The sequence below is a fragment of the Lagenorhynchus albirostris genome, chromosome 12, assembly GCF_949774975.1.
Source record: "Lagenorhynchus albirostris chromosome 12, mLagAlb1.1, whole genome shotgun sequence".
Classification (NCBI taxonomy): domain Eukaryota; kingdom Metazoa; phylum Chordata; class Mammalia; order Artiodactyla; family Delphinidae; genus Lagenorhynchus; species Lagenorhynchus albirostris.
In genome coordinates this window covers 91,839,350-91,983,528 of record NC_083106.1, presented here as the reverse complement: position 1 = coordinate 91,983,528, position 144,179 = coordinate 91,839,350, and positions in this window count along the sequence as shown.

The window sequence follows — 144,179 nt, the reverse complement described above, 5'->3', positions numbered from 1 at the left end:
AACAGTGAGTGGATTTCTGATACATGCTACATGATGGATGCAACTAAGTGAAAGGAGTCAGGCATGAAAGGCTACATATCGTATGGTTCCATTTATATGAAATGTCCAGCAGTGGCAAATCCATACACACAGAAAAGATTCTACATTAGTGGTTTCCGGGGTTTGGAAGAGAGGGAAATAGGGAATGACTCCTTAAAATGGGTGTAGGTTTCCTCTTGGTTGATGAAAATGTTTTGCAGCTCGGCAGTGGTGATAGTTGCACAACATTGTGACAGTAGTAAATTCCACTGAATGGTACGGTGAATTGTAAAATGATCCAAATGGTGGATGTTGTGTTATGTTCCTTTTACTACACTAAAAAGGAGAAAGAATTCGGGAAAGACTTAGAGTTTGGGAAACTAAGGTGAACTGGTCAAGAAAAAGACAGCTCTATTGTTCAGTTTTCTCTCAGCTCTCCCAGTGCATTAATCCTCAGCCAAAAGTAGCCTGAACTTGTAGATGATAGTCATTCAACACAGTCCAGGGAAAAGTAAATAAAATAAAACCCAACTCTTCTTCTTTAGCACATGCAGGAAAGGTTAACTTGCTGCTCAGCCACGTGGACATTCATGAAGACGTTTCACTTTAGCTGTCCTCTACTTCAGTACTTTACTCACTTGAGCTCATTCACACATGTAGGCAACAGCATTCCTTAATTCGATGGAATCTGCAGCACTGGTTGTGATCGGTCTCATGGAAAGAAAAGGAAAGGTGGTGCGGAAGCCAAGGGAAGAGATTTTCAAGACAAAGACGTTGTTTAAGATCTGACTCGGCGTGGCGGTCAGAAAGATAAGGATTGAGAAGTAGTGCCCTGGACTTGTCAACGGAGAAATCATTGGGGGCTTCAAGGAGATCAGTTTCACGAGAGTAGGGGGGCAGAAACCAGACCGCAGTGTGGATGGGAGGGGAGAAATGGGGGGCAAGTCAAGAAATTGATGGCAAAGGGAAAGAAGGGAGGGGTGGATAGGACAGGAGAATGGAATGGAGGAGAGCATTTCCTTGTGGCTCTTTAATATGGCTGGGAGGGGCCAACAGAGAAGGAGAGCGTGAAGATGTAGGAAGAGGGGGTGGCATCCCGAGCCCAAGGAGGACTGGCCCCTGTCTTCAGCTCCCACCAGCTGGATGTTCCCTCCCTCTAGCTTACCATGTAGGCTGCGGAAGTTGCCCCTTGCCTCCTTGGATCAGCCGCCCTTGATTCGTTCATCCTTTTCTTATTTCTCAGCACATCTGGGTCATACGTTATGTGAAGACTAACAAATCACCACTGATGCTTAATTTTCTTGAAAAATCCCCAGGCAGGTACCATTTTGGAGAACTACATATTGTGCCTCAGCAAGCCAAAGTAGCCCATTTTTCCTCTCTCATTGGGAGAGATTGCTGTTTCTTAGAGAACCTGATGAAGAGGGTGACTCGCACTTAGGAATAACGTTGCTTGAAAAGTGCAAAAGGTGAGGTAGTTTGGCTCTGAGGGGCCTCTGAGGCCTGAGACTTCCTGAGAGATGGCAGACTCACAGCTCCCATTTCCCTCTGACCCTGGGCTAGGAGCTCATCAAATGAGATGGTAAATAAAGTCACTGACATGGTTTAAAGGATAATTTTGTTCTCTCTTGTTCACTCAGAGCAAATTGAATGGAATTTGCATACAATATATGGATGAAATATCCATACGATGGGGCTTGACCATATCCTCATGGTTCCCCTTCCCTTTTCTACATCTGGCCCCTTTAGCTCTGCAGACTTAACCCCACACCATCAGTCCACCCAGTCGGTCCGCTGAACGTCGCTTCCTCCTTCGCATCTGGTCGTTGTCGTCACCTTGTTCTCCACTACCGCCTCCTGCAGTAGCTGTTAGGTCCAGAGAGGTTGGTTCACTGTGAGCAAGTAACTGTCAACTCCATGGACAGGTGGAAGTGACTTGGCAGCCGGGATGCGCCCATCCTGAGTTCATTATACCCATGAGGGTCAAGGAGAATGGGGATGCAGCTGGTCTGCAGAGCCCCGGCAGTTCTGAGACACATGCTCCTGGATCCACACGTTGCTCCAGACCCAGCCTTGCCTTTCCTTGTTCTCTCTCTTGACTCCATCCAGGTTTCTGCTCTCCTTGTCCCTTTGGGGAGGGAGGCCAGTACCAGCCCAGGTGTAGTCCTCCAAAGCTTCCTACTTCCAAGCGTTACGTAGGCTTGTATATCCACTTGCTCGGGTTGCCCTGGCATTCGTGCCAACAAGTTGAGTGGTTTATGCCCTAGGCTCTCTTTTCTGGCAAGAATGTGCCTAAAAATCTCCATCTCTGGTTTGGTGGTCCCTAAAAATTCCCAGTCAGTTTTGGTGAGGGGACACTTGGTGACAGTGTTGTCTTTCGAAATGAGTAGTTCCGTTACCGACAATCCTTTGCTCCCCATACGTTATTTATAAGGTTTCCCTGTTTGTATGTGCAAACTATTTGTGTGTATATTTGGAGAAATACATTGTACAGGCCTCTTTTTTATTTTTTCCACACACCCTAGAGATGTCATAGAGGCAGTAAATATGTCCAACTTTTTGAGAACTTGGAACAATCAAGACTTACCTGTACGGAATGCTGTTAATGATGTCAATTCCCACGACAGTACCTTTCATCTGACACACTTAGGGACTGTTAACAGATTAAAAGCAGTAAAAGATGCGGATACAGAGAATTTTCATTATCTTGTGCTCTGAAATCTTGGATTTTCATTGGTTTCAATGGGCCTGAAAATGTATTTTTCTTAGTAGGGACATAGAAGCCTCTAGCGGTATTCTTAACAAAGCAAGGTGAGTTATAAGCAATCATCTGATGGAGGGTAAATGTACCACAGTCCAGTTTAAGAAAAATACAATATAAAAGTCTTACCATGGAAGAAAATCTTTATATGATCTTTTGAAAAAAAAAGCTTCAAGAAACATAAAGACATGACACCATATTCAGTTTAAAGTCAGTGACTTGTAAGCAAGGCAAAGCAAAGACAGTCTGATTAAGGCCGTTGCATTGTTCTGGCATTTTTTAGGTCTCACCCATTTCTGTGGCCTTTTTAGAACCTAAGCTTCTAGGGCACAGAGAACTTCATCTTGACGTAGGGCTGAGCAAATGCACGGAGCATTTCTCAATAAGTAGGCATTAAATTCTTAGTCCAGAAGGAGCCTTGAGATGCCCTCTCTTTACTCCTTGGTAGAACTGTTTTAACCATCCCCCGAAAACAGATTGTTTTCTTTAAATCTCAAAATTCAGAGATTCCACAATCAGAAGTTACTTCTCATATTGCCTTGTGGTCTGCTGTGGGCATCTGTCGAATGGTGTGAACTCTGCGTGGGGAGCCTGGCCTACCATCGAGGCCCTCGGTTTGGGCTGCGGTGGTGCCATGCTGTGCTCAGGGGCCTTCTTTTTTGGAAGTCTGGGCTCCAGTGAGCCTTGGTCATGTTCTCTTATGGAACCTTGGGTGCTAGACCACTCTGACCCTCAGTCTCATTTGCAGGTTCTGGGGAGGATTAAATGAGCTCATGGGATATCCAGGTGACTGAGGCAGAGTCGGCTCGGGATGAATCTTTGCTTCGTTTTCATTAGCTGCGGAGAAGATGATGACAGCTTGGTGCCTCTCCAGCTTTAATATGGGTATGCCTCTCTTGGGGATCTTGTTCAATGCAGGCTGGTATTCAGTAGTTCTGGGTGGGGCCTGGATTCTGTGCTTCTAACAAGCTCCTAGGTGATGGTGATGCTGAGGGCAAGGGTTTGGCACCTGCGTTTCTCCCTTTCTGCAAGAGCAGGATGTCTGTCCCACCCCCACCCCGAGAGGAGAAAACATCCGCAATGTGACTACTAGGAACCAGCTTCCCTCACATGCAACGGTCCTGTACCAGTGCTCCCAACCATTCTGTCTGAGGCACAGCAAGCCAAGACACTGAAATGCTGAGGTTTGCAGCAAAGAGGAGGTTTATTCACAGGGCAGCCAAGCGAGGACGTGACGTGACAATAGGTCTCAAATCCGCCTCCCCAAAGGCAAGGGGCTTTGGGTATCTGTGGGATAAAGAATAAAGAAGCAGGGCAGTATGAGGCATGGGGAGCATGAGGAAAGGTGATTGGAAAAACGTGTGCTCATCATTGTTCTGAGCTGGCGTAACTTGGCTACAGGCCTCAGCACATTCTCAGGCTGGAGTTTTCGGCCCTCTGATGGCAGGAGGTCAAAAGGCACTTGCCCAGGTGGAAGATCGGTGGTCCTCTCCACTCTAAACCAGCTCAGCCTAACCAGGCACAGCTGATTCCAAGTTCCTGGACGATCACGGGGCAAACATCTTATTGCTTATGCTACATGCTACTTGGAGGACGTGCAGGTGTTCAAGCTACCTTGATGAGTGAAGACCGGGATTTGACTAATCATGACACCTTGTTTCACCTCCAGGCGAGCAGAAGAGAGCTGTAGGCTGAGCCTGGCTCCTGGCACCTGGAATTGGAGGCAGGTGGTTTAAAAACGGGCTCTCCCACCCTCTGTGTGATATTAGGTAGATAGACTATTGAACCTTCCTGTGCCTGTTTCTCCACAAGCAGCATGGGGACACTCAGAGTCCCTCTCTTGGGGGCTGTTATGGGGCTTCAGTGAGATATAGATGCATGCACAGGCACACGGGAGACACCCAGTGTGTGTTCCCTTCGTGCTTATTTTTATTAGGACACCAGTATTGTTAGAAGATTTCTGGTTTGGACAACAAATTAGATAGGTGGTCATTGCTATAGTTTATGCGAGAGCAATTCACATTGCCATTTGCAAAAAAGTAGTTGGTTGTCCAATGGGGATTATAAACATCCGTTTAACATGAGCTACTGAACAGATAGTTCACACAGTAAGTACTTTATTTAAAATCAATTCTCTTTGTTTTCTTAAGCAATTGTTAACCCCCAATTTCGTGAGTACTACCAAGTAAGTCACTTGAAAATCATCTAGAGCAATCTATTTCACTTAGCAAGCCTAAAGCTATAGTTCAACCATATTTACTGTTCTATGACAAAAATTACTCTAAACAGCTATTCCCTGGATAAGTAATCAGCTAAAGCTAGTTTGACTGACTAAATCGATTTACTGAGTTAATAAGCCAGTTGTTTTAGAATAGGTCGAATGCATATTTCTCATCCATTCTGCATTAAACTCTTTCCCATTCGTACATACCCACATTCCTACTTCTGTGCTGTAGGGCTTGGCTGAACTACACCTGCCTTCAGTGAAACTTTTCTCTCCTGCACAACTGGAGATAATTTTAGTCTCCTCGTGACTCCCACGGGGTTACCTCTGTTGTGACACTTGACTATTTGGGGGCATATTTTATTTGAAAAAGCCTTCCGTTATTCCAGGCACGTCAAACAGTAAATGCTTTCTCTTCGTAAACCTGCATAACAATTTTCTGAACTCTTCTGCTCTGGGCAAGATTCATCAGTACACCAGGCAAACATAGTGAAAGAGGAGACAGTACTTGTGTTGTATTCAATTGGGTCTTGATACCTAAGTGTGACTCTTAACCAAGGATTATGCAGTAGTTAAGGACACAGATTCAAGTTGTTTAGGGTGTGTCCTAAAGTGTCAGTGGCAGAATTTAAGTCTCTACTCTGGAAATTGTAGACCTGAGACAAGCTACTTCCCTAAACGTCATTTCCTACGTCTGAGAAAGATAATAGTATCTACCTTGTAGTAGACTGAATAATACCATTGCCCCCAAATGTCCACATTCTACTCTCCAGAACCTGTGGATGTCAACTTAAATGGCAGAAGGCACTTTGCCAGTGGGATGAAAGTAATGGTTCTCAGATGGGAAGATTCTCCTGGACTACCTGGATGGGCCCAAATATAACCACTGGTGTTCTCGTAAGAGAGAGGCAGAGGGGATTTGTACTCCAAAGAGAATGTGATGACGAAGTTGGGGTTGCATTGATGTGGCCAGAAGTGAAGGAATGCTGGCGAGGAAACAAACAGATTCTCGCTTAGAGCCTCTAGAAGGAGGATGGATGGCCCTGTCGACTTCTGGTTTCAGCCCAGGGAAACTGGTTTTGGACCTCTGTCTTCCAGAACCATAAGAAAATAAGTGTGTTTTGTTAGAAGCAAGCACATTTGTAGTCATTTGTTACAGCAGCCATAGGGAACTGATGCCTACCTCATAGGAAGTAGTTCTCCAATTAAAATGTGTGACTGGAAACACACTTAGTGGCATGTGTGACACACACTAGTTATGCTACCGTAGGTCGTTCTTGGAAACTGAAGCCTTGGTTTTGAGAGATCATCAAAACCAGTACAATGGTTGCCATGTTTCTCCTTGTTCAGCCTGGTGACCAACCCGGTAGAGAGAGCTCCATCCTTTCCCACAGGACCCCACCTGTGGCTACGTAGAGGGAAGCGGTTATGTCTCCCTTAAGGCACCTTTTTCTTTTCCTTTCTACTTTTGTCTTCATTAATCTTCATCCAACTGACCTTTCTAAATTTTACAGAAAACAAAACCATTTCTCCATGGATTCAGATACTACCCCAAGTTAATATTCCAACCAAGTTCTTCTTCTTCCGGGTCTCATCACCAGAAATTTCTGAGCCTAACTCTACTCTAGTTTCTAGGATCACTCATTTTCTCATTTCTCCCTTCTCCTTTTAGTTCAGAGTCTTGTCAATTGAGTTCCTTCCCTAACCACAACTTATAGTACGGCGACACAGCAAAGTGATGAAAGTCTAGACGGTCTGGTTTTAATCCCGGGTTTTGCCACCTACTTACTGTGTGGCATTAGGCAAGCTCTTCAACGTCTCTGGGCCTCAGTTGCCCCCAGAAAAGTGAACATTATGAATATTACCTACCTCTAGGGTTGCCATTATGAGGAATAAGTGAGTTAATATTTGGTAAGCCCTTAGAATAGTACTTGTTATAGTCTAAGCACTACAGTTGTGCTTGTTAATAATAATAAATGAAATTCCAAGCGTATAAACTTACTCAACTTTCTGTCATAACTTTGAAGTGTTGGTCTGTCTGTTGGCTCACGTTGCAGGTAAATGAGTCGAGGCATGGGCTGAGGCATTGCTATCACTGGGTGGTGTGTTCCCAGAACTTGGAACAGCGGTGTGAAATGGGTAGTGGTTCTATTGGAGACAGGGCAGACTGGAAAATGACAGCCTGGGAAGGAAGTGTGGTGTCCATAGCTTTGGTGTTAGAGGTGCTGCCTGCTGAAGCACCAGTGCCGGCCTAAGCCGTAAATGGGGTGCTGGGGTAAAGAGGAGCAGGATGGAAGATGACAGCGTGGGAAGGAGGTGTGGTGTCCATAGGTTCGGGGTCTGAGGTGCTGACTGCTGAGGCACCGATGCCAACCAAAGGCGTAAATGGGTTGCTGGAGAAAACAGGAGCAGAATAGTACATGACAGCGTGTGAAGGAGGTGTGGTGTCCATAGGTTCGGGGTCTGACGTGCTTCCTGCTGAAGCACCGATGCCCGCCAGGGCCGTAAATGGGGTGCTGGGGAAAACAGGAGCAGAATGGAAGATGACAGCATGTGAAGGTGGTGTGGTGTCCATAGGTTCGGGGTCTGACGTGCTTCCTGCTGAAGCACCGATGCTCACCAGGGCCGTAAATGGGGTGGTGGGGAAAACAGGAGCAGAATGGAAGATGACAGCGTGTGAAGGAGGTGTGGTGTCCATAGGTTCGGGGTCTGACGTGCTTCCTGTTGAAGCACCGATGCCCGCCAAAGCCGTAAATGGGGTGCTGGGGAAAACAGGAGCAGAATGGAAGATGACAGCGTGTGAAGGTGGTGTGGTGTCCATAGGTTCGGGGTCTGACGTGCTTCCTGCTGAAGCACCGATGCCCGCCAGGGCCGTAAATGGGGTGGTGGGGAAAACAGGAGCAGAATGGAAGATGACAGCGTGTGAAGGAGGTGTGGTGTCCATAGGTTCGGGGTCTGACGTGCTTCCTGCTGAAGCACCGATGCCCGCCAAAGCCGTAAATGGGGTGCTGGGGAAAACAGGAGCAGAATGGAAGAGGACAGCGTGTGAAGGAGGTGTGGTGTCCATAGCTTCCATATTAGAGGTACTGCCTGCCTGATCTGAGAGCAGAGAGTGAAAGTGGGAGAGCCTCTTCCTAGATTCTAACTCCTCTGAATTTATAGCACTGGCTCTGCCTGGCTTTATGACATATCCATTGTACGTGTCACAGAAAGAGCGGGCGGGGTAGGGGGTGAGGCAGGGGTCACATGCAAGCCCAGCTGCTGGCTTAACCCCGGCCCAAAGGCAAAGGGCGGGGCCCCTTCTGGACTTTCTAGTGGCTGGGACTTCTGGCTGTGGGTGGCAGGTGTTTGGCACCAGATGGGCCACCATGCGGAGACTGTTGGGGACTGTGGAAGCCTCCTCCAGAGCCCACCCTGCCTGGGGACTGGCTCTGCAGGCCCCTCAGCCCTGCGTATGTATCGGCCAGGCCTTCCCCACCACGGGGCCCAGAGGCCAGAGCCTGCTCAGACCTGAGGGCAGGAGGCAGCCAGAGCTTACCAGGGTGTGGGCCACCTCGTCCGCAGACCTCCCCAGCTCCTCTGCGAGACCTGGAGACAGGATCGCCTTCTCCAGGGCTGCTCAGCTGCCAGCATCACCATGAGCCAGGTGGCCAAGGTTTGTGAGCAGGAGATGCAGAGCCCTGATCCGGCTGGATGCTGCAGCCCACGATGTCCCTTCCTGGCAGATAGGTTCTTTCTTCACTTCTTTTTTGAAATTTGGTAAAAGAACATTTAAACCTTGGCCTGTCCTTCAGGGTATATAGATGGTAGTGGCTTAGCCGGGATTCGATCCAAGCCTGTGTGATTCCAGAGCTTGTGCTCTGGACTGTGGTGCCTCCTTATCGTATATGCTTCATGTGTTACTTGTTTCTCTTTTTTTCTTGTAGTCCTTATGGTACTTAGCCCTAAGTGCCATACCTGTAACGAACAGCTACACTGCCCTGTAGGAGGTCTTCTTTTGTTCAACGCATGAATTGGTCATCCACCACACTGTGTTCTAATCTCAGAAGATACAGGTCAGGGAGCACCAGTTGTCAGCATGGCACCATTCCATATTTCTAACTGAGGCTTGAAGCCCGTATTTTCCCTTTGTCTAGTTTGAAGGATCCAGATATGTAAAGATGATATTCTAGATAAATCATGGGCTATCCTGAAAGAAATTCACCAGTGAATTGTTCCGTATGGATTAGAAGCCAGCTTCTCTGGCCTTCCTGGAGTATATCCAGTAAGGCGTCTCATTCATATGTCCAGAAAGCAAATATATCATTTATTGCAACTTCAGCGTGGAGCGATGTATTGGTATAAAGTACGATCAACACAATTTGGTCATTGTGAGTATGGCAGCTGGGTCCACTCTTTACTACACATATGTAACTCTAGGGATTCTTATGCCCAAGAGAGGAGACGTACTCTTGGCTGTCTAGGACAAAGGAAGCATGTGTTGTTATTCAGGAGCTGGAAGCTTCAGCATGACAGGTAGGAATTGAACAATCCTGGTCTACACATCACTTGACCTTGCTTAAAACTTGTTTCTTTGGCTTGCTTCATTGGAGTGTTTTCTCCCTCCTGGGGCTGACATTGTCTGTTATGTATCACGCATGTGACATGTAGAAGTTTCAGAACCCAAAATCATATAGATCAGTAAAAATGTATATATATATATATATATATATATAAACCTATTGAAACTCACACTGGGCATAATTCATATATTCCAAAATCAGTTTGACCCTCTGCTCTTGAGATTCTTTTTATGGTATGTCCCAGCAAATCTGGGCTTCCATCCCCAATAAATTTTGGGGTTGGAGGACACAAAATCTTTTGCTCAGACCTAAATTCTGTCTGAAAACAAGGGAAATATTATAAGCCCTTTGTAACCTCTCCAAGAGCAGAAATGATTTACAGCTGTGGCATTGAACCATAATTCCTCGATCTCATTTGAGAAGAGTTCAGTTAGAAACAGTGTCTTGATTTTTGTTTCTTTTGTTTCTTCCCTGTTTTCTTGTCTTGCTTACCAACAATCCATTGTAATTCATGAGTTAGTATGGCAGCAGGCTGAGTGTTCCCTGGAGCTCATTAAATGAAGTGTTTTTCCTAAAATGACGTTTGTCTCCTTGTTTTCAGCCCCTCTCCTTTCCTCTGCCCTTTACTATAACCAGAGCTCAGCAAAAGCTGAGTGACTTTGTGCAGACCTTACTTAGGCTCAGCCTTTTTTTCTCCATTATTTTATTCATGGCTCCTCCATTTCATTGCTTGCCTTCTCGAAATGTGTTGAAATCTTTCTGTGGTTGATGACTTCCAGAATATCTTGGCTTTTATTGGTTGATTCATTTTGGTATTTCTACAGTTTTATTTAGATATGGTTTCAGGAGGAACAGAAAGTAAATATATTTCCTAGTCTGCCATCTTGAGCTGAAAATCCCTGTGGATTTTAGCATCCAATGTTCCCATGGGAAAACACCCAACCATGGCCTTCATAGATGTAACACTCAAGATTTCAGCTTTTGTTGAGCAATCACTCAGGATTTCATATGTGGTCATTTCTAATGGGGAAATAATAACTATCTCATGACGTTGATTGGAGGATTAAATTAGATAATGAACATGAAAATGCTTTGTAAGATTTAAAAATCAGTAAAAATGTTTTTTGTTATTATTTGATTTGTTGCTATTTCAACTTCACTTGACAGTTGTTTATGACCTTGCGTATGTGAGAAAATGTCCTCTGGGTTATTTTTCTGAAAGGCAGAATGTATTTTTCAATAGCTCAATGGAACTGGCATCATTTGTGAAGGTTAAGGGTGAAGGGGTAAATGTTTCTTGACACCTATCACTTTACAGTGTTTTCAGGAACTAACTGCCTCATGTATTCCTCTTCCAAATTTGGTTGAGGACCTCCTACCAGCCCCATGCTTTACATCAGGTGTTGGAAAGCATTTTCTGGATTTTAAATATCTTAGGCTTTGTGGGCCATATACAGTTTCTGTAGCTTCTCCTCCTCTTTCCTCTTCAACAAGCTTTCTAAACGTGAGAACCATTATTAGCTCACAGTCCCACAGATCCAGGCTGAGAGCCTGATTTGATTCGTGGCCATTATTTGCCAATTGCTGCTCTGCGTCTTCACTGAGGAGGGGGACCATGTTTGAGTAATCATTTCTTTGAATCAACTGTTGGTCTTCTGGGGCTTGTCCTTGCTCTCCTACAGTCTCTAATCAGCGTGGCATCCAGAGAGATCTTGTTAAAACATAAGTCAGATCATGTCACTCAAATTTCTTCAGTGGCTTCTTCACAGAAAATGCAAAGTCCTCAGAGTGCCTCCACAGACCTAGAAATCTGGGCCTCTGTTTCCTCTCTGACTGTTTCATTCTCCTCTCCAATTTGCTCGCTCTGTTTTCCACACGCTGACATCCTTTCTGCTCCTTGGATACTCCAAACCTACTCTTGCCTCATTGACTTTCTGCCGCACGCCAGTCGCATAAGGAGGATTTCACCGCCCAGGGTCAGAAGGGAAGGGGTGAGGACCTGAAGTAGCACTGACGAATGGGGTCAGAAGCCCATGGGGTCAGAAGGCTGCAATGAGAAGCCTACTCTCCGCAACAAAGAATAGACCCCCGCTCGCCGCAACTAGAGAAAGCTCGCATGCAGCAATGAAGACCCAATGCAGCCAAAAATGAATAAATAAAACATAAAGTATAGAATCTTAAAACAGCAACAAAAAAATCGATAAAGAATATTACGAGAATAGAATCACAGGCCAGTTTCTCCTTTGAACATGCATGCAAAATGTGTAAAGAGAAGCACAAACTGTATCCATGGTATGTAAAACAATCATATATCAGAATCAAAGTAGCTTTATTCTGGCAATGCAAGGTTGCTTTAATGTCCAAACATGAAACTGATCCCAGGAATGAATTAGAGTGGGGAAAGAAGTCATTTACAACTGAAATCTTGGGACTTCCCTGGTGGTCCAGTATTTAGAACATGACGCTTTCACTGCTGGGGCCCTGGGGTCCAATCCCAGGTCAGGGAACTAAGATCCTGCAAGACATGAGGCAGGGCCCCGAAAAAAACCAAAAACAAGGAAAGAAAGAAGTCTTAACCGGGAGAAGCACAAGATCGAATAAACATAACAGATAACACCTTATGAAAAGTAGGTGAAGATTATGGAATATTCTAAAATTTAAAACAAAAAGAAAGTTTTAAAGATTCAAAAGGATGTGACAAATATTGTACATAGGCAAAAATGAAATGAAATAAAATATACAAATGATGGGAACCCAGAATTCCAGATGCCCAAGTCCTGTCTCTGAAGAGTCTCATTCAATGGGTTCAGGATTTCCTCTATATTTAAAAACCTACAGGTGATTCTGATACGATTCACAGACACAATGTAAAGCTTCTGTTTTACAGGAAAGAATACCAGATTATTTTGTTATCTTATAGTTATACTAACAGGTTGTACTATTGACAGATAAGTCTGCTGTCAAAATGCACCCCCACTAGGGGTAGAAAAGGAACTAGTAGTCTCTACTGCTACTTGGTGGCAGCATGCATGTATTGCAAGGGCAATTATTGTAGCAATCCAAATTAGTGGAACATTTTAGAATTGGAAGACTACATACAGATCATCTAGTCAAGCTTCCAACAATTAAAGTTGTGAAAACTAAGGCCCATATAAATGACATGATTTATCTCCAAAGAGCATTAGTGAAAGTATGAAATAAAAAATATCTCTGAACTTTTAATTTAGTGCTGTTTTTATTAATCTCAAGTATTAGCTTAAACTACAGTGTGACAGATTTGGGATTGAATTCTTGCTCACGTTTCCTGCTTGCGTGCCTTTTAGTAAGTTACTAAAACACTTTTCTTAAAAATAGACGTATTTATTTATTTATCTTTGGCTGCCTAGGCTGTTCGTTGCTGTGCGCGGGCTTTCTCTAGTTGCGGTGAGCGGGGGCTACTCTTTGTTGCAGTACGTGGGCTTCTCATTGTGGTGGCCTCTCGTTGTTGCTGAGCACGGGGTCTAGGTGCATGGGCTTCAGTAGCTGTGGTTCACGGGCTCTAGCACGCAGGCTCAGTAGTTGTGGCACATGGTCTTAGTTGCTCCGTGGCATGTGGGATCTTCCCGGACCAGGGCTCAAACGTGTGTCCCGTGCACTGGCAGGTGGATCCTTAACCACCGCGCCAACAGGGAAGCCCTACTAATACACTTTTAACTTTACTTTTCACGTATGTAAAATGGTAGCCTTGACTGATATAGAATATGAGATAACCTAGCACTGTTCTTCACACATATATGTAGTTAAAATTTTTTGGCTCTCATCCCACTTAAACAGCCTCTATCCCCTTAATAATGAATGTGTCTTTCAGCTAGCAGAGCACCCCACAGCTGACCACATTCTGGCAAGAGATATAGGATTCTTTTTCTTACTGGGGGTTCTTTATACCTGATATTTGAAGTGCACTTAAACATGAACAACTCTTGTTTATACTGTATTAATGGATTTGATGGATGAATTTTAGAAAGTAATATGCAGGAATTGAGCTGCCTTACTCTCAAGAAATATAATTCGATAGTGGTGGCTAGAACGATAAACAGTGTTTGGACAGGGAGTCCATATTGGATGTGAACTTCCTGTACTCCCATTCGTCTATTAAGAATAAATAGAATCCTTTCAAAATGTGTTTTAAAGGGCAGTTATTTCTTTCTGCCTCATTTAAGTTACCTGCAAGAAAAAGACAATCTCCTGCATCCTTGTTTAATAGGCTTTTAACGTAAAGCAGATAATTTTTTGCAACATTTCCCAAACTTTTCGTTATCCAATTGGCTGAGGCTTCTCAATGATTATCATTTCACAACAATATCTCCATCTTCAGCTTCTTTCAATGAATTGGCCTAATAGATGTGCCATTAAAACAGAGCTTCACTCTCAACGTATTTTTAATTTTGTATTCAAAGGGTATGAAGGATTCAGCCATAACAGTGAGTGGATTTCTGATACATGCTACATGATGGATGCAACTAAGTGAAAGGAGTCAGGCATGAAAGGCTACATATCGTATGGTTCCATTTATATGAAATGTCCAGCAGTGGCAAATCCATACACACAGAAAAGATTCTACATTAGTGGTTTCCGGGGTTTGGAAGAGAGGGAAATAGGGAATGACTCCTTAAAATGGGTGTAGGTTTCCTCTTGGTTGATGAAAATGTTTTGCAGCTCGGCAGTGGTGATAGTTGCACAACATTGTGACAGTAGTAAATTCCACTGAATGGTACGGTGAATTGTAAAATGATCCAAATGGTGGATGTTGTGTTATGTTCCTTTTACTACACTAAAAAGGAGAAAGAATTCGGGAAAGACTTAGAGTTTGGGAAACTAAGGTGAACTGGTCAAGAAAAAGACAGCTCTATTGTTCAGTTTTCTCTCAGCTCTCCCAGTGCATTAATCCTCAGCCAAAAGTAGCCTGAACTTGTAGATGATAGTCATTCAACACAGTCCAGGGAAAAGTAAATAAAATAAAACCCAACTCTTCTTCTTTAGCACATGCAGGAAAGGTTAACTTGCTGCTCAGCCACGTGGACATTCATGAAGACGTTTCACTTTAGCTGTCCTCTACTTCAGTACTTTACTCACTTGAGCTCATTCACACATGTAGGCAACAGCATTCCTTAATTCGATGGAATCTGCAGCACTGGTTGTGATCGGTCTCATGGAAAGAAAAGGAAAGGTGGTGCGGAAGCCAAGGGAAGAGATTTTCAAGACAAAGACGTTGTTTAAGATCTGACTCGGCGTGGCGGTCAGAAAGATAAGGATTGAGAAGTAGTGCCCTGGACTTGTCAACGGAGAAATCATTGGGGGCTTCAAGGAGATCAGTTTCACGAGAGTAGGGGGGCAGAAACCAGACCGCAGTGTGGATGGGAGGGGAGAAATGGGGGGCAAGTCAAGAAATTGATGGCAAAGGGAAAGAAGGGAGGGGTGGATAGGACAGGAGAATGGAATGGAGGAGAGCATTTCCTTGTGGCTCTTTAATATGGCTGGGAGGGGCCAACAGAGAAGGAGAGCGTGAAGATGTAGGAAGAGGGGGTGGCATCCCGAGCCCAAGGAGGACTGGCCCCTGTCTTCAGCTCCCACCAGCTGGATGTTCCCTCCCTCTAGCTTACCACGTAGGCTGCGGAAGTTGCCCCTTGCCTCCTTGGATCAGCCGCCCTTGATTCGTTCATCCTTTTCTTATTTCTCAGCACATCTGGGTCATACGTTATGTGAAGACTAACAAATCACCACTGATGCTTAATTTTCTTGAAAAATCCCCAGGCAGGTACCATTTTGGAGAACTACATATTGTGCCTCAGCAAGCCAAAGTAGCCCATTTTTCCTCTCTCATTGGGAGAGATTGCTGTTTCTTGGAGAACCTGATGAAGAGGGTGACTCGCACTTAGGAATAACGTTGCTTGAAAAGTGCAAAAGGTGAGGTAGTTTGGCTCTGAGGGGCCTCTGAGGCCTGAGACTTCCTGAGAGATGGCAGACTCACAGCTCCCATTTCCCTCTGACCCTGGGCTAGGAGCTCATCAAATGAGATGGTAAATAAAGTCACTGACATGGTTTAAAGGATAATTTTGTTCTCTCTTGTTCACTCAGAGCAAATTGAATGGAATTTGCATACAATATATGGATGAAATATCCATACGATGGGGCTTGACCATATCCTCATGGTTCCCCTTCCCTTTTCTACATCTGGCCCCTTTAGCTCTGCAGACTTAACCCCACACCATCAGTCCACCCAGTCGGTCCGCTGAACGTCGCTTCCTCCTTCGCATCTGGTCGTTGTCGTCACCTTGTTCTCCACTACCGCCTCCTGCAGTAGCTGTTAGGTCCAGAGAGGTTGGTTCACTGTGAGCAAGTAACTGTCAACTCCATGGACAGGTGGAAGTGACTTGGCAGCCGGGATGCGCCCATCCTGAGTTCATTATACCCATGAGGGTCAAGGAGAATGGGGATGCAGCTGGTCTGCAGAGCCCCGGCAGTTCTGAGACACATGCTCCTGGATCCACACGTTGCTCCAGACCCAGCCTTGCCTTTCCTTGTTCTCTCTCTTGACTCCATCCAGGTTTCTGCTCTCCTTGTCCCTTTGGGGAGGGAGGCCAGTACCAGCCCAGGTGTAGTCCTCCAAAGCTTCCTACTTCCAAGCGTTACGTAGGCTTGTATATCCACTTGCTCGGGTTGCCCTGGCATTCGTGCCAACAAGTTGAGTGGTTTATGCCCTAGGCTCTCTTTTCTGGCAAGAATGTGCCTAAAAATCTCCATCTCTGGTTTGGTGGTCCCTAAAAATTCCCAGTCAGTTTTGGTGAGGGGACACTTGGTGACAGTGTTGTCTTTCGAAATGAGTAGTTCCGTTACCGACAATCCTTTGCTCCCCATACGTTATTTATAAGGTTTCCCTGTTTGTATGTGCAAACTATTTGTGTGTATATTTGGAGAAATACATTGTACAGGCCTCTTTTTTATTTTTTCCACACACCCTAGAGATGTCATAGAGGCAGTAAATATGTCCAACTTTTTGAGAACTTGGAACAATCAAGACTTACCTGTACGGAATGCTGTTAATGATGTCAATTCCCACGACAGTACCTTTCATCTGACACACTTAGGGACTGTTAACAGATTAAAAGCAGTAAAAGATGCGGATAGAGAGAATTTTCATTATCTTGTGCTCTGAAATCTTGGATTTTCATTGGTTTCAATGGGCCTGAAAATGTATTTTTCTTAGTAGGGACATAGAAGCCTCTAGCGGTATTCTTAACAAAGCAAGGTGAGTTATAAGCAATCATCTGATGGAGGGTAAATGTACCACAGTCCAGTTTAAGAAAAATACAATATAAAAGTCTTACCATGGAAGAAAATCTTTATATGATCTTTTGAAAAAAAAAGCTTCAAGAAACATAAAGACATGACACCATATTCAGTTTAAAGTCAGTGACTTGTAAGCAAGGCAAAGCAAAGACAGTCTGATTAAGGCCGTTGCATTGTTCTGGCATTTTTTAGGTCTCACCCATTTCTGTGGCCTTTTTAGAACCTAAGCTTCTAGGGCACAGAGAACTTCATCTTGACGTAGGGCTGAGCAAATGCACGGAGCATTTCTCAATAAGTAGGCATTAAATTCTTAGTCCAGAAGGAGCCTTGAGATGCCCTCTCTTTACTCCTTGGTAGAACTGTTTTAACCATCCCCCGAAAACAGATTGTTTTCTTTAAATCTCAAAATTCAGAGATTCCACAATCAGAAGTTACTTCTCATATTGCCTTGTGGTCTGCTGTGGGCATCTGTCGAATGGTGTGAACTCTGCGTGGGGAGCCTGGCCTACCATCGAGGCCCTCGGTTTGGGCTGCGGTGGTGCCATGCTGTGCTCAGGGGCCTTCTTTTTTGGAAGTCTGGGCTCCAGTGAGCCTTGGTCATGTTCTCTTATGGAACCTTGGGTGCTAGACCACTCTGACCCTCAGTCTCATTTGCAGGTTCTGGGGAGGATTAAATGAGCTCATGGGATATCCAGGTGACTGAGGCAGAGTCGGCTCGGGATGAATCTTTGCTTCGTTTTCATTAGCTGCGGAGAAGATGATGACAGCTTGGTGCCTCTCCAGCTTTAATATGGGTATGCCTCTCTTGGGGATCTTGTTCAATGCAGGCTGGTATTCAGTAGTTCTGGGTGGGGCCTGGATTCTGTGCTTCTAACAAGCTCCTAGGTGATGGTGATGCTGAGGGCAAGGGTTTGGCACCTGCGTTTCTCCCTTTCTGCAAGAGCAGGATGTCTGTCCCACCCCCACCCCGAGAGGAGAAAACATCCGCAATGTGACTACTAGGAACCAGCTTCCCTCACATGCAACGGTCCTGTACCAGTGCTCCCAACCATTCTGTCTGAGGCACAGCAAGCCAAGACACTGAAATGCTGAGGTTTGCAGCAAAGAGGAGGTTTATTCACAGGGCAGCCAAGCGAGGACGTGACGTGACAATAGGTCTCAAATCCGCCTCCCCAAAGGCAAGGGGCTTTGGGTATCTGTGGGATAAAGAATAAAGAAGCAGGGCAGTATGAGGCATGGGGAGCATGAGGAAAGGTGATTGGAAAAACGTGTGCTCATCATTGTTCTGAGCTGGCGTAACTAGGCTACAGGCCTCAGCACATTCTCAGGCTGGAGTTTTCGGCCCTCTGATGGCAGGAGGTCAAAAGGCACTTGCCCAGGTGGAAGATCGGTGGTCCTCTCCACTCTAAACCAGCTCAGCCTAACCAGGCACAGCTGATTCCAAGTTCCTGGACGATCACGGGGCAAACATCTTATTGCTTATGCTACATGCTACTTGGAGGACGTGCAGGTGTTCAAGCTACCTTGATGAGTGAAGACCGGGATTTGACTAATCATGACACCTTGTTTCACCTCCAGGCGAGCAGAAGAGAGCTGTAGGCTGAGCCTGGCTCCTGGCACCTGGAATTGGAGGCAGGTGGTTTAAAAACGGGCTCTCCCACCCTCTGTGTGATATTAGGTAGATAGACTATTGAACCTTCCTGTGCCTGTTTCTCCACAAGCAGCATGGGGACACTCAGAGTCCCTCTCTTGGGGGCTGTTATGGGGCTTCAGTGAGATATAGATGCATGCACAGGCACACGGGAGACACCCAGTGTGTGTTCCCTTCGTGCTTATTTTTATTAGGACACCAGTATTGTTAGAAGATTTCTGGTTTGGACAACAAATTAGATAGGTGGTCATTGCTATAGTTTATGCGAGAGCAATTCACATTGCCATTTGCAAAAAAGTAGTTGGTTGTCCAATGGGGATTATAAACATCCGTTTAACATGAGCTACTGAACAGATAGTTCACACAGTAAGTACTTTATTTAAAATCAATTCTCTTTGTTTTCTTAAGCAATTGTTAACCCCCAATTTCGTGAGTACTACCAAGTAAGTCACTTGAAAATCATCTAGAGCAATCTATTTCACTTAGCAAGCCTAAAGCTATAGTTCAACCATATTTACTGTTCTATGACAAAAATTACTCTAAACAGCTATTCCCTGGATAAGTAATCAGCTAAAGCTAGTTTGACTGACTAAATCGATTTACTGAGTTAATAAGCCAGTTGTTTTAGAATAGGTCGAATGCATATTTCTCATCCATTCTGCATTAAACTCTTTCCCATTCGTACATACCCACATTCCTACTTCTGTGCTGTAGGGCTTGGCTGAACTACACCTGCCTTCAGTGAAACTTTTCTCTCCTGCACAACTGGAGATAATTTTAGTCTCCTCGTGACTCCCACGGGGTTACCTCTGTTGTGACACTTGACTATTTGGGGGCATATTTTATTTGAAAAAGCCTTCCGTTATTCCAGGCACGTCAAACAGTAAATGCTTTCTCTTCGTAAACCTGCATAACAATTTTCTGAACTCTTCTGCTCTGGGCAAGATTCATCAGTACACCAGGCAAACATAGTGAAAGAGGAGACAGTACTTGTGTTGTATTCAATTGGGTCTTGATACCTAAGTGTGACTCTTAACCAAGGATTATGCAGTAGTTAAGGACACAGATTCAAGTTGTTTAGGGTGTGTCCTAAAGTGTCAGTGGCAGAATTTAAGTCTCTACTCTGGAAATTGTAGACCTGAGACAAGCTACTTCCCTAAACGTCATTTCCTACGTCTGAGAAAGATAATAGTATCTACCTTGTAGTAGACTGAATAATACCATTGCCCCCAAATGTCCACATTCTACTCTCCAGAACCTGTGGATGTCAACTTAAATGGCAGAAGGCACTTTGCCAGTGGGATGAAAGTAATGGTTCTCAGATGGGAAGATTCTCCTGGACTACCTGGATGGGCCCAAATATAACCACTGGTGTTCTCGTAAGAGAGAGGCAGAGGGGATTTGTACTCCAAAGAGAATGTGATGACGAAGTTGGGGTTGCATTGATGTGGCCAGAAGTGAAGGAATGCTGGCGAGGAAACAAACAGATTCTCGCTTAGAGCCTCTAGAAGGAGGATGGATGGCCCTGTCGACTTCTGGTTTCAGCCCAGGGAAACTGGTTTTGGACCTCTGTCTTCCAGAACCATAAGAAAATAAGTGTGTTTTGTTAGAAGCAAGCACATTTGTAGTCATTTGTTACAGCAGCCATAGGGAACTGATGCCTACCTCATAGGAAGTAGTTCTCCAATTAAAATGTGTGACTGGAAACACACTTAGTGGCATGTGTGACACACACTAGTTATGCTACCGTAGGTCGTTCTTGGAAACTGAAGCCTTGGTTTTGAGAGATCATCAAAACCAGTACAATGGTTGCCATGTTTCTCCTTGTTCAGCCTGGTGACCAACCCGGTAGAGAGAGCTCCATCCTTTCCCACAGGACCCCACCTGTGGCTACGTAGAGGGAAGCGGTTATGTCTCCCTTAAGGCACCTTTTTCTTTTCCTTTCTACTTTTGTCTTCATTAATCTTCATCCAACTGACCTTTCTAAATTTTACAGAAAACAAAACCATTTCTCCATGGATTCAGATACTACCCCAAGTTAATATTCCAACCAAGTTCTTCTTCTTCCGGGTCTCATCACCAGAAATTTCTGAGCCTAACTCTACTCTAGTTTCTAGGATCACTCATTTTCTCATTTCTCCCTTCTCCTTTTAGTTCAGAGTCTTGTCAATTGAGTTCCTTCCCTAACCACAACTTATAGTACGGCGACACAGCAAAGTGATGAAAGTCTAGACGGTCTGGTTTTAATCCCGGGTTTTGCCACCTACTTACTGTGTGGCATTAGGCAAGCTCTTCAACGTCTCTGGGCCTCAGTTGCCCCCAGAAAAGTGAACATTATGAATATTACCTACCTCTAGGGTTGCCATTATGAGGAATAAGTGAGTTAATATTTGGTAAGCCCTTAGAATAGTACTTGTTATAGTCTAAGCACTACAGTTGTGCTTGTTAATAATAATAAATGAAATTCCAAGCGTATAAACTTACTCAACTTTCTGTCATAACTTTGAAGTGTTGGTCTGTCTGTTGGCTCACGTTGCAGGTAAATGAGTCGAGGCATGGGCTGAGGCATTGCTATCACTGGGTGGTGTGTTCCCAGAACTTGGAACAGCGGTGTGAAATGGGTAGTGGTTCTATTGGAGACAGGGCAGACTGGAAAATGACAGCCTGGGAAGGAAGTGTGGTGTCCATAGCTTTGGTGTTAGAGGTGCTGCCTGCTGAAGCACCAGTGCCGGCCTAAGCCGTAAATGGGGTGCTGGGGTAAAGAGGAGCAGGATGGAAGATGACAGCGTGGGAAGGAGGTGTGGTGTCCATAGGTTCGGGGTCTGAGGTGCTGACTGCTGAGGCACCGATGCCAACCAAAGGCGTAAATGGGTTGCTGGAGAAAACAGGAGCAGAATAGTACATGACAGCGTGTGAAGGAGGTGTGGTGTCCATAGGTTCGGGGTCTGACGTGCTTCCTGCTGAAGCACCGATGCCCGCCAGGGCCGTAAATGGGGTGCTGGGGAAAACAGGAGCAGAATGGAAGATGACAGCATGTGAAGGTGGTGTGGTGTCCATAGGTTCGGGGTCTGACGTGCTTCCTGCTGAAGCACCGATGCTCACCAGGGCCGTAAATGGGGTGGTGGGGAAAACAGGAGCAGAATGGAAGATGACAGCGTGTGAAGGAGGTGTGGTGTCCATAGGTTCGGGGTCTGACGTGCTTCCTGTTGAAGCACCGATGCCCGCCAAAGCCGTAAATGGGGTGCTGGGGAAAACAGGAGCAGAATGGAAGATGACAGCGTGTGAAGGTGGTGTGGTGTCCATAGGTTCGGGGTCTGACGTGCTTCCTGCTGAAGCACCGATGCCCGCCAGGGCCGTAAATGGGGTGGTGGGGAAAACAGGAGCAGAATGGAAGATGACAGCGTGTGAAGGAGGTGTGGTGTCCATAGGTTCGGGGTCTGACGTGCTTCCTGCTGAAGCACCGATGCCCGCCAAAGCCGTAAATGGGGTGCTGGGGAAAACAGGAGCAGAATGGAAGAGGACAGCGTGTGAAGGAGGTGTGGTGTCCATAGCTTCCATATTAGAGGTACTGCCTGCCTGATCTGAGAGCAGAGAGTGAAAGTGGGAGAGCCTCTTCCTAGATTCTAACTCCTCTGAATTTATAGCACTGGCTCTGCCTGGCTTTATGACATATCCATTGTACGTGTCACAGAAAGAGCGGGCGGGGTAGGGGGTGAGGCAGGGGTCACATGCAAGCCCAGCTGCTGGCTTAACCCCGGCCCAAAGGCAAAGGGCGGGGCCCCTTCTGGACTTTCTAGTGGCTGGGACTTCTGGCTGTGGGTGGCAGGTGTTTGGCACCAGATGGGCCACCATGCGGAGACTGTTGGGGACTGTGGAAGCCTCCTCCAGAGCCCACCCTGCCTGGGGACTGGCTCTGCAGGCCCCTCAGCCCTGCGTATGTATCGGCCAGGCCTTCCCCACCACGGGGCCCAGAGGCCAGAGCCTGCTCAGACCTGAGGGCAGGAGGCAGCCAGAGCTTACCAGGGTGTGGGCCACCTCGTCCGCAGACCTCCCCAGCTCCTCTGCGAGACCTGGAGACAGGATCGCCTTCTCCAGGGCTGCTCAACTGCCAGCATCACCATGAGCCAGGTGGCCAAGGTTTGTGAGCAGGAGATGCAGAGCCCTGATCCGACTGGATGCTGCAGCCCACGATGTCCCTTCCTGGCAGATAGGTTCTTTCTTCACTTCTTTTTTGAAATTTGGTAAAAGAACATTTAAACCTTGGCCTGTCCTTCAGGGTATATAGATGGTAGTGGCTTAGCCGGGATTCGATCCAAGCCTGTGTGATTCCAGAGCTTGTGCTCTGGACTGTGGTGCCTCCTTATCATATATGCTTCATGTGTTACTTGTTTCTCTTTTTTTCTTGTAGTCCTTATGGTACTTAGCCCTAAGTGCCATACCTGTAACGAACAGCTACACTGCCCTGTAGGAGGTCTTCTTTTGTTCAACGCATGAATTGGTCATCCACCACACTGTGTTCTAATCTCAGAAGATACAGGTCAGGGAGCACCAGTTGTCAGCATGGCACCATTCCATATTTCTAACTGAGGCTTGAAGCCCGTATTTTCCCTTTGTCTAGTTTGAAGGATCCAGATATGTAAAGATGATATTCTAGATAAATCATGGGCTATCCTGAAAGAAATTCACCAGTGAATTGTTCCGTATGGATTAGAAGCCAGCTTCTCTGGCCTTCCTGGAGTATATCCAGTAAGGCGTCTCATTCATATGTCCAGAAAGCAAATATATCATTTATTGCAACTTCAGCGTGGAGCGATGTATTGGTATAAAGTACGATCAACACAATTTGGTCATTGTGAGTATGGCAGCTGGGTCCACTCTTTACTACACATATGTAACTCTAGGGATTCTTATGCCCAAGAGAGGAGACGTACTCTTGGCTGTCTAGGACAAAGGAAGCATGTGTTGTTATTCAGGAGCTGGAAGCTTCAGCATGACAGGTAGGAATTGAACAATCCTGGTCTACACATCACTTGACCTTGCTTAAAACTTGTTTCTTTGGCTTGCTTCATTGGAGTGTTTTCTCCCTCCTGGGGCTGACATTGTCTGTTATGTATCACGCATGTGACATGTAGAAGTTTCAGAACCCAAAATCATATAGATCAGTAAAAATGTATATATATATATATATATATATATATATAAACCTATTGAAACTCACACTGGGCATAATTCATATATTCCAAAATCAGTTTGACCCTCTGCTCTTGAGATTCTTTTTATGGTATGTCCCAGCAAATCTGGGCTTCCATCCCCAATAAATTTTGGGGTTGGAGGACACAAAATCTTTTGCTCAGACCTAAATTCTGTCTGAAAACAAGGGAAATATTATAAGCCCTTTGTAACCTCTCCAAGAGCAGAAATGATTTACAGCTGTGGCATTGAACCATAATTCCTCGATCTCATTTGAGAAGAGTTCAGTTAGAAACAGTGTCTTGATTTTTGTTTCTTTTGTTTCTTCCCTGTTTTCTTGTCTTGCTTACCAACAATCCATTGTAATTCATGAGTTAGTATGGCAGCAGGCTGAGTGTTCCCTGGAGCTCATTAAATGAAGTGTTTTTCCTAAAATGACGTTTGTCTCCTTGTTTTCAGCCCCTCTCCTTTCCTCTGCCCTTTACTATAACCAGAGCTCAGCAAAAGCTGAGTGACTTTGTGCAGACCTTACTTAGGCTCAGCCTTTTTTTCTCCATTATTTTATTCATGGCTCCTCCATTTCATTGCTTGCCTTCTCGAAATGTGTTGAAATCTTTCTGTGGTTGATGACTTCCAGAATATCTTGGCTTTTATTGGTTGATTCATTTTGGTATTTCTACAGTTTTATTTAGATATGGTTTCAGGAGGAACAGAAAGTAAATATATTTCCTAGTCTGCCATCTTGAGCTGAAAATCCCTGTGGATTTTAGCATCCAATGTTCCCATGGGAAAACACCCAACCATGGCCTTCATAGATGTAACACTCAAGATTTCAGCTTTTGTTGAGCAATCACTCAGGATTTCATATGTGGTCATTTCTAATGGGGAAATAATAACTATCTCATGACGTTGATTGGAGGATTAAATTAGATAATGAACATGAAAATGCTTTGTAAGATTTAAAAATCAGTAAAAATGTTTTTTGTTATTATTTGATTTGTTGCTATTTCAACTTCACTTGACAGTTGTTTATGACCTTGCGTATGTGAGAAAATGTCCTCTGGGTTATTTTTCTGAAAGGCAGAATGTATTTTTCAATAGCTCAATGGAACTGGCATCATTTGTGAAGGTTAAGGGTGAAGGGGTAAATGTTTCTTGACACCTATCACTTTACAGTGTTTTCAGGAACTAACTGCCTCATGTATTCCTCTTCCAAATTTGGTTGAGGACCTCCTACCAGCCCCATGCTTTACATCAGGTGTTGGAAAGCATTTTCTGGATTTTAAATATCTTAGGCTTTGTGGGCCATATACAGTTTCTGTAGCTTCTCCTCCTCTTTCCTCTTCAACAAGCTTTCTAAACGTGAGAACCATTATTAGCTCACAGTCCCACAGATCCAGGCTGAGAGCCTGATTTGATTCGTGGCCATTATTTGCCAATTGCTGCTCTGCGTCTTCACTGAGGAGGGGGACCATGTTTGAGTAATCATTTCTTTGAATCAACTGTTGGTCTTCTGGGGCTTGTCCTTGCTCTCCTACAGTCTCTAATCAGCATGGCATCCAGAGAGATCTTGTTAAAACATAAGTCAGATCATGTCACTCAAATTTCTTCAGTGGCTTCTTCACAGAAAATGCAAAGTCCTCAGAGTGCCTCCACAGACCTAGAAATCTGGGCCTCTGTTTCCTCTCTGACTGTTTCATTCTCCTCTCCAATTTGCTCGCTCTGTTTTCCACACGCTGGCATCCTTTCTGCTCCTTGGATACTCCAAACCTACTCTTGCCTCATTGACTTTCTGCCGCACGCCAGCCGCATAAGGAGGATTTCACCGCCCAGGGTCAGAAGGGAAGGGGTGAGGACCTGAAGTAGCACTGACGAATGGGGTCAGAAGCCGATGGGGTCAGAAGGCTGCAATGAGAAGCCTACTCTCCGCAACAAAGAATAGACCCCCGCTCGCCGCAACTAGAGAAAGCTCGCATGCAGCAATGAAGACCCAATGCAGCCAAAAATGAATAAATAAAACATAAAGTATAGAATCTTAAAACAGCAACAAAAAAATCGATAAAGAATATTACGAGAATAGAATCACAGGCCAGTTTCTCCTTTGAACATGCATGCAAAATGTGTAAAGAGAAGCACAAACTGTATCCATGGTATGTAAAACAATCATATATCAGAATCAAAGTAGCTTTATTCTGGCAATGCAAGGTTGCTTTAATGTCCAAACATGAAACTGATCCCAGGAATGAATTAGAGTGGGGAAAGAAGTCATTTACAACTGAAATCTTGGGACTTCCCTGGTGGTCCAGTATTTAGAACATGACGCTTTCACTGCTGGGGCCCTGGGGTCCAATCCCAGGTCAGGGAACTAAGATCCTGCAAGACATGAGGCAGGGCCCCGAAAAAAACCAAAAACAAGGAAAGAAAGAAGTCTTAACCGGGAGAAGCACAAGATCGAATAAACATAACAGATAACACCTTATGAAAAGTAGGTGAAGATTATGGAATATTCTAAAATTTAAAACAAAAAGAAAGTTTTAAAGATTCAAAAGGATGTGACAAATATTGTACATAGGCAAAAATGAAATGAAATAAAATATACAAATGATGGGAACCCAGAATTCCAGATGCCCAAGTCCTGTCTCTGAAGAGTCTCATTCAATGGGTTCAGGATTTCCTCTATATTTAAAAACCTACAGGTGATTCTGATACGATTCACAGACACAATGTAAAGCTTCTGTTTTACAGGAAAGAATACCAGATTATTTTGTTATCTTATAGTTATACTAACAGGTTGTACTATTGACAGATAAGTCTGCTGTCAAAATCCACCCCCACTAGGGGTAGAAAAGGAACTAGTAGTCTCTACTGCTACTTGGTGGCAGCATGCATGTATTGCAAGGGCAATTATTGTAGCAATCCAAATTAGTGGAACATTTTAGAATTGGAAGACTACATACAGATCATCTAGTCAAGCTTCCAACTATTAAAGTTGTGAAAACTAAGGCCCATATAAATGACATGATTTATCTCCAAAGAGCATTAGTGAAAGTATGAAATAAAAAATATCTCTGAACTTTTAATTTAGTGCTGTTTTTATTAATCTCAAGTATTAGCTTAAACTACAGTGTGACAGATTTGGGATTGAATTCTTGCTCACGTTTCCTGCTTGCGTGCCTTTTAGTAAGTTACTAAAACACTTTTCTTAAAAATAGACGTATTTATTTATTTATCTTTGGCTGCCTAGGCTGTTCGTTGCTGTGCGCGGGCTTTCTCTAGTTGTGGTGAGCGGGGGCTACTCTTTGTTGCAGTACGTGGGCTTCTCATTGTGGTGGCCTCTCGTTGTTGCTGAGCACGGGGTCTAGGTGCATGGGCTTCAGTAGCTGTGGTTCACGGGCTCTAGCACGCAGGCTCAGTAGTTGTGGCACATGGTCTTAGTTGCTCCGTGGCATGTGGGATCTTCCCGGACCAGGGCTCAAACGTGTGTCCCGTGCACTGGCAGGTGGATCCTTAACCACCGCGCCAACAGGGAAGCCCTACTAATACACTTTTAACTTTACTTTTCACGTATGTAAAATGGTAGCCTTGACTGATATAGAATATGAGATAACCTAGCACTGTTCTTCACACATATATGTAGTTAAAATTTTTTGGCTCTCATCCCACTTAAACAGCCTCTATCCCCTTAATAATGAATGTGTCTTTCAGCTAGCAGAGCACCCCACAGCTGACCACATTCTGGCAAGAGATATAGGATTCTTTTTCTTACTGGGGGTTCTTTATACCTGATATTTGAAGTGCACTTAAACATGAACAACTCTTGTTTATACTGTATTAATGGATTTGATGGATGAATTTTAGAAAGTAATATGCAGGAATTGAGCTGCCTTACTCTCAAGAAATATAATTCGATAGTGGTGGCTAGAACGATAAACAGTGTTTGGACAGGGAGTCCATATTGGATGTGAACTTCCTGTACTCCCATTCGTCTATTAAGAATAAATAGAATCCTTTCAAAATGTGTTTTAAAGGGCAGTTATTTCTTTCTGCCTCATTTAAGTTACCTGCAAGAAAAAGACAATCTCCTGCATCCTTGTTTAATAGGCTTTTAACGTAAAGCAGATAATTTTTTGCAACATTTCCCAAACTTTTCGTTATCCAATTGGCTGAGGCTTCTCAATGATTATCATTTCACAACAATATCTCCATCTTCAGCTTCTTTCAATGAATTGGCCTAATAGATGTGCCATTAAAACAGAGCTTCACTCTCAACGTATTTTTAATTTTGTATTCAAAGGGTATGAAGGATTCAGCCATAACAGTGAGTGGATTTCTGATACATGCTACATGATGGATGCAACTAAGTGAAAGGAGTCAGGCATGAAAGGCTACATATCGTATGGTTCCATTTATATGAAATGTCCAGCAGTGGCAAATCCATACACACAGAAAAGATTCTACATTAGTGGTTTCCGGGGTTTGGAAGAGAGGGAAATAGGGAATGACTCCTTAAAATGGGTGTAGGTTTCCTCTTGGTTGATGAAAATGTTTTGCAGCTCGGCAGTGGTGATAGTTGCACAACATTGTGACAGTAGTAAATTCCACTGAATGGTACGGTGAATTGTAAAATGATCCAAATGGTGGATGTTGTGTTATGTTCCTTTTACTACACTAAAAAGGAGAAAGAATTCGGGAAAGACTTAGAGTTTGGGAAACTAAGGTGAACTGGTCAAGAAAAAGACAGCTCTATTGTTCAGTTTTCTCTCAGCTCTCCCAGTGCATTAATCCTCAGCCAAAAGTAGCCTGAACTTGTAGATGATAGTCATTCAACACAGTCCAGGGAAAAGTAAATAAAATAAAACCCAACTCTTCTTCTTTAGCACATGCAGGAAAGGTTAACTTGCTGCTCAGCCACGTGGACATTCATGAAGACGTTTCACTTTAGCTGTCCTCTACTTCAGTACTTTACTCACTTGAGCTCATTCACACATGTAGGCAACAGCATTCCTTAATTCGATGGAATCTGCAGCACTGGTTGTGATCGGTCTCATGGAAAGAAAAGGAAAGGTGGTGCGGAAGCCAAGGGAAGAGATTTTCAAGACAAAGACGTTGTTTAAGATCTGACTCGGCGTGGCGGTCAGAAAGATAAGGATTGAGAAGTAGTGCCCTGGACTTGTCAACGGAGAAATCATTGGGGGCTTCAAGGAGATCAGTTTCACGAGAGTAGGGGGGCAGAAACCAGACCGCAGTGTGGATGGGAGGGGAGAAATGGGGGGCAAGTCAAGAAATTGATGGCAAAGGGAAAGAAGGGAGGGGTGGATAGGACAGGAGAATGGAATGGAGGAGAGCATTTCCTTGTGGCTCTTTAATATGGCTGGGAGGGGCCAACAGAGAAGGAGAGCGTGAAGATGTAGGAAGAGGGGGTGGCATCCCGAGCCCAAGGAGGACTGGCCCCTGTCTTCAGCTCCCACCAGCTGGATGTTCCCTCCCTCTAGCTTACCACGTAGGCTGCGGAAGTTGCCCCTTGCCTCCTTGGATCAGCCGCCCTTGATTCGTTCATCCTTTTCTTATTTCTCAGCACATCTGGGTCATACGTTATGTGAAGACTAACAAATCACCACTGATGCTTAATTTTCTTGAAAAATCCCCAGGCAGGTACCATTTTGGAGAACTACATATTGTGCCTCAGCAAGCCAAAGTAGCCCATTTTTCCTCTCTCATTGGGAGAGATTGCTGTTTCTTGGAGAACCTGATGAAGAGGGTGACTCGCACTTAGGAATAACGTTGCTTGAAAAGTGCAAAAGGTGAGGTAGTTTGGCTCTGAGGGGCCTCTGAGGCCTGAGACTTCCTGAGAGATGGCAGACTCACAGCTCCCATTTCCCTCTGACCCTGGGCTAGGAGCTCATCAAATGAGATGGTAAATAAAGTCACTGACATGGTTTAAAGGATAATTTTGTTCTCTCTTGTTCACTCAGAGCAAATTGAATGGAATTTGCATACAATATATGGATGAAATATCCATACGATGGGGCTTGACCATATCCTCATGGTTCCCCTTCCCTTTTCTACATCTGGCCCCTTTAGCTCTGCAGACTTAACCCCACACCATCAGTCCACCCAGTCGGTCCGCTGAACGTCGCTTCCTCCTTCGCATCTGGTCGTTGTCGTCACCTTGTTCTCCACTACCGCCTCCTGCAGTAGCTGTTAGGTCCAGAGAGGTTGGTTCACTGTGAGCAAGTAACTGTCAACTCCATGGACAGGTGGAAGTGACTTGGCAGCCGGGATGCGCCCATCCTGAGTTCATTATACCCATGAGGGTCAAGGAGAATGGGGATGCAGCTGGTCTGCAGAGCCCCGGCAGTTCTGAGACACATGCTCCTGGATCCACACGTTGCTCCAGACCCAGCCTTGCCTTTCCTTGTTCTCTCTCTTGACTCCATCCAGGTTTCTGCTCTCCTTGTCCCTTTGGGGAGGGAGGCCAGTACCAGCCCAGGTGTAGTCCTCCAAAGCTTCCTACTTCCAAGCGTTACGTAGGCTTGTATATCCACTTGCTCGGGTTGCCCTGGCATTCGTGCCAACAAGTTGAGTGGTTTATGCCCTAGGCTCTCTTTTCTGGCAAGAATGTGCCTAAAAATCTCCATCTCTGGTTTGGTGGTCCCTAAAAATTCCCAGTCAGTTTTGGTGAGGGGACACTTGGTGACAGTGTTGTCTTTCGAAATGAGTAGTTCCGTTACCGACAATCCTTTGCTCCCCATACGTTATTTATAAGGTTTCCCTGTTTGTATGTGCAAACTATTTGTGTGTATATTTGGAGAAATACATTGTACAGGCCTCTTTTTTATTTTTTCCACACACCCTAGAGATGTCATAGAGGCAGTAAATATGTCCAACTTTTTGAGAACTTGGAACAATCAAGACTTACCTGTACGGAATGCTGTTAATGATGTCAATTCCCACGACAGTACCTTTCATCTGACACACTTAGGGACTGTTAACAGATTAAAAGCAGTAAAAGATGCGGATACAGAGAATTTTCATTATCTTGTGCTCTGAAATCTTGGATTTTCATTGGTTTCAATGGGCCTGAAAATGTATTTTTCTAGGTAGGGACATAGAAGCCTCTAGCGGTATTCTTAACAAAGCAAGGTGAGTTATAAGCAATCATCTGATGGAGGGTAAATGTACCACAGTCCAGTTTAAGAAAAATACAATATAAAAGTCTTACCATGGAAGAAAATCTTTATATGATCTTTTGAAAAAAAAAGCTTCAAGAAACATAAAGACATGACACCATATTCAGTTTAAAGTCAGTGACTTGTAAGCAAGGCAAAGCAAAGACAGTCTGATTAAGGCCGTTGCATTGTTCTGGCATTTTTTAGGTCTCACCCATTTCTGTGGCCTTTTTAGAACCTAAGCTTCTAGGGCACAGAGAACTTCATCTTGACATAGGGCTGAGCAAATGCACGGAGCATTTCTCAATAAGTAGGCATTAAATTCTTAGTCCAGAAGGAGCCTTGAGATGCCCTCTCTTTACTCCTTGGTAGAACTGTTTTAACCATCCCCCGAAAACAGATTTTTTTCTTTAAATCTCAAAATTCAGAGATTCCACAATCAGAAGTTACTTCTCATATTGCCTTGTGGTCTGCTGTGGGCATCTGTCGAATGGTGTGAACTCTGCGTGGGGAGCCTGGCCTACCATCGAGGCCCTCGGTTTGGGCTGCGGTGGTGCCATGCTGTGCTCAGGGGCCTTCTTTTTTGGAAGTCTGGGCTCCAGTGAGCCTTGGTCATGTTCTCTTATGGAACCTTGGGTGCTAGACCACTCTGACCCTCAGTCTCATTTGCAGGTTCTGGGGAGGATTAAATGAGCTCATGGGATATCCAGGTGACTGAGGCAGAGTCGGCTCGGGATGAATCTTTGCTTCGTTTTCATTAGCTGCGGAGAAGATGATGACAGCTTGGTGCCTCTCCAGCTTTAATATGGGTATGCCTCTCTTGGGGATCTTGTTCAATGCAGGCTGGTATTCAGTAGTTCTGGGTGGGGCCTGGATTCTGTGCTTCTAACAAGCTCCTAGGTGATGGTGATGCTGAGGGCAAGGGTTTGGCACCTGCGTTTCTCCCTTTCTGCAAGAGCAGGATGTCTGTCCCACCCCCACCCCGAGAGGAGAAAACATCCGCAATGTGACTACTAGGAACCAGCTTCCCTCACATGCAACGGTCCTGTACCAGTGCTCCCAACCATTCTGTCTGAGGCACAGCAAGCCAAGACACTGAAATGCTGAGGTTTGCAGCAAAGAGGAGGTTTATTCACAGGGCAGCCAAGCGAGGACGTGACGTGACAATAGGTCTCAAATCCGCCTCCCCAAAGGCAAGGGGCTTTGGGTATCTGTGGGATAAAGAATAAAGAAGCAGGGCAGTATGAGGCATGGGGAGCATGAGGAAAGGTGATTGGAAAAACGTGTGCTCATCATTGTTCTGAGCTGGCGTAACTAGGCTACAGGCCTCAGCACATTCTCAGGCTGGAGTTTTCGGCCCTCTGATGGCAGGAGGTCAAAAGGCACTTGCCCAGGTGGAAGATCGGTGGTCCTCTCCACTCTAAACCAGCTCAGCCTAACCAGGCACAGCTGATTCCAAGTTCCTGGACGATCACGGGGCAAACATCTTATTGCTTATGCTACATGCTACTTGGAGGACGTGCAGGTGTTCAAGCTACCTTGATGAGTGAAGACCGGGATTTGACTAATCATGACACCTTGTTTCACCTCCAGGCGAGCAGAAGAGAGCTGTAGGCTGAGCCTGGCTCCTGGCACCTGGAATTGGAGGCAGGTGGTTTAAAAACGGGCTCTCCCACCCTCTGTGTGATATTAGGTAGATAGACTATTGAACCTTCCTGTGCCTGTTTCTCCACAAGCAGCATGGGGACACTCAGAGTCCCTCTCTTGGGGGCTGTTATGGGGCTTCAGTGAGATATAGATGCATGCACAGGCACACGGGAGACACCCAGTGTGTGTTCCCTTCGTGCTTATTTTTATTAGGACACCAGTATTGTTAGAAGATTTCTGGTTTGGACAACAAATTAGATAGGTGGTCATTGCTATAGTTTATGCGAGAGCAATTCACATTGCCATTTGCAAAAAAGTAGTTGGTTGTCCAATGGGGATTATAAACATCCGTTTAACATGAGCTACTGAACAGATAGTTCACACAGTAAGTACTTTATTTAAAATCAATTCTCTTTGTTTTCTTAAGCAATTGTTAACCCCCAATTTCGTGAGTACTACCAAGTAAGTCACTTGAAAATCATCTAGAGCAATCTATTTCACTTAGCAAGCCTAAAGCTATAGTTCAACCATATTTACTGTTCTATGACAAAAATTACTCTAAACAGCTATTCCCTGGATAAGTAATCAGCTAAAGCTAGTTTGACTGACTAAATCGATTTACTGAGTTAATAAGCCAGTTGTTTTAGAATAGGTCGAATGCATATTTCTCATCCATTCTGCATTAAACTCTTTCCCATTCGTACATACCCACATTCCTACTTCTGTGCTGTAGGGCTTGGCTGAACTACACCTGCCTTCAGTGAAACTTTTCTCTCCTGCACAACTGGAGATAATTTTAGTCTCCTCGTGACTCCCACGGGGTTACCTCTGTTGTGACACTTGACTATTTGGGGGCATATTTTATTTGAAAAAGCCTTCCGTTATTCCAGGCACGTCAAACAGTAAATGCTTTCTCTTCGTAAACCTGCATAACAATTTTCTGAACTCTTCTGCTCTGGGCAAGATTCATCAGTACACCAGGCAAACATAGTGAAAGAGGAGACAGTACTTGTGTTGTATTCAATTGGGTCTTGATACCTAAGTGTGACTCTTAACCAAGGATTATGCAGTAGTTAAGGACACAGATTCAAGTTGTTTAGGGTGTGTCCTAAAGTGTCAGTGGCAGAATTTAAGTCTCTACTCTGGAAATTGTAGACCTGAGACAAGCTACTTCCCTAAACGTCATTTCCTACGTCTGAGAAAGATAATAGTATCTACCTTGTAGTAGACTGAATAATACCATTGCCCCCAAATGTCCACATTCTACTCTCCAGAACCTGTGGATGTCAACTTAAATGGCAGAAGGCACTTTGCCAGTGGGATGAAAGTAATGGTTCTCAGATGGGAAGATTCTCCTGGACTACCTGGATGGGCCCAAATATAACCACTGGTGTTCTCGTAAGAGAGAGGCAGAGGGGATTTGTACTCCAAAGAGAATGTGATGACGAAGTTGGGGTTGCATTGATGTGGCCAGAAGTGAAGGAATGCTGGCGAGGAAACAAACAGATTCTCGCTTAGAGCCTCTAGAAGGAGGATGGATGGCCCTGTCGACTTCTGGTTTCAGCCCAGGGAAACTGGTTTTGGACCTCTGTCTTCCAGAACCATAAGAAAATAAGTGTGTTTTGTTAGAAGCAAGCACATTTGTAGTCATTTGTTACAGCAGCCATAGGGAACTGATGCCTACCTCATAGGAAGTAGTTCTCCAATTAAAATGTGTGACTGGAAACACACTTAGTGGCATGTGTGACACACACTAGTTATGCTACCGTAGGTCGTTCTTGGAAACTGAAGCCTTGGTTTTGAGAGATCATCAAAACCAGTACAATGGTTGCCATGTTTCTCCTTGTTCAGCCTGGTGACCAACCCGGTAGAGAGAGCTCCATCCTTTCCCACAGGACCCCACCTGTGGCTACGTAGAGGGAAGCGGTTATGTCTCCCTTAAGGCACCTTTTTCTTTTCCTTTCTACTTTTGTCTTCATTAATCTTCATCCAACTGACCTTTCTAAATTTTACAGAAAACAAAACCATTTCTCCATGGATTCAGATACTACCCCAAGTTAATATTCCAACCAAGTTCTTCTTCTTCCGGGTCTCATCACCAGAAATTTCTGAGCCTAACTCTACTCTAGTTTCTAGGATCACTCATTTTCTCATTTCTCCCTTCTCCTTTTAGTTCAGAGTCTTGTCAATTGAGTTCCTTCCCTAACCACAACTTATAGTACGGCGACACAGCAAAGTGATGAAAGTCTAGACGGTCTGGTTTTAATCCCGGGTTTTGCCACCTACTTACTGTGTGGCATTAGGCAAGCTCTTCAACGTCTCTGGGCCTCAGTTGCCCCCAGAAAAGTGAACATTATGAATATTACCTACCTCTAGGGTTGCCATTATGAGGAATAAGTGAGTTAATATTTGGTAAGCCCTTAGAATAGTACTTGTTATAGTCTAAGCACTACAGTTGTGCTTGTTAATAATAATAAATGAAATTCCAAGCGTATAAACTTACTCAACTTTCTGTCATAACTTTGAAGTGTTGGTCTGTCTGTTGGCTCACGTTGCAGGTAAATGAGTCGAGGCATGGGCTGAGGCATTGCTATCACTGGGTGGTGTGTTCCCAGAACTTGGAACAGCGGTGTGAAATGGGTAGTGGTTCTATTGGAGACAGGGCAGACTGGAAAATGACAGCCTGGGAAGGAAGTGTGGTGTCCATAGCTTTGGTGTTAGAGGTGCTGCCTGCTGAAGCACCAGTGCCGGCCTAAGCCGTAAATGGGGTGCTGGGGTAAAGAGGAGCAGGATGGAAGATGACAGCGTGGGAAGGAGGTGTGGTGTCCATAGGTTCGGGGTCTGAGGTGCTGACTGCTGAGGCACCGATGCCAACCAAAGGCGTAAATGGGTTGCTGGAGAAAACAGGAGCAGAATAGTACATGACAGCGTGTGAAGGAGGTGTGGTGTCCATAGGTTCGGGGTCTGACGTGCTTCCTGCTGAAGCACCGATGCCCGCCAGGGCCGTAAATGGGGTGCTGGGGAAAACAGGAGCAGAATGGAAGATGACAGCATGTGAAGGTGGTGTGGTGTCCATAGGTTCGGGGTCTGACGTGCTTCCTGCTGAAGCACCGATGCTCACCAGGGCCGTAAATGGGGTGGTGGGGAAAACAGGAGCAGAATGGAAGATGACAGCGTGTGAAGGAGGTGTGGTGTCCATAGGTTCGGGGTCTGACGTGCTTCCTGTTGAAGCACCGATGCCCGCCAAAGCCGTAAATGGGGTGCTGGGGAAAACAGGAGCAGAATGGAAGATGACAGCGTGTGAAGGTGGTGTGGTGTCCATAGGTTCGGGGTCTGACGTGCTTCCTGCTGAAGCACCGATGCCCGCCAGGGCCGTAAATGGGGTGGTGGGGAAAACAGGAGCAGAATGGAAGATGACAGCGTGTGAAGGAGGTGTGGTGTCCATAGGTTCGGGGTCTGACGTGCTTCCTGCTGAAGCACCGATGCCCGCCAAAGCCGTAAATGGGGTGCTGGGGAAAACAGGAGCAGAATGGAAGAGGACAGCGTGTGAAGGAGGTGTGGTGTCCATAGCTTCCATATTAGAGGTACTGCCTGCCTGATCTGAGAGCAGAGAGTGAAAGTGGGAGAGCCTCTTCCTAGATTCTAACTCCTCTGAATTTATAGCACTGGCTCTGCCTGGCTTTATGACATATCCATTGTACGTGTCACAGAAAGAGCGGGCGGGGTAGGGGGTGAGGCAGGGGTCACATGCAAGCCCAGCTGCTGGCTTAACCCCGGCCCAAAGGCAAAGGGCGGGGCCCCTTCTGGACTTTCTAGTGGCTGGGACTTCTGGCTGTGGGTGGCAGGTGTTTGGCACCAGATGGGCCACCATGCGGAGACTGTTGGGGACTGTGGAAGCCTCCTCCAGAGCCCACCCTGCCTGGGGACTGGCTCTGCAGGCCCCTCAGCCCTGCGTATGTATCGGCCAGGCCTTCCCCACCACGGGGCCCAGAGGCCAGAGCCTGCTCAGACCTGAGGGCAGGAGGCAGCCAGAGCTTACCAGGGTGTGGGCCACCTCGTCCGCAGACCTCCCCAGCTCCTCTGCGAGACCTGGAGACAGGATCGCCTTCTCCAGGGCTGCTCAGCTGCCAGCATCACCATGAGCCAGGTGGCCAAGGTTTGTGAGCAGGAGATGCAGAGCCCTGATCCGACTGGATGCTGCAGCCCACGATGTCCCTTCCTGGCAGATAGGTTCTTTCTTCACTTCTTTTTTGAAATTTGGTAAAAGAACATTTAAACCTTGGCCTGTCCTTCAGGGTATATAGATGGTAGTGGCTTAGCCGGGATTCGATCCAAGCCTGTGTGATTCCAGAGCTTGTGCTCTGGACTGTGGTGCCTCCTTATCGTATATGCTTCATGTGTTACTTGTTTCTCTTTTTTTCTTGTAGTCCTTATGGTACTTAGCCCTAAGTGCCATACCTGTAACGAACAGCTACACTGCCCTGTAGGAGGTCTTCTTTTGTTCAACGCATGAATTGGTCATCCACCACACTGTGTTCTAATCTCAGAAGATACAGGTCAGGGAGCACCAGTTGTCAGCATGGCACCATTCCATATTTCTAACTGAGGCTTGAAGCCCGTATTTTCCCTTTGTCTAGTTTGAAGGATCCAGATATGTAAAGATGATATTCTAGATAAATCATGGGCTATCCTGAAAGAAATTCACCAGTGAATTGTTCCGTATGGATTAGAAGCCAGCTTCTCTGGCCTTCCTGGAGTATATCCAGTAAGGCGTCTCATTCATATGTCTAGAAAGCAAATATATCATTTATTGCAACTTCAGCGTGGAGCGATGTATTGGTATAAAGTACGATCAACACAATTTGGTCATTGTGAGTATGGCAGCTGGGTCCACTCTTTACTACACATATGTAACTCTAGGGATTCTTATGCCCAAGAGAGGAGACGTACTCTTGGCTGTCTAGGACAAAGGAAGCATGTGTTGTTATTCAGGAGCTGGAAGCTTCAGCATGACAGGTAGGAATTGAACAATCCTGGTCTACACATCACTTGAGCTTGCTTAAAACTTGTTTCTTTGGCTTGCTTCATTGGAGTGTTTTCTCCCTCCTGGGGCTGACATTGTCTGTTATGTATCACGCATGTGACATGTAGAAGTTTCAGAACCCAAAATCATATAGATCAGTAAAAATGTATATATATATATATATATATATATATATATATATATATAAACCTATTGAAACTCACACTGGGCATAATTCATATATTCCAAAATCAGTTTGACCCTCTGCTCTTGAGGTTCTTTTTATGGTATGTCCCAGCAAATCTGGGTTTCCATCCCCAATAAATTTTGGGGTTGGAGGACACAAAATCTTTTGCTCAGACCTAAATTCTGTCTGAAAACAAGGGAAATATTATAAGCCCTTTGTAACCTCTCCAAGAGCAGAAATGATTTACAGCTGTGGCATTGAACCATAATTCCTCGATCTCATTTGAGAAGAGTTCAGTTAGAAACAGTGTCTTGATTTTTGTTTCTTTTGTTTCTTCCCTGTTTTCTTGTCTTGCTTACCAACAATCCATTGTAATTCATGAGTTAGTATGGCAGCAGGCTGAGTGTTCCCTGGAGCTCATTAAATGAAGTGTTTTTCCTAAAATGACGTTTGTCTCCTTGTTTTCAGCCCCTCTCCTTTCCTCTGCCCTTTACTATAACCAGAGCTCAGCAAAAGCTGAGTGACTTTGTGCAGACCTTACTTAGGCTCAGCCTTTTTTTCTCCATTATTTTATTCATGGCTCCTCCATTTCATTGCTTGCCTTCTCGAAATGTGTTGAAATCTTTCTGTGGTTGATGACTTCCAGAATATCTTGGCTTTTATTGGTTGATTCATTTTGGTATTTCTACAGTTTTATTTAGATATGGTTTCAGGAGGAACAGAAAGTAAATATATTTCCTAGTCTGCCATCTTGAGCTGAAAATCCCTGTGGATTTTAGCATCCAATGTTCCCATGGGAAAACACCCAACCATGGCCTTCATAGATGTAACACTCAAGATTTCAGCTTTTGTTGAGCAATCACTCAGGATTTCATATGTGGTCATTTCTAATGGGGAAATAATAACTATCTCATGACGTTGATTGGAGGATTAAATTAGATAATGAACATGAAAATGCTTTGTAAGATTTAAAAATCAGTAAAAATGTTTTTTGTTATTATTTGATTTGTTGCTATTTCAACTTCACTTGACAGTTGTTTATGACCTTGCGTATGTGAGAAAATGTCCTCTGGGTTATTTTTCTGAAAGGCAGAATGTATTTTTCAATAGCTCAATGGAACTGGCATCATTTGTGAAGGTTAAGGGTGAAGGGGTAAATGTTTCTTGACACCTATCACTTTACAGTGTTTTCAGGAACTAACTGCCTCATGTATTCCTCTTCCAAATTTGGTTGAGGACCTCCTACCAGCCCCATGCTTTACATCAGGTGTTGGAAAGCATTTTCTGGATTTTAAATATCTTAGGCTTTGTGGGCCATATACAGTTTCTGTAGCTTCTCCTCCTCTTTCCTCTTCAACAAGCTTTCTAAACGTGAGAACCATTATTAGCTCACAGTCCCACAGATCCAGGCTGAGAGCCTGATTTGATTCGTGGCCATTATTTGCCAATTGCTGCTCTGCGTCTTCACTGAGGAGGGGGACCATGTTTGAGTAATCATTTCTTTGAATCAACTGTTGGTCTTCTGGGGCTTGTCCTTGCTCTCCTACAGTCTCTAATCAGCGTGGCATCCAGAGAGATCTTGTTAAAACATAAGTCAGATCATGTCACTCAAATTTCTTCAGTGGCTTCTTCACAGAAAATGCAAAGTCCTCAGAGTGCCTCCACAGACCTAGAAATCTGGGCCTCTGTTTCCTCTCTGACTGTTTCATTCTCCTCTCCAATTTGCTCGCTCTGTTTTCCACACGCTGACATCCTTTCTGCTCCTTGGATACTCCAAACCTACTCTTGCCTCATTGACTTTCTGCCGCACGCCAGCCGCATAAGGAGGATTTCACCGCCCAGGGTCAGAAGGGAAGGGGTGAGGACCTGAAGTAGCACTGACGAATGGTGTCAGAAGCCCATGGGGTCAGAAGGCTGCAATGAGAAGCCTACTCTCCGCAACAAAGAATAGACCCCCGCTCGCCGCAACTAGAGAAAGCTCGCATGCAGCAATGAAGACCCAATGCAGCCAAAAATGAATAAATAAAACATAAAGTATAGAATCTTAAAACAGCAACAAAAAAATCGATAAAGAATATTACGAGAATAGAATCACAGGCCAGTTTCTCCTTTGAACATGCATGCAAAATGTGTAAAGAGAAGCACAAACTGTATCCATGGTATGTAAAACAATCATATATCAGAATCAAAGTAGCTTTATTCTGGCAATGCAAGGTTGCTTTAATGTCCAAACATGAAACTGATCCCAGGAATGAATTAGAGTGGGGAAAGAAGTCATTTACAACTGAAATCTTGGGACTTCCCTGGTGGTCCAGTATTTAGAACATGACGCTTTCACTGCTGGGGCCCTGGGGTCCAATCCCAGGTCAGGGAACTAAGATCCTGCAAGACATGAGGCAGGGCCCCGAAAAAAACCAAAAACAAGGAAAGAAAGAAGTCTTAACCGGGAGAAGCACAAGATCGAATAAACATAACAGATAACACCTTATGAAAAGTAGGTGAAGATTATGGAATATTCTAAAATTTAAAACAAAAAGAAAGTTTTAAAGATTCAAAAGGATGTGACAAATATTGTACATAGGCAAAAATGAAATGAAATAAAATATACAAATGATGGGAACCCAGAATTCCAGATGCCCAAGTCCTGTCTCTGAAGAGTCTCATTCAATGGGTTCAGGATTTCCTCTATATTTAAAAACCTACAGGTGATTCTGATACGATTCACAGACACAATGTAAAGCTTCTGTTTTACAGGAAAGAATACCAGATTATTTTGTTATCTTATAGTTATACTAACAGGTTGTACTATTGACAGATAAGTCTGCTGTCAAAATGCACCCCCACTAGGGGTAGAAAAGGAACTAGTAGTCTCTACTGCTACTTGGTGGCAGCATGCATGTATTGCAAGGGCAATTATTGTAGCAATCCAAATTAGTGGAACATTTTAGAATTGGAAGACTACATACAGATCATCTAGTCAAGCTTCCAACTATTAAAGTTGTGAAAACTAAGGCCCATATAAATGACATGATTTATCTCCAAAGAGCATTAGTGAAAGTATGAAATAAAAAATATCTCTGAACTTTTAATTTAGTGCTGTTTTTATTAATCTCAAGTATTAGCTTAAACTACAGTGTGACAGATTTGGGATTGAATTCTTGCTCACGTTTCCTGCTTGCGTGCCTTTTAGTAAGTTACTAAAACACTTTTCTTAAAAATAGACGTATTTATTTATTTATCTTTGGCTGCCTAGGCTGTTCGTTGCTGTGCGCGGGCTTTCTCTAGTTGCGGTGAGCGGGGGCTACTCTTTGTTGCAGTACGTGGGCTTCTCATTGTGGTGGCCTCTCGTTGTTGCTGAGCACGGGGTCTAGGTGCATGGGCTTCAGTAGCTGTGGTTCACGGGCTCTAGCACGCAGGCTCAGTAGTTGTGGCACATGGTCTTAGTTGCTCCGTGGCATGTGGGATCTTCCCGGACCAGGGCTCAAACGTGTGTCCCGTGCACTGGCAGGTGGATCCTTAACCACCGCGCCAACAGGGAAGCCCTACTAATACACTTTTAACTTTACTTTTCACGTATGTAAAATGGTAGCCTTGACTGATATAGAATATGAGATAACCTAGCACTGTTCTTCACACATATATGTAGTTAAAATTTTTTGGCTCTCATCCCACTTAAACAGCCTCTATCCCCTTAATAATGAATGTGTCTTTCAGCTAGCAGAGCACCCCACAGCTGACCACATTCTGGCAAGAGATATAGGATTCTTTTTCTTACTGGGGGTTCTTTATACCTGATATTTGAAGTGCACTTAAACATGAACAACTCTTGTTTATACTGTATTAATGGATTTGATGGATGAATTTTAGAAAGTAATATGCAGGAATTGAGCTGCCTTACTCTCAAGAAATATAATTCGATAGTGGTGGCTAGAACGATAAACAGTGTTTGGACAGGGAGTCCATATTGGATGTGAACTTCCTGTACTCCCATTCGTCTATTAAGAATAAATAGAATCCTTTCAAAATGTGTTTTAAAGGGCAGTTATTTCTTTCTGCCTCATTTAAGTTACCTGCAAGAAAAAGACAATCTCCTGCATCCTTGTTTAATAGGCTTTTAACGTAAAGCAGATAATTTTTTGCAACATTTCCCAAACTTTTCGTTATCCAATTGGCTGAGGCTTCTCAATGATTATCATTTCACAACAATATCTCCATCTTCAGCTTCTTTCAATGAATTGGCCTAATAGATGTGCCATTAAAACAGAGCTTCACTCTCAACGTATTTTTAATTTTGTATTCAAAGGGTATGAAGGATTCAGCCATAACAGTGAGTGGATTTCTGATACATGCTACATGATGGATGCAACTAAGTGAAAGGAGTCAGGCATGAAAGGCTACATATCGTATGGTTCCATTTATATGAAATGTCCAGCAGTGGCAAATCCATACACACAGAAAAGATTCTACATTAGTGGTTTCCGGGGTTTGGAAGAGAGGGAAATAGGGAATGACTCCTTAAAATGGGTGTAGGTTTCCTCTTGGTTGATGAAAATGTTTTGCAGCTCGGCAGTGGTGATAGTTGCACAACATTGTGACAGTAGTAAATTCCACTGAATGGTACGGTGAATTGTAAAATGATCCAAATGGTGGATGTTGTGTTATGTTCCTTTTACTACACTAAAAAGGAGAAAGAATTCGGGAAAGACTTAGAGTTTGGGAAACTAAGGTGAACTGGTCAAGAAAAAGACAGCTCTATTGTTCAGTTTTCTCTCAGCTCTCCCAGTGCATTAATCCTCAGCCAAAAGTAGCCTGAACTTGTAGATGATAGTCATTCAACACAGTCCAGGGAAAAGTAAATAAAATAAAACCCAACTCTTCTTCTTTAGCACATGCAGGAAAGGTTAACTTGCTGCTCAGCCACGTGGACATTCATGAAGACGTTTCACTTTAGCTGTCCTCTACTTCAGTACTTTACTCACTTGAGCTCATTCACACATGTAGGCAACAGCATTCCTTAATTCGATGGAATCTGCAGCACTGGTTGTGATCGGTCTCATGGAAAGAAAAGGAAAGGTGGTGCGGAAGCCAAGGGAAGAGATTTTCAAGACAAAGACGTTGTTTAAGATCTGACTCGGCGTGGCGGTCAGAAAGATAAGGATTGAGAAGTAGTGCCCTGGACTTGTCAACGGAGAAATCATTGGGGGCTTCAAGGAGATCAGTTTCACGAGAGTAGGGGGGCAGAAACCAGACCGCAGTGTGGATGGGAGGGGAGAAATGGGGGGCAAGTCAAGAAATTGATGGCAAAGGGAAAGAAGGGAGGGGTGGATAGGACAGGAGAATGGAATGGAGGAGAGCATTTCCTTGTGGCTCTTTAATATGGCTGGGAGGGGCCAACAGAGAAGGAGAGCGTGAAGATGTAGGAAGAGGGGGTGGCATCCCGAGCCCAAGGAGGACTGGCCCCTGTCTTCAGCTCCCACCAGCTGGATGTTCCCTCCCTCTAGCTTACCACGTAGGCTGCGGAAGTTGCCCCTTGCCTCCTTGGATCAGCCGCCCTTGATTCGTTCATCCTTTTCTTATTTCTCAGCACATCTGGGTCATACGTTATGTGAAGACTAACAAATCACCACTGATGCTTAATTTTCTTGAAAAATCCCCAGGCAGGTACCATTTTGGAGAACTACATATTGTGCCTCAGCAAGCCAAAGTAGCCCATTTTTCCTCTCTCATTGGGAGAGATTGCTGTTTCTTGGAGAACCTGATGAAGAGGGTGACTCGCACTTAGGAATAACGTTGCTTGAAAAGTGCAAAAGGTGAGGTAGTTTGGCTCTGAGGGGCCTCTGAGGCCTGAGACTTCCTGAGAGATGGCAGACTCACAGCTCCCATTTCCCTCTGACCCTGGGCTAGGAGCTCATCAAATGAGATGGTAAATAAAGTCACTGACATGGTTTAAAGGATAATTTTGTTCTCTCTTGTTCACTCAGAGCAAATTGAATGGAATTTGCATACAATATATGGATGAAATATCCATACGATGGGGCTTGACCATATCCTCATGGTTCCCCTTCCCTTTTCTACATCTGGCCCCTTTAGCTCTGCAGACTTAACCCCACACCATCAGTCCACCCAGTCGGTCCGCTGAACGTCGCTTCCTCCTTCGCATCTGGTCGTTGTCGTCACCTTGTTCTCCACTACCGCCTCCTGCAGTAGCTGTTAGGTCCAGAGAGGTTGGTTCACTGTGAGCAAGTAACTGTCAACTCCATGGACAGGTGGAAGTGACTTGGCAGCCGGGATGCGCCCATCCTGAGTTCATTATACCCATGAGGGTCAAGGAGAATGGGGATGCAGCTGGTCTGCAGAGCCCCGGCAGTTCTGAGACACATGCTCCTGGATCCACACGTTGCTCCAGACCCAGCCTTGCCTTTCCTTGTTCTCTCTCTTGACTCCATCCAGGTTTCTGCTCTCCTTGTCCCTTTGGGGAGGGAGGCCAGTACCAGTCCAGGTGTAGTCCTCCAAAGCTTCCTACTTCCAAGCGTTACGTAGGCTTGTATATCCACTTGCTCGGGTTGCCCTGGCATTCGTGCCAACAAGTTGAGTGGTTTATGCCCTAGGCTCTCTTTTCTGGCAAGAATGTGCCTAAAAATCTCCATCTCTGGTTTGGTGGTCCCTAAAAATTCCCAGTCAGTTTTGGTGAGGGGACACTTGGTGACAGTGTTGTCTTTCGAAATGAGTAGTTCCGTTACCGACAATCCTTTGCTCCCCATACGTTATTTATAAGGTTTCCCTGTTTGTATGTGCAAACTATTTGTGTGTATATTTGGAGAAATACATTGTACAGGCCTCTTTTTTATTTTTTCCACACACCCTAGAGATGTCATAGAGGCAGTAAATATGTCCAACTTTTTGAGAACTTGGAACAATCAAGACTTACCTGTACGGAATGCTGTTAATGATGTCAATTCCCACGACAGTACCTTTCATCTGACACACTTAGGGACTGTTAACAGATTAAAAGCAGTAAAAGATGCGGATACAGAGAATTTTCATTATCTTGTGCTCTGAAATCTTGGATTTTCATTGGTTTCAATGGGCCTGAAAATGTATTTTTCTTAGTAGGGACATAGAAGCCTCTAGCGGTATTCTTAACAAAGCAAGGTGAGTTATAAGCAATCATCTGATGGAGGGTAAATGTACCACAGTCCAGTTTAAGAAAAATACAATATAAAAGTCTTACCATGGAAGAAAATCTTTATATGATCTTTTGAAAAAAAAAGCTTCAAGAAACATAAAGACATGACACCATATTCAGTTTAAAGTCAGTGACTTGTAAGCAAGGCAAAGCAAAGACAGTCTGATTAAGGCCGTTGCATTGTTCTGGCATTTTTTAGGTCTCACCCATTTCTGTGGCCTTTTTAGAACCTAAGCTTCTAGGGCACAGAGAACTTCATCTTGACGTAGGGCTGAGCAAATGCACGGAGCATTTCTCAATAAGTAGGCATTAAATTCTTAGTCCAGAAGGAGCCTTGAGATGCCCTCTCTTTACTCCTTGGTAGAACTGTTTTAACCATCCCCCGAAAACAGATTTTTTTCTTTAAATCTCAAAATTCAGAGATTCCACAATCAGAAGTTACTTCTCATATTGCCTTGTGGTCTGCTGTGGGCATCTGTCGAATGGTGTGAACTCTGCGTGGGGAGCCTGGCCTACCATCGAGGCCCTCGGTTTGGGCTGCGGTGGTGCCATGCTGTGCTCAGGGGCCTTCTTTTTTGGAAGTCTGGGCTCCAGTGAGCCTTGGTCATGTTCTCTTATGGAACCTTGGGTGCTAGACCACTCTGACCCTCAGTCTCATTTGCAGGTTCTGGGGAGGATTAAATGAGCTCATGGGATATCCAGGTGACTGAGGCAGAGTCGGCTCGGGATGAATCTTTGCTTCATTTTCATTAGCTGCGGAGAAGATGATGACAGCTTGGTGCCTCTCCAGCTTTAATATGGGTATGCCTCTCTTGGGGATCTTGTTCAATGCAGGCTGGTATTCAGTAGTTCTGGGTGGGGCCTGGATTCTGTGCTTCTAACAAGCTCCTAGGTGATGGTGATGCTGAGGGCAAGGGTTTGGCACCTGCGTTTCTCCCTTTCTGCAAGAGCAGGATGTCTGTCCCACCCCCACCCCGAGAGGAGAAAACATCCGCAATGTGACTACTAGGAACCAGCTTCCCTCACATGCAACGGTCCTGTACCAGTGCTCCCAACCATTCTGTCTGAGGCACAGCAAGCCAAGACACTGAAATGCTGAGGTTTGCAGCAAAGAGGAGGTTTATTCACAGGGCAGCCAAGCGAGGACGTGACGTGACAATAGGTCTCAAATCCGCCTCCCCAAAGGCAAGGGGCTTTGGGTATCTGTGGGATAAAGAATAAAGAAGCAGGGCAGTATGAGGCATGGGGAGCATGAGGAAAGGTGATTGGAAAAACGTGTGCTCATCATTGTTCTGAGCTGGCGTAACTAGGCTACAGGCCTCAGCACATTCTCAGGCTGGAGTTTTCGGCCCTCTGATGGCAGGAGGTCAAAAGGCACTTGCCCAGGTGGAAGATCGGTGGTCCTCTCCACTCTAAACCAGCTCAGCCTAACCAGGCACAGCTGATTCCAAGTTCCTGGACGATCACGGGGCAAACATCTTATTGCTTATGCTACATGCTACTTGGAGGACGTGCAGGTGTTCAAGCTACCTTGATGAGTGAAGACCGGGATTTGACTAATCATGACACCTTGTTTCACCTCCAGGCGAGCAGAAGAGAGCTGTAGGCTGAGCCTGGCTCCTGGCACCTGGAATTGGAGGCAGGTGGTTTAAAAACGGGCTCTCCCACCCTCTGTGTGATATTAGGTAGATAGACTATTGAACCTTCCTGTGCCTGTTTCTCCACAAGCAGCATGGGGACACTCAGAGTCCCTCTCTTGGGGGCTGTTATGGGGCTTCAGTGAGATATAGATGCATGCACAGGCACACGGGAGACACCCAGTGTGTGTTCCCTTCGTGCTTATTTTTATTAGGACACCAGTATTGTTAGAAGATTTCTGGTTTGGACAACAAATTAGATAGGTGGTCATTGCTATAGTTTATGCGAGAGCAATTCACATTGCCATTTGCAAAAAAGTAGTTGGTTGTCCAATGGGGATTATAAACATCCGTTTAACATGAGCTACTGAACAGATAGTTCACACAGTAAGTACTTTATTTAAAATCAATTCTCTTTGTTTTCTTAAGCAATTGTTAACCCCCAATTTCGTGAGTACTACCAAGTAAGTCACTTGAAAATCATCTAGAGCAATCTATTTCACTTAGCAAGCCTAAAGCTATAGTTCAACCATATTTACTGTTCTATGACAAAAATTACTCTAAACAGCTATTCCCTGGATAAGTAATCAGCTAAAGCTAGTTTGACTGACTAAATCGATTTACTGAGTTAATAAGCCAGTTGTTTTAGAATAGGTCGAATGCATATTTCTCATCCATTCTGCATTAAACTCTTTCCCATTCGTACATACCCACATTCCTACTTCTGTGCTGTAGGGCTTGGCTGAACTACACCTGCCTTCAGTGAAACTTTTCTCTCCTGCACAACTGGAGATAATTTTAGTCTCCTCGTGACTCCCACGGGGTTACCTCTGTTGTGACACTTGACTATTTGGGGGCATATTTTATTTGAAAAAGCCTTCCGTTATTCCAGGCACGTCAAACAGTAAATGCTTTCTCTTCGTAAACCTGCATAACAATTTTCTGAACTCTTCTGCTCTGGGCAAGATTCATCAGTACACCAGGCAAACATAGTGAAAGAGGAGACAGTACTTGTGTTGTATTCAATTGGGTCTTGATACCTAAGTGTGACTCTTAACCAAGGATTATGCAGTAGTTAAGGACACAGATTCAAGTTGTTTAGGGTGTGTCCTAAAGTGTCAGTGGCAGAATTTAAGTCTCTACTCTGGAAATTGTAGACCTGAGACAAGCTACTTCCCTAAACGTCATTTCCTACGTCTGAGAAAGATAATAGTATCTACCTTGTAGTAGACTGAATAATACCATTGCCCCCAAATGTCCACATTCTACTCTCCAGAACCTGTGGATGTCAACTTAAATGGCAGAAGGCACTTTGCCAGTGGGATGAAAGTAATGGTTCTCAGATGGGAAGATTCTCCTGGACTACCTGGATGGGCCCAAATATAACCACTGGTGTTCTCGTAAGAGAGAGGCAGAGGGGATTTGTACTCCAAAGAGAATGTGATGACGAAGTTGGGGTTGCATTGATGTGGCCAGAAGTGAAGGAATGCTGGCGAGGAAACAAACAGATTCTCGCTTAGAGCCTCTAGAAGGAGGATGGATGGCCCTGTCGACTTCTGGTTTCAGCCCAGGGAAACTGGTTTTGGACCTCTGTCTTCCAGAACCATAAGAAAATAAGTGTGTTTTGTTAGAAGCAAGCACATTTGTAGTCATTTGTTACAGCAGCCATAGGGAACTGATGCCTACCTCATAGGAAGTAGTTCTCCAATTAAAATGTGTGACTGGAAACACACTTAGTGGCATGTGTGACACACACTAGTTATGCTACCGTAGGTCGTTCTTGGAAACTGAAGCCTTGGTTTTGAGAGATCATCAAAACCAGTACAATGGTTGCCATGTTTCTCCTTGTTCAGCCTGGTGACCAACCCGGTAGAGAGAGCTCCATCCTTTCCCACAGGACCCCACCTGTGGCTACGTAGAGGGAAGCGGTTATGTCTCCCTTAAGGCACCTTTTTCTTTTCCTTTCTACTTTTGTCTTCATTAATCTTCATCCAACTGACCTTTCTAAATTTTACAGAAAACAAAACCATTTCTCCATGGATTCAGATACTACCCCAAGTTAATATTCCAACCAAGTTCTTCTTCTTCCGGGTCTCATCACCAGAAATTTCTGAGCCTAACTCTACTCTAGTTTCTAGGATCACTCATTTTCTCATTTCTCCCTTCTCCTTTTAGTTCAGAGTCTTGTCAATTGAGTTCCTTCCCTAACCACAACTTATAGTACGGTGACACAGCAAAGTGATGAAAGTCTAGACGGTCTGGTTTTAATCCCGGGTTTTGCCACCTACTTACTGTGTGGCATTAGGCAAGCTCTTCAACGTCTCTGGGCCTCAGTTGCCCCCAGAAAAGTGAACATTATGAATATTACCTACCTCTAGGGTTGCCATTATGAGGAATAAGTGAGTTAATATTTGGTAAGCCCTTAGAATAGTACTTGTTATAGTCTAAGCACTACAGTTGTGCTTGTTAATAATAATAAATGAAATTCCAAGCGTATAAACTTACTCAACTTTCTGTCATAACTTTGAAGTGTTGGTCTGTCTGTTGGCTCACGTTGCAGGTAAATGAGTCGAGGCATGGGCTGAGGCATTGCTATCACTGGGTGGTGTGTTCCCAGAACTTGGAACAGCGGTGTGAAATGGGTAGTGGTTCTATTGGAGACAGGGCAGACTGGAAAATGACAGCCTGGGAAGGAAGTGTGGTGTCCATAGCTTTGGTGTTAGAGGTGCTGCCTGCTGAAGCACCAGTGCCGGCCTAAGCCGTAAATGGGGTGCTGGGGTAAAGAGGAGCAGGATGGAAGATGACAGCGTGGGAAGGAGGTGTGGTGTCCATAGGTTCGGGGTCTGAGGTGCTGACTGCTGAGGCACCGATGCCAACCAAAGGCGTAAATGGGTTGCTGGAGAAAACAGGAGCAGAATAGTACATGACAGCGTGTGAAGGAGGTGTGGTGTCCATAGGTTCGGGGTCTGACGTGCTTCCTGCTGAAGCACCGATGCCCGCCAGGGCCGTAAATGGGGTGCTGGGGAAAACAGGAGCAGAATGGAAGATGACAGCATGTGAAGGTGGTGTGGTGTCCATAGGTTCGGGGTCTGACGTGCTTCCTGCTGAAGCACCGATGCTCACCAGGGCCGTAAATGGGGTGGTGGGGAAAACAGGAGCAGAATGGAAGATGACAGCGTGTGAAGGAGGTGTGGTGTCCATAGGTTCGGGGTCTGACGTGCTTCCTGTTGAAGCACCGATGCCCGCCAAAGCCGTAAATGGGGTGCTGGGGAAAACAGGAGCAGAATGGAAGATGACAGCGTGTGAAGGTGGTGTGGTGTCCATAGGTTCGGGGTCTGACGTGCTTCCTGCTGAAGCACCGATGCCCGCCAGGGCCGTAAATGGGGTGGTGGGGAAAACAGGAGCAGAATGGAAGATGACAGCGTGTGAAGGAGGTGTGGTGTCCATAGGTTCGGGGTCTGACGTGCTTCCTGCTGAAGCACCGATGCCCGCCAAAGCCGTAAATGGGGTGCTGGGGAAAACAGGAGCAGAATGGAAGAGGACAGCGTGTGAAGGAGGTGTGGTGTCCATAGCTTCCATATTAGAGGTACTGCCTGCCTGATCTGAGAGCAGAGAGTGAAAGTGGGAGAGCCTCTTCCTAGATTCTAACTCCTCTGAATTTATAGCACTGGCTCTGCCTGGCTTTATGACATATCCATTGTACGTGTCACAGAAAGAGCGGGCGGGGTAGGGGGTGAGGCAGGGGTCACATGCAAGCCCAGCTGCTGGCTTAACCCCGGCCCAAAGGCAAAGGGCGGGGCCCCTTCTGGACTTTCTAGTGGCTGGGACTTCTGGCTGTGGGTGGCAGGTGTTTGGCACCAGATGGGCCACCATGCGGAGACTGTTGGGGACTGTGGAAGCCTCCTCCAGAGCCCACCCTGCCTGGGGACTGGCTCTGCAGGCCCCTCAGCCCTGCGTATGTATCGGCCAGGCCTTCCCCACCACGGGGCCCAGAGGCCAGAGCCTGCTCAGACCTGAGGGCAGGAGGCAGCCAGAGCTTACCAGGGTGTGGGCCACCTCGTCCGCAGACCTCCCCAGCTCCTCTGCGAGACCTGGAGACAGGATCGCCTTCTCCAGGGCTGCTCAGCTGCCAGCATCACCATGAGCCAGGTGGCCAAGGTTTGTGAGCAGGAGATGCAGAGCCCTGATCCGACTGGATGCTGCAGCCCACGATGTCCCTTCCTGGCAGATAGGTTCTTTCTTCACTTCTTTTTTGAAATTTGGTAAAAGAACATTTAAACCTTGGCCTGTCCTTCAGGGTATATAGATGGTAGTGGCTTAGCCGGGATTCGATCCAAGCCTGTGTGATTCCAGAGCTTGTGCTCTGGACTGTGGTGCCTCCTTATCGTATATGCTTCATGTGTTACTTGTTTCTCTTTTTTTCTTGTAGTCCTTATGGTACTTAGCCCTAAGTGCCATACCTGTAACGAACAGCTACACTGCCCTGTAGGAGGTCTTCTTTTGTTCAACGCATGAATTGGTCATCCACCACACTGTGTTCTAATCTCAGAAGATACAGGTCAGGGAGCACCAGTTGTCAGCATGGCACCATTCCATATTTCTAACTGAGGCTTGAAGCCCGTATTTTCCCTTTGTCTAGTTTGAAGGATCCAGATATGTAAAGATGATATTCTAGATAAATCATGGGCTATCCTGAAAGAAATTCACCAGTGAATTGTTCCGTATGGATTAGAAGCCAGCTTCTCTGGCCTTCCTGGAGTATATCCAGTAAGGCGTCTCATTCATATGTCTAGAAAGCAAATATATCATTTATTGCAACTTCAGCGTGGAGCGATGTATTGGTATAAAGTACGATCAACACAATTTGGTCATTGTGAGTATGGCAGCTGGGTCCACTCTTTACTACACATATGTAACTCTAGGGATTCTTATGCCCAAGAGAGGAGACGTACTCTTGGCTGTCTAGGACAAAGGAAGCATGTGTTGTTATTCAGGAGCTGGAAGCTTCAGCATGACAGGTAGGAATTGAACAATCCTGGTCTACACATCACTTGACCTTGCTTAAAACTTGTTTCTTTGGCTTGCTTCATTGGAGTGTTTTCTCCCTCCTGGGGCTGACATTGTCTGTTATGTATCACGCATGTGACATGTAGAAGTTTCAGAACCCAAAATCATATAGATCAGTAAAAATGTATATATATATATATATATATATATATATATATATATATATAAACCTATTGAAACTCACACTGGGCATAATTCGTATATTCCAAAATCAGTTTGACCCTCTGCTCTTGAGATTCTTTTTATGGTATGTCCCAGCAAATCTGGGCTTCCATCCCCAATAAATTTTGGGGTTGGAGGACACAAAAGCTTTTGCTCAGACCTAAATTCTGTCTGAAAACAAGGGAAATATTATAAGCCCTTTGTAACCTCTCCAAGAGCAGAAATGATTTACAGCTGTGGCATTGAACCATAATTCCTCGATCTCATTTGAGAAGAGTTCAGTTAGAAACAGTGTCTTGATTTTTGTTTCTTTTGTTTCTTCCCTGTTTTCTTGTCTTGCTTACCAACAATCCATTGTAATTCATGAGTTAGTATGGCAGCAGGCTGAGTGTTCCCTGGAGCTCATTAAATGAAGTGTTTTTCCTAAAATGACGTTTGTCTCCTTGTTTTCAGCCCCTCTCCTTTCCTCTGCCCTTTACTATAACCAGAGCTCAGCAAAAGCTGAGTGACTTTGTGCAGACCTTACTTAGGCTCAGCCTTTTTTTCTCCATTATTTTATTCATGGCTCCTCCATTTCATTGCTTGCCTTCTCGAAATGTGTTGAAATCCTTCTGTGGTTGATGACTTCCAGAATATCTTGGCTTTTATTGGTTGATTCATTTTGGTATTTCTACAGTTTTATTTAGATATGGTTTCAGGAGGAACAGAAAGTAAATATATTTCCTAGTCTGCCATCTTGAGCTGAAAATCCCTGTGGATTTTAGCATCCAATGTTCCCATGGGAAAACACCCAACCATGGCCTTCATAGATGTAACACTCAAGATTTCAGCTTTTGTTGAGCAATCACTCAGGATTTCATATGTGGTCATTTCTAATGGGGAAATAATAACTATCTCATGACGTTGATTGGAGGATTAAATTAGATAATGAACATGAAAATGCTTTGTAAGATTTAAAAATCAGTAAAAATGTTTTTTGTTATTATTTGATTTGTTGCTATTTCAACTTCACTTGACAGTTGTTTATGACCTTGCGTATGTGAGAAAATGTCCTCTGGGTTATTTTTCTGAAAGGCAGAATGTATTTTTCAATAGCTCAATGGAACTGGCATCATTTGTGAAGGTTAAGGGTGAAGGGGTAAATGTTTCTTGACACCTATCACTTTACAGTGTTTTCAGGAACTAACTGCCTCATGTATTCCTCTTCCAAATTTGGTTGAGGACCTCCTACCAGCCCCATGCTTTACATCAGGTGTTGGAAAGCATTTTCTGGATTTTAAATATCTTAGGCTTTGTGGGCCATATACAGTTTCTGTAGCTTCTCCTCCTCTTTCCTCTTCAACAAGCTTTCTAAACGTGAGAACCATTATTAGCTCACAGTCCCACAGATCCAGGCTGAGAGCCTGATTTGATTCGTGGCCATTATTTGCCAATTGCTGCTCTGCGTCTTCACTGAGGAGGGGGACCATGTTTGAGTAATCATTTCTTTGAATCAACTGTTGGTCTTCTGGGGCTTGTCCTTGCTCTCCTACAGTCTCTAATCAGCGTGGCATCCAGAGAGATCTTGTTAAAACATAAGTCAGATCATGTCACTCAAATTTCTTCAGTGGCTTCTTCACAGAAAATGCAAAGTCCTCAGAGTGCCTCCACAGACCTAGAAATCTGGGCCTCTGTTTCCTCTCTGACTGTTTCATTCTCCTCTCCAATTTGCTCGCTCTGTTTTCCACACGCTGACATCCTTTCTGCTCCTTGGATACTCCAAACCTACTCTTGCCTCATTGACTTTCTGCCGCACGCCAGCCGCATAAGGAGGATTTCACCGCCCAGGGTCAGAAGGGAAGGGGTGAGGACCTGAAGTAGCACTGACGAATGGTGTCAGAAGCCCATGGGGTCAGAAGGCTGCAATGAGAAGCCTACTCTCCGCAACAAAGAATAGACCCCCGCTCGCCGCAACTAGAGAAAGCTCGCATGCAGCAATGAAGACCCAATGCAGCCAAAAATGAATAAATAAAACATAAAGTATAGAATCTTAAAACAGCAACAAAAAAATCGATAAAGAATATTACGAGAATAGAATCACAGGCCAGTTTCTCCTTTGAACATGCATGCAAAATGTGTAAAGAGAAGCACAAACTGTATCCATGGTATGTAAAACAATCATATATCAGAATCAAAGTAGCTTTATTCTGGCAATGCAAGGTTGCTTTAATGTCCAAACATGAAACTGATCCCAGGAATGAATTAGAGTGGGGAAAGAAGTCATTTACAACTGAAATCTTGGGACTTCCCTGGTGGTCCAGTATTTAGAACATGACGCTTTCACTGCTGGGGCCCTGGGGTCCAATCCCAGGTCAGGGAACTAAGATCCTGCAAGACATGAGGCAGGGCCCCGAAAAAAACCAAAAACAAGGAAAGAAAGAAGTCTTAACCGGGAGAAGCACAAGATCGAATAAACATAACAGATAACACCTTATGAAAAGTAGGTGAAGATTATGGAATATTCTAAAATTTAAAACAAAAAGAAAGTTTTAAAGATTCAAAAGGATGTGACAAATATTGTACATAGGCAAAAATGAAATGAAATAAAATATACAAATGATGGGAACCCAGAATTCCAGATGCCCAAGTCCTGTCTCTGAAGAGTCTCATTCAATGGGTTCAGGATTTCCTCTATATTTAAAAACCTACAGGTGATTCTGATACGATTCACAGACACAATGTAAAGCTTCTGTTTTACAGGAAAGAATACCAGATTATTTTGTTATCTTATAGTTATACTAACAGGTTGTACTATTGACAGATAAGTCTGCTGTCAAAATGCACCCCCACTAGGGGTAGAAAAGGAACTAGTAGTCTCTACTGCTACTTGGTGGCAGCATGCATGTATTGCAAGGGCAATTATTGTAGCAATCCAAATTAGTGGAACATTTTAGAATTGGAAGACTACATACAGATCATCTAGTCAAGCTTCCAACTATTAAAGTTGTGAAAACTAAGGCCCATATAAATGACATGATTTATCTCCAAAGAGCATTAGTGAAAGTATGAAATAAAAAATATCTCTGAACTTTTAATTTAGTGCTGTTTTTATTAATCTCAAGTATTAGCTTAAACTACAGTGTGACAGATTTGGGATTGAATTCTTGCTCACGTTTCCTGCTTGCGTGCCTTTTAGTAAGTTACTAAAACACTTTTCTTAAAAATAGACGTATTTATTTATTTATCTTTGGCTGCCTAGGCTGTTCGTTGCTGTGCGCGGGCTTTCTCTAGTTGCGGTGAGCGGGGGCTACTCTTTGTTGCAGTACGTGGGCTTCTCATTGTGGTGGCCTCTCGTTGTTGCTGAGCACGGGGTCTAGGTGCATGGGCTTCAGTAGCTGTGGTTCACGGGCTCTAGCACGCAGGCTCAGTAGTTGTGGCACATGGTCTTAGTTGCTCCGTGGCATGTGGGATCTTCCCGGACCAGGGCTCAAACGTGTGTCCCGTGCACTGGCAGGTGGATCCTTAACCACCGCGCCAACAGGGAAGCCCTACTAATACACTTTTAACTTTACTTTTCACGTATGTAAAATGGTAGCCTTGACTGATATAGAATATGAGATAACCTAGCACTGTTCTTCACACATATATGTAGTTAAAATTTTTTGGCTCTCATCCCACTTAAACAGCCTCTATCCCCTTAATAATGAATGTGTCTTTCAGCTAGCAGAGCACCCCACAGCTGACCACATTCTGGCAAGAGATATAGGATTCTTTTTCTTACTGGGGGTTCTTTATACCTGATATTTGAAGTGCACTTAAACATGAACAACTCTTGTTTATACTGTATTAATGGATTTGATGGATGAATTTTAGAAAGTAATATGCAGGAATTGAGCTGCCTTACTCTCAAGAAATATAATTCGATAGTGGTGGCTAGAACGATAAACAGTGTTTGGACAGGGAGTCCATATTGGATGTGAACTTCCTGTACTCCCATTCGTCTATTAAGAATAAATAGAATCCTTTCAAAATGTGTTTTAAAGGGCAGTTATTTCTTTCTGCCTCATTTAAGTTACCTGCAAGAAAAAGACAATCTCCTGCATCCTTGTTTAATAGGCTTTTAACGTAAAGCAGATAATTTTTTGCAACATTTCCCAAACTTTTCGTTATCCAATTGGCTGAGGCTTCTCAATGATTATCATTTCACAACAATATCTCCATCTTCAGCTTCTTTCAATGAATTGGCCTAATAGATGTGCCATTAAAACAGAGCTTCACTCTCAACGTATTTTTAATTTTGTATTCAAAGGGTATGAAGGATTCAGCCATAACAGTGAGTGGATTTCTGATACATGCTACATGATGGATGCAACTAAGTGAAAGGAGTCAGGCATGAAAGGCTACATATCGTATGGTTCCATTTATATGAAATGTCCAGCAGTGGCAAATCCATACACACAGAAAAGATTCTACATTAGTGGTTTCCGGGGTTTGGAAGAGAGGGAAATAGGGAATGACTCCTTAAAATGGGTGTAGGTTTCCTCTTGGTTGATGAAAATGTTTTGCAGCTCGGCAGTGGTGATAGTTGCACAACATTGTGACAGTAGTAAATTCCACTGAATGGTACGGTGAATTGTAAAATGATCCAAATGGTGGATGTTGTGTTATGTTCCTTTTACTACACTAAAAAGGAGAAAGAATTCGGGAAAGACTTAGAGTTTGGGAAACTAAGGTGAACTGGTCAAGAAAAAGACAGCTCTATTGTTCAGTTTTCTCTCAGCTCTCCCAGTGCATTAATCCTCAGCCAAAAGTAGCCTGAACTTGTAGATGATAGTCATTCAACACAGTCCAGGGAAAAGTAAATAAAATAAAACCCAACTCTTCTTCTTTAGCACATGCAGGAAAGGTTAACTTGCTGCTCAGCCACGTGGACATTCATGAAGACGTTTCACTTTAGCTGTCCTCTACTTCAGTACTTTACTCACTTGAGCTCATTCACACATGTAGGCAACAGCATTCCTTAATTCGATGGAATCTGCAGCACTGGTTGTGATCGGTCTCATGGAAAGAAAAGGAAAGGTGGTGCGGAAGCCAAGGGAAGAGATTTTCAAGACAAAGACGTTGTTTAAGATCTGACTCGGCGTGGCGGTCAGAAAGATAAGGATTGAGAAGTAGTGCCCTGGACTTGTCAACGGAGAAATCATTGGGGGCTTCAAGGAGATCAGTTTCACGAGAGTAGGGGGGCAGAAACCAGACCGCAGTGTGGATGGGAGGGGAGAAATGGGGGGCAAGTCAAGAAATTGATGGCAAAGGGAAAGAAGGGAGGGGTGGATAGGACAGGAGAATGGAATGGAGGAGAGCATTTCCTTGTGGCTCTTTAATATGGCTGGGAGGGGCCAACAGAGAAGGAGAGCGTGAAGATGTAGGAAGAGGGGGTGGCATCCCGAGCCCAAGGAGGACTGGCCCCTGTCTTCAGCTCCCACCAGCTGGATGTTCCCTCCCTCTAGCTTACCACGTAGGCTGCGGAAGTTGCCCCTTGCCTCCTTGGATCAGCCGCCCTTGATTCGTTCATCCTTTTCTTATTTCTCAGCACATCTGGGTCATACGTTATGTGAAGACTAACAAATCACCACTGATGCTTAATTTTCTTGAAAAATCCCCAGGCAGGTACCATTTTGGAGAACTACATATTGTGCCTCAGCAAGCCAAAGTAGCCCATTTTTCCTCTCTCATTGGGAGAGATTGCTGTTTCTTGGAGAACCTGATGAAGAGGGTGACTCGCACTTAGGAATAACGTTGCTTGAAAAGTGCAAAAGGTGAGGTAGTTTGGCTCTGAGGGGCCTCTGAGGCCTGAGACTTCCTGAGAGATGGCAGACTCACAGCTCCCATTTCCCTCTGACCCTGGGCTAGGAGCTCATCAAATGAGATGGTAAATAAAGTCACTGACATGGTTTAAAGGATAATTTTGTTCTCTCTTGTTCACTCAGAGCAAATTGAATGGAATTTGCATACAATATATGGATGAAATATCCATACGATGGGGCTTGACCATATCCTCATGGTTCCCCTTCCCTTTTCTACATCTGGCCCCTTTAGCTCTGCAGACTTAACCCCACACCATCAGTCCACCCAGTCGGTCCGCTGAACGTCGCTTCCTCCTTCGCATCTGGTCGTTGTCGTCACCTTGTTCTCCACTACCGCCTCCTGCAGTAGCTGTTAGGTCCAGAGAGGTTGGTTCACTGTGAGCAAGTAACTGTCAACTCCATGGACAGGTGGAAGTGACTTGGCAGCCGGGATGCGCCCATCCTGAGTTCATTATACCCATGAGGGTCAAGGAGAATGGGGATGCAGCTGGTCTGCAGAGCCCCGGCAGTTCTGAGACACATGCTCCTGGATCCACACGTTGCTCCAGACCCAGCCTTGCCTTTCCTTGTTCTCTCTCTTGACTCCATCCAGGTTTCTGCTCTCCTTGTCCCTTTGGGGAGGGAGGCCAGTACCAGCCCAGGTGTAGTCCTCCAAAGCTTCCTACTTCCAAGCGTTACGTAGGCTTGTATATCCACTTGCTCGGGTTGCCCTGGCATTCGTGCCAACAAGTTGAGTGGTTTATGCCCTAGGCTCTCTTTTCTGGCAAGAATGTGCCTAAAAATCTCCATCTCTGGTTTGGTGGTCCCTAAAAATTCCCAGTCAGTTTTGGTGAGGGGACACTTGGTGACAGTGTTGTCTTTCGAAATGAGTAGTTCCGTTACCGACAATCCTTTGCTCCCCATACGTTATTTATAAGGTTTCCCTGTTTGTATGTGCAAACTATTTGTGTGTATATTTGGAGAAATACATTGTACAGGCCTCTTTTTTATTTTTTCCACACACCCTAGAGATGTCATAGAGGCAGTAAATATGTCCAACTTTTTGAGAACTTGGAACAATCAAGACTTACCTGTACGGAATGCTGTTAATGATGTCAATTCCCACGACAGTACCTTTCATCTGACACACTTAGGGACTGTTAACAGATTAAAAGCAGTAAAAGATGCGGATACAGAGAATTTTCATTATCTTGTGCTCTGAAATCTTGGATTTTCATTGGTTTCAATGGGCCTGAAAATGTATTTTTCTAGGTAGGGACATAGAAGCCTCTAGCGGTATTCTTAACAAAGCAAGGTGAGTTATAAGCAATCATCTGATGGAGGGTAAATGTACCACAGTCCAGTTTAAGAAAAATACAATATAAAAGTCTTACCATGGAAGAAAATCTTTATATGATCTTTTGAAAAAAAAAGCTTCAAGAAACATAAAGACATGACACCATATTCAGTTTAAAGTCAGTGACTTGTAAGCAAGGCAAAGCAAAGACAGTCTGATTAAGGCCGTTGCATTGTTCTGGCATTTTTTAGGTCTCACCCATTTCTGTGGCCTTTTTAGAACCTAAGCTTCTAGGGCACAGAGAACTTCATCTTGACGTAGGGCTGAGCAAATGCACGGAGCATTTCTCAATAAGTAGGCATTAAATTCTTAGTCCAGAAGGAGCCTTGAGATGCCCTCTCTTTACTCCTTGGTAGAACTGTTTTAACCATCCCCCGAAAACAGATTGTTTTCTTTCAATCTCAAAATTCAGAGATTCCACAATCAGAAGTTACTTCTCATATTGCCTTGTGGTCTGCTGTGGGCATCTGTCGAATGGTGTGAACTCTGCGTGGGGAGCCTGGCCTACCATCGAGGCCCTCGGTTTGGGCTGCGGTGGTGCCATGCTGTGCTCAGGGGCCTTCTTTTTTGGAAGTCTGGGCTCCAGTGAGCCTTGGTCATGTTCTCTTATGGAACCTTGGGTGCTAGACCACTCTGACCCTCAGTCTCATTTGCAGGTTCTGGGGAGGATTAAATGAGCTCATGGGATATCCAGGTGACTGAGGCAGAGTCGGCTCGGGATGAATCTTTGCTTCGTTTTCATTAGCTGCGGAGAAGATGATGACAGCTTGGTGCCTCTCCAGCTTTAATATGGGTATGCCTCTCTTGGGGATCTTGTTCAATGCAGGCTGGTATTCAGTAGTTCTGGGTGGGGCCTGGATTCTGTGCTTCTAACAAGCTCCTAGGTGATGGTGATGCTGAGGGCAAGGGTTTGGCACCTGCGTTTCTCCCTTTCTGCAAGAGCAGGATGTCTGTCCCACCCCCACCCCGAGAGGAGAAAACATCCGCAATGTGACTACTAGGAACCAGCTTCCCTCACATGCAACGGTCCTGTACCAGTGCTCCCAACCATTCTGTCTGAGGCACAGCAAGCCAAGACACTGAAATGCTGAGGTTTGCAGCAAAGAGGAGGTTTATTCACAGGGCAGCCAAGCGAGGACGTGACGTGACAATAGGTCTCAAATCCGCCTCCCCAAAGGCAAGGGGCTTTGGGTATCTGTGGGATAAAGAATAAAGAAGCAGGGCAGTATGAGGCATGGGGAGCATGAGGAAAGGTGATTGGAAAAACGTGTGCTCATCATTGTTCTGAGCTGGCGTAACTAGGCTACAGGCCTCAGCACATTCTCAGGCTGGAGTTTTCGGCCCTCTGATGGCAGGAGGTCAAAAGGCACTTGCCCAGGTGGAAGATCGGTGGTCCTCTCCACTCTAAACCAGCTCAGCCTAACCAGGCACAGCTGATTCCAAGTTCCTGGACGATCACGGGGCAAACATCTTATTGCTTATGCTACATGCTACTTGGAGGACGTGCAGGTGTTCAAGCTACCTTGATGAGTGAAGACCGGGATTTGACTAATCATGACACCTTGTTTCACCTCCAGGCGAGCAGAAGAGAGCTGTAGGCTGAGCCTGGCTCCTGGCACCTGGAATTGGAGGCAGGTGGTTTAAAAACGGGCTCTCCCACCCTCTGTGTGATATTAGGTAGATAGACTATTGAACCTTCCTGTGCCTGTTTCTCCACAAGCAGCATGGGGACACTCAGAGTCCCTCTCTTGGGGGCTGTTATGGGGCTTCAGTGAGATATAGATGCATGCACAGGCACACGGGAGACACCCAGTGTGTGTTCCCTTCGTGCTTATTTTTATTAGGACACCAGTATTGTTAGAAGATTTCTGGTTTGGACAACAAATTAGATAGGTGGTCATTGCTATAGTTTATGCGAGAGCAATTCACATTGCCATTTGCAAAAAAGTAGTTGGTTGTCCAATGGGGATTATAAACATCCGTTTAACATGAGCTACTGAACAGATAGTTCACACAGTAAGTACTTTATTTAAAATCAATTCTCTTTGTTTTCTTAAGCAATTGTTAACCCCCAATTTCGTGAGTACTACCAAGTAAGTCACTTGAAAATCATCTAGAGCAATCTATTTCACTTAGCAAGCCTAAAGCTATAGTTCAACCATATTTACTGTTCTATGACAAAAATTACTCTAAACAGCTATTCCCTGGATAAGTAATCAGCTAAAGCTAGTTTGACTGACTAAATCGATTTACTGAGTTAATAAGCCAGTTGTTTTAGAATAGGTCGAATGCATATTTCTCATCCATTCTGCATTAAACTCTTTCCCATTCGTACATACCCACATTCCTACTTCTGTGCTGTAGGGCTTGGCTGAACTACACCTGCCTTCAGTGAAACTTTTCTCTCCTGCACAACTGGAGATAATTTTAGTCTCCTCGTGACTCCCACGGGGTTACCTCTGTTGTGACACTTGACTATTTGGGGGCATATTTTATTTGAAAAAGCCTTCCGTTATTCCAGGCACGTCAAACAGTAAATGCTTTCTCTTCGTAAACCTGCATAACAATTTTCTGAACTCTTCTGCTCTGGGCAAGATTCATCAGTACACCAGGCAAACATAGTGAAAGAGGAGACAGTACTTGTGTTGTATTCAATTGGGTCTTGATACCTAAGTGTGACTCTTAACCAAGGATTATGCAGTAGTTAAGGACACAGATTCAAGTTGTTTAGGGTGTGTCCTAAAGTGTCAGTGGCAGAATTTAAGTCTCTACTCTGGAAATTGTAGACCTGAGACAAGCTACTTCCCTAAACGTCATTTCCTACGTCTGAGAAAGATAATAGTATCTACCTTGTAGTAGACTGAATAATACCATTGCCCCCAAATGTCCACATTCTACTCTCCAGAACCTGTGGATGTCAACTTAAATGGCAGAAGGCACTTTGCCAGTGGGATGAAAGTAATGGTTCTCAGATGGGAAGATTCTCCTGGACTACCTGGATGGGCCCAAATATAACCACTGGTGTTCTCGTAAGAGAGAGGCAGAGGGGATTTGTACTCCAAAGAGAATGTGATGACGAAGTTGGGGTTGCATTGATGTGGCCAGAAGTGAAGGAATGCTGGCGAGGAAACAAACAGATTCTCGCTTAGAGCCTCTAGAAGGAGGATGGATGGCCCTGTCGACTTCTGGTTTCAGCCCAGGGAAACTGGTTTTGGACCTCTGTCTTCCAGAACCATAAGAAAATAAGTGTGTTTTGTTAGAAGCAAGCACATTTGTAGTCATTTGTTACAGCAGCCATAGGGAACTGATGCCTACCTCATAGGAAGTAGTTCTCCAATTAAAATGTGTGACTGGAAACACACTTAGTGGCATGTGTGACACACACTAGTTATGCTACCGTAGGTCGTTCTTGGAAACTGAAGCCTTGGTTTTGAGAGATCATCAAAACCAGTACAATGGTTGCCATGTTTCTCCTTGTTCAGCCTGGTGACCAACCCGGTAGAGAGAGCTCCATCCTTTCCCACAGGACCCCACCTGTGGCTACGTAGAGGGAAGCGGTTATGTCTCCCTTAAGGCACCTTTTTCTTTTCCTTTCTACTTTTGTCTTCATTAATCTTCATCCAACTGACCTTTCTAAATTTTACAGAAAACAAAACCATTTCTCCATGGATTCAGATACTACCCCAAGTTAATATTCCAACCAAGTTCTTCTTCTTCCGGGTCTCATCACCAGAAATTTCTGAGCCTAACTCTACTCTAGTTTCTAGGATCACTCATTTTCTCATTTCTCCCTTCTCCTTTTAGTTCAGAGTCTTGTCAATTGAGTTCCTTCCCTAACCACAACTTATAGTACGGTGACACAGCAAAGTGATGAAAGTCTAGACGGTCTGGTTTTAATCCCGGGTTTTGCCACCTACTTACTGTGTGGCATTAGGCAAGCTCTTCAACGTCTCTGGGCCTCAGTTGCCCCCAGAAAAGTGAACATTATGAATATTACCTACCTCTAGGGTTGCCATTATGAGGAATAAGTGAGTTAATATTTGGTAAGCCCTTAGAATAGTACTTGTTATAGTCTAAGCACTACAGTTGTGCTTGTTAATAATAATAAATGAAATTCCAAGCGTATAAACTTACTCAACTTTCTGTCATAACTTTGAAGTGTTGGTCTGTCTGTTGGCTCACGTTGCAGGTAAATGAGTCGAGGCATGGGCTGAGGCATTGCTATCACTGGGTGGTGTGTTCCCAGAACTTGGAACAGCGGTGTGAAATGGGTAGTGGTTCTATTGGAGACAGGGCAGACTGGAAAATGACAGCCTGGGAAGGAAGTGTGGTGTCCATAGCTTTGGTGTTAGAGGTGCTGCCTGCTGAAGCACCAGTGCCGGCCTAAGCCGTAAATGGGGTGCTGGGGTAAAGAGGAGCAGGATGGAAGATGACAGCGTGGGAAGGAGGTGTGGTGTCCATAGGTTCGGGGTCTGAGGTGCTGACTGCTGAGGCACCGATGCCAACCAAAGGCGTAAATGGGTTGCTGGAGAAAACAGGAGCAGAATAGTACATGACAGCGTGTGAAGGAGGTGTGGTGTCCATAGGTTCGGGGTCTGACGTGCTTCCTGCTGAAGCACCGATGCCCGCCAGGGCCGTAAATGGGGTGCTGGGGAAAACAGGAGCAGAATGGAAGATGACAGCATGTGAAGGTGGTGTGGTGTCCATAGGTTCGGGGTCTGACGTGCTTCCTGCTGAAGCACCGATGCTCACCAGGGCCGTAAATGGGGTGGTGGGGAAAACAGGAGCAGAATGGAAGATGACAGCGTGTGAAGGAGGTGTGGTGTCCATAGGTTCGGGGTCTGACGTGCTTCCTGTTGAAGCACCGATGCCCGCCAAAGCCGTAAATGGGGTGCTGGGGAAAACAGGAGCAGAATGGAAGATGACAGCGTGTGAAGGTGGTGTGGTGTCCATAGGTTCGGGGTCTGACGTGCTTCCTGCTGAAGCACCGATGCCCGCCAGGGCCGTAAATGGGGTGGTGGGGAAAACAGGAGCAGAATGGAAGATGACAGCGTGTGAAGGAGGTGTGGTGTCCATAGGTTCGGGGTCTGACGTGCTTCCTGCTGAAGCACCGATGCCCGCCAAAGCCGTAAATGGGGTGCTGGGGAAAACAGGAGCAGAATGGAAGAGGACAGCGTGTGAAGGAGGTGTGGTGTCCATAGCTTCCATATTAGAGGTACTGCCTGCCTGATCTGAGAGCAGAGAGTGAAAGTGGGAGAGCCTCTTCCTAGATTCTAACTCCTCTGAATTTATAGCACTGGCTCTGCCTGGCTTTATGACATATCCATTGTACGTGTCACAGAAAGAGCGGGCGGGGTAGGGGGTGAGGCAGGGGTCACATGCAAGCCCAGCTGCTGGCTTAACCCCGGCCCAAAGGCAAAGGGCGGGGCCCCTTCTGGACTTTCTAGTGGCTGGGACTTCTGGCTGTGGGTGGCAGGTGTTTGGCACCAGATGGGCCACCATGCGGAGACTGTTGGGGACTGTGGAAGCCTCCTCCAGAGCCCACCCTGCCTGGGGACTGGCTCTGCAGGCCCCTCAGCCCTGCGTATGTATCGGCCAGGCCTTCCCCACCACGGGGCCCAGAGGCCAGAGCCTGCTCAGACCTGAGGGCAGGAGGCAGCCAGAGCTTACCAGGGTGTGGGCCACCTCGTCCGCAGACCTCCCCAGCTCCTCTGCGAGACCTGGAGACAGGATCGCCTTCTCCAGGGCTGCTCAGCTGCCAGCATCACCATGAGCCAGGTGGCCAAGGTTTGTGAGCAGGAGATGCAGAGCCCTGATCCGACTGGATGCTGCAGCCCACGATGTCCCTTCCTGGCAGATAGGTTCTTTCTTCACTTCTTTTTTGAAATTTGGTAAAAGAACATTTAAACCTTGGCCTGTCCTTCAGGGTATATAGATGGTAGTGGCTTAGCCGGGATTCGATCCAAGCCTGTGTGATTCCAGAGCTTGTGCTCTGGACTGTGGTGCCTCCTTATCGTATATGCTTCATGTGTTACTTGTTTCTCTTTTTTTCTTGTAGTCCTTATGGTACTTAGCCCTAAGTGCCATACCTGTAACGAACAGCTACACTGCCCTGTAGGAGGTCTTCTTTTGTTCAACGCATGAATTGGTCATCCACCACACTGTGTTCTAATCTCAGAAGATACAGGTCAGGGAGCACCAGTTGTCAGCATGGCACCATTCCATATTTCTAACTGAGGCTTGAAGCCCGTATTTTCCCTTTGTCTAGTTTGAAGGATCCAGATATGTAAAGATGATATTCTAGATAAATCATGGGCTATCCTGAAAGAAATTCACCAGTGAATTGTTCCGTATGGATTAGAAGCCAGCTTCTCTGGCCTTCCTGGAGTATATCCAGTAAGGCGTCTCATTCATATGTCTAGAAAGCAAATATATCATTTATTGCAACTTCAGCGTGGAGCGATGTATTGGTATAAAGTACGATCAACACAATTTGGTCATTGTGAGTATGGCAGCTGGGTCCACTCTTTACTACACATATGTAACTCTAGGGATTCTTATGCCCAAGAGAGGAGACGTACTCTTGGCTGTCTAGGACAAAGGAAGCATGTGTTGTTATTCAGGAGCTGGAAGCTTCAGCATGACAGGTAGGAATTGAACAATCCTGGTCTACACATCACTTGACCTTGCTTAAAACTTGTTTCTTTGGCTTGCTTCATTGGAGTGTTTTCTCCCTCCTGGGGCTGACATTGTCTGTTATGTATCACGCATGTGACATGTAGAAGTTTCAGAACCCAAAATCATATAGATCAGTAAAAATGTATATATATATATATATATATATATATATATATATATATATATATATAAACCTATTGAAACTCACACTGGGCATAATTCGTATATTCCAAAATCAGTTTGACCCTCTGCTCTTGAGATTCTTTTTATGGTATGTCCCAGCAAATCTGGGCTTCCATCCCCAATAAATTTTGGGGTTGGAGGACACAAAAGCTTTTGCTCAGACCTAAATTCTGTCTGAAAACAAGGGAAATATTATAAGCCCTTTGTAACCTCTCCAAGAGCAGAAATGATTTACAGCTGTGGCATTGAACCATAATTCCTCGATCTCATTTGAGAAGAGTTCAGTTAGAAACAGTGTCTTGATTTTTGTTTCTTTTGTTTCTTCCCTGTTTTCTTGTCTTGCTTACCAACAATCCATTGTAATTCATGAGTTAGTATGGCAGCAGGCTGAGTGTTCCCTGGAGCTCATTAAATGAAGTGTTTTTCCTAAAATGACGTTTGTCTCCTTGTTTTCAGCCCCTCTCCTTTCCTCTGCCCTTTACTATAACCAGAGCTCAGCAAAAGCTGAGTGACTTTGTGCAGACCTTACTTAGGCTCAGCCTTTTTTTCTCCATTATTTTATTCATGGCTCCTCCATTTCATTGCTTGCCTTCTCGAAATGTGTTGAAATCCTTCTGTGGTTGATGACTTCCAGAATATCTTGGCTTTTATTGGTTGATTCATTTTGGTATTTCTACAGTTTTATTTAGATATGGTTTCAGGAGGAACAGAAAGTAAATATATTTCCTAGTCTGCCATCTTGAGCTGAAAATCCCTGTGGATTTTAGCATCCAATGTTCCCATGGGAAAACACCCAACCATGGCCTTCATAGATGTAACACTCAAGATTTCAGCTTTTGTTGAGCAATCACTCAGGATTTCATATGTGGTCATTTCTAATGGGGAAATAATAACTATCTCATGACGTTGATTGGAGGATTAAATTAGATAATGAACATGAAAATGCTTTGTAAGATTTAAAAATCAGTAAAAATGTTTTTTGTTATTATTTGATTTGTTGCTATTTCAACTTCACTTGACAGTTGTTTATGACCTTGCGTATGTGAGAAAATGTCCTCTGGGTTATTTTTCTGAAAGGCAGAATGTATTTTTCAATAGCTCAATGGAACTGGCATCATTTGTGAAGGTTAAGGGTGAAGGGGTAAATGTTTCTTGACACCTATCACTTTACAGTGTTTTCAGGAACTAACTGCCTCATGTATTCCTCTTCCAAATTTGGTTGAGGACCTCCTACCAGCCCCATGCTTTACATCAGGTGTTGGAAAGCATTTTCTGGATTTTAAATATCTTAGGCTTTGTGGTCCATATACAGTTTCTGTAGCTTCTCCTCCTCTTTCCTCTTCAACAAGCTTTCTAAACGTGAGAACCATTATTAGCTCACAGTCCCACAGATCCAGGCTGAGAGCCTGATTTGATTCGTGGCCATTATTTGCCAATTGCTGCTCTGCGTCTTCACTGAGGAGGGGGACCATGTTTGAGTAATCATTTCTTTGAATCAACTGTTGGTCTTCTGGGGCTTGTCCTTGCTCTCCTACAGTCTCTAATCAGCGTGGCATCCAGAGAGATCTTGTTAAAACATAAGTCAGATCATGTCACTCAAATTTCTTCAGTGGCTTCTTCACAGAAAATGCAAAGTCCTCAGAGTGCCTCCACAGACCTAGAAATCTGGGCCTCTGTTTCCTCTCTGACTGTTTCATTCTCCTCTCCAATTTGCTCGCTCTGTTTTCCACACGCTGACATCCTTTCTGCTCCTTGGATACTCCAAACCTACTCTTGCCTCATTGACTTTCTGCCGCACGCCAGCCGCATAAGGAGGATTTCACCGCCCAGGGTCAGAAGGGAAGGGGTGAGGACCTGAAGTAGCACTGACGAATGGTGTCAGAAGCCCATGGGGTCAGAAGGCTGCAATGAGAAGCCTACTCTCCGCAACAAAGAATAGACCCCCGCTCGCCGCAACTAGAGAAAGCTCGCATGCAGCAATGAAGACCCAATGCAGCCAAAAATGAATAAATAAAACATAAAGTATAGAATCTTAAAACAGCAACAAAAAAATCGATAAAGAATATTACGAGAATAGAATCACAGGCCAGTTTCTCCTTTGAACATGCATGCAAAATGTGTAAAGAGAAGCACAAACTGTATCCATGGTATGTAAAACAATCATATATCAGAATCAAAGTAGCTTTATTCTGGCAATGCAAGGTTGCTTTAATGTCCAAACATGAAACTGATCCCAGGAATGAATTAGAGTGGGGAAAGAAGTCATTTACAACTGAAATCTTGGGACTTCCCTGGTGGTCCAGTATTTAGAACATGACGCTTTCACTGCTGGGGCCCTGGGGTCCAATCCCAGGTCAGGGAACTAAGATCCTGCAAGACATGAGGCAGGGCCCCGAAAAAAACCAAAAACAAGGAAAGAAAGAAGTCTTAACCGGGAGAAGCACAAGATCGAATAAACATAACAGATAACACCTTATGAAAAGTAGGTGAAGATTATGGAATATTCTAAAATTTAAAACAAAAAGAAAGTTTTAAAGATTCAAAAGGATGTGACAAATATTGTACATAGGCAAAAATGAAATGAAATAAAATATACAAATGATGGGAACCCAGAATTCCAGATGCCCAAGTCCTGTCTCTGAAGAGTCTCATTCAATGGGTTCAGGATTTCCTCTATATTTAAAAACCTACAGGTGATTCTGATACGATTCACAGACACAATGTAAAGCTTCTGTTTTACAGGAAAGAATACCAGATTATTTTGTTATCTTATAGTTATACTAACAGGTTGTACTATTGACAGATAAGTCTGCTGTCAAAATGCACCCCCACTAGGGGTAGAAAAGGAACTAGTAGTCTCTACTGCTACTTGGTGGCAGCATGCATGTATTGCAAGGGCAATTATTGTAGCAATCCAAATTAGTGGAACATTTTAGAATTGGAAGACTACATACAGATCATCTAGTCAAGCTTCCAACTATTAAAGTTGTGAAAACTAAGGCCCATATAAATGACATGATTTATCTCCAAAGAGCATTAGTGAAAGTATGAAATAAAAAATATCTCTGAACTTTTAATTTAGTGCTGTTTTTATTAATCTCAAGTATTAGCTTAAACTACAGTGTGACAGATTTGGGATTGAATTCTTGCTCACGTTTCCTGCTTGCGTGCCTTTTAGTAAGTTACTAAAACACTTTTCTTAAAAATAGACGTATTTATTTATTTATCTTTGGCTGCCTAGGCTGTTCGTTGCTGTGCGCGGGCTTTCTCTAGTTGCGGTGAGCGGGGGCTACTCTTTGTTGCAGTACGTGGGCTTCTCATTGTGGTGGCCTCTCGTTGTTGCTGAGCACGGGGTCTAGGTGCATGGGCTTCAGTAGCTGTGGTTCACGGGCTCTAGCACGCAGGCTCAGTAGTTGTGGCACATGGTCTTAGTTGCTCCGTGGCATGTGGGATCTTCCCGGACCAGGGCTCAAACGTGTGTCCCGTGCACTGGCAGGTGGATCCTTAACCACCGCGCCAACAGGGAAGCCCTACTAATACACTTTTAACTTTACTTTTCACGTATGTAAAATGGTAGCCTTGACTGATATAGAATATGAGATAACCTAGCACTGTTCTTCACACATATATGTAGTTAAAATTTTTTGGCTCTCATCCCACTTAAACAGCCTCTATCCCCTTAATAATGAATGTGTCTTTCAGCTAGCAGAGCACCCCACAGCTGACCACATTCTGGCAAGAGATATAGGATTCTTTTTCTTACTGGGGGTTCTTTATACCTGATATTTGAAGTGCACTTAAACATGAACAACTCTTGTTTATACTGTATTAATGGATTTGATGGATGAATTTTAGAAAGTAATATGCAGGAATTGAGCTGCCTTACTCTCAAGAAATATAATTCGATAGTGGTGGCTAGAACGATAAACAGTGTTTGGACAGGGAGTCCATATTGGATGTGAACTTCCTGTACTCCCATTCGTCTATTAAGAATAAATAGAATCCTTTCAAAATGTGTTTTAAAGGGCAGTTATTTCTTTCTGCCTCATTTAAGTTACCTGCAAGAAAAAGACAATCTCCTGCATCCTTGTTTAATAGGCTTTTAACGTAAAGCAGATAATTTTTTGCAACATTTCCCAAACTTTTCGTTATCCAATTGGCTGAGGCTTCTCAATGATTATCATTTCACAACAATATCTCCATCTTCAGCTTCTTTCAATGAATTGGCCTAATAGATGTGCCATTAAAACAGAGCTTCACTCTCAACGTATTTTTAATTTTGTATTCAAAGGGTATGAAGGATTCAGCCATAACAGTGAGTGGATTTCTGATACATGCTACATGATGGATGCAACTAAGTGAAAGGAGTCAGGCATGAAAGGCTACATATCGTATGGTTCCATTTATATGAAATGTCCAGCAGTGGCAAATCCATACACACAGAAAAGATTCTACATTAGTGGTTTCCGGGGTTTGGAAGAGAGGGAAATAGGGAATGACTCCTTAAAATGGGTGTAGGTTTCCTCTTGGTTGATGAAAATGTTTTGCAGCTCGGCAGTGGTGATAGTTGCACAACATTGTGACAGTAGTAAATTCCACTGAATGGTACGGTGAATTGTAAAATGATCCAAATGGTGGATGTTGTGTTATGTTCCTTTTACTACACTAAAAAGGAGAAAGAATTCGGGAAAGACTTAGAGTTTGGGAAACTAAGGTGAACTGGTCAAGAAAAAGACAGCTCTATTGTTCAGTTTTCTCTCAGCTCTCCCAGTGCATTAATCCTCAGCCAAAAGTAGCCTGAACTTGTAGATGATAGTCATTCAACACAGTCCAGGGAAAAGTAAATAAAATAAAACCCAACTCTTCTTCTTTAGCACATGCAGGAAAGGTTAACTTGCTGCTCAGCCACGTGGACATTCATGAAGACGTTTCACTTTAGCTGTCCTCTACTTCAGTACTTTACTCACTTGAGCTCATTCACACATGTAGGCAACAGCATTCCTTAATTCGATGGAATCTGCAGCACTGGTTGTGATCGGTCTCATGGAAAGAAAAGGAAAGGTGGTGCGGAAGCCAAGGGAAGAGATTTTCAAGACAAAGACGTTGTTTAAGATCTGACTCGGCGTGGCGGTCAGAAAGATAAGGATTGAGAAGTAGTGCCCTGGACTTGTCAACGGAGAAATCATTGGGGGCTTCAAGGAGATCAGTTTCACGAGAGTAGGGGGGCAGAAACCAGACCGCAGTGTGGATGGGAGGGGAGAAATGGGGGGCAAGTCAAGAAATTGATGGCAAAGGGAAAGAAGGGAGGGGTGGATAGGACAGGAGAATGGAATGGAGGAGAGCATTTCCTTGTGGCTCTTTAATATGGCTGGGAGGGGCCAACAGAGAAGGAGAGCGTGAAGATGTAGGAAGAGGGGGTGGCATCCCGAGCCCAAGGAGGACTGGCCCCTGTCTTCAGCTCCCACCAGCTGGATGTTCCCTCCCTCTAGCTTACCACGTAGGCTGCGGAAGTTGCCCCTTGCCTCCTTGGATCAGCCGCCCTTGATTCGTTCATCCTTTTCTTATTTCTCAGCACATCTGGGTCATACGTTATGTGAAGACTAACAAATCACCACTGATGCTTAATTTTCTTGAAAAATCCCCAGGCAGGTACCATTTTGGAGAACTACATATTGTGCCTCAGCAAGCCAAAGTAGCCCATTTTTCCTCTCTCATTGGGAGAGATTGCTGTTTCTTGGAGAACCTGATGAAGAGGGTGACTCGCACTTAGGAATAACGTTGCTTGAAAAGTGCAAAAGGTGAGGTAGTTTGGCTCTGAGGGGCCTCTGAGGCCTGAGACTTCCTGAGAGATGGCAGACTCACAGCTCCCATTTCCCTCTGACCCTGGGCTAGGAGCTCATCAAATGAGATGGTAAATAAAGTCACTGACATGGTTTAAAGGATAATTTTGTTCTCTCTTGTTCACTCAGAGCAAATTGAATGGAATTTGCATACAATATATGGATGAAATATCCATACGATGGGGCTTGACCATATCCTCATGGTTCCCCTTCCCTTTTCTACATCTGGCCCCTTTAGCTCTGCAGACTTAACCCCACACCATCAGTCCACCCAGTCGGTCCGCTGAACGTCGCTTCCTCCTTCGCATCTGGTCGTTGTCGTCACCTTGTTCTCCACTACCGCCTCCTGCAGTAGCTGTTAGGTCCAGAGAGGTTGGTTCACTGTGAGCAAGTAACTGTCAACTCCATGGACAGGTGGAAGTGACTTGGCAGCCGGGATGCGCCCATCCTGAGTTCATTATACCCATGAGGGTCAAGGAGAATGGGGATGCAGCTGGTCTGCAGAGCCCCGGCAGTTCTGAGACACATGCTCCTGGATCCACACGTTGCTCCAGACCCAGCCTTGCCTTTCCTTGTTCTCTCTCTTGACTCCATCCAGGTTTCTGCTCTCCTTGTCCCTTTGGGGAGGGAGGCCAGTACCAGCCCAGGTGTAGTCCTCCAAAGCTTCCTACTTCCAAGCGTTACGTAGGCTTGTATATCCACTTGCTCGGGTTGCCCTGGCATTCGTGCCAACAAGTTGAGTGGTTTATGCCCTAGGCTCTCTTTTCTGGCAAGAATGTGCCTAAAAATCTCCATCTCTGGTTTGGTGGTCCCTAAAAATTCCCAGTCAGTTTTGGTGAGGGGACACTTGGTGACAGTGTTGTCTTTCGAAATGAGTAGTTCCGTTACCGACAATCCTTTGCTCCCCATACGTTATTTATAAGGTTTCCCTGTTTGTATGTGCAAACTATTTGTGTGTATATTTGGAGAAATACATTGTACAGGCCTCTTTTTTATTTTTTCCACACACCCTAGAGATGTCATAGAGGCAGTAAATATGTCCAACTTTTTGAGAACTTGGAACAATCAAGACTTACCTGTACGGAATGCTGTTAATGATGTCAATTCCCACGACAGTACCTTTCATCTGACACACTTAGGGACTGTTAACAGATTAAAAGCAGTAAAAGATGCGGATACAGAGAATTTTCATTATCTTGTGCTCTGAAATCTTGGATTTTCATTGGTTTCAATGGGCCTGAAAATGTATTTTTCTAGGTAGGGACATAGAAGCCTCTAGCGGTATTCTTAACAAAGCAAGGTGAGTTATAAGCAATCATCTGATGGAGGGTAAATGTACCACAGTCCAGTTTAAGAAAAATACAATATAAAAGTCTTACCATGGAAGAAAATCTTTATATGATCTTTTGAAAAAAAAAGCTTCAAGAAACATAAAGACATGACACCATATTCAGTTTAAAGTCAGTGACTTGTAAGCAAGGCAAAGCAAAGACAGTCTGATTAAGGCCGTTGCATTGTTCTGGCATTTTTTAGGTCTCACCCATTTCTGTGGCCTTTTTAGAACCTAAGCTTCTAGGGCACAGAGAACTTCATCTTGACGTAGGGCTGAGCAAATGCACGGAGCATTTCTCAATAAGTAGGCATTAAATTCTTAGTCCAGAAGGAGCCTTGAGATGCCCTCTCTTTACTCCTTGGTAGAACTGTTTTAACCATCCCCCGAAAACAGATTGTTTTCTTTCAATCTCAAAATTCAGAGATTCCACAATCAGAAGTTACTTCTCATATTGCCTTGTGGTCTGCTGTGGGCATCTGTCGAATGGTGTGAACTCTGCGTGGGGAGCCTGGCCTACCATCGAGGCCCTCGGTTTGGGCTGCGGTGGTGCCATGCTGTGCTCAGGGGCCTTCTTTTTTGGAAGTCTGGGCTCCAGTGAGCCTTGGTCATGTTCTCTTATGGAACCTTGGGTGCTAGACCACTCTGACCCTCAGTCTCATTTGCAGGTTCTGGGGAGGATTAAATGAGCTCATGGGATATCCAGGTGACTGAGGCAGAGTCGGCTCGGGATGAATCTTTGCTTCGTTTTCATTAGCTGCGGAGAAGATGATGACAGCTTGGTGCCTCTCCAGCTTTAATATGGGTATGCCTCTCTTGGGGATCTTGTTCAATGCAGGCTGGTATTCAGTAGTTCTGGGTGGGGCCTGGATTCTGTGCTTCTAACAAGCTCCTAGGTGATGGTGATGCTGAGGGCAAGGGTTTGGCACCTGCGTTTCTCCCTTTCTGCAAGAGCAGGATGTCTGTCCCACCCCCACCCCGAGAGGAGAAAACATCCGCAATGTGACTACTAGGAACCAGCTTCCCTCACATGCAACGGTCCTGTACCAGTGCTCCCAACCATTCTGTCTGAGGCACAGCAAGCCAAGACACTGAAATGCTGAGGTTTGCAGCAAAGAGGAGGTTTATTCACAGGGCAGCCAAGCGAGGACGTGACGTGACAATAGGTCTCAAATCCGCCTCCCCAAAGGCAAGGGGCTTTGGGTATCTGTGGGATAAAGAATAAAGAAGCAGGGCAGTATGAGGCATGGGGAGCATGAGGAAAGGTGATTGGAAAAACGTGTGCTCATCATTGTTCTGAGCTGGCGTAACTAGGCTACAGGCCTCAGCACATTCTCAGGCTGGAGTTTTCGGCCCTCTGATGGCAGGAGGTCAAAAGGCACTTGCCCAGGTGGAAGATCGGTGGTCCTCTCCACTCTAAACCAGCTCAGCCTAACCAGGCACAGCTGATTCCAAGTTCCTGGACGATCACGGGGCAAACATCTTATTGCTTATGCTACATGCTACTTGGAGGACGTGCAGGTGTTCAAGCTACCTTGATGAGTGAAGACCGGGATTTGACTAATCATGACACCTTGTTTCACCTCCAGGCGAGCAGAAGAGAGCTGTAGGCTGAGCCTGGCTCCTGGCACCTGGAATTGGAGGCAGGTGGTTTAAAAACGGGCTCTCCCACCCTCTGTGTGATATTAGGTAGATAGACTATTGAACCTTCCTGTGCCTGTTTCTCCACAAGCAGCATGGGGACACTCAGAGTCCCTCTCTTGGGGGCTGTTATGGGGCTTCAGTGAGATATAGATGCATGCACAGGCACACGGGAGACACCCAGTGTGTGTTCCCTTCGTGCTTATTTTTATTAGGACACCAGTATTGTTAGAAGATTTCTGGTTTGGACAACAAATTAGATAGGTGGTCATTGCTATAGTTTATGCGAGAGCAATTCACATTGCCATTTGCAAAAAAGTAGTTGGTTGTCCAATGGGGATTATAAACATCCGTTTAACATGAGCTACTGAACAGATAGTTCACACAGTAAGTACTTTATTTAAAATCAATTCTCTTTGTTTTCTTAAGCAATTGTTAACCCCCAATTTCGTGAGTACTACCAAGTAAGTCACTTGAAAATCATCTAGAGCAATCTATTTCACTTAGCAAGCCTAAAGCTATAGTTCAACCATATTTACTGTTCTATGACAAAAATTACTCTAAACAGCTATTCCCTGGATAAGTAATCAGCTAAAGCTAGTTTGACTGACTAAATCGATTTACTGAGTTAATAAGCCAGTTGTTTTAGAATAGGTCGAATGCATATTTCTCATCCATTCTGCATTAAACTCTTTCCCATTCGTACATACCCACATTCCTACTTCTGTGCTGTAGGGCTTGGCTGAACTACACCTGCCTTCAGTGAAACTTTTCTCTCCTGCACAACTGGAGATAATTTTAGTCTCCTCGTGACTCCCACGGGGTTACCTCTGTTGTGACACTTGACTATTTGGGGGCATATTTTATTTGAAAAAGCCTTCCGTTATTCCAGGCACGTCAAACAGTAAATGCTTTCTCTTCGTAAACCTGCATAACAATTTTCTGAACTCTTCTGCTCTGGGCAAGATTCATCAGTACACCAGGCAAACATAGTGAAAGAGGAGACAGTACTTGTGTTGTATTCAATTGGGTCTTGATACCTAAGTGTGACTCTTAACCAAGGATTATGCAGTAGTTAAGGACACAGATTCAAGTTGTTTAGGGTGTGTCCTAAAGTGTCAGTGGCAGAATTTAAGTCTCTACTCTGGAAATTGTAGACCTGAGACAAGCTACTTCCCTAAACGTCATTTCCTACGTCTGAGAAAGATAATAGTATCTACCTTGTAGTAGACTGAATAATACCATTGCCCCCAAATGTCCACATTCTACTCTCCAGAACCTGTGGATGTCAACTTAAATGGCAGAAGGCACTTTGCCAGTGGGATGAAAGTAATGGTTCTCAGATGGGAAGATTCTCCTGGACTACCTGGATGGGCCCAAATATAACCACTGGTGTTCTCGTAAGAGAGAGGCAGAGGGGATTTGTACTCCAAAGAGAATGTGATGACGAAGTTGGGGTTGCATTGATGTGGCCAGAAGTGAAGGAATGCTGGCGAGGAAACAAACAGATTCTCGCTTAGAGCCTCTAGAAGGAGGATGGATGGCCCTGTCGACTTCTGGTTTCAGCCCAGGGAAACTGGTTTTGGACCTCTGTCTTCCAGAACCATAAGAAAATAAGTGTGTTTTGTTAGAAGCAAGCACATTTGTAGTCATTTGTTACAGCAGCCATAGGGAACTGATGCCTACCTCATAGGAAGTAGTTCTCCAATTAAAATGTGTGACTGGAAACACACTTAGTGGCATGTGTGACACACACTAGTTATGCTACCGTAGGTCGTTCTTGGAAACTGAAGCCTTGGTTTTGAGAGATCATCAAAACCAGTACAATGGTTGCCATGTTTCTCCTTGTTCAGCCTGGTGACCAACCCGGTAGAGAGAGCTCCATCCTTTCCCACAGGACCCCACCTGTGGCTACGTAGAGGGAAGCGGTTATGTCTCCCTTAAGGCACCTTTTTCTTTTCCTTTCTACTTTTGTCTTCATTAATCTTCATCCAACTGACCTTTCTAAATTTTACAGAAAACAAAACCATTTCTCCATGGATTCAGATACTACCCCAAGTTAATATTCCAACCAAGTTCTTCTTCTTCCGGGTCTCATCACCAGAAATTTCTGAGCCTAACTCTACTCTAGTTTCTAGGATCACTCATTTTCTCATTTCTCCCTTCTCCTTTTAGTTCAGAGTCTTGTCAATTGAGTTCCTTCCCTAACCACAACTTATAGTACGGTGACACAGCAAAGTGATGAAAGTCTAGACGGTCTGGTTTTAATCCCGGGTTTTGCCACCTACTTACTGTGTGGCATTAGGCAAGCTCTTCAACGTCTCTGGGCCTCAGTTGCCCCCAGAAAAGTGAACATTATGAATATTACCTACCTCTAGGGTTGCCATTATGAGGAATAAGTGAGTTAATATTTGGTAAGCCCTTAGAATAGTACTTGTTATAGTCTAAGCACTACAGTTGTGCTTGTTAATAATAATAAATGAAATTCCAAGCGTATAAACTTACTCAACTTTCTGTCATAACTTTGAAGTGTTGGTCTGTCTGTTGGCTCACGTTGCAGGTAAATGAGTCGAGGCATGGGCTGAGGCATTGCTATCACTGGGTGGTGTGTTCCCAGAACTTGGAACAGCGGTGTGAAATGGGTAGTGGTTCTATTGGAGACAGGGCAGACTGGAAAATGACAGCCTGGGAAGGAAGTGTGGTGTCCATAGCTTTGGTGTTAGAGGTGCTGCCTGCTGAAGCACCAGTGCCGGCCTAAGCCGTAAATGGGGTGCTGGGGTAAAGAGGAGCAGGATGGAAGATGACAACGTGGGAAGGAGGTGTGGTGTCCATAGGTTCGGGGTCTGAGGTGCTGACTGCTGAGGCACCGATGCCAACCAAAGGCGTAAATGGGTTGCTGGAGAAAACAGGAGCAGAATAGTACATGACAGCGTGTGAAGGAGGTGTGGTGTCCATAGGTTCGGGGTCTGACGTGCTTCCTGCTGAAGCACCGATGCCCGCCAGGGCCGTAAATGGGGTGCTGGGGAAAACAGGAGCAGAATGGAAGATGACAGCATGTGAAGGTGGTGTGGTGTCCATAGGTTCGGGGTCTGACGTGCTTCCTGCTGAAGCACCGATGCTCACCAGGGCCGTAAATGGGGTGGTGGGGAAAACAGGAGCAGAATGGAAGATGACAGCGTGTGAAGGAGGTGTGGTGTCCATAGGTTCGGGGTCTGACGTGCTTCCTGTTGAAGCACCGATGCCCGCCAAAGCCGTAAATGGGGTGCTGGGGAAAACAGGAGCAGAATGGAAGATGACAGCGTGTGAAGGTGGTGTGGTGTCCATAGGTTCGGGGTCTGACGTGCTTCCTGCTGAAGCACCGATGCCCGCCAGGGCCGTAAATGGGGTGGTGGGGAAAACAGGAGCAGAATGGAAGATGACAGCGTGTGAAGGAGGTGTGGTGTCCATAGGTTCGGGGTCTGACGTGCTTCCTGCTGAAGCACCGATGCCCGCCAAAGCCGTAAATGGGGTGCTGGGGAAAACAGGAGCAGAATGGAAGAGGACAGCGTGTGAAGGAGGTGTGGTGTCCATAGCTTCCATATTAGAGGTACTGCCTGCCTGATCTGAGAGCAGAGAGTGAAAGTGGGAGAGCCTCTTCCTAGATTCTAACTCCTCTGAATTTATAGCACTGGCTCTGCCTGGCTTTATGACATATCCATTGTACGTGTCACAGAAAGAGCGGGCGGGGTAGGGGGTGAGGCAGGGGTCACATGCAAGCCCAGCTGCTGGCTTAACCCCGGCCCAAAGGCAAAGGGCGGGGCCCCTTCTGGACTTTCTAGTGGCTGGGACTTCTGGCTGTGGGTGGCAGGTGTTTGGCACCAGATGGGCCACCATGCGGAGACTGTTGGGGACTGTGGAAGCCTCCTCCAGAGCCCACCCTGCCTGGGGACTGGCTCTGCAGGCCCCTCAGCCCTGCGTATGTATCGGCCAGGCCTTCCCCACCACGGGGCCCAGAGGCCAGAGCCTGCTCAGACCTGAGGGCAGGAGGCAGCCAGAGCTTACCAGGGTGTGGGCCACCTCGTCCGCAGACCTCCCCAGCTCCTCTGCGAGACCTGGAGACAGGATCGCCTTCTCCAGGGCTGCTCAGCTGCCATCATCACCATGAGCCAGGTGGCCAAGGTTTGTGAGCAGGAGATGCAGAGCCCTGATCCGACTGGATGCTGCAGCCCACGATGTCCCTTCCTGGCAGATAGGTTCTTTCTTCACTTCTTTTTTGAAATTTGGTAAAAGAACATTTAAACCTTGGCCTGTCCTTCAGGGTATATAGATGGTAGTGGCTTAGCCGGGATTCGATCCAAGCCTGTGTGATTCCAGAGCTTGTGCTCTGGACTGTGGTGCCTCCTTATCGTATATGCTTCATGTGTTACTTGTTTCTCTTTTTTTCTTGTAGTCCTTATGGTACTTAGCCCTAAGTGCCATACCTGTAACGAACAGCTACACTGCCCTGTAGGAGGTCTTCTTTTGTTCAACGCATGAATTGGTCATCCACCACACTGTGTTCTAATCTCAGAAGATACAGGTCAGGGAGCACCAGTTGTCAGCATGGCACCATTCCATATTTCTAACTGAGGCTTGAAGCCCGTATTTTCCCTTTGTCTAGTTTGAAGGATCCAGATATGTAAAGATGATATTCTAGATAAATCATGGGCTATCCTGAAAGAAATTCACCAGTGAATTGTTCCGTATGGATTAGAAGCCAGCTTCTCTGGCCTTCCTGGAGTATATCCAGTAAGGCGTCTCATTCATATGTCTAGAAAGCAAATATATCATTTATTGCAACTTCAGCGTGGAGCGATGTATTGGTATAAAGTACGATCAACACAATTTGGTCATTGTGAGTATGGCAGCTGGGTCCACTCTTTACTACACATATGTAACTCTAGGGATTCTTATGCCCAAGAGAGGAGACGTACTCTTGGCTGTCTAGGACAAAGGAAGCATGTGTTGTTATTCAGGAGCTGGAAGCTTCAGCATGACAGGTAGGAATTGAACAATCCTGGTCTACACATCACTTGACCTTGCTTAAAACTTGTTTCTTTGGCTTGCTTCATTGGAGTGTTTTCTCCCTCCTGGGGCTGACATTGTCTGTTATGTATCACGCATGTGACATGTAGAAGTTTCAGAACCCAAAATCATATAGATCAGTAAAAATGTATATATATATATATATATATATATATATAAACCTATTGAAACTCACACTGGGCATAATTCATATATTCCAAAATCAGTTTGACCCTCTGCTCTTGAGATTCTTTTTATGGTATGTCCCAGCAAATCTGGGCTTCCATCCCCAATAAATTTTGGGGTTGGAGGACACAAAATCTTTTGCTCAGACCTAAATTCTGTCTGAAAACAAGGGAAATATTATAAGCCCTTTGTAACCTCTCCAAGAGCAGAAATGATTTACAGCTGTGGCATTGAACCATAATTCCTCGATCTCATTTGAGAAGAGTTCAGTTAGAAACAGTGTCTTGATTTTTGTTTCTTTTGTTTCTTCCCTGTTTTCTTGTCTTGCTTACCAACAATCCATTGTAATTCATGAGTTAGTATGGCAGCAGGCTGAGTGTTCCCTGGAGCTCATTAAATGAAGTGTTTTTCCTAAAATGACGTTTGTCTCCTTGTTTTCAGCCCCTCTCCTTTCCTCTGCCCTTTACTATAACCAGAGCTCAGCAAAAGCTGAGTGACTTTGTGCAGACCTTACTTAGGCTCAGCCTTTTTTTCTCCATTATTTTATTCATGGCTCCTCCATTTCATTGCTTGCCTTCTCGAAATGTGTTGAAATCTTTCTGTGGTTGATGACTTCCAGAATATCTTGGCTTTTATTGGTTGATTCATTTTGGTATTTCTACAGTTTTATTTAGATATGGTTTCAGGAGGAACAGAAAGTAAATATATTTCCTAGTCTGCCATCTTGAGCTGAAAATCCCTGTGGATTTTAGCATCCAATGTTCCCATGGGAAAACACCCAACCATGGCCTTCATAGATGTAACACTCAAGATTTCAGCTTTTGTTGAGCAATCACTCAGGATTTCATATGTGGTCATTTCTAATGGGGAAATAATAACTATCTCATGACGTTGATTGGAGGATTAAATTAGATAATGAACATGAAAATGCTTTGTAAGATTTAAAAATCAGTAAAAATGTTTTTTGTTATTATTTGATTTGTTGCTATTTCAACTTCACTTGACAGTTGTTTATGACCTTGCGTATGTGAGAAAATGTCCTCTGGGTTATTTTTCTGAAAGGCAGAATGTATTTTTCAATAGCTCAATGGAACTGGCATCATTTGTGAAGGTTAAGGGTGAAGGGGTAAATGTTTCTTGACACCTATCACTTTACAGTGTTTTCAGGAACTAACTGCCTCATGTATTCCTCTTCCAAATTTGGTTGAGGACCTCCTACCAGCCCCATGCTTTACATCAGGTGTTGGAAAGCATTTTCTGGATTTTAAATATCTTAGGCTTTGTGGGCCATATACAGTTTCTGTAGCTTCTCCTCCTCTTTCCTCTTCAACAAGCTTTCTAAACGTGAGAACCATTATTAGCTCACAGTCCCACAGATCCAGGCTGAGAGCCTGATTTGATTCGTGGCCATTATTTGCCAATTGCTGCTCTGCGTCTTCACTGAGGAGGGGGACCATGTTTGAGTAATCATTTCTTTGAATCAACTGTTGGTCTTCTGGGGCTTGTCCTTGCTCTCCTACAGTCTCTAATCAGCGTGGCATCCAGAGAGATCTTGTTAAAACATAAGTCAGATCATGTCACTCAAATTTCTTCAGTGGCTTCTTCACAGAAAATGCAAAGTCCTCAGAGTGCCTCCACAGACCTAGAAATCTGGGCCTCTGTTTCCTCTCTGACTGTTTCATTCTCCTCTCCAATTTGCTCGCTCTGTTTTCCACACGCTGACATCCTTTCTGCTCCTTGGATACTCCAAACCTACTCTTGCCTCATTGACTTTCTGCCGCACGCCAGCCGCATAAGGAGGATTTCATCGCCCAGGGTCAGAAGGGAAGGGGTGAGGACCTGAAGTAGCACTGACGAATGGGGTCAGAAGCCGATGGGGTCAGAAGGCTGCAATGAGAAGCCTACTCTCCGCAACAAAGAATAGACCCCCGCTCGCCGCAACTAGAGAAAGCTCGCATGCAGCAATGAAGACCCAATGCAGCCAAAAATGAATAAATAAAACATAAAGTATAGAATCTTAAAACAGCAACAAAAAAATCGATAAAGAATATTACGAGAATAGAATCACAGGCCAGTTTCTCCTTTGAACATGCATGCAAAATGTGTAAAGAGAAGCACAAACTGTATCCATGGTATGTAAAACAATCATATATCAGAATCAAAGTAGCTTTATTCTGGCAATGCAAGGTTGCTTTAATGTCCAAACATGAAACTGATCCCAGGAATGAATTAGAGTGGGGAAAGAAGTCATTTACAACTGAAATCTTGGGACTTCCCTGGTGGTCCAGTATTTAGAACATGACGCTTTCACTGCTGGGGCCCTGGGGTCCAATCCCAGGTCAGGGAACTAAGATCCTGCAAGACATGAGGCAGGGCCCCGAAAAAAACCAAAAACAAGGAAAGAAAGAAGTCTTAACCGGGAGAAGCACAAGATCGAATAAACATAACAGATAACACCTTATGAAAAGTAGGTGAAGATTATGGAATATTCTAAAATTTAAAACAAAAAGAAAGTTTTAAAGATTCAAAAGGATGTGACAAATATTGTACATAGGCAAAAATGAAATGAAATAAAATATACAAATGATGGGAACCCAGAATTCCAGATGCCCAAGTCCTGTCTCTGAAGAGTCTCATTCAATGGGTTCAGGATTTCCTCTATATTTAAAAACCTACAGGTGATTCTGATACGATTCACAGACACAATGTAAAGCTTCTGTTTTACAGGAAAGAATACCAGATTATTTTGTTATCTTATAGTTATACTAACAGGTTGTACTATTGACAGATAAGTCTGCTGTCAAAATGCACCCCCACTAGGGGTAGAAAAGGAACTAGTAGTCTCTACTGCTACTTGGTGGCAGCATGCATGTATTGCAAGGGCAATTATTGTAGCAATCCAAATTAGTGGAACATTTTAGAATTGGAAGACTACATACAGATCATCTAGTCAAGCTTCCAACTATTAAAGTTGTGAAAACTAAGGCCCATATAAATGACATGATTTATCTCCAAAGAGCATTAGTGAAAGTATGAAATAAAAAATATCTCTGAACTTTTAATTTAGTGCTGTTTTTATTAATCTCAAGTATTAGCTTAAACTACAGTGTGACAGATTTGGGATTGAATTCTTGCTCACGTTTCCTGCTTGCGTGCCTTTTAGTAAGTTACTAAAACACTTTTCTTAAAAATAGACGTATTTATTTATTTATCTTTGGCTGCCTAGGCTGTTCGTTGCTGTGCGCGGGCTTTCTCTAGTTGCGGTGAGCGGGGGCTACTCTTTGTTGCAGTACGCGGGCTTCTCATTGTGGTGGCCTCTCGTTGTTGCTGAGCACGGGGTCTAGGTGCATGGGCTTCAGTAGCTGTGGTTCACGGGCTCTAGCACGCAGGCTCAGTAGTTGTGGCACATGGTCTTAGTTGCTCCGTGGCATGTGGGATCTTCCCGGACCAGGGCTCAAACGTGTGTCCCGTGCACTGGCAGGTGGATCCTTAACCACCGCGCCAACAGGGAAGCCCTACTAATACACTTTTAACTTTACTTTTCACGTATGTAAAATGGTAGCCTTGACTGATATAGAATATGAGATAACCTAGCACTGTTCTTCACACATATATGTAGTTAAAATTTTTTGGCTCTCATCCCACTTAAACAGCCTCTATCCCCTTAATAATGAATGTGTCTTTCAGCTAGCAGAGCACCCCACAGCTGACCACATTCTGGCAAGAGATATAGGATTCTTTTTCTTACTGGGGGTTCTTTATACCTGATATTTGAAGTGCACTTAAACATGAACAACTCTTGTTTATACTGTATTAATGGATTTGATGGATGAATTTTAGAAAGTAATATGCAGGAATTGAGCTGCCTTACTCTCAAGAAATATAATTCGATAGTGGTGGCTAGAACGATAAACAGTGTTTGGACAGGGAGTCCATATTGGATGTGAACTTCCTGTACTCCCATTCGTCTATTAAGAATAAATAGAATCCTTTCAAAATGTGTTTTAAAGGGCAGTTATTTCTTTCTGCCTCATTTAAGTTACCTGCAAGAAAAAGACAATCTCCTGCATCCTTGTTTAATAGGCTTTTAACGTAAAGCAGATAATTTTTTGCAACATTTCCCAAACTTTTCGTTATCCAATTGGCTGAGGCTTCTCAATGATTATCATTTCACAACAATATCTCCATCTTCAGCTTCTTTCAATGAATTGGCCTAATAGATGTGCCATTAAAACAGAGCTTCACTCTCAACGTATTTTTAATTTTGTATTCAAAGGGTATGAAGGATTCAGCCATAACAGTGAGTGGATTTCTGATACATGCTACATGATGGATGCAACTAAGTGAAAGGAGTCAGGCATGAAAGGCTACATATCGTATGGTTCCATTTATATGAAATGTCCAGCAGTGGCAAATCCATACACACAGAAAAGATTCTACATTAGTGGTTTCCGGGGTTTGGAAGAGAGGGAAATAGGGAATGACTCCTTAAAATGGGTGTAGGTTTCCTCTTGGTTGATGAAAATGTTTTGCAGCTCGGCAGTGGTGATAGTTGCACAACATTGTGACAGTAGTAAATTCCACTGAATGGTACGGTGAATTGTAAAATGATCCAAATGGTGGATGTTGTGTTATGTTCCTTTTACTACACTAAAAAGGAGAAAGAATTCGGGAAAGACTTAGAGTTTGGGAAACTAAGGTGAACTGGTCAAGAAAAAGACAGCTCTATTGTTCAGTTTTCTCTCAGCTCTCCCAGTGCATTAATCCTCAGCCAAAAGTAGCCTGAACTTGTAGATGATAGTCATTCAACACAGTCCAGGGAAAAGTAAATAAAATAAAACCCAACTCTTCTTCTTTAGCACATGCAGGAAAGGTTAACTTGCTGCTCAGCCACGTGGACATTCATGAAGACGTTTCACTTTAGCTGTCCTCTACTTCAGTACTTTACTCACTTGAGCTCATTCACACATGTAGGCAACAGCATTCCTTAATTCGATGGAATCTGCAGCACTGGTTGTGATCGGTCTCATGGAAAGAAAAGGAAAGGTGGTGCGGAAGCCAAGGGAAGAGATTTTCAAGACAAAGACGTTGTTTAAGATCTGACTCGGCGTGGCGGTCAGAAAGATAAGGATTGAGAAGTAGTGCCCTGGACTTGTCAACGGAGAAATCATTGGGGGCTTCAAGGAGATCAGTTTCACGAGAGTAGGGGGGCAGAAACCAGACCGCAGTGTGGATGGGAGGGGAGAAATGGGGGGCAAGTCAAGAAATTGATGGCAAAGGGAAAGAAGGGAGGGGTGGATAGGACAGGAGAATGGAATGGAGGAGAGCATTTCCTTGTGGCTCTTTAATATGGCTGGGAGGGGCCAACAGAGAAGGAGAGCGTGAAGATGTAGGAAGAGGGGGTGGCATCCCGAGCCCAAGGAGGACTGGCCCCTGTCTTCAGCTCCCACCAGCTGGATGTTCCCTCCCTCTAGCTTACCACGTAGGCTGCGGAAGTTGCCCCTTGCCTCCTTGGATCAGCCGCCCTTGATTCGTTCATCCTTTTCTTATTTCTCAGCACATCTGGGTCATACGTTATGTGAAGACTAACAAATCACCACTGATGCTTAATTTTCTTGAAAAATCCCCAGGCAGGTACCATTTTGGAGAACTACATATTGTGCCTCAGCAAGCCAAAGTAGCCCATTTTTCCTCTCTCATTGGGAGAGATTGCTGTTTCTTGGAGAACCTGATGAAGAGGGTGACTCGCACTTAGGAATAACGTTGCTTGAAAAGTGCAAAAGGTGAGGTAGTTTGGCTCTGAGGGGCCTCTGAGGCCTGAGACTTCCTGAGAGATGGCAGACTCACAGCTCCCATTTCCCTCTGACCCTGGGCTAGGAGCTCATCAAATGAGATGGTAAATAAAGTCACTGACATGGTTTAAAGGATAATTTTGTTCTCTCTTGTTCACTCAGAGCAAATTGAATGGAATTTGCATACAATATATGGATGAAATATCCATACGATGGGGCTTGACCATATCCTCATGGTTCCCCTTCCCTTTTCTACATCTGGCCCCTTTAGCTCTGCAGACTTAACCCCACACCATCAGTCCACCCAGTCGGTCCGCTGAACGTCGCTTCCTCCTTCGCATCTGGTCGTTGTCGTCACCTTGTTCTCCACTACCGCCTCCTGCAGTAGCTGTTAGGTCCAGAGAGGTTGGTTCACTGTGAGCAAGTAACTGTCAACTCCATGGACAGGTGGAAGTGACTTGGCAGCCGGGATGCGCCCATCCTGAGTTCATTATACCCATGAGGGTCAAGGAGAATGGGGATGCAGCTGGTCTGCAGAGCCCCGGCAGTTCTGAGACACATGCTCCTGGATCCACACGTTGCTCCAGACCCAGCCTTGCCTTTCCTTGTTCTCTCTCTTGACTCCATCCAGGTTTCTGCTCTCCTTGTCCCTTTGGGGAGGGAGGCCAGTACCAGCCCAGGTGTAGTCCTCCAAAGCTTCCTACTTCCAAGCGTTACGTAGGCTTGTATATCCACTTGCTCGGGTTGCCCTGGCATTCGTGCCAACAAGTTGAGTGGTTTATGCCCTAGGCTCTCTTTTCTGGCAAGAATGTGCCTAAAAATCTCCATCTCTGGTTTGGTGGTCCCTAAAAATTCCCAGTCAGTTTTGGTGAGGGGACACTTGGTGACAGTGTTGTCTTTCGAAATGAGTAGTTCCGTTACCGACAATCCTTTGCTCCCCATACGTTATTTATAAGGTTTCCCTGTTTGTATGTGCAAACTATTTGTGTGTATATTTGGAGAAATACATTGTACAGGCCTCTTTTTTATTTTTTCCACACACCCTAGAGATGTCATAGAGGCAGTAAATATGTCCAACTTTTTGAGAACTTGGAACAATCAAGACTTACCTGTACGGAATGCTGTTAATGATGTCAATTCCCACGACAGTACCTTTCATCTGACACACTTAGGGACTGTTAACAGATTAAAAGCAGTAAAAGACGCGGATACAGAGAATTTTCATTATCTTGTGCTCTGAAATCTTGGATTTTCATTGGTTTCAATGGGCCTGAAAATGTATTTTTCTTAGTAGGGACATAGAAGCCTCTAGCGGTATTCTTAACAAAGCAAGGTGAGTTATAAGCAATCATCTGATGGAGGGTAAATGTACCACAGTCCAGTTTAAGAAAAATACAATATAAAAGTCTTACCATGGAAGAAAATCTTTATATGATCTTTTGAAAAAAAAAGCTTCAAGAAACATAAAGACATGACACCATATTCAGTTTAAAGTCAGTGACTTGTAAGCAAGGCAAAGCAAAGACAGTCTGATTAAGGCCGTTGCATTGTTCTGGCATTTTTTAGGTCTCACCCATTTCTGTGGCCTTTTTAGAACCTAAGCTTCTAGGGCACAGAGAACTTCATCTTGACGTAGGGCTGAGCAAATGCACGGAGCATTTCTCAATAAGTAGGCATTAAATTCTTAGTCCAGAAGGAGCCTTGAGATGCCCTCTCTTTACTCCTTGGTAGAACTGTTTTAACCATCCCCCGAAAACAGATTTTTTTCTTTAAATCTCAAAATTCAGAGATTCCACAATCAGAAGTTACTTCTCATATTGCCTTGTGGTCTGCTGTGGGCATCTGTCGAATGGTGTGAACTCTGCGTGGGGAGCCTGGCCTACCATCGAGGCCCTCGGTTTGGGCTGCGGTGGTGCCATGCTGTGCTCAGGGGCCTTCTTTTTTGGAAGTCTGGGCTCCAGTGAGCCTTGGTCATGTTCTCTTATGGAACCTTGGGTGCTAGACCACTCTGACCCTCAGTCTCATTTGCAGGTTCTGGGGAGGATTAAATGAGCTCATGGGATATCCAGGTGACTGAGGCAGAGTCGGCTCGGGATGAATCTTTGCTTCGTTTTCATTAGCTGCGGAGAAGATGATGACAGCTTGGTGCCTCTCCAGCTTTAATATGGGTATGCCTCTCTTGGGGATCTTGTTCAATGCAGGCTGGTATTCAGTAGTTCTGGGTGGGGCCTGGATTCTGTGCTTCTAACAAGCTCCTAGGTGATGGTGATGCTGAGGGCAAGGGTTTGGCACCTGCGTTTCTCCCTTTCTGCAAGAGCAGGATGTCTGTCCCACCCCCACCCTGAGAGGAGAAAACATCCGCAATGTGACTACTAGGAACCAGCTTCCCTCACATGCAACGGTCCTGTACCAGTGCTCCCAACCATTCTGTCTGAGGCACAGCAAGCCAAGACACTGAAATGCTGAGGTTTGCAGCAAAGAGGAGGTTTATTCACAGGGCAGCCAAGCGAGGACGTGACGTGACAATAGGTCTCAAATCCGCCTCCCCAAAGGCAAGGGGCTTTGGGTATCTGTGGGATAAAGAATAAAGAAGCAGGGCAGTATGAGGCATGGGGAGCATGAGGAAAGGTGATTGGAAAAACGTGTGCTCATCATTGTTCTGAGCTGGCGTAACTAGGCTACAGGCCTCAGCACATTCTCAGGCTGGAGTTTTCGGCCCTCTGATGGCAGGAGGTCAAAAGGCACTTGCCCAGGTGGAAGATCGGTGGTCCTCTCCACTCTAAACCAGCTCAGCCTAACCAGGCACAGCTGATTCCAAGTTCCTGGACGATCACGGGGCAAACATCTTATTGCTTATGCTACATGCTACTTGGAGGACGTGCAGGTGTTCAAGCTACCTTGATGAGTGAAGACCGGGATTTGACTAATCATGACACCTTGTTTCACCTCCAGGCGAGCAGAAGAGAGCTGTAGGCTGAGCCTGGCTCCTGGCACCTGGAATTGGAGGCAGGTGGTTTAAAAACGGGCTCTCCCACCCTCTGTGTGATATTAGGTAGATAGACTATTGAACCTTCCTGTGCCTGTTTCTCCACAAGCAGCATGGGGACACTCAGAGTCCCTCTCTTGGGGGCTGTTATGGGGCTTCAGTGAGATATAGATGCATGCACAGGCACACGGGAGACACCCAGTGTGTGTTCCCTTCGTGCTTATTTTTATTAGGACACCAGTATTGTTAGAAGATTTCTGGTTTGGACAACAAATTAGATAGGTGGTCATTGCTATAGTTTATGCGAGAGCAATTCACATTGCCATTTGCAAAAAAGTAGTTGGTTGTCCAATGGGGATTATAAACATCCGTTTAACATGAGCTACTGAACAGATAGTTCACACAGTAAGTACTTTATTTAAAATCAATTCTCTTTGTTTTCTTAAGCAATTGTTAACCCCCAATTTCGTGAGTACTACCAAGTAAGTCACTTGAAAATCATCTAGAGCAATCTATTTCACTTAGCAAGCCTAAAGCTATAGTTCAACCATATTTACTGTTCTATGACAAAAATTACTCTAAACAGCTATTCCCTGGATAAGTAATCAGCTAAAGCTAGTTTGACTGACTAAATCGATTTACTGAGTTAATAAGCCAGTTGTTTTAGAATAGGTCGAATGCATATTTCTCATCCATTCTGCATTAAACTCTTTCCCATTCGTACATACCCACATTCCTACTTCTGTGCTGTAGGGCTTGGCTGAACTACACCTGCCTTCAGTGAAACTTTTCTCTCCTGCACAACTGGAGATAATTTTAGTCTCCTCGTGACTCCCACGGGGTTACCTCTGTTGTGACACTTGACTATTTGGGGGCATATTTTATTTGAAAAAGCCTTCCGTTATTCCAGGCACGTCAAACAGTAAATGCTTTCTCTTCGTAAACCTGCATAACAATTTTCTGAACTCTTCTGCTCTGGGCAAGATTCATCAGTACACCAGGCAAACATAGTGAAAGAGGAGACAGTACTTGTGTTGTATTCAATTGGGTCTTGATACCTAAGTGTGACTCTTAACCAAGGATTATGCAGTAGTTAAGGACACAGATTCAAGTTGTTTAGGGTGTGTCCTAAAGTGTCAGTGGCAGAATTTAAGTCTCTACTCTGGAAATTGTAGACCTGAGACAAGCTACTTCCCTAAACGTCATTTCCTACGTCTGAGAAAGATAATAGTATCTACCTTGTAGTAGACTGAATAATACCATTGCCCCCAAATGTCCACATTCTACTCTCCAGAACCTGTGGATGTCAACTTAAATGGCAGAAGGCACTTTGCCAGTGGGATGAAAGTAATGGTTCTCAGATGGGAAGATTCTCCTGGACTACCTGGATGGGCCCAAATATAACCACTGGTGTTCTCGTAAGAGAGAGGCAGAGGGGATTTGTACTCCAAAGAGAATGTGATGACGAAGTTGGGGTTGCATTGATGTGGCCAGAAGTGAAGGAATGCTGGCGAGGAAACAAACAGATTCTCGCTTAGAGCCTCTAGAAGGAGGATGGATGGCCCTGTCGACTTCTGGTTTCAGCCCAGGGAAACTGGTTTTGGACCTCTGTCTTCCAGAACCATAAGAAAATAAGTGTGTTTTGTTAGAAGCAAGCACATTTGTAGTCATTTGTTACAGCAGCCATAGGGAACTGATGCCTACCTCATAGGAAGTAGTTCTCCAATTAAAATGTGTGACTGGAAACACACTTAGTGGCATGTGTGACACACACTAGTTATGCTACCGTAGGTCGTTCTTGGAAACTGAAGCCTTGGTTTTGAGAGATCATCAAAACCAGTACAATGGTTGCCATGTTTCTCCTTGTTCAGCCTGGTGACCAACCCGGTAGAGAGAGCTCCATCCTTTCCCACAGGACCCCACCTGTGGCTACGTAGAGGGAAGCGGTTATGTCTCCCTTAAGGCACCTTTTTCTTTTCCTTTCTACTTTTGTCTTCATTAATCTTCATCCAACTGACCTTTCTAAATTTTACAGAAAACAAAACCATTTCTCCATGGATTCAGATACTACCCCAAGTTAATATTCCAACCAAGTTCTTCTTCTTCCGGGTCTCATCACCAGAAATTTCTGAGCCTAACTCTACTCTAGTTTCTAGGATCACTCATTTTCTCATTTCTCCCTTCTCCTTTTAGTTCAGAGTCTTGTCAATTGAGTTCCTTCCCTAACCACAACTTATAGTACGGTGACACAGCAAAGTGATGAAAGTCTAGACGGTCTGGTTTTAATCCCGGGTTTTGCCACCTACTTACTGTGTGGCATTAGGCAAGCTCTTCAACGTCTCTGGGCCTCAGTTGCCCCCAGAAAAGTGAACATTATGAATATTACCTACCTCTAGGGTTGCCATTATGAGGAATAAGTGAGTTAATATTTGGTAAGCCCTTAGAATAGTACTTGTTATAGTCTAAGCACTACAGTTGTGCTTGTTAATAATAATAAATGAAATTCCAAGCGTATAAACTTACTCAACTTTCTGTCATAACTTTGAAGTGTTGGTCTGTCTGTTGGCTCACGTTGCAGGTAAATGAGTCGAGGCATGGGCTGAGGCATTGCTATCACTGGGTGGTGTGTTCCCAGAACTTGGAACAGCGGTGTGAAATGGGTAGTGGTTCTATTGGAGACAGGGCAGACTGGAAAATGACAGCCTGGGAAGGAAGTGTGGTGTCCATAGCTTTGGTGTTAGAGGTGCTGCCTGCTGAAGCACCAGTGCCGGCCTAAGCCGTAAATGGGGTGCTGGGGTAAAGAGGAGCAGGATGGAAGATGACAGCGTGGGAAGGAGGTGTGGTGTCCATAGGTTCGGGGTCTGAGGTGCTGACTGCTGAGGCACCGATGCCAACCAAAGGCGTAAATGGGTTGCTGGAGAAAACAGGAGCAGAATAGTACATGACAGCGTGTGAAGGAGGTGTGGTGTCCATAGGTTCGGGGTCTGACGTGCTTCCTGCTGAAGCACCGATGCCCGCCAGGGCCGTAAATGGGGTGCTGGGGAAAACAGGAGCAGAATGGAAGATGACAGCATGTGAAGGTGGTGTGGTGTCCATAGGTTCGGGGTCTGACGTGCTTCCTGCTGAAGCACCGATGCTCACCAGGGCCGTAAATGGGGTGGTGGGGAAAACAGGAGCAGAATGGAAGATGACAGCGTGTGAAGGAGGTGTGGTGTCCATAGGTTCGGGGTCTGACGTGCTTCCTGTTGAAGCACCGATGCCCGCCAAAGCCGTAAATGGGGTGCTGGGGAAAACAGGAGCAGAATGGAAGATGACAGCGTGTGAAGGTGGTGTGGTGTCCATAGGTTCGGGGTCTGACGTGCTTCCTGCTGAAGCACCGATGCCCGCCAGGGCCGTAAATGGGGTGGTGGGGAAAACAGGAGCAGAATGGAAGATGACAGCGTGTGAAGGAGGTGTGGTGTCCATAGGTTCGGGGTCTGACGTGCTTCCTGCTGAAGCACCGATGCCCGCCAAAGCCGTAAATGGGGTGCTGGGGAAAACAGGAGCAGAATGGAAGAGGACAGCATGTGAAGGAGGTGTGGTGTCCATAGCTTCCATATTAGAGGTACTGCCTGCCTGATCTGAGAGCAGAGAGTGAAAGTGGGAGAGCCTCTTCCTAGATTCTAACTCCTCTGAATTTATAGCACTGGCTCTGCCTGGCTTTATGACATATCCATTGTACGTGTCACAGAAAGAGCGGGCGGGGTAGGGGGTGAGGCAGGGGTCACATGCAAGCCCAGCTGCTGGCTTAACCCCGGCCCAAAGGCAAAGGGCGGGGCCCCTTCTGGACTTTCTAGTGGCTGGGACTTCTGGCTGTGGGTGGCAGGTGTTTGGCACCAGATGGGCCACCATGCGGAGACTGTTGGGGACTGTGGAAGCCTCCTCCAGAGCCCACCCTGCCTGGGGACTGGCTCTGCAGGCCCCTCAGCCCTGCGTATGTATCGGCCAGGCCTTCCCCACCACGGGGCCCAGAGGCCAGAGCCTGCTCAGACCTGAGGACAGGAGGCAGCCAGAGCTTACCAGGGTGTGGGCCACCTCGTCCGCAGACCTCCCCAGCTCCTCTGCGAGACCTGGAGACAGGATCGCCTTCTCCAGGGCTGCTCAGCTGCCATCATCACCATGAGCCAGGTGGCCAAGGTTTGTGAGCAGGAGATGCAGAGCCCTGATCCGACTGGATGCTGCAGCCCACGATGTCCCTTCCTGGCAGATAGGTTCTTTCTTCACTTCTTTTTTGAAATTTGGTAAAAGAACATTTAAACCTTGGCCTGTCCTTCAGGGTATATAGATGGTAGTGGCTTAGCCGGGATTCGATCCAAGCCTGTGTGATTCCAGAGCTTGTGCTCTGGACTGTGGTGCCTCCTTATCGTATATGCTTCATGTGTTACTTGTTTCTCTTTTTTTCTTGTAGTCCTTATGGTACTTAGCCCTAAGTGCCATACCTGTAACGAACAGCTACACTGCCCTGTAGGAGGTCTTCTTTTGTTCAACGCATGAATTGGTCATCCACCACACTGTGTTCTAATCTCAGAAGATACAGGTCAGGGAGCACCAGTTGTCAGCATGGCACCATTCCATATTTCTAACTGAGGCTTGAAGCCCGTATTTTCCCTTTGTCTAGTTTGAAGGATCCAGATATGTAAAGATGATATTCTAGATAAATCATGGGCTATCCTGAAAGAAATTCACCAGTGAATTGTTCCGTATGGATTAGAAGCCAGCTTCTCTGGCCTTCCTGGAGTATATCCAGTAAGGCGTCTCATTCATATGTCTAGAAAGCAAATATATCATTTATTGCAACTTCAGCGTGGAGCGATGTATTGGTATAAAGTACGATCAACACAATTTGGTCATTGTGAGTATGGCAGCTGGGTCCACTCTTTACTACACATATGTAACTCTAGGGATTCTTATGCCCAAGAGAGGAGACGTACTCTTGGCTGTCTAGGACAAAGGAAGCATGTGTTGTTATTCAGGAGCTGGAAGCTTCAGCATGACAGGTAGGAATTGAACAATCCTGGTCTACACATCACTTGACCTTGCTTAAAACTTGTTTCTTTGGCTTGCTTCATTGGAGTGTTTTCTCCCTCCTGGGGCTGACATTGTCTGTTATGTATCACGCATGTGACATGTAGAAGTTTCAGAACCCAAAATCATATAGATCAGTAAAAATGTATATATATATATATATATATATATATATATATATATAAACCTATTGAAACTCACACTGGGCATAATTCATATATTCCAAAATCAGTTTGACCCTCTGCTCTTGAGATTCTTTTTATGGTATGTCCCAGCAAATCTGGGCTTCCATCCCCAATAAATTTTGGGGTTGGAGGACACAAAATCTTTTGCTCAGACCTAAATTCTGTCTGAAAACAAGGGAAATATTATAAGCCCTTTGTAACCTCTCCAAGAGCAGAAATGATTTACAGCTGTGGCATTGAACCATAATTCCTCGATCTCATTTGAGAAGAGTTCAGTTAGAAACAGTGTCTTGATTTTTGTTTCTTTTGTTTCTTCCCTGTTTTCTTGTCTTGCTTACCAACAATCCATTGTAATTCATGAGTTAGTATGGCAGCAGGCTGAGTGTTCCCTGGAGCTCATTAAATGAAGTGTTTTTCCTAAAATGACGTTTGTCTCCTTGTTTTCAGCCCCTCTCCTTTCCTCTGCCCTTTACTATAACCAGAGCTCAGCAAAAGCTGAGTGACTTTGTGCAGACCTTACTTAGGCTCAGCCTTTTTTTCTCCATTATTTTATTCATGGCTCCTCCATTTCATTGCTTGCCTTCTCGAAATGTGTTGAAATCTTTCTGTGGTTGATGACTTCCAGAATATCTTGGCTTTTATTGGTTGATTCATTTTGGTATTTCTACAGTTTTATTTAGATATGGTTTCAGGAGGAACAGAAAGTAAATATATTTCCTAGTCTGCCATCTTGAGCTGAAAATCCCTGTGGATTTTAGCATCCAATGTTCCCATGGGAAAACACCCAACCATGGCCTTCATAGATGTAACACTCAAGATTTCAGCTTTTGTTGAGCAATCACTCAGGATTTCATATGTGGTCATTTCTAATGGGGAAATAATAACTATCTCATGACGTTGATTGGAGGATTAAATTAGATAATGAACATGAAAATGCTTTGTAAGATTTAAAAATCAGTAAAAATGTTTTTTGTTATTATTTGATTTGTTGCTATTTCAACTTCACTTGACAGTTGTTTATGACCTTGCGTATGTGAGAAAATGTCCTCTGGGTTATTTTTCTGAAAGGCAGAATGTATTTTTCAATAGCTCAATGGAACTGGCATCATTTGTGAAGGTTAAGGGTGAAGGGGTAAATGTTTCTTGACACCTATCACTTTACAGTGTTTTCAGGAACTAACTGCCTCATGTATTCCTCTTCCAAATTTGGTTGAGGACCTCCTACCAGCCCCATGCTTTACATCAGGTGTTGGAAAGCATTTTCTGGATTTTAAATATCTTAGGCTTTGTGGGCCATATACAGTTTCTGTAGCTTCTCCTCCTCTTTCCTCTTCAACAAGCTTTCTAAACGTGAGAACCATTATTAGCTCACAGTCCCACAGATCCAGGCTGAGAGCCTGATTTGATTCGTGGCCATTATTTGCCAATTGCTGCTCTGCGTCTTCACTGAGGAGGGGGACCATGTTTGAGTAATCATTTCTTTGAATCAACTGTTGGTCTTCTGGGGCTTGTCCTTGCTCTCCTACAGTCTCTAATCAGCATGGCATCCAGAGAGATCTTGTTAAAACATAAGTCAGATCATGTCACTCAAATTTCTTCAGTGGCTTCTTCACAGAAAATGCAAAGTCCTCAGAGTGCCTCCACAGACCTAGAAATCTGGGCCTCTGTTTCCTCTCTGACTGTTTCATTCTCCTCTCCAATTTGCTCGCTCTGTTTTCCACACGCTGACATCCTTTCTGCTCCTTGGATACTCCAAACCTACTCTTGCCTCATTGACTTTCTGCCGCACGCCAGCCGCATAAGGAGGATTTCATCGCCCAGGGTCAGAAGGGAAGGGGTGAGGACCTGAAGTAGCACTGACGAATGGGGTCAGAAGCCGATGGGGTCAGAAGGCTGCAATGAGAAGCCTACTCTCCGCAACAAAGAATAGACCCCCGCTCGCCGCAACTAGAGAAAGCTCGCATGCAGCAATGAAGACCCAATGCAGCCAAAAATGAATAAATAAAACATAAAGTATAGAATCTTAAAACAGCAACAAAAAAATCGATAAAGAATATTACGAGAATAGAATCACAGGCCAGTTTCTCCTTTGAACATGCATGCAAAATGTGTAAAGAGAAGCACAAACTGTATCCATGGTATGTAAAACAATCATATATCAGAATCAAAGTAGCTTTATTCTGGCAATGCAAGGTTGCTTTAATGTCCAAACATGAAACTGATCCCAGGAATGAATTAGAGTGGGGAAAGAAGTCATTTACAACTGAAATCTTGGGACTTCCCTGGTGGTCCAGTATTTAGAACATGACGCTTTCACTGCTGGGGCCCTGGGGTCCAATCCCAGGTCAGGGAACTAAGATCCTGCAAGACATGAGGCAGGGCCCCGAAAAAAACCAAAAACAAGGAAAGAAAGAAGTCTTAACCGGGAGAAGCACAAGATCGAATAAACATAACAGATAACACCTTATGAAAAGTAGGTGAAGATTATGGAATATTCTAAAATTTAAAACAAAAAGAAAGTTTTAAAGATTCAAAAGGATGTGACAAATATTGTACATAGGCAAAAATGAAATGAAATAAAATATACAAATGATGGGAACCCAGAATTCCAGATGCCCAAGTCCTGTCTCTGAAGAGTCTCATTCAATGGGTTCAGGATTTCCTCTATATTTAAAAACCTACAGGTGATTCTGATACGATTCACAGACACAATGTAAAGCTTCTGTTTTACAGGAAAGAATACCAGATTATTTTGTTATCTTATAGTTATACTAACAGGTTGTACTATTGACAGATAAGTCTGCTGTCAAAATGCACCCCCACTAGGGGTAGAAAAGGAACTAGTAGTCTCTACTGCTACTTGGTGGCAGCATGCATGTATTGCAAGGGCAATTATTGTAGCAATCCAAATTAGTGGAACATTTTAGAATTGGAAGACTACATACAGATCATCTAGTCAAGCTTCCAACTATTAAAGTTGTGAAAACTAAGGCCCATATAAATGACATGATTTATCTCCAAAGAGCATTAGTGAAAGTATGAAATAAAAAATATCTCTGAACTTTTAATTTAGTGCTGTTTTTATTAATCTCAAGTATTAGCTTAAACTACAGTGTGACAGATTTGGGATTGAATTCTTGCTCACGTTTCCTGCTTGCGTGCCTTTTAGTAAGTTACTAAAACACTTTTCTTAAAAATAGACGTATTTATTTATTTATCTTTGGCTGCCTAGGCTGTTCGTTGCTGTGCGCGGGCTTTCTCTAGTTGCGGTGAGCGGGGGCTACTCTTTGTTGCAGTACGTGGGCTTCTCATTGTGGTGGCCTCTCGTTGTTGCTGAGCACGGGGTCTAGGTGCATGGGCTTCAGTAGCTGTGGTTCACGGGCTCTAGCACGCAGGCTCAGTAGTTGTGGCACATGGTCTTAGTTGCTCCGTGGCATGTGGGATCTTCCCGGACCAGGGCTCAAACGTGTGTCCCGTGCACTGGCAGGTGGATCCTTAACCACCGCGCCAACAGGGAAGCCCTACTAATACACTTTTAACTTTACTTTTCACGTATGTAAAATGGTAGCCTTGACTGATATAGAATATGAGATAACCTAGCACTGTTCTTCACACATATATGTAGTTAAAATTTTTTGGCTCTCATCCCACTTAAACAGCCTCTATCCCCTTAATAATGAATGTGTCTTTCAGCTAGCAGAGCACCCCACAGCTGACCACATTCTGGCAAGAGATATAGGATTCTTTTTCTTACTGGGGGTTCTTTATACCTGATATTTGAAGTGCACTTAAACATGAACAACTCTTGTTTATACTGTATTAATGGATTTGATGGATGAATTTTAGAAAGTAATATGCAGGAATTGAGCTGCCTTACTCTCAAGAAATATAATTCGATAGTGGTGGCTAGAACGATAAACAGTGTTTGGACAGGGAGTCCATATTGGATGTGAACTTCCTGTACTCCCATTCGTCTATTAAGAATAAATAGAATCCTTTCAAAATGTGTTTTAAAGGGCAGTTATTTCTTTCTGCCTCATTTAAGTTACCTGCAAGAAAAAGACAATCTCCTGCATCCTTGTTTAATAGGCTTTTAACGTAAAGCAGATAATTTTTTGCAACATTTCCCAAACTTTTCGTTATCCAATTGGCTGAGGCTTCTCAATGATTATCATTTCACAACAATATCTCCATCTTCAGCTTCTTTCAATGAATTGGCCTAATAGATGTGCCATTAAAACAGAGCTTCACTCTCAACGTATTTTTAATTTTGTATTCAAAGGGTATGAAGGATTCAGCCATAACAGTGAGTGGATTTCTGATACATGCTACATGATGGATGCAACTAAGTGAAAGGAGTCAGGCATGAAAGGCTACATATCGTATGGTTCCATTTATATGAAATGTCCAGCAGTGGCAAATCCATACACACAGAAAAGATTCTACATTAGTGGTTTCCGGGGTTTGGAAGAGAGGGAAATAGGGAATGACTCCTTAAAATGGGTGTAGGTTTCCTCTTGGTTGATGAAAATGTTTTGCAGCTCGGCAGTGGTGATAGTTGCACAACATTGTGACAGTAGTAAATTCCACTGAATGGTACGGTGAATTGTAAAATGATCCAAATGGTGGATGTTGTGTTATGTTCCTTTTACTACACTAAAAAGGAGAAAGAATTCGGGAAAGACTTAGAGTTTGGGAAACTAAGGTGAACTGGTCAAGAAAAAGACAGCTCTATTGTTCAGTTTTCTCTCAGCTCTCCCAGTGCATTAATCCTCAGCCAAAAGTAGCCTGAACTTGTAGATGATAGTCATTCAACACAGTCCAGGGAAAAGTAAATAAAATAAAACCCAACTCTTCTTCTTTAGCACATGCAGGAAAGGTTAACTTGCTGCTCAGCCACGTGGACATTCATGAAGACGTTTCACTTTAGCTGTCCTCTACTTCAGTACTTTACTCACTTGAGCTCATTCACACATGTAGGCAACAGCATTCCTTAATTCGATGGAATCTGCAGCACTGGTTGTGATCGGTCTCATGGAAAGAAAAGGAAAGGTGGTGCGGAAGCCAAGGGAAGAGATTTTCAAGACAAAGACGTTGTTTAAGATCTGACTCGGCGTGGCGGTCAGAAAGATAAGGATTGAGAAGTAGTGCCCTGGACTTGTCAACGGAGAAATCATTGGGGGCTTCAAGGAGATCAGTTTCACGAGAGTAGGGGGGCAGAAACCAGACCGCAGTGTGGATGGGAGGGGAGAAATGGGGGGCAAGTCAAGAAATTGATGGCAAAGGGAAAGAAGGGAGGGGTGGATAGGACAGGAGAATGGAATGGAGGAGAGCATTTCCTTGTGGCTCTTTAATATGGCTGGGAGGGGCCAACAGAGAAGGAGAGCGTGAAGATGTAGGAAGAGGGGGTGGCATCCCGAGCCCAAGGAGGACTGGCCCCTGTCTTCAGCTCCCACCAGCTGGATGTTCCCTCCCTCTAGCTTACCACGTAGGCTGCGGAAGTTGCCCCTTGCCTCCTTGGATCAGCCGCCCTTGATTCGTTCATCCTTTTCTTATTTCTCAGCACATCTGGGTCATACGTTATGTGAAGACTAACAAATCACCACTGATGCTTAATTTTCTTGAAAAATCCCCAGGCAGGTACCATTTTGGAGAACTACATATTGTGCCTCAGCAAGCCAAAGTAGCCCATTTTTCCTCTCTCATTGGGAGAGATTGCTGTTTCTTGGAGAACCTGATGAAGAGGGTGACTCGCACTTAGGAATAACGTTGCTTGAAAAGTGCAAAAGGTGAGGTAGTTTGGCTCTGAGGGGCCTCTGAGGCCTGAGACTTCCTGAGAGATGGCAGACTCACAGCTCCCATTTCCCTCTGACCCTGGGCTAGGAGCTCATCAAATGAGATGGTAAATAAAGTCACTGACATGGTTTAAAGGATAATTTTGTTCTCTCTTGTTCACTCAGAGCAAATTGAATGGAATTTGCATACAATATATGGATGAAATATCCATACGATGGGGCTTGACCATATCCTCATGGTTCCCCTTCCCTTTTCTACATCTGGCCCCTTTAGCTCTGCAGACTTAACCCCACACCATCAGTCCACCCAGTCGGTCCGCTGAACGTCGCTTCCTCCTTCGCATCTGGTCGTTGTCGTCACCTTGTTCTCCACTACCGCCTCCTGCAGTAGCTGTTAGGTCCAGAGAGGTTGGTTCACTGTGAGCAAGTAACTGTCAACTCCATGGACAGGTGGAAGTGACTTGGCAGCCGGGATGCGCCCATCCTGAGTTCATTATACCCATGAGGGTCAAGGAGAATGGGGATGCAGCTGGTCTGCAGAGCCCCGGCAGTTCTGAGACACATGCTCCTGGATCCACACGTTGCTCCAGACCCAGCCTTGCCTTTCCTTGTTCTCTCTCTTGACTCCATCCAGGTTTCTGCTCTCCTTGTCCCTTTGGGGAGGGAGGCCAGTACCAGCCCAGGTGTAGTCCTCCAAAGCTTCCTACTTCCAAGCGTTACGTAGGCTTGTATATCCACTTGCTCGGGTTGCCCTGGCATTCGTGCCAACAAGTTGAGTGGTTTATGCCCTAGGCTCTCTTTTCTGGCAAGAATGTGCCTAAAAATCTCCATCTCTGGTTTGGTGGTCCCTAAAAATTCCCAGTCAGTTTTGGTGAGGGGACACTTGGTGACAGTGTTGTCTTTCGAAATGAGTAGTTCCGTTACCGACAATCCTTTGCTCCCCATACGTTATTTATAAGGTTTCCCTGTTTGTATGTGCAAACTATTTGTGTGTATATTTGGAGAAATACATTGTACAGGCCTCTTTTTTATTTTTTCCACACACCCTAGAGATGTCATAGAGGCAGTAAATATGTCCAACTTTTTGAGAACTTGGAACAATCAAGACTTACCTGTACGGAATGCTGTTAATGATGTCAATTCCCACGACAGTACCTTTCATCTGACACACTTAGGGACTGTTAACAGATTAAAAGCAGTAAAAGACGCGGATACAGAGAATTTTCATTATCTTGTGCTCTGAAATCTTGGATTTTCATTGGTTTCAATGGGCCTGAAAATGTATTTTTCTTAGTAGGGACATAGAAGCCTCTAGCGGTATTCTTAACAAAGCAAGGTGAGTTATAAGCAATCATCTGATGGAGGGTAAATGTACCACAGTCCAGTTTAAGAAAAATACAATATAAAAGTCTTACCATGGAAGAAAATCTTTATATGATCTTTTGAAAAAAAAAGCTTCAAGAAACATAAAGACATGACACCATATTCAGTTTAAAGTCAGTGACTTGTAAGCAAGGCAAAGCAAAGACAGTCTGATTAAGGCCGTTGCATTGTTCTGGCATTTTTTAGGTCTCACCCATTTCTGTGGCCTTTTTAGAACCTAAGCTTCTAGGGCACAGAGAACTTCATCTTGACGTAGGGCTGAGCAAATGCACGGAGCATTTCTCAATAAGTAGGCATTAAATTCTTAGTCCAGAAGGAGCCTTGAGATGCCCTCTCTTTACTCCTTGGTAGAACTGTTTTAACCATCCCCCGAAAACAGATTGTTTTCTTTCAATCTCAAAATTCAGAGATTCCACAATCAGAAGTTACTTCTCATATTGCCTTGTGGTCTGCTGTGGGCATCTGTCGAATGGTGTGAACTCTGCGTGGGGAGCCTGGCCTACCATCGAGGCCCTCGGTTTGGGCTGCGGTGGTGCCATGCTGTGCTCAGGGGCCTTCTTTTTTGGAAGTCTGGGCTCCAGTGAGCCTTGGTCATGTTCTCTTATGGAACCTTGGGTGCTAGACCACTCTGACCCTCAGTCTCATTTGCAGGTTCTGGGGAGGATTAAATGAGCTCATGGGATATCCAGGTGACTGAGGCAGAGTCGGCTCGGGATGAATCTTTGCTTCGTTTTCATTAGCTGCGGAGAAGATGATGACAGCTTGGTGCCTCTCCAGCTTTAATATGGGTATGCCTCTCTTGGGGATCTTGTTCAATGCAGGCTGGTATTCAGTAGTTCTGGGTGGGGCCTGGATTCTGTGCTTCTAACAAGCTCCTAGGTGATGGTGATGCTGAGGGCAAGGGTTTGGCACCTGCGTTTCTCCCTTTCTGCAAGAGCAGGATGTCTGTCCCACCCCCACCCCGAGAGGAGAAAACATCCGCAATGTGACTACTAGGAACCAGCTTCCCTCACATGCAACGGTCCTGTACCAGTGCTCCCAACCATTCTGTCTGAGGCACAGCAAGCCAAGACACTGAAATGCTGAGGTTTGCAGCAAAGAGGAGGTTTATTCACAGGGCAGCCAAGCGAGGACGTGACGTGACAATAGGTCTCAAATCCGCCTCCCCAAAGGCAAGGGGCTTTGGGTATCTGTGGGATAAAGAATAAAGAAGCAGGGCAGTATGAGGCATGGGGAGCATGAGGAAAGGTGATTGGAAAAACGTGTGCTCATCATTGTTCTGAGCTGGCGTAACTAGGCTACAGGCCTCAGCACATTCTCAGGCTGGAGTTTTCGGCCCTCTGATGGCAGGAGGTCAAAAGGCACTTGCCCAGGTGGAAGATCGGTGGTCCTCTCCACTCTAAACCAGCTCAGCCTAACCAGGCACAGCTGATTCCAAGTTCCTGGACGATCACGGGGCAAACATCTTATTGCTTATGCTACATGCTACTTGGAGGACGTGCAGGTGTTCAAGCTACCTTGATGAGTGAAGACCGGGATTTGACTAATCATGACACCTTGTTTCACCTCCAGGCGAGCAGAAGAGAGCTGTAGGCTGAGCCTGGCTCCTGGCACCTGGAATTGGAGGCAGGTGGTTTAAAAACGGGCTCTCCCACCCTCTGTGTGATATTAGGTAGATAGACTATTGAACCTTCCTGTGCCTGTTTCTCCACAAGCAGCATGGGGACACTCAGAGTCCCTCTCTTGGGGGCTGTTATGGGGCTTCAGTGAGATATAGATGCATGCACAGGCACACGGGAGACACCCAGTGTGTGTTCCCTTCGTGCTTATTTTTATTAGGACACCAGTATTGTTAGAAGATTTCTGGTTTGGACAACAAATTAGATAGGTGGTCATTGCTATAGTTTATGCGAGAGCAATTCACATTGCCATTTGCAAAAAAGTAGTTGGTTGTCCAATGGGGATTATAAACATCCGTTTAACATGAGCTACTGAACAGATAGTTCACACAGTAAGTACTTTATTTAAAATCAATTCTCTTTGTTTTCTTAAGCAATTGTTAACCCCCAATTTCGTGAGTACTACCAAGTAAGTCACTTGAAAATCATCTAGAGCAATCTATTTCACTTAGCAAGCCTAAAGCTATAGTTCAACCATATTTACTGTTCTATGACAAAAATTACTCTAAACAGCTATTCCCTGGATAAGTAATCAGCTAAAGCTAGTTTGACTGACTAAATCGATTTACTGAGTTAATAAGCCAGTTGTTTTAGAATAGGTCGAATGCATATTTCTCATCCATTCTGCATTAAACTCTTTCCCATTCGTACATACCCACATTCCTACTTCTGTGCTGTAGGGCTTGGCTGAACTACACCTGCCTTCAGTGAAACTTTTCTCTCCTGCACAACTGGAGATAATTTTAGTCTCCTCGTGACTCCCACGGGGTTACCTCTGTTGTGACACTTGACTATTTGGGGGCATATTTTATTTGAAAAAGCCTTCCGTTATTCCAGGCACGTCAAACAGTAAATGCTTTCTCTTCGTAAACCTGCATAACAATTTTCTGAACTCTTCTGCTCTGGGCAAGATTCATCAGTACACCAGGCAAACATAGTGAAAGAGGAGACAGTACTTGTGTTGTATTCAATTGGGTCTTGATACCTAAGTGTGACTCTTAACCAAGGATTATGCAGTAGTTAAGGACACAGATTCAAGTTGTTTAGGGTGTGTCCTAAAGTGTCAGTGGCAGAATTTAAGTCTCTACTCTGGAAATTGTAGACCTGAGACAAGCTACTTCCCTAAACGTCATTTCCTACGTCTGAGAAAGATAATAGTATCTACCTTGTAGTAGACTGAATAATACCATTGCCCCCAAATGTCCACATTCTACTCTCCAGAACCTGTGGATGTCAACTTAAATGGCAGAAGGCACTTTGCCAGTGGGATGAAAGTAATGGTTCTCACATGGGAAGATTCTCCTGGACTACCTGGATGGGCCCAAATATAACCACTGGTGTTCTCGTAAGAGAGAGGCAGAGGGGATTTGTACTCCAAAGAGAATGTGATGACGAAGTTGGGGTTGCATTGATGTGGCCAGAAGTGAAGGAATGCTGGCGAGGAAACAAACAGATTCTCGCTTAGAGCCTCTAGAAGGAGGATGGATGGCCCTGTCGACTTCTGGTTTCAGCCCAGGGAAACTGGTTTTGGACCTCTGTCTTCCAGAACCATAAGAAAATAAGTGTGTTTTGTTAGAAGCAAGCACATTTGTAGTCATTTGTTACAGCAGCCATAGGGAACTGATGCCTACCTCATAGGAAGTAGTTCTCCAATTAAAATGTGTGACTGGAAACACACTTAGTGGCATGTGTGACACACACTAGTTATGCTACCGTAGGTCGTTCTTGGAAACTGAAGCCTTGGTTTTGAGAGATCATCAAAACCAGTACAATGGTTGCCATGTTTCTCCTTGTTCAGCCTGGTGACCAACCCGGTAGAGAGAGCTCCATCCTTTCCCACAGGACCCCACCTGTGGCTACGTAGAGGGAAGCGGTTATGTCTCCCTTAAGGCACCTTTTTCTTTTCCTTTCTACTTTTGTCTTCATTAATCTTCATCCAACTGACCTTTCTAAATTTTACAGAAAACAAAACCATTTCTCCATGGATTCAGATACTACCCCAAGTTAATATTCCAACCAAGTTCTTCTTCTTCCGGGTCTCATCACCAGAAATTTCTGAGCCTAACTCTACTCTAGTTTCTAGGATCACTCATTTTCTCATTTCTCCCTTCTCCTTTTAGTTCAGAGTCTTGTCAATTGAGTTCCTTCCCTAACCACAACTTATAGTACGGTGACACAGCAAAGTGATGAAAGTCTAGACGGTCTGGTTTTAATCCCGGGTTTTGCCACCTACTTACTGTGTGGCATTAGGCAAGCTCTTCAACGTCTCTGGGCCTCAGTTGCCCCCAGAAAAGTGAACATTATGAATATTACCTACCTCTAGGGTTGCCATTATGAGGAATAAGTGAGTTAATATTTGGTAAGCCCTTAGAATAGTACTTGTTATAGTCTAAGCACTACAGTTGTGCTTGTTAATAATAATAAATGAAATTCCAAGCGTATAAACTTACTCAACTTTCTGTCATAACTTTGAAGTGTTGGTCTGTCTGTTGGCTCACGTTGCAGGTAAATGAGTCGAGGCATGGGCTGAGGCATTGCTATCACTGGGTGGTGTGTTCCCAGAACTTGGAACAGCGGTGTGAAATGGGTAGTGGTTCTATTGGAGACAGGGCAGACTGGAAAATGACAGCCTGGGAAGGAAGTGTGGTGTCCATAGCTTTGGTGTTAGAGGTGCTGCCTGCTGAAGCACCAGTGCCGGCCTAAGCCGTAAATGGGGTGCTGGGGTAAAGAGGAGCAGGATGGAAGATGACAGCGTGGGAAGGAGGTGTGGTGTCCATAGGTTCGGCGTCTGAGGTGCTGACTGCTGAGGCACCGATGCCAACCAAAGGCGTAAATGGGTTGCTGGAGAAAACAGGAGCAGAATAGTACATGACAGCGTGTGAAGGAGGTGTGGTGTCCATAGGTTCGGGGTCTGACGTGCTTCCTGCTGAAGCACCGATGCCCGCCAGGGCCGTAAATGGGGTGCTGGGGAAAACAGGAGCAGAATGGAAGATGACAGCATGTGAAGGTGGTGTGGTGTCCATAGGTTCGGGGTCTGACGTGCTTCCTGCTGAAGCACCGATGCTCACCAGGGCCGTAAATGGGGTGGTGGGGAAAACAGGAGCAGAATGGAAGATGACAGCGTGTGAAGGAGGTGTGGTGTCCATAGGTTCGGGGTCTGACGTGCTTCCTGTTGAAGCACCGATGCCCGCCAAAGCCGTAAATGGGGTGCTGGGGAAAACAGGAGCAGAATGGAAGATGACAGCGTGTGAAGGTGGTGTGGTGTCCATAGGTTCGGGGTCTGACGTGCTTCCTGCTGAAGCACCGATGCCCGCCAGGGCCGTAAATGGGGTGGTGGGGAAAACAGGAGCAGAATGGAAGATGACAGCGTGTGAAGGAGGTGTGGTGTCCATAGGTTCGGGGTCTGACGTGCTTCCTGCTGAAGCACCGATGCCCGCCAAAGCCGTAAATGGGGTGCTGGGGAAAACAGGAGCAGAATGGAAGAGGACAGCGTGTGAAGGAGGTGTGGTGTCCATAGCTTCCATATTAGAGGTACTGCCTGCCTGATCTGAGAGCAGAGAGTGAAAGTGGGAGAGCCTCTTCCTAGATTCTAACTCCTCTGAATTTATAGCACTGGCTCTGCCTGGCTTTATGACATATCCATTGTACGTGTCACAGAAAGAGCGGGCGGGGTAGGGGGTGAGGCAGGGGTCACATGCAAGCCCAGCTGCTGGCTTAACCCCGGCCCAAAGGCAAAGGGCGGGGCCCCTTCTGGACTTTCTAGTGGCTGGGACTTCTGGCTGTGGGTGGCAGGTGTTTGGCACCAGATGGGCCACCATGCGGAGACTGTTGGGGACTGTGGAAGCCTCCTCCAGAGCCCACCCTGCCTGGGGACTGGCTCTGCAGGCCCCTCAGCCCTGCGTATGTATCGGCCAGGCCTTCCCCACCACGGGGCCCAGAGGCCAGAGCCTGCTCAGACCTGAGGACAGGAGGCAGCCAGAGCTTACCAGGGTGTGGGCCACCTCGTCCGCAGACCTCCCCAGCTCCTCTGCGAGACCTGGAGACAGGATCGCCTTCTCCAGGGCTGCTCAGCTGCCATCATCACCATGAGCCAGGTGGCCAAGGTTTGTGAGCAGGAGATGCAGAGCCCTGATCCGACTGGATGCTGCAGCCCACGATGTCCCTTCCTGGCAGATAGGTTCTTTCTTCACTTCTTTTTTGAAATTTGGTAAAAGAACATTTAAACCTTGGCCTGTCCTTCAGGGTATATAGATGGTAGTGGCTTAGCCGGGATTCGATCCAAGCCTGTGTGATTCCAGAGCTTGTGCTCTGGACTGTGGTGCCTCCTTATCGTATATGCTTCATGTGTTACTTGTTTCTCTTTTTTTCTTGTAGTCCTTATGGTACTTAGCCCTAAGTGCCATACCTGTAACGAACAGCTACACTGCCCTGTAGGAGGTCTTCTTTTGTTCAACGCATGAATTGGTCATCCACCACACTGTGTTCTAATCTCAGAAGATACAGGTCAGGGAGCACCAGTTGTCAGCATGGCACCATTCCATATTTCTAACTGAGGCTTGAAGCCCGTATTTTCCCTTTGTCTAGTTTGAAGGATCCAGATATGTAAAGATGATATTCTAGATAAATCATGGGCTATCCTGAAAGAAATTCACCAGTGAATTGTTCCGTATGGATTAGAAGCCAGCTTCTCTGGCCTTCCTGGAGTATATCCAGTAAGGCGTCTCATTCATATGTCTAGAAAGCAAATATATCATTTATTGCAACTTCAGCGTGGAGCGATGTATTGGTATAAAGTACGATCAACACAATTTGGTCATTGTGAGTATGGCAGCTGGGTCCACTCTTTACTACACATATGTAACTCTAGGGATTCTTATGCCCAAGAGAGGAGACGTACTCTTGGCTGTCTAGGACAAAGGAAGCATGTGTTGTTATTCAGGAGCTGGAAGCTTCAGCATGACAGGTAGGAATTGAACAATCCTGGTCTACACATCACTTGACCTTGCTTAAAACTTGTTTCTTTGGCTTGCTTCATTGGAGTGTTTTCTCCCTCCTGGGGCTGACATTGTCTGTTATGTATCACGCATGTGACATGTAGAAGTTTCAGAACCCAAAATCATATAGATCAGTAAAAATGTATATATATATATATATATATATATATATATATATATATATATATATATATATATATATATATAAACCTATTGAAACTCACACTGGGCATAATTCATATATTCCAAAATCAGTTTGACCCTCTGCTCTTGAGATTCTTTTTATGGTATGTCCCAGCAAATCTGGGCTTCCATCCCCAATAAATTTTGGGGTTGGAGGACACAAAATCTTTTGCTCAGACCTAAATTCTGTCTGAAAACAAGGGAAATATTATAAGCCCTTTGTAACCTCTCCAAGAGCAGAAATGATTTACAGCTGTGGCATTGAACCATAATTCCTCGATCTCATTTGAGAAGAGTTCAGTTAGAAACAGTGTCTTGATTTTTGTTTCTTTTGTTTCTTCCCTGTTTTCTTGTCTTGCTTACCAACAATCCATTGTAATTCATGAGTTAGTATGGCAGCAGGCTGAGTGTTCCCTGGAGCTCATTAAATGAAGTGTTTTTCCTAAAATGACGTTTGTCTCCTTGTTTTCAGCCCCTCTCCTTTCCTCTGCCCTTTACTATAACCAGAGCTCAGCAAAAGCTGAGTGACTTTGTGCAGACCTTACTTAGGCTCAGCCTTTTTTTCTCCATTATTTTATTCATGGCTCCTCCATTTCATTGCTTGCCTTCTCGAAATGTGTTGAAATCTTTCTGTGGTTGATGACTTCCAGAATATCTTGGCTTTTATTGGTTGATTCATTTTGGTATTTCTACAGTTTTATTTAGATATGGTTTCAGGAGGAACAGAAAGTAAATATATTTCCTAGTCTGCCATCTTGAGCTGAAAATCCCTGTGGATTTTAGCATCCAATGTTCCCATGGGAAAACACCCAACCATGGCCTTCATAGATGTAACACTCAAGATTTCAGCTTTTGTTGAGCAATCACTCAGGATTTCATATGTGGTCATTTCTAATGGGGAAATAATAACTATCTCATGACGTTGATTGGAGGATTAAATTAGATAATGAACATGAAAATGCTTTGTAAGATTTAAAAATCAGTAAAAATGTTTTTTGTTATTATTTGATTTGTTGCTATTTCAACTTCACTTGACAGTTGTTTATGACCTTGCGTATGTGAGAAAATGTCCTCTGGGTTATTTTTCTGAAAGGCAGAATGTATTTTTCAATAGCTCAATGGAACTGGCATCATTTGTGAAGGTTAAGGGTGAAGGGGTAAATGTTTCTTGACACCTATCACTTTACAGTGTTTTCAGGAACTAACTGCCTCATGTATTCCTCTTCCAAATTTGGTTGAGGACCTCCTACCAGCCCCATGCTTTACATCAGGTGTTGGAAAGCATTTTCTGGATTTTAAATATCTTAGGCTTTGTGGGCCATATACAGTTTCTGTAGCTTCTCCTCCTCTTTCCTCTTCAACAAGCTTTCTAAACGTGAGAACCATTATTAGCTCACAGTCCCACAGATCCAGGCTGAGAGCCTGATTTGATTCGTGGCCATTATTTGCCAATTGCTGCTCTGCGTCTTCACTGAGGAGGGGGACCATGTTTGAGTAATCATTTCTTTGAATCAACTGTTGGTCTTCTGGGGCTTGTCCTTGCTCTCCTACAGTCTCTAATCAGCGTGGCATCCAGAGAGATCTTGTTAAAACATAAGTCAGATCATGTCACTCAAATTTCTTCAGTGGCTTCTTCACAGAAAATGCAAAGTCCTCAGAGTGCCTCCACAGACCTAGAAATCTGGGCCTCTGTTTCCTCTCTGACTGTTTCATTCTCCTCTCCAATTTGCTCGCTCTGTTTTCCACACGCTGACATCCTTTCTGCTCCTTGGATACTCCAAACCTACTCTTGCCTCATTGACTTTCTGCCGCACGCCAGCCGCATAAGGAGGATTTCATCGCCCAGGGTCAGAAGGGAAGGGGTGAGGACCTGAAGTAGCACTGACGAATGGGGTCAGAAGCCGATGGGGTCAGAAGGCTGCAATGAGAAGCCTACTCTCCGCAACAAAGAATAGACCCCCGCTCGCCGCAACTAGAGAAAGCTCGCATGCAGCAATGAAGACCCAATGCAGCCAAAAATGAATAAATAAAACATAAAGTATAGAATCTTAAAACAGCAACAAAAAAATCGATAAAGAATATTACGAGAATAGAATCACAGGCCAGTTTCTCCTTTGAACATGCATGCAAAATGTGTAAAGAGAAGCACAAACTGTATCCATGGTATGTAAAACAATCATATATCAGAATCAAAGTAGCTTTATTCTGGCAATGCAAGGTTGCTTTAATGTCCAAACATGAAACTGATCCCAGGAATGAATTAGAGTGGGGAAAGAAGTCATTTACAACTGAAATCTTGGGACTTCCCTGGTGGTCCAGTATTTAGAACATGACGCTTTCACTGCTGGGGCCCTGGGGTCCAATCCCAGGTCAGGGAACTAAGATCCTGCAAGACATGAGGCAGGGCCCCGAAAAAAACCAAAAACAAGGAAAGAAAGAAGTCTTAACCGGGAGAAGCACAAGATCGAATAAACATAACAGATAACACCTTATGAAAAGTAGGTGAAGATTATGGAATATTCTAAAATTTAAAACAAAAAGAAAGTTTTAAAGATTCAAAAGGATGTGACAAATATTGTACATAGGCAAAAATGAAATGAAATAAAATATACAAATGATGGGAACCCAGAATTCCAGATGCCCAAGTCCTGTCTCTGAAGAGTCTCATTCAATGGGTTCAGGATTTCCTCTATATTTAAAAACCTACAGGTGATTCTGATACGATTCACAGACACAATGTAAAGCTTCTGTTTTACAGGAAAGAATACCAGATTATTTTGTTATCTTATAGTTATACTAACAGGTTGTACTATTGACAGATAAGTCTGCTGTCAAAATGCACCCCCACTAGGGGTAGAAAAGGAACTAGTAGTCTCTACTGCTACTTGGTGGCAGCATGCATGTATTGCAAGGGCAATTATTGTAGCAATCCAAATTAGTGGAACATTTTAGAATTGGAAGACTACATACAGATCATCTAGTCAAGCTTCCAACTATTAAAGTTGTGAAAACTAAGGCCCATATAAATGACATGATTTATCTCCAAAGAGCATTAGTGAAAGTATGAAATAAAAAATATCTCTGAACTTTTAATTTAGTGCTGTTTTTATTAATCTCAAGTATTAGCTTAAACTACAGTGTGACAGATTTGGGATTGAATTCTTGCTCACGTTTCCTGCTTGCGTGCCTTTTAGTAAGTTACTAAAACACTTTTCTTAAAAATAGACGTATTTATTTATTTATCTTTGGCTGCCTAGGCTGTTCGTTGCTGTGCGCGGGCTTTCTCTAGTTGCGGTGAGCGGGGGCTACTCTTTGTTGCAGTACGTGGGCTTCTCATTGTGGTGGCCTCTCGTTGTTGCTGAGCACGGGGTCTAGGTGCATGGGCTTCAGTAGCTGTGGTTCACGGGCTCTAGCACGCAGGCTCAGTAGTTGTGGCACATGGTCTTAGTTGCTCCGTGGCATGTGGGATCTTCCCGGACCAGGGCTCAAACGTGTGTCCCGTGCACTGGCAGGTGGATCCTTAACCACCGCGCCAACAGGGAAGCCCTACTAATACACTTTTAACTTTACTTTTCACGTATGTAAAATGGTAGCCTTGACTGATATAGAATATGAGATAACCTAGCACTGTTCTTCACACATATATGTAGTTAAAATTTTTTGGCTCTCATCCCACTTAAACAGCCTCTATCCCCTTAATAATGAATGTGTCTTTCAGCTAGCAGAGCACCCCACAGCTGACCACATTCTGGCAAGAGATATAGGATTCTTTTTCTTACTGGGGGTTCTTTATACCTGATATTTGAAGTGCACTTAAACATGAACAACTCTTGTTTATACTGTATTAATGGATTTGATGGATGAATTTTAGAAAGTAATATGCAGGAATTGAGCTGCCTTACTCTCAAGAAATATAATTCGATAGTGGTGGCTAGAACGATAAACAGTGTTTGGACAGGGAGTCCATATTGGATGTGAACTTCCTGTACTCCCATTCGTCTATTAAGAATAAATAGAATCCTTTCAAAATGTGTTTTAAAGGGCAGTTATTTCTTTCTGCCTCATTTAAGTTACCTGCAAGAAAAAGACAATCTCCTGCATCCTTGTTTAATAGGCTTTTAACGTAAAGCAGATAATTTTTTGCAACATTTCCCAAACTTTTCGTTATCCAATTGGCTGAGGCTTCTCAATGATTATCATTTCACAACAATATCTCCATCTTCAGCTTCTTTCAATGAATTGGCCTAATAGATGTGCCATTAAAACAGAGCTTCACTCTCAACGTATTTTTAATTTTGTATTCAAAGGGTATGAAGGATTCAGCCATAACAGTGAGTGGATTTCTGATACATGCTACATGATGGATGCAACTAAGTGAAAGGAGTCAGGCATGAAAGGCTACATATCGTATGGTTCCATTTATATGAAATGTCCAGCAGTGGCAAATCCATACACACAGAAAAGATTCTACATTAGTGGTTTCCGGGGTTTGGAAGAGAGGGAAATAGGGAATGACTCCTTAAAATGGGTGTAGGTTTCCTCTTGGTTGATGAAAATGTTTTGCAGCTCGGCAGTGGTGATAGTTGCACAACATTGTGACAGTAGTAAATTCCACTGAATGGTACGGTGAATTGTAAAATGATCCAAATGGTGGATGTTGTGTTATGTTCCTTTTACTACACTAAAAAGGAGAAAGAATTCGGGAAAGACTTAGAGTTTGGGAAACTAAGGTGAACTGGTCAAGAAAAAGACAGCTCTATTGTTCAGTTTTCTCTCAGCTCTCCCAGTGCATTAATCCTCAGCCAAAAGTAGCCTGAACTTGTAGATGATAGTCATTCAACACAGTCCAGGGAAAAGTAAATAAAATAAAACCCAACTCTTCTTCTTTAGCACATGCAGGAAAGGTTAACTTGCTGCTCAGCCACGTGGACATTCATGAAGACGTTTCACTTTAGCTGTCCTCTACTTCAGTACTTTACTCACTTGAGCTCATTCACACATGTAGGCAACAGCATTCCTTAATTCGATGGAATCTGCAGCACTGGTTGTGATCGGTCTCATGGAAAGAAAAGGAAAGGTGGTGCGGAAGCCAAGGGAAGAGATTTTCAAGACAAAGACGTTGTTTAAGATCTGACTCGGCGTGGCGGTCAGAAAGATAAGGATTGAGAAGTAGTGCCCTGGACTTGTCAACGGAGAAATCATTGGGGGCTTCAAGGAGATCAGTTTCACGAGAGTAGGGGGGCAGAAACCAGACCGCAGTGTGGATGGGAGGGGAGAAATGGGGGGCAAGTCAAGAAATTGATGGCAAAGGGAAAGAAGGGAGGGGTGGATAGGACAGGAGAATGGAATGGAGGAGAGCATTTCCTTGTGGCTCTTTAATATGGCTGGGAGGGGCCAACAGAGAAGGAGAGCGTGAAGATGTAGGAAGAGGGGGTGGCATCCCGAGCCCAAGGAGGACTGGCCCCTGTCTTCAGCTCCCACCAGCTGGATGTTCCCTCCCTCTAGCTTACCACGTAGGCTGCGGAAGTTGCCCCTTGCCTCCTTGGATCAGCCGCCCTTGATTCGTTCATCCTTTTCTTATTTCTCAGCACATCTGGGTCATACGTTATGTGAAGACTAACAAATCACCACTGATGCTTAATTTTCTTGAAAAATCCCCAGGCAGGTACCATTTTGGAGAACTACATATTGTGCCTCAGCAAGCCAAAGTAGCCCATTTTTCCTCTCTCATTGGGAGAGATTGCTGTTTCTTGGAGAACCTGATGAAGAGGGTGACTCGCACTTAGGAATAACGTTGCTTGAAAAGTGCAAAAGGTGAGGTAGTTTGGCTCTGAGGGGCCTCTGAGGCCTGAGACTTCCTGAGAGATGGCAGACTCACAGCTCCCATTTCCCTCTGACCCTGGGCTAGGAGCTCATCAAATGAGATGGTAAATAAAGTCACTGACATGGTTTAAAGGATAATTTTGTTCTCTCTTGTTCACTCAGAGCAAATTGAATGGAATTTGCATACAATATATGGATGAAATATCCATACGATGGGGCTTGACCATATCCTCATGGTTCCCCTTCCCTTTTCTACATCTGGCCCCTTTAGCTCTGCAGACTTAACCCCACACCATCAGTCCACCCAGTCGGTCCGCTGAACGTCGCTTCCTCCTTCGCATCTGGTCGTTGTCGTCACCTTGTTCTCCACTACCGCCTCCTGCAGTAGCTGTTAGGTCCAGAGAGGTTGGTTCACTGTGAGCAAGTAACTGTCAACTCCATGGACAGGTGGAAGTGACTTGGCAGCCGGGATGCGCCCATCCTGAGTTCATTATACCCATGAGGGTCAAGGAGAATGGGGATGCAGCTGGTCTGCAGAGCCCCGGCAGTTCTGAGACACATGCTCCTGGATCCACACGTTGCTCCAGACCCAGCCTTGCCTTTCCTTGTTCTCTCTCTTGACTCCATCCAGGTTTCTGCTCTCCTTGTCCCTTTGGGGAGGGAGGCCAGTACCAGCCCAGGTGTAGTCCTCCAAAGCTTCCTACTTCCAAGCGTTACGTAGGCTTGTATATCCACTTGCTCGGGTTGCCCTGGCATTCGTGCCAACAAGTTGAGTGGTTTATGCCCTAGGCTCTCTTTTCTGGCAAGAATGTGCCTAAAAATCTCCATCTCTGGTTTGGTGGTCCCTAAAAATTCCCAGTCAGTTTTGGTGAGGGGACACTTGGTGACAGTGTTGTCTTTCGAAATGAGTAGTTCCGTTACCGACAATCCTTTGCTCCCCATACGTTATTTATAAGGTTTCCCTGTTTGTATGTGCAAACTATTTGTGTGTATATTTGGAGAAATACATTGTACAGGCCTCTTTTTTATTTTTTCCACACACCCTAGAGATGTCATAGAGGCAGTAAATATGTCCAACTTTTTGAGAACTTGGAACAATCAAGACTTACCTGTACGGAATGCTGTTAATGATGTCAATTCCCACGACAGTACCTTTCATCTGACACACTTAGGGACTGTTAACAGATTAAAAGCAGTAAAAGACGCGGATACAGAGAATTTTCATTATCTTGTGCTCTGAAATCTTGGATTTTCATTGGTTTCAATGGGCCTGAAAATGTATTTTTCTAGGTAGGGACATAGAAGCCTCTAGCGGTATTCTTAACAAAGCAAGGTGAGTTATAAGCAATCATCTGATGGAGGGTAAATGTACCACAGTCCAGTTTAAGAAAAATACAATATAAAAGTCTTACCATGGAAGAAAATCTTTATATGATCTTTTGAAAAAAAAAGCTTCAAGAAACATAAAGACATGACACCATATTCAGTTTAAAGTCAGTGACTTGTAAGCAAGGCAAAGCAAAGACAGTCTGATTAAGGCCGTTGCATTGTTCTGGCATTTTTTAGGTCTCACCCATTTCTGTGGCCTTTTTAGAACCTAAGCTTCTAGGGCACAGAGAACTTCATCTTGACGTAGGGCTGAGCAAATGCACGGAGCATTTCTCAATAAGTAGGCATTAAATTCTTAGTCCAGAAGGAGCCTTGAGATGCCCTCTCTTTACTCCTTGGTAGAACTGTTTTAACCATCCCCCGAAAACAGATTTTTTTCTTTAAATCTCAAAATTCAGAGATTCCACAATCAGAAGTTACTTCTCATATTGCCTTGTGGTCTGCTGTGGGCATCTGTCGAATGGTGTGAACTCTGCGTGGGGAGCCTGGCCTACCATCGAGGCCCTCGGTTTGGGCTGCGGTGGTGCCATGCTGTGCTCAGGGGCCTTCTTTTTTGGAAGTCTGGGCTCCAGTGAGCCTTGGTCATGTTCTCTTATGGAACCTTGGGTGCTAGACCACTCTGACCCTCAGTCTCATTTGCAGGTTCTGGGGAGGATTAAATGAGCTCATGGGATATCCAGGTGACTGAGGCAGAGTCGGCTCGGGATGAATCTTTGCTTCGTTTTCATTAGCTGCGGAGAAGATGATGACAGCTTGGTGCCTCTCCAGCTTTAATATGGGTATGCCTCTCTTGGGGATCTTGTTCAATGCAGGCTGGTATTCAGTAGTTCTGGGTGGGGCCTGGATTCTGTGCTTCTAACAAGCTCCTAGGTGATGGTGATGCTGAGGGCAAGGGTTTGGCACCTGCGTTTCTCCCTTTCTGCAAGAGCAGGATGTCTGTCCCACCCCCACCCCGAGAGGAGAAAACATCCGCAATGTGACTACTAGGAACCAGCTTCCCTCACATGCAACGGTCCTGTACCAGTGCTCCCAACCATTCTGTCTGAGGCACAGCAAGCCAAGACACTGAAATGCTGAGGTTTGCAGCAAAGAGGAGGTTTATTCACAGGGCAGCCAAGCGAGGACGTGACGTGACAATAGGTCTCAAATCCGCCTCCCCAAAGGCAAGGGGCTTTGGGTATCTGTGGGATAAAGAATAAAGAAGCAGGGCAGTATGAGGCATGGGGAGCATGAGGAAAGGTGATTGGAAAAACGTGTGCTCATCATTGTTCTGAGCTGGCGTAACTAGGCTACAGGCCTCAGCACATTCTCAGGCTGGAGTTTTCGGCCCTCTGATGGCAGGAGGTCAAAAGGCACTTGCCCAGGTGGAAGATCGGTGGTCCTCTCCACTCTAAACCAGCTCAGCCTAACCAGGCACAGCTGATTCCAAGTTCCTGGACGATCACGGGGCAAACATCTTATTGCTTATGCTACATGCTACTTGGAGGACGTGCAGGTGTTCAAGCTACCTTGATGAGTGAAGACCGGGATTTGACTAATCATGACACCTTGTTTCACCTCCAGGCGAGCAGAAGAGAGCTGTAGGCTGAGCCTGGCTCCTGGCACCTGGAATTGGAGGCAGGTGGTTTAAAAACGGGCTCTCCCACCCTCTGTGTGATATTAGGTAGATAGACTATTGAACCTTCCTGTGCCTGTTTCTCCACAAGCAGCATGGGGACACTCAGAGTCCCTCTCTTGGGGGCTGTTATGGGGCTTCAGTGAGATATAGATGCATGCACAGGCACACGGGAGACACCCAGTGTGTGTTCCCTTCGTGCTTATTTTTATTAGGACACCAGTATTGTTAGAAGATTTCTGGTTTGGACAACAAATTAGATAGGTGGTCATTGCTATAGTTTATGCGAGAGCAATTCACATTGCCATTTGCAAAAAAGTAGTTGGTTGTCCAATGGGGATTATAAACATCCGTTTAACATGAGCTACTGAACAGATAGTTCACACAGTAAGTACTTTATTTAAAATCAATTCTCTTTGTTTTCTTAAGCAATTGTTAACCCCCAATTTCGTGAGTACTACCAAGTAAGTCACTTGAAAATCATCTAGAGCAATCTATTTCACTTAGCAAGCCTAAAGCTATAGTTCAACCATATTTACTGTTCTATGACAAAAATTACTCTAAACAGCTATTCCCTGGATAAGTAATCAGCTAAAGCTAGTTTGACTGACTAAATCGATTTACTGAGTTAATAAGCCAGTTGTTTTAGAATAGGTCGAATGCATATTTCTCATCCATTCTGCATTAAACTCTTTCCCATTCGTACATACCCACATTCCTACTTCTGTGCTGTAGGGCTTGGCTGAACTACACCTGCCTTCAGTGAAACTTTTCTCTCCTGCACAACTGGAGATAATTTTAGTCTCCTCGTGACTCCCACGGGGTTACCTCTGTTGTGACACTTGACTATTTGGGGGCATATTTTATTTGAAAAAGCCTTCCGTTATTCCAGGCACGTCAAACAGTAAATGCTTTCTCTTCGTAAACCTGCATAACAATTTTCTGAACTCTTCTGCTCTGGGCAAGATTCATCAGTACACCAGGCAAACATAGTGAAAGAGGAGACAGTACTTGTGTTGTATTCAATTGGGTCTTGATACCTAAGTGTGACTCTTAACCAAGGATTATGCAGTAGTTAAGGACACAGATTCAAGTTGTTTAGGGTGTGTCCTAAAGTGTCAGTGGCAGAATTTAAGTCTCTACTCTGGAAATTGTAGACCTGAGACAAGCTACTTCCCTAAACGTCATTTCCTACGTCTGAGAAAGATAATAGTATCTACCTTGTAGTAGACTGAATAATACCATTGCCCCCAAATGTCCACATTCTACTCTCCAGAACCTGTGGATGTCAACTTAAATGGCAGAAGGCACTTTGCCAGTGGGATGAAAGTAATGGTTCTCACATGGGAAGATTCTCCTGGACTACCTGGATGGGCCCAAATATAACCACTGGTGTTCTCGTAAGAGAGAGGCAGAGGGGATTTGTACTCCAAAGAGAATGTGATGACGAAGTTGGGGTTGCATTGATGTGGCCAGAAGTGAAGGAATGCTGGCGAGGAAACAAACAGATTCTCGCTTAGAGCCTCTAGAAGGAGGATGGATGGCCCTGTCGACTTCTGGTTTCAGCCCAGGGAAACTGGTTTTGGACCTCTGTCTTCCAGAACCATAAGAAAATAAGTGTGTTTTGTTAGAAGCAAGCACATTTGTAGTCATTTGTTACAGCAGCCATAGGGAACTGATGCCTACCTCATAGGAAGTAGTTCTCCAATTAAAATGTGTGACTGGAAACACACTTAGTGGCATGTGTGACACACACTAGTTATGCTACCGTAGGTCGTTCTTGGAAACTGAAGCCTTGGTTTTGAGAGATCATCAAAACCAGTACAATGGTTGCCATGTTTCTCCTTGTTCAGCCTGGTGACCAACCCGGTAGAGAGAGCTCCATCCTTTCCCACAGGACCCCACCTGTGGCTACGTAGAGGGAAGCGGTTATGTCTCCCTTAAGGCACCTTTTTCTTTTCCTTTCTACTTTTGTCTTCATTAATCTTCATCCAACTGACCTTTCTAAATTTTACAGAAAACAAAACCATTTCTCCATGGATTCAGATACTACCCCAAGTTAATATTCCAACCAAGTTCTTCTTCTTCCGGGTCTCATCACCAGAAATTTCTGAGCCTAACTCTACTCTAGTTTCTAGGATCACTCATTTTCTCATTTCTCCCTTCTCCTTTTAGTTCAGAGTCTTGTCAATTGAGTTCCTTCCCTAACCACAACTTATAGTACGGCGACACAGCAAAGTGATGAAAGTCTAGACGGTCTGGTTTTAATCCCGGGTTTTGCCACCTACTTACTGTGTGGCATTAGGCAAGCTCTTCAACGTCTCTGGGCCTCAGTTGCCCCCAGAAAAGTGAACATTATGAATATTACCTACCTCTAGGGTTGCCATTATGAGGAATAAGTGAGTTAATATTTGGTAAGCCCTTAGAATAGTACTTGTTATAGTCTAAGCACTACAGTTGTGCTTGTTAATAATAATAAATGAAATTCCAAGCGTATAAACTTACTCAACTTTCTGTCATAACTTTGAAGTGTTGGTCTGTCTGTTGGCTCACGTTGCAGGTAAATGAGTCGAGGCATGGGCTGAGGCATTGCTATCACTGGGTGGTGTGTTCCCAGAACTTGGAACAGCGGTGTGAAATGGGTAGTGGTTCTATTGGAGACAGGGCAGACTGGAAAATGACAGCCTGGGAAGGAAGTGTGGTGTCCATAGCTTTGGTGTTAGAGGTGCTGCCTGCTGAAGCACCAGTGCCGGCCTAAGCCGTAAATGGGGTGCTGGGGTAAAGAGGAGCAGGATGGAAGATGACAGCGTGGGAAGGAGGTGTGGTGTCCATAGGTTCGGGGTCTGAGGTGCTGACTGCTGAGGCACCGATGCCAACCAAAGGCGTAAATGGGTTGCTGGAGAAAACAGGAGCAGAATAGTACATGACAGCGTGTGAAGGAGGTGTGGTGTCCATAGGTTCGGGGTCTGACGTGCTTCCTGCTGAAGCACCGATGCCCGCCAGGGCCGTAAATGGGGTGCTGGGGAAAACAGGAGCAGAATGGAAGATGACAGCATGTGAAGGTGGTGTGGTGTCCATAGGTTCGGGGTCTGACGTGCTTCCTGCTGAAGCACCGATGCTCACCAGGGCCGTAAATGGGGTGGTGGGGAAAACAGGAGCAGAATGGAAGATGACAGCGTGTGAAGGAGGTGTGGTGTCCATAGGTTCGGGGTCTGACGTGCTTCCTGTTGAAGCACCGATGCCCGCCAAAGCCGTAAATGGGGTGCTGGGGAAAACAGGAGCAGAATGGAAGATGACAGCGTGTGAAGGTGGTGTGGTGTCCATAGGTTCGGGGTCTGACGTGCTTCCTGCTGAAGCACCGATGCCCGCCAGGGCCGTAAATGGGGTGGTGGGGAAAACAGGAGCAGAATGGAAGATGACAGCGTGTGAAGGAGGTGTGGTGTCCATAGGTTCGGGGTCTGACGTGCTTCCTGCTGAAGCACCGATGCCCGCCAAAGCCGTAAATGGGGTGCTGGGGAAAACAGGAGCAGAATGGAAGAGGACAGCGTGTGAAGGAGGTGTGGTGTCCATAGCTTCCATATTAGAGGTACTGCCTGCCTGATCTGAGAGCAGAGAGTGAAAGTGGGAGAGCCTCTTCCTAGATTCTAACTCCTCTGAATTTATAGCACTGGCTCTGCCTGGCTTTATGACATATCCATTGTACGTGTCACAGAAAGAGCGGGCGGGGTAGGGGGTGAGGCAGGGGTCACATGCAAGCCCAGCTGCTGGCTTAACCCCGGCCCAAAGGCAAAGGGCGGGGCCCCTTCTGGACTTTCTAGTGGCTGGGACTTCTGGCTGTGGGTGGCAGGTGTTTGGCACCAGATGGGCCACCATGCGGAGACTGTTGGGGACTGTGGAAGCCTCCTCCAGAGCCCACCCTGCCTGGGGACTGGCTCTGCAGGCCCCTCAGCCCTGCGTATGTATCGGCCAGGCCTTCCCCACCACGGGGCCCAGAGGCCAGAGCCTGCTCAGACCTGAGGGCAGGAGGCAGCCAGAGCTTACCAGGGTGTGGGCCACCTCGTCCGCAGACCTCCCCAGCTCCTCTGCGAGACCTGGAGACAGGATCGCCTTCTCCAGGGCTGCTCAGCTGCCATCATCACCATGAGCCAGGTGGCCAAGGTTTGTGAGCAGGAGATGCAGAGCCCTGATCCGACTGGATGCTGCAGCCCACGATGTCCCTTCCTGGCAGATAGGTTCTTTCTTCACTTCTTTTTTGAAATTTGGTAAAAGAACATTTAAACCTTGGCCTGTCCTTCAGGGTATATAGATGGTAGTGGCTTAGCCGGGATTCGATCCAAGCCTGTGTGATTCCAGAGCTTGTGCTCTGGACTGTGGTGCCTCCTTATCGTATATGCTTCATGTGTTACTTGTTTCTCTTTTTTTCTTGTAGTCCTTATGGTACTTAGCCCTAAGTGCCATACCTGTAACGAACAGCTACACTGCCCTGTAGGAGGTCTTCTTTTGTTCAACGCATGAATTGGTCATCCACCACACTGTGTTCTAATCTCAGAAGATACAGGTCAGGGAGCACCAGTTGTCAGCATGGCACCATTCCATATTTCTAACTGAGGCTTGAAGCCCGTATTTTCCCTTTGTCTAGTTTGAAGGATCCAGATATGTAAAGATGATATTCTAGATAAATCATGGGCTATCCTGAAAGAAATTCACCAGTGAATTGTTCCGTATGGATTAGAAGCCAGCTTCTCTGGCCTTCCTGGAGTATATCCAGTAAGGCGTCTCATTCATATGTCTAGAAAGCAAATATATCATTTATTGCAACTTCAGCATGGAGCGATGTATTGGTATAAAGTACGATCAACACAATTTGGTCATTGTGAGTATGGCAGCTGGGTCCACTCTTTACTACACATATGTAACTCTAGGGATTCTTATGCCCAAGAGAGGAGACGTACTCTTGGCTGTCTAGGACAAAGGAAGCATGTGTTGTTATTCAGGAGCTGGAAGCTTCAGCATGACAGGTAGGAATTGAACAATCCTGGTCTACACATCACTTGAGCTTGCTTAAAACTTGTTTCTTTGGCTTGCTTCATTGGAGTGTTTTCTCCCTCCTGGGGCTGACATTGTCTGTTATGTATCACGCATGTGACATGTAGAAGTTTCAGAACCCAAAATCATATAGATCAGTAAAAATGTATATATATATATATATATATATATATATATATATATATATATATATATAAACCTATTGAAACTCACACTGGGCATAATTCATATATTCCAAAATCAGTTTGACCCTCTGCTCTTGAGGTTCTTTTTATGGTATGTCCCAGCAAATCTGGGCTTCCATCCCCAATAAATTTTGGGGTTGGAGGACACAAAATCTTTTGCTCAGACCTAAATTCTGTCTGAAAACAAGGGAAATATTATAAGCCCTTTGTAACCTCTCCAAGAGCAGAAATGATTTACAGCTGTGGCATTGAACCATAATTCCTCGATCTCATTTGAGAAGAGTTCAGTTAGAAACAGTGTCTTGATTTTTGTTTCTTTTGTTTCTTCCCTGTTTTCTTGTCTTGCTTACCAACAATCCATTGTAATTCATGAGTTAGTATGGCAGCAGGCTGAGTGTTCCCTGGAGCTCATTAAATGAAGTGTTTTTCCTAAAATGACGTTTGTCTCCTTGTTTTCAGCCCCTCTCCTTTCCTCTGCCCTTTACTATAACCAGAGCTCAGCAAAAGCTGAGTGACTTTGTGCAGACCTTACTTAGGCTCAGCCTTTTTTTCTCCATTATTTTATTCATGGCTCCTCCATTTCATTGCTTGCCTTCTCGAAATGTGTTGAAATCTTTCTGTGGTTGATGACTTCCAGAATATCTTGGCTTTTATTGGTTGATTCATTTTGGTATTTCTACAGTTTTATTTAGATATGGTTTCAGGAGGAACAGAAAGTAAATATATTTCCTAGTCTGCCATCTTGAGCTGAAAATCCCTGTGGATTTTAGCATCCAATGTTCCCATGGGAAAACACCCAACCATGGCCTTCATAGATGTAACACTCAAGATTTCAGCTTTTGTTGAGCAATCACTCAGGATTTCATATGTGGTCATTTCTAATGGGGAAATAATAACTATCTCATGACGTTGATTGGAGGATTAAATTAGATAATGAACATGAAAATGCTTTGTAAGATTTAAAAATCAGTAAAAATGTTTTTTGTTATTATTTGATTTGTTGCTATTTCAACTTCACTTGACAGTTGTTTATGACCTTGCGTATGTGAGAAAATGTCCTCTGGGTTATTTTTCTGAAAGGCAGAATGTATTTTTCAATAGCTCAATGGAACTGGCATCATTTGTGAAGGTTAAGGGTGAAGGGGTAAATGTTTCTTGACACCTATCACTTTACAGTGTTTTCAGGAACTAACTGCCTCATGTATTCCTCTTCCAAATTTGGTTGAGGACCTCCTACCAGCCCCATGCTTTACATCAGGTGTTGGAAAGCATTTTCTGGATTTTAAATATCTTAGGCTTTGTGGGCCATATACAGTTTCTGTAGCTTCTCCTCCTCTTTCCTCTTCAACAAGCTTTCTAAACGTGAGAACCATTATTAGCTCACAGTCCCACAGATCCAGGCTGAGAGCCTGATTTGATTCGTGGCCATTATTTGCCAATTGCTGCTCTGCGTCTTCACTGAGGAGGGGGACCATGTTTGAGTAATCATTTCTTTGAATCAACTGTTGGTCTTCTGGGGCTTGTCCTTGCTCTCCTACAGTCTCTAATCAGCATGGCATCCAGAGAGATCTTGTTAAAACATAAGTCAGATCATGTCACTCAAATTTCTTCAGTGGCTTCTTCACAGAAAATGCAAAGTCCTCAGAGTGCCTCCACAGACCTAGAAATCTGGGCCTCTGTTTCCTCTCTGACTGTTTCATTCTCCTCTCCAATTTGCTCGCTCTGTTTTCCACACGCTGACATCCTTTCTGCTCCTTGGATACTCCAAACCTACTCTTGCCTCATTGACTTTCTGCCGCACGCCAGCCGCATAAGGAGGATTTCATCGCCCAGGGTCAGAAGGGAAGGGGTGAGGACCTGAAGTAGCACTGACGAATGGGGTCAGAAGCCCATGGGGTCAGAAGGCTGCAATGAGAAGCCTACTCTCCGCAACAAAGAATAGACCCCCGCTCGCCGCAACTAGAGAAAGCTCGCATGCAGCAATGAAGACCCAATGCAGCCAAAAATGAATAAATAAAACATAAAGTATAGAATCTTAAAACAGCAACAAAAAAATCGATAAAGAATATTACGAGAATAGAATCACAGGCCAGTTTCTCCTTTGAACATGCATGCAAAATGTGTAAAGAGAAGCACAAACTGTATCCATGGTATGTAAAACAATCATATATCAGAATCAAAGTAGCTTTATTCTGGCAATGCGAGGTTGCTTTAATGTCCAAACATGAAACTGATCCCAGGAATGAATTAGAGTGGGGAAAGAAGTCATTTACAACTGAAATCTTGGGACTTCCCTGGTGGTCCAGTATTTAGAACATGACGCTTTCACTGCTGGGGCCCTGGGGTCCAATCCCAGGTCAGGGAACTAAGATCCTGCAAGACATGAGGCAGGGCCCCGAAAAAAACCAAAAACAAGGAAAGAAAGAAGTCTTAACCGGGAGAAGCACAAGATCGAATAAACATAACAGATAACACCTTATGAAAAGTAGGTGAAGATTATGGAATATTCTAAAATTTAAAACAAAAAGAAAGTTTTAAAGATTCAAAAGGATGTGACAAATATTGTACATAGGCAAAAATGAAATGAAATAAAATATACAAATGATGGGAACCCAGAATTCCAGATGCCCAAGTCCTGTCTCTGAAGAGTCTCATTCAATGGGTTCAGGATTTCCTCTATATTTAAAAACCTACAGGTGATTCTGATACGATTCACAGACACAATGTAAAGCTTCTGTTTTACAGGAAAGAATACCAGATTATTTTGTTATCTTATAGTTATACTAACAGGTTGTACTATTGACAGATAAGTCTGCTGTCAAAATGCACCCCCACTAGGGGTAGAAAAGGAACTAGTAGTCTCTACTGCTACTTGGTGGCAGCATGCATGTATTGCAAGGGCAATTATTGTAGCAATCCAAATTAGTGGAACATTTTAGAATTGGAAGACTACATACAGATCATCTAGTCAAGCTTCCAACAATTAAAGTTGTGAAAACTAAGGCCCATATAAATGACATGATTTATCTCCAAAGAGCATTAGTGAAAGTATGAAATAAAAAATATCTCTGAACTTTTAATTTAGTGCTGTTTTTATTAATCTCAAGTATTAGCTTAAACTACAGTGTGACAGATTTGGGATTGAATTCTTGCTCACGTTTCCTGCTTGCGTGCCTTTTAGTAAGTTACTAAAACACTTTTCTTAAAAATAGACGTATTTATTTATTTATCTTTGGCTGCCTAGGCTGTTCGTTGCTGTGCGCGGGCTTTCTCTAGTTGCGGTGAGCGGGGGCTACTCTTTGTTGCAGTACGTGGGCTTCTCATTGTGGTGGCCTCTCGTTGTTGCTGAGCACGGGGTCTAGGTGCATGGGCTTCAGTAGCTGTGGTTCACGGGCTCTAGCACGCAGGCTCAGTAGTTGTGGCACATGGTCTTAGTTGCTCCGTGGCATGTGGGATCTTCCCGGACCAGGGCTCAAACGTGTGTCCCGTGCACTGGCAGGTGGATCCTTAACCACCGCGCCAACAGGGAAGCCCTACTAATACACTTTTAACTTTACTTTTCACGTATGTAAAATGGTAGCCTTGACTGATATAGAATATGAGATAACCTAGCACTGTTCTTCACACATATATGTAGTTAAAATTTTTTGGCTCTCATCCCACTTAAACAGCCTCTATCCCCTTAATAATGAATGTGTCTTTCAGCTAGCAGAGCACCCCACAGCTGACCACATTCTGGCAAGAGATATAGGATTCTTTTTCTTACTGGGGGTTCTTTATACCTGATATTTGAAGTGCACTTAAACATGAACAACTCTTGTTTATACTGTATTAATGGATTTGATGGATGAATTTTAGAAAGTAATATGCAGGAATTGAGCTGCCTTACTCTCAAGAAATATAATTCGATAGTGGTGGCTAGAACGATAAACAGTGTTTGGACAGGGAGTCCATATTGGATGTGAACTTCCTGTACTCCCATTCGTCTATTAAGAATAAATAGAATCCTTTCAAAATGTGTTTTAAAGGGCAGTTATTTCTTTCTGCCTCATTTAAGTTACCTGCAAGAAAAAGACAATCTCCTGCATCCTTGTTTAATAGGCTTTTAACGTAAAGCAGATAATTTTTTGCAACATTTCCCAAACTTTTCGTTATCCAATTGGCTGAGGCTTCTCAATGATTATCATTTCACAACAATATCTCCATCTTCAGCTTCTTTCAATGAATTGGCCTAATAGATGTGCCATTAAAACAGAGCTTCACTCTCAACGTATTTTTAATTTTGTATTCAAAGGGTATGAAGGATTCAGCCATAACAGTGAGTGGATTTCTGATACATGCTACATGATGGATGCAACTAAGTGAAAGGAGTCAGGCATGAAAGGCTACATATCGTATGGTTCCATTTATATGAAATGTCCAGCAGTGGCAAATCCATACACACAGAAAAGATTCTACATTAGTGGTTTCCGGGGTTTGGAAGAGAGGGAAATAGGGAATGACTCCTTAAAATGGGTGTAGGTTTCCTCTTGGTTGATGAAAATGTTTTGCAGCTCGGCAGTGGTGATAGTTGCACAACATTGTGACAGTAGTAAATTCCACTGAATGGTACGGTGAATTGTAAAATGATCCAAATGGTGGATGTTGTGTTATGTTCCTTTTACTACACTAAAAAGGAGAAAGAATTCGGGAAAGACTTAGAGTTTGGGAAACTAAGGTGAACTGGTCAAGAAAAAGACAGCTCTATTGTTCAGTTTTCTCTCAGCTCTCCCAGTGCATTAATCCTCAGCCAAAAGTAGCCTGAACTTGTAGATGATAGTCATTCAACACAGTCCAGGGAAAAGTAAATAAAATAAAACCCAACCCTTCTTCTTTAGCACATGTAGGAAAGGTTAACTTGCTGCTCAGCCACGTGGACATTCATGAAGACGTTTCACTTTAGCTGTCCTCTACTTCAGTACTTTACTCACTTGAGCTCATTCACACATGTAGGCAACAGCATTCCTTAATTCGATGGAATCTGCAGCACTGGTTGTGATCGGTCTCATGGAAAGAAAAGGAAAGGTGGTGCGGAAGCCAAGGGAAGAGATTTTCAAGACAAAGACGTTGTTTAAGATCTGACTCGGCGTGGCGGTCAGAAAGATAAGGATTGAGAAGTAGTGCCCTGGACTTGTCAACGGAGAAATCATTGGGGGCTTCAAGGAGATCAGTTTCACGAGAGTAGGGGGGCAGAAACCAGACCGCAGTGTGGATGGGAGGGGAGAAATGGGGGGCAAGTCAAGAAATTGATGGCAAAGGGAAAGAAGGGAGGGGTGGATAGGACAGGAGAATGGAATGGAGGAGAGCATTTCCTTGTGGCTCTTTAATATGGCTGGGAGGGGCCAACAGAGAAGGAGAGCGTGAAGATGTAGGAAGAGGGGGTGGCATCCCGAGCCCAAGGAGGACTGGCCCCTGTCTTCAGCTCCCACCAGCTGGATGTTCCCTCCCTCTAGCTTACCACGTAGGCTGCGGAAGTTGCCCCTTGCCTCCTTGGATCAGCCGCCCTTGATTCGTTCATCCTTTTCTTATTTCTCAGCACATCTGGGTCATACGTTATGTGAAGACTAACAAATCACCACTGATGCTTAATTTTCTTGAAAAATCCCCAGGCAGGTACCATTTTGGAGAACTACATATTGTGCCTCAGCAAGCCAAAGTAGCCCATTTTTCCTCTCTCATTGGGAGAGATTGCTGTTTCTTGGAGAACCTGATGAAGAGGGTGACTCGCACTTAGGAATAACGTTGCTTGAAAAGTGCAAAAGGTGAGGTAGTTTGGCTCTGAGGGGCCTCTGAGGCCTGAGACTTCCTGAGAGATGGCAGACTCACAGCTCCCATTTCCCTCTGACCCTGGGCTAGGAGCTCATCAAATGAGATGGTAAATAAAGTCACTGACATGGTTTAAAGGATAATTTTGTTCTCTCTTGTTCACTCAGAGCAAATTGAATGGAATTTGCATACAATATATGGATGAAATATCCATACGATGGGGCTTGACCATATCCTCATGGTTCCCCTTCCCTTTTCTACATCTGGCCCCTTTAGCTCTGCAGACTTAACCCCACACCATCAGTCCACCCAGTCGGTCCGCTGAACGTCGCTTCCTCCTTCGCATCTGGTCGTTGTCGTCACCTTGTTCTCCACTACCGCCTCCTGCAGTAGCTGTTAGGTCCAGAGAGGTTGGTTCACTGTGAGCAAGTAACTGTCAACTCCATGGACAGGTGGAAGTGACTTGGCAGCCGGGATGCGCCCATCCTGAGTTCATTATACCCATGAGGGTCAAGGAGAATGGGGATGCAGCTGGTCTGCAGAGCCCCGGCAGTTCTGAGACACATGCTCCTGGATCCACACGTTGCTCCAGACCCAGCCTTGCCTTTCCTTGTTCTCTCTCTTGACTCCATCCAGGTTTCTGCTCTCCTTGTCCCTTTGGGGAGGGAGGCCAGTACCAGCCCAGGTGTAGTCCTCCAAAGCTTCCTACTTCCAAGCGTTACGTAGGCTTGTATATCCACTTGCTCGGGTTGCCCTGGCATTCGTGCCAACAAGTTGAGTGGTTTATGCCCTAGGCTCTCTTTTCTGGCAAGAATGTGCCTAAAAATCTCCATCTCTGGTTTGGTGGTCCCTAAAAATTCCCAGTCAGTTTTGGTGAGGGGACACTTGGTGACAGTGTTGTCTTTCGAAATGAGTAGTTCCGTTACCGACAATCCTTTGCTCCCCATACGTTATTTATAAGGTTTCCCTGTTTGTATGTGCAAACTATTTGTGTGTATATTTGGAGAAATACATTGTACAGGCCTCTTTTTTATTTTTTCCACACACCCTAGAGATGTCATAGAGGCAGTAAATATGTCCAACTTTTTGAGAACTTGGAACAATCAAGACTTACCTGTACGGAATGCTGTTAATGATGTCAATTCCCACGACAGTACCTTTCATCTGACACACTTAGGGACTGTTAACAGATTAAAAGCAGTAAAAGATGCGGATACAGAGAATTTTCATTATCTTGTGCTCTGAAATCTTGGATTTTCATTGGTTTCAATGGGCCTGAAAATGTATTTTTCTTAGTAGGGACATAGAAGCCTCTAGCGGTATTCTTAACAAAGCAAGGTGAGTTATAAGCAATCATCTGATGGAGGGTAAATGTACCACAGTCCAGTTTAAGAAAAATACAATATAAAAGTCTTACCATGGAAGAAAATCTTTATATGATCTTTTGAAAAAAAAAGCTTCAAGAAACATAAAGACATGACACCATATTCAGTTTAAAGTCAGTGACTTGTAAGCAAGGCAAAGCAAAGACAGTCTGATTAAGGCCGTTGCATTGTTCTGGCATTTTTTAGGTCTCACCCATTTCTGTGGCCTTTTTAGAACCTAAGCTTCTAGGGCACAGAGAACTTCATCTTGACGTAGGGCTGAGCAAATGCACGGAGCATTTCTCAATAAGTAGGCATTAAATTCTTAGTCCAGAAGGAGCCTTGAGATGCCCTCTCTTTACTCCTTGGTAGAACTGTTTTAACCATCCCCCGAAAACAGATTTTTTTCTTTAAATCTCAAAATTCAGAGATTCCACAATCAGAAGTTACTTCTCATATTGCCTTGTGGTCTGCTGTGGGCATCTGTCGAATGGTGTGAACTCTGCGTGGGGAGCCTGGCCTACCATCGAGGCCCTCGGTTTGGGCTGCGGTGGTGCCATGCTGTGCTCAGGGGCCTTCTTTTTTGGAAGTCTGGGCTCCAGTGAGCCTTGGTCATGTTCTCTTATGGAACCTTGGGTGCTAGACCACTCTGACCCTCAGTCTCATTTGCAGGTTCTGGGGAGGATTAAATGAGCTCATGGGATATCCAGGTGACTGAGGCAGAGTCGGCTCGGGATGAATCTTTGCTTCGTTTTCATTAGCTGCGGAGAAGATGATGACAGCTTGGTGCCTCTCCAGCTTTAATATGGGTATGCCTCTCTTGGGGATCTTGTTCAATGCAGGCTGGTATTCAGTAGTTCTGGGTGGGGCCTGGATTCTGTGCTTCTAACAAGCTCCTAGGTGATGGTGATGCTGAGGGCAAGGGTTTGGCACCTGCGTTTCTCCCTTTCTGCAAGAGCAGGATGTCTGTCCCACCCCCACCCCGAGAGGAGAAAACATCCGCAATGTGACTACTAGGAACCAGCTTCCCTCACATGCAACGGTCCTGTACCAGTGCTCCCAACCATTCTGTCTGAGGCACAGCAAGCCAAGACACTGAAATGCTGAGGTTTGCAGCAAAGAGGAGGTTTATTCACAGGGCAGCCAAGCGAGGACGTGACGTGACAATAGGTCTCAAATCCGCCTCCCCAAAGGCAAGGGGCTTTGGGTATCTGTGGGATAAAGAATAAAGAAGCAGGGCAGTATGAGGCATGGGGAGCATGAGGAAAGGTGATTGGAAAAACGTGTGCTCATCATTGTTCTGAGCTGGCGTAACTAGGCTACAGGCCTCAGCACATTCTCAGGCTGGAGTTTTCGGCCCTCTGATGGCAGGAGGTCAAAAGGCACTTGCCCAGGTGGAAGATCGGTGGTCCTCTCCACTCTAAACCAGCTCAGCCTAACCAGGCACAGCTGATTCCAAGTTCCTGGACGATCACGGGGCAAACATCTTATTGCTTATGCTACATGCTACTTGGAGGACGTGCAGGTGTTCAAGCTACCTTGATGAGTGAAGACCGGGATTTGACTAATCATGACACCTTGTTTCACCTCCAGGCGAGCAGAAGAGAGCTGTAGGCTGAGCCTGGCTCCTGGCACCTGGAATTGGAGGCAGGTGGTTTAAAAACGGGCTCTCCCACCCTCTGTGTGATATTAGGTAGATAGACTATTGAACCTTCCTGTGCCTGTTTCTCCACAAGCAGCATGGGGACACTCAGAGTCCCTCTCTTGGGGGCTGTTATGGGGCTTCAGTGAGATATAGATGCATGCACAGGCACACGGGAGACACCCAGTGTGTGTTCCCTTCGTGCTTATTTTTATTAGGACACCAGTATTGTTAGAAGATTTCTGGTTTGGACAACAAATTAGATAGGTGGTCATTGCTATAGTTTATGCGAGAGCAATTCACATTGCCATTTGCAAAAAAGTAGTTGGTTGTCCAATGGGGATTATAAACATCCGTTTAACATGAGCTACTGAACAGATAGTTCACACAGTAAGTACTTTATTTAAAATCAATTCTCTTTGTTTTCTTAAGCAATTGTTAACCCCCAATTTCGTGAGTACTACCAAGTAAGTCACTTGAAAATCATCTAGAGCAATCTATTTCACTTAGCAAGCCTAAAGCTATAGTTCAACCATATTTACTGTTCTATGACAAAAATTACTCTAAACAGCTATTCCCTGGATAAGTAATCAGCTAAAGCTAGTTTGACTGACTAAATCGATTTACTGAGTTAATAAGCCAGTTGTTTTAGAATAGGTCGAATGCATATTTCTCATCCATTCTGCATTAAACTCTTTCCCATTCGTACATACCCACATTCCTACTTCTGTGCTGTAGGGCTTGGCTGAACTACACCTGCCTTCAGTGAAACTTTTCTCTCCTGCACAACTGGAGATAATTTTAGTCTCCTCGTGACTCCCACGGGGTTACCTCTGTTGTGACACTTGACTATTTGGGGGCATATTTTATTTGAAAAAGCCTTCCGTTATTCCAGGCACGTCAAACAGTAAATGCTTTCTCTTCGTAAACCTGCATAACAATTTTCTGAACTCTTCTGCTCTGGGCAAGATTCATCAGTACACCAGGCAAACATAGTGAAAGAGGAGACAGTACTTGTGTTGTATTCAATTGGGTCTTGATACCTAAGTGTGACTCTTAACCAAGGATTATGCAGTAGTTAAGGACACAGATTCAAGTTGTTTAGGGTGTGTCCTAAAGTGTCAGTGGCAGAATTTAAGTCTCTACTCTGGAAATTGTAGACCTGAGACAAGCTACTTCCCTAAACGTCATTTCCTACGTCTGAGAAAGATAATAGTATCTACCTTGTAGTAGACTGAATAATACCATTGCCCCCAAATGTCCACATTCTACTCTCCAGAACCTGTGGATGTCAACTTAAATGGCAGAAGGCACTTTGCCAGTGGGATGAAAGTAATGGTTCTCACATGGGAAGATTCTCCTGGACTACCTGGATGGGCCCAAATATAACCACTGGTGTTCTCGTAAGAGAGAGGCAGAGGGGATTTGTACTCCAAAGAGAATGTGATGACGAAGTTGGGGTTGCATTGATGTGGCCAGAAGTGAAGGAATGCTGGCGAGGAAACAAACAGATTCTCGCTTAGAGCCTCTAGAAGGAGGATGGATGGCCCTGTCGACTTCTGGTTTCAGCCCAGGGAAACTGGTTTTGGACCTCTGTCTTCCAGAACCATAAGAAAATAAGTGTGTTTTGTTAGAAGCAAGCACATTTGTAGTCATTTGTTACAGCAGCCATAGGGAACTGATGCCTACCTCATAGGAAGTAGTTCTCCAATTAAAATGTGTGACTGGAAACACACTTAGTGGCATGTGTGACACACACTAGTTATGCTACCGTAGGTCGTTCTTGGAAACTGAAGCCTTGGTTTTGAGAGATCATCAAAACCAGTACAATGGTTGCCATGTTTCTCCTTGTTCAGCCTGGTGACCAACCCGGTAGAGAGAGCTCCATCCTTTCCCACAGGACCCCACCTGTGGCTACGTAGAGGGAAGCGGTTATGTCTCCCTTAAGGCACCTTTTTCTTTTCCTTTCTACTTTTGTCTTCATTAATCTTCATCCAACTGACCTTTCTAAATTTTACAGAAAACAAAACCATTTCTCCATGGATTCAGATACTACCCCAAGTTAATATTCCAACCAAGTTCTTCTTCTTCCGGGTCTCATCACCAGAAATTTCTGAGCCTAACTCTACTCTAGTTTCTAGGATCACTCATTTTCTCATTTCTCCCTTCTCCTTTTAGTTCAGAGTCTTGTCAATTGAGTTCCTTCCCTAACCACAACTTATAGTACGGCGACACAGCAAAGTGATGAAAGTCTAGACGGTCTGGTTTTAATCCCGGGTTTTGCCACCTACTTACTGTGTGGCATTAGGCAAGCTCTTCAACGTCTCTGGGCCTCAGTTGCCCCCAGAAAAGTGAACATTATGAATATTACCTACCTCTAGGGTTGCCATTATGAGGAATAAGTGAGTTAATATTTGGTAAGCCCTTAGAATAGTACTTGTTATAGTCTAAGCACTACAGTTGTGCTTGTTAATAATAATAAATGAAATTCCAAGCGTATAAACTTACTCAACTTTCTGTCATAACTTTGAAGTGTTGGTCTGTCTGTTGGCTCACGTTGCAGGTAAATGAGTCGAGGCATGGGCTGAGGCATTGCTATCACTGGGTGGTGTGTTCCCAGAACTTGGAACAGCGGTGTGAAATGGGTAGTGGTTCTATTGGAGACAGGGCAGACTGGAAAATGACAGCCTGGGAAGGAAGTGTGGTGTCCATAGCTTTGGTGTTAGAGGTGCTGCCTGCTGAAGCACCAGTGCCGGCCTAAGCCGTAAATGGGGTGCTGGGGTAAAGAGGAGCAGGATGGAAGATGACAGCGTGGGAAGGAGGTGTGGTGTCCATAGGTTCGGGGTCTGAGGTGCTGACTGCTGAGGCACCGATGCCAACCAAAGGCGTAAATGGGTTGCTGGAGAAAACAGGAGCAGAATAGTACATGACAGCGTGTGAAGGAGGTGTGGTGTCCATAGGTTCGGGGTCTGACGTGCTTCCTGCTGAAGCACCGATGCCCGCCAGGGCCGTAAATGGGGTGCTGGGGAAAACAGGAGCAGAATGGAAGATGACAGCATGTGAAGGTGGTGTGGTGTCCATAGGTTCGGGGTCTGACGTGCTTCCTGCTGAAGCACCGATGCTCACCAGGGCCGTAAATGGGGTGGTGGGGAAAACAGGAGCAGAATGGAAGATGACAGCGTGTGAAGGAGGTGTGGTGTCCATAGGTTCGGGGTCTGACGTGCTTCCTGTTGAAGCACCGATGCCCGCCAAAGCCGTAAATGGGGTGCTGGGGAAAACAGGAGCAGAATGGAAGATGACAGCGTGTGAAGGTGGTGTGGTGTCCATAGGTTCGGGGTCTGACGTGCTTCCTGCTGAAGCACCGATGCCCGCCAGGGCCGTAAATGGGGTGGTGGGGAAAACAGGAGCAGAATGGAAGATGACAGCGTGTGAAGGAGGTGTGGTGTCCATAGGTTCGGGGTCTGACGTGCTTCCTGCTGAAGCACCGATGCCCGCCAAAGCCGTAAATGGGGTGCTGGGGAAAACAGGAGCAGAATGGAAGAGGACAGCGTGTGAAGGAGGTGTGGTGTCCATAGCTTCCATATTAGAGGTACTGCCTGCCTGATCTGAGAGCAGAGAGTGAAAGTGGGAGAGCCTCTTCCTAGATTCTAACTCCTCTGAATTTATAGCACTGGCTCTGCCTGGCTTTATGACATATCCATTGTACGTGTCACAGAAAGAGCGGGCGGGGTAGGGGGTGAGGCAGGGGTCACATGCAAGCCCAGCTGCTGGCTTAACCCCGGCCCAAAGGCAAAGGGCGGGGCCCCTTCTGGACTTTCTAGTGGCTGGGACTTCTGGCTGTGGGTGGCAGGTGTTTGGCACCAGATGGGCCACCATGCGGAGACTGTTGGGGACTGTGGAAGCCTCCTCCAGAGCCCACCCTGCCTGGGGACTGGCTCTGCAGGCCCCTCAGCCCTGCGTATGTATCGGCCAGGCCTTCCCCACCACGGGGCCCAGAGGCCAGAGCCTGCTCAGACCTGAGGGCAGGAGGCAGCCAGAGCTTACCAGGGTGTGGGCCACCTCGTCCGCAGACCTCCCCAGCTCCTCTGCGAGACCTGGAGACAGGATCGCCTTCTCCAGGGCTGCTCAGCTGCCAGCATCACCATGAGCCAGGTGGCCAAGGTTTGTGAGCAGGAGATGCAGAGCCCTGATCCGGCTGGATGCTGCAGCCCACGATGTCCCTTCCTGGCAGATAGGTTCTTTCTTCACTTCTTTTTTGAAATTTGGTAAAAGAACATTTAAACCTTGGCCTGTCCTTCAGGGTATATAGATGGTAGTGGCTTAGCCGGGATTCGATCCAAGCCTGTGTGATTCCAGAGCTTGTGCTCTGGACTGTGGTGCCTCCTTATCGTATATGCTTCATGTGTTACTTGTTTCTCTTTTTTTCTTGTAGTCCTTATGGTACTTAGCCCTAAGTGCCATACCTGTAACGAACAGCTACACTGCCCTGTAGGAGGTCTTCTTTTGTTCAACGCATGAATTGGTCATCCACCACACTGTGTTCTAATCTCAGAAGATACAGGTCAGGGAGCACCAGTTGTCAGCATGGCACCATTCCATATTTCTAACTGAGGCTTGAAGCCCGTATTTTCCCTTTGTCTAGTTTGAAGGATCCAGATATGTAAAGATGATATTCTAGATAAATCATGGGCTATCCTGAAAGAAATTCACCAGTGAATTGTTCCGTATGGATTAGAAGCCAGCTTCTCTGGCCTTCCTGGAGTATATCCAGTAAGGCGTCTCATTCATATGTCCAGAAAGCAAATATATCATTTATTGCAACTTCAGCATGGAGCGATGTATTGGTATAAAGTACGATCAACACAATTTGGTCATTGTGAGTATGGCAGCTGGGTCCACTCTTTACTACACATATGTAACTCTAGGGATTCTTATGCCCAAGAGAGGAGACGTACTCTTGGCTGTCTAGGACAAAGGAAGCATGTGTTGTTATTCAGGAGCTGGAAGCTTCAGCATGACAGGTAGGAATTGAACAATCCTGGTCTACACATCACTTGACCTTGCTTAAAACTTGTTTCTTTGGCTTGCTTCATTGGAGTGTTTTCTCCCTCCTGGGGCTGACATTGTCTGTTATGTATCACGCATGTGACATGTAGAAGTTTCAGAACCCAAAATCATATAGATCAGTAAAAATGTATATATATATATATATATATATATATATATATATATATATATATATATAAACCTATTGAAACTCACACTGGGCATAATTCATATATTCCAAAATCAGTTTGACCCTCTGCTCTTGAGATTCTTTTTATGGTATGTCCCAGCAAATCTGGGCTTCCATCCCCAATAAATTTTGGGGTTGGAGGACACAAAATCTTTTGCTCAGACCTAAATTCTGTCTGAAAACAAGGGAAATATTATAAGCCCTTTGTAACCTCTCCAAGAGCAGAAATGATTTACAGCTGTGGCATTGAAACATAATTCCTCGATCTCATTTGAGAAGAGTTCAGTTAGAAACAGTGTCTTGATTTTTGTTTCTTTTGTTTCTTCCCTGTTTTCTTGTCTTGCTTACCAACAATCCATTGTAATTCATGAGTTAGTATGGCAGCAGGCTGAGTGTTCCCTGGAGCTCATTAAATGAAGTGTTTTTCCTAAAATGACGTTTGTCTCCTTGTTTTCAGCCCCTCTCCTTTCCTCTGCCCTTTACTATAACCAGAGCTCAGCAAAAGCTGAGTGACTTTGTGCAGACCTTACTTAGGCTCAGCCTTTTCTTCTCCATTATTTTATTCATGGCTCCTCCATTTCATTGCTTGCCTTCTCGAAATGTGTTGAAATCTTTCTGTGGTTGATGACTTCCAGAATATCTTGGCTTTTATTGGTTGATTCATTTTGGTATTTCTACAGTTTTATTTAGATATGGTTTCAGGAGGAACAGAAAGTAAATATATTTCCTAGTCTGCCATCTTGAGCTGAAAATCCCTGTGGATTTTAGCATCCAATGTTCCCATGGGAAAACACCCAACCATGGCCTTCATAGATGTAACACTCAAGATTTCAGCTTTTGTTGAGCAATCACTCAGGATTTCATATGTGGTCATTTCTAATGGGGAAATAATAACTATCTCATGACGTTGATTGGAGGATTAAATTAGATAATGAACATGAAAATGCTTTGTAAGATTTAAAAATCAGTAAAAATGTTTTTTGTTATTATTTGATTTGTTGCTATTTCAACTTCACTTGACAGTTGTTTATGACCTTGCGTATGTGAGAAAATGTCCTCTGGGTTATTTTTCTGAAAGGCAGAATGTATTTTTCAATAGCTCAATGGAACTGGCATCATTTGTGAAGGTTAAGGGTGAAGGGGTAAATGTTTCTTGACACCTATCACTTTACAGTGTTTTCAGGAACTAACTGCCTCATGTATTCCTCTTCCAAATTTGGTTGAGGACCTCCTACCAGCCCCATGCTTTACATCAGGTGTTGGAAAGCATTTTCTGGATTTTAAATATCTTAGGCTTTGTGGGCCATATACAGTTTCTGTAGCTTCTCCTCCTCTTTCCTCTTCAACAAGCTTTCTAAACGTGAGAACCATTATTAGCTCACAGTCCCACAGATCCAGGCTGAGAGCCTGATTTGATTCGTGGCCATTATTTGCCAATTGCTGCTCTGCGTCTTCACTGAGGAGGGGGACCATGTTTGAGTAATCATTTCTTTGAATCAACTGTTGGTCTTCTGGGGCTTGTCCTTGCTCTCCTACAGTCTCTAATCAGCGTGGCATCCAGAGAGATCTTGTTAAAACATAAGTCAGATCATGTCACTCAAATTTCTTCAGTGGCTTCTTCACAGAAAATGCAAAGTCCTCAGAGTGCCTCCACAGACCTAGAAATCTGGGCCTCTGTTTCCTCTCTGACTGTTTCATTCTCCTCTCCAATTTGCTCGCTCTGTTTTCCACACGCTGACATCCTTTCTGCTCCTTGGATACTCCAAACCTACTCTTGCCTCATTGACTTTCTGCCGCACGCCAGCCGCATAAGGAGGATTTCACCGCCCAGGGTCAGAAGGGAAGGGGTGAGGACCTGAAGTAGCACTGACGAATGGTGTCAGAAGCCCATGGGGTCAGAAGGCTGCAATGAGAAGCCTACTCTCCGCAACAAAGAATAGACCCCCGCTCGCCGCAACTAGAGAAAGCTCGCATGCAGCAATGAAGACCCAATGCAGCCAAAAATGAATAAATAAAACATAAAGTATAGAATCTTAAAACAGCAACAAAAAAATCGATAAAGAATATTACGAGAATAGAATCACAGGCCAGTTTCTCCTTTGAACATGCATGCAAAATGTGTAAAGAGAAGCACAAACTGTATCCATGGTATGTAAAACAATCATATATCAGAATCAAAGTAGCTTTATTCTGGCAATGCGAGGTTGCTTTAATGTCCAAACATGAAACTGATCCCAGGAATGAATTAGAGTGGGGAAAGAAGTCATTTACAACTGAAATCTTGGGACTTCCCTGGTGGTCCAGTATTTAGAACATGACGCTTTCACTGCTGGGGCCCTGGGGTCCAATCCCAGGTCAGGGAACTAAGATCCTGCAAGACATGAGGCAGGGCCCCGAAAAAAACCAAAAACAAGGAAAGAAAGAAGTCTTAACCGGGAGAAGCACAAGATCGAATAAACATAACAGATAACACCTTATGAAAAGTAGATGAAGATTATGGAATATTCTAAAATTTAAAACAAAAAGAAAGTTTTAAAGATTCAAAAGGATGTGACAAATATTGTACATAGGCAAAAATGAAATGAAATAAAATATACAAATGATGGGAACCCAGAATTCCAGATGCCCAAGTCCTGTCTCTGAAGAGTCTCATTCAATGGGTTCAGGATTTCCTCTATATTTAAAAACCTACAGGTGATTCTGATACGATTCACAGACACAATGTAAAGCTTCTGTTTTACAGGAAAGAATACCAGATTATTTTGTTATCTTATAGTTATACTAACAGGTTGTACTATTGACAGATAAGTCTGCTGTCAAAATGCACCCCCACTAGGGGTAGAAAAGGAACTAGTAGTCTCTACTGCTACTTGGTGGCAGCATGCATGTATTGCAAGGGCAATTATTGTAGCAATCCAAATTAGTGGAACATTTTAGAATTGGAAGACTACATACAGATCATCTAGTCAAGCTTCCAACTATTAAAGTTGTGAAAACTAAGGCCCATATAAATGACATGATTTATCTCCAAAGAGCATTAGTGAAAGTATGAAATAAAAAATATCTCTGAACTTTTAATTTAGTGCTGTTTTTATTAATCTCAAGTATTAGCTTAAACTACAGTGTGACAGATTTGGGATTGAATTCTTGCTCACGTTTCCTGCTTGCGTGCCTTTTAGTAAGTTACTAAAACACTTTTCTTAAAAATAGACGTATTTATTTATTTATCTTTGGCTGCCTAGGCTGTTCGTTGCTGTGCGCGGGCTTTCTCTAGTTGCGGTGAGCGGGGGCTACTCTTTGTTGCAGTACGTGGGCTTCTCATTGTGGTGGCCTCTCGTTGTTGCTGAGCACGGGGTCTAGGTGCATGGGCTTCAGTAGCTGTGGTTCACGGGCTCTAGCACGCAGGCTCAGTAGTTGTGGCACATGGTCTTAGTTGCTCCGTGGCATGTGGGATCTTCCCGGACCAGGGCTCAAACGTGTGTCCCGTGCACTGGCAGGTGGATCCTTAACCACCGCGCCAACAGGGAAGCCCTACTAATACACCTTTAACTTTACTTTTCACGTATGTAAAATGGTAGCCTTGACTGATATAGAATATGAGATAACCTAGCACTGTTCTTCACACATATATGTAGTTAAAATTTTTTGGCTCTCATCCCACTTAAACAGCCTCTATCCCCTTAATAATGAATGTGTCTTTCAGCTAGCAGAGCACCCCACAGCTGACCACATTCTGGCAAGAGATATAGGATTCTTTTTCTTACTGGGGGTTCTTTATACCTGATATTTGAAGTGCACTTAAACATGAACAACTCTTGTTTATACTGTATTAATGGATTTGATGGATGAATTTTAGAAAGTAATATGCAGGAATTGAGCTGCCTTACTCTCAAGAAATATAATTCGATAGTGGTGGCTAGAACGATAAACAGTGTTTGGACAGGGAGTCCATATTGGATGTGAACTTCCTGTACTCCCATTCGTCTATTAAGAATAAATAGAATCCTTTCAAAATGTGTTTTAAAGGGCAGTTATTTCTTTCTGCCTCATTTAAGTTACCTGCAAGAAAAAGACAATCTCCTGCATCCTTGTTTAATAGGCTTTTAACGTAAAGCAGATAATTTTTTGCAACATTTCCCAAACTTTTCGTTATCCAATTGGCTGAGGCTTCTCAATGATTATCATTTCACAACAATATCTCCATCTTCAGCTTCTTTCAATGAATTGGCCTAATAGATGTGCCATTAAAACAGAGCTTCACTCTCAACGTATTTTTAATTTTGTATTCAAAGGGTATGAAGGATTCAGCCATAACAGTGAGTGGATTTCTGATACATGCTACATGATGGATGCAACTAAGTGAAAGGAGTCAGGCATGAAAGGCTACATATCGTATGGTTCCATTTATATGAAATGTCCAGCAGTGGCAAATCCATACACACAGAAAAGATTCTACATTAGTGGTTTCCGGGGTTTGGAAGAGAGGGAAATAGGGAATGACTCCTTAAAATGGGTGTAGGTTTCCTCTTGGTTGATGAAAATGTTTTGCAGCTCGGCAGTGGTGATAGTTGCACAACATTGTGACAGTAGTAAATTCCACTGAATGGTACGGTGAATTGTAAAATGATCCAAATGGTGGATGTTGTGTTATGTTCCTTTTACTACACTAAAAAGGAGAAAGAATTCGGGAAAGACTTAGAGTTTGGGAAACTAAGGTGAACTGGTCAAGAAAAAGACAGCTCTATTGTTCAGTTTTCTCTCAGCTCTCCCAGTGCATTAATCCTCAGCCAAAAGTAGCCTGAACTTGTAGATGATAGTCATTCAACACAGTCCAGGGAAAAGTAAATAAAATAAAACCCAACTCTTCTTCTTTAGCACATGCAGGAAAGGTTAACTTGCTGCTCAGCCACGTGGACATTCATGAAGACGTTTCACTTTAGCTGTCCTCTACTTCAGTACTTTACTCACTTGAGCTCATTCACACATGTAGGCAACAGCATTCCTTAATTCGATGGAATCTGCAGCACTGGTTGTGATCGGTCTCATGGAAAGAAAAGGAAAGGTGGTGCGGAAGCCAAGGGAAGAGATTTTCAAGACAAAGACGTTGTTTAAGATCTGACTCGGCGTGGCGGTCAGAAAGATAAGGATTGAGAAGTAGTGCCCTGGACTTGTCAACGGAGAAATCATTGGGGGCTTCAAGGAGATCAGTTTCACGAGAGTAGGGGGGCAGAAACCAGACCGCAGTGTGGATGGGAGGGGAGAAATGGGGGGCAAGTCAAGAAATTGATGGCAAAGGGAAAGAAGGGAGGGGTGGATAGGACAGGAGAATGGAATGGAGGAGAGCATTTCCTTGTGGCTCTTTAATATGGCTGGGAGGGGCCAACAGAGAAGGAGAGCGTGAAGATGTAGGAAGAGGGGGTGGCATCCCGAGCCCAAGGAGGACTGGCCCCTGTCTTCAGCTCCCACCAGCTGGATGTTCCCTCCCTCTAGCTTACCACGTAGGCTGCGGAAGTTGCCCCTTGCCTCCTTGGATCAGCCGCCCTTGATTCGTTCATCCTTTTCTTATTTCTCAGCACATCTGGGTCATACGTTATGTGAAGACTAACAAATCACCACTGATGCTTAATTTTCTTGAAAAATCCCCAGGCAGGTACCATTTTGGAGAACTACATATTGTGCCTCAGCAAGCCAAAGTAGCCCATTTTTCCTCTCTCATTGGGAGAGATTGCTGTTTCTTGGAGAACCTGATGAAGAGGGTGACTCGCACTTAGGAATAACGTTGCTTGAAAAGTGCAAAAGGTGAGGTAGTTTGGCTCTGAGGGGCCTCTGAGGCCTGAGACTTCCTGAGAGATGGCAGACTCACAGCTCCCATTTCCCTCTGACCCTGGGCTAGGAGCTCATCAAATGAGATGGTAAATAAAGTCACTGACATGGTTTAAAGGATAATTTTGTTCTCTCTTGTTCACTCAGAGCAAATTGAATGGAATTTGCATACAATATATGGATGAAATATCCATACGATGGGGCTTGACCATATCCTCATGGTTCCCCTTCCCTTTTCTACATCTGGCCCCTTTAGCTCTGCAGACTTAACCCCACACCATCAGTCCACCCAGTCGGTCCGCTGAACGTCGCTTCCTCCTTCGCATCTGGTCGTTGTCGTCACCTTGTTCTCCACTACCGCCTCCTGCAGTAGCTGTTAGGTCCAGAGAGGTTGGTTCACTGTGAGCAAGTAACTGTCAACTCCATGGACAGGTGGAAGTGACTTGGCAGCCGGGATGCGCCCATCCTGAGTTCATTATACCCATGAGGGTCAAGGAGAATGGGGATGCAGCTGGTCTGCAGAGCCCCGGCAGTTCTGAGACACATGCTCCTGGATCCACACGTTGCTCCAGACCCAGCCTTGCCTTTCCTTGTTCTCTCTCTTGACTCCATCCAGGTTTCTGCTCTCCTTGTCCCTTTGGGGAGGGAGGCCAGTACCAGCCCAGGTGTAGTCCTCCAAAGCTTCCTACTTCCAAGCGTTACGTAGGCTTGTATATCCACTTGCTCGGGTTGCCCTGGCATTCGTGCCAACAAGTTGAGTGGTTTATGCCCTAGGCTCTCTTTTCTGGCAAGAATGTGCCTAAAAATCTCCATCTCTGGTTTGGTGGTCCCTAAAAATTCCCAGTCAGTTTTGGTGAGGGGACACTTGGTGACAGTGTTGTCTTTCGAAATGAGTAGTTCCGTTACCGACAATCCTTTGCTCCCCATACGTTATTTATAAGGTTTCCCTGTTTGTATGTGCAAACTATTTGTGTGTATATTTGGAGAAATACATTGTACAGGCCTCTTTTTTATTTTTTCCACACACCCTAGAGATGTCATAGAGGCAGTAAATATGTCCAACTTTTTGAGAACTTGGAACAATCAAGACTTACCTGTACGGAATGCTGTTAATGATGTCAATTCCCACGACAGTACCTTTCATCTGACACACTTAGGGACTGTTAACAGATTAAAAGCAGTAAAAGATGCGGATACAGAGAATTTTCATTATCTTGTGCTCTGAAATCTTGGATTTTCATTGGTTTCAATGGGCCTGAAAATGTATTTTTCTTAGTAGGGACATAGAAGCCTCTAGCGGTATTCTTAACAAAGCAAGGTGAGTTATAAGCAATCATCTGATGGAGGGTAAATGTACCACAGTCCAGTTTAAGAAAAATACAATATAAAAGTCTTACCATGGAAGAAAATCTTTATATGATCTTTTGAAAAAAAAAGCTTCAAGAAACATAAAGACATGACACCATATTCAGTTTAAAGTCAGTGACTTGTAAGCAAGGCAAAGCAAAGACAGTCTGATTAAGGCCGTTGCATTGTTCTGGCATTTTTTAGGTCTCACCCATTTCTGTGGCCTTTTTAGAACCTAAGCTTCTAGGGCACAGAGAACTTCATCTTGACGTAGGGCTGAGCAAATGCACGGAGCATTTCTCAATAAGTAGGCATTAAATTCTTAGTCCAGAAGGAGCCTTGAGATGCCCTCTCTTTACTCCTTGGTAGAACTCCTTGGTAGAATGCTGTTAATGATGTCAATTCCCGCGACAGTACCTTTCATCTGACACACTTAGGGACTGTTAACAGATTAAAAGCAGTAAAAGACGCGGATAGAGAGAATTTTCATTATCTTGTACTCTGAAATCTTGGATTTTCATTGGTTTCAATGGGCCTGAAATTGTATTTTCTTTAGTAGGGACATAGAAGTCTCTAGCGGTATTCTTAACAAAGCAAGGTGAGTTATAAGCAATCATCTGATGGAGGGTAAATGTACCACAGTCCAGTTTAAGAAAAATACAATATAAAAGTCTTACCATGGAAGAAAATCTTTATATGATCTTTTGAAAAAAAAAGCTTCAAGAAACATAAAGACATGACACCATATTCAGTTTAAAGTCAGTGACTTGTAAGCAAGGCAAAGCAAAGACAGTCTGATTAAGGCCGTTGCATTGTTCTGGCATTTTTTAGGTCTCACCCATTTCTGTGGCCTTTTTAGAACCTAAGCTTCTAGGGCACAGAGAACTTCATCTTGACGTAGGGCTGAGCAAATGCACGGAGCATTTCTCAATAAGTAGGCATTAAATTCTTAG